Genomic DNA, 144,179 nt, shown 5'->3' with positions numbered 1-144,179 from the left:
TTTGACAGAGTTAACAAAGAAGAAGTGTTCAAATCAAGTAATATGAACTGAAGAATGTGAGACATTATTTTGTAAATTGAAGCAAGCATTTACATATGGTCCTGTGTTGCATAATCCAGATTATACCAAAGCTTTTGTCTTGCAGGTTGATGATTGTGATCGTGGTATTGGTGGGATGTTAAGTCGAAATAATGACAAAGGAGAAGAACATCCCATAGTATACATTAGTAGGAAATTGTTGCTTCGTGAAATGAATTATGCAACTATCGTGAAGGAGTGTTTGGCTATTATTTGGGCAGTGGAAGCATTATAGCCATATTTGTATGGTAGAGCATTTACTGGCCAAATTGACCATCATCCTTTAAAATCGTAGACTTATACGTTGGAGTCTGTGTGCGGCTTGGTGCTTTACTGTCACCTAAATATTATGTGCTAGATATTAAGTTAATCCAGGTATTGTAGCACAGCTCAATTTTCTTATAGTAATATTCTGATTTAGAATTGCTTGCTGGTGTTAATGATTATTAATATACTTGAACTAGTCATTATTGTGTATTTTGAAGTGTATTTCAAAGTTTTTGAAACTGAATTTTCATCCTCTATAAGGGGAAAGGAATGTGATAATTTGAGGCGTTTAGTTTAGTTATTTGCATAATTGTATGTAACATCTCTTGAGGTCTCAGTGTCAGGCCTAGCAGTGAGTATTAAACATCTTAGTTACAAGTGCTTCTCTCCAGTGCGTTATTCTTCTCCCGGATTTGGTGACCAATACTCACATGATTCACTCTACCTTGAGAAGTCTGTGCACAGTTTACAGTCTTATATTTAATTTTGTTCCATAATTGTTGTCAGCATAAATACGTTAGCAGACAGCCATGATCATTGTGCACCACAAACGGTCCGGCGTATCAATTCAAGAATTCAATTATATTCAATTATATTCAATTATATTCAATTATATTATATTATATTATATTATATTATCGCGGAACACCTGAAATTCTAAATGATTTTTTCGTTAAAATGGCCGACGAAATTTTACGAAATAAAATTTTATTTTATATCGTCTGATATAGCAATAATAATATCTTATAGACCAGGAAAGCTTTACACCCGAAGCACAGTCTATGCTTATGAAAACAAAGGAAACTTCGATTTTTGCTTAAATTTGTGTTGGATTTTGGTATTTTACAGAGCAAAATATGCATATTTAAAAGTTAAAAAAACAAAAAAAAACTATTTATTTATTTTTTCATCATGTATTTTAATTTATATATCAGCATTTTCACAAATTTAACTTTTTTGATTTGCTGAACAAAAACTGTCACTGCTCTTTGTACTAATTGCTGTGTTGTCTTTCCGTCTCCTGTTATAATTAGATAAATCCAGTAAATATCTTATACAATAGTGACTTCAGACTTTAAATAAAATAATCTGATATCAGTTTAAAACTTAACTGTATAATTGGGGTTCTAGCCGCATTGCATAATCTGTTAGTTATTTGGCAACTTTAACCTCAAAATATTTAGCCTATAACATTTTTTGCATCAACAAATTTATAGGCAATATAGGTAATAGTTATTATTAAGAACACATTTGTACGATTAACTTCTTTATCGTTCTGAAATATTTTTTTTTTAAATATATGCATGAGAGCGTGTGTGAATTCTGGAAAACATGATATCAAAAACAGGGTGACCCCCCCTCTTCGAAAAATCAAAAAACAGGTTAACCCCCCTACTGATCCACCGACCCCCCCTAGGCCGAAGTAACTGACCAATCCCTTACGCGGGAGGGTCGTCACTTGCGCACGCGCGGAAATTGAGTCCCAAGCAACAATAACAACACACGTTAAAAAGACAAAGGCTCAGGGGTAGACGCTTGTTTGTAAACAATGGCACGCTATGGCCATCTGACGCATGCGCTTTAAAGGTATGTGAACATATAACGCAAGGTCACTGTTTATTAAAGGGCGGCAGTCGTCGTGCCGCGTCCTGTTTGATATGGGACTCATAGCGACGTATACAACGCGTGTAAAATACATTGTTTATTTACATGAAATTCGAACACGCGCTGCGCGACGACCAGCGGGCTTTAATCAAAGAATTAATACGACTGAGATGCTTTACGTTATCGCAGTGACTTGTGTATTTGAAAATGACAGGGTCATTTTTCAATGATCTTGTTATTCTTTCAGGGTTTAGCAATCGCAATGTCAACTGTGAATGTATGCACACTCATTCAGAGGTCAGTGTGACATTAAATTGTTATAAGTTCATGACCTCCTTAGCTCACTCGCACCACGGTTGTTAATACAGAACGGCTGAACGTATTCTATTATTTCGTACATAGCACTGAGACAGGTAAAGGTTATATAGCGTTTTGATCGCCACTGTCTAGAGTAGTCAGTGTTCATGCAGTATGTATCATTGTCGGAAGTAGCCCTGCGTACAATGATGTGTGTACGGGGACGCGTTTGTTTGCGTGGGGGACATCTATCAACCGAACGCGTCCCCGTACACACAGCACTATACGCAGGGCTAAGTCGGAAGATATATTTGTAGATAAACATATAAGTATACGTATGATATGTGAATCATAATCCGTGAATTTTTGCTTTCGATTTTGCAAAATTCTAAAGCCCTCGTTGCAAAACTTCCCCTTTACTTTCGTATACAGCAATGAGATGAGTTTTAAAGGACAATAATTAATACACAGACATGACCTTTAAAATAAGCATTAAGTGTTCGATTCTGTTCATAACACTCTCAACTGGTACGTGTTACGCTGTGCTGAAGTAAGGGGGAGTATTGCAACGGGGTTTTCAACTTTTTCGAATTTTACAAAATCGAAATCAGAAACTCACGTTTGTAAGCCACTACTGCATTAAATAGGTACTCTTCCGACACAAAAAATGTAAGTCATCGAACCCCGTTGATATTTGTTTTCCGGTCTTCTTTTGATAAACGGTGAATATAGCAGTGAACAGGTAATAGTGTAGACTGGCAAAGTCGGGACTTTTTAATTTTAATTAATTGTCAATTTACGCCACTTTGTGTGTTTATTGTATTTACAATCATGTTAACGCCCTCTTGTGTTCGCTTTACATTTTGCTACGCATGCTCTGTTCTCTCGTTGTGTTTTCCCCGCCATGTTGGTTCTGTTTTCCCGTTGAGAAATAAACGGAGTTACTCGCTCGTTAGCGCTCCAACTGAAGTGTCTGGTTGTAGTCCAAGCATTGTATACAAAAGGTCTGTGTCCATACTGGCGTTAGTCTTTTTCTTTTTAAAAGGACTTAAAACAATTTGCCAGTCTAGTGATAGTGTTGCAGATTTCATTTGTATGATGAGACCACCCTCCCAGCCAGCCAACCTCTGACAGTTTCACGATTCAGTCTATATCGCGAAATGTAATACAGCAGTGGTTTACAAACGTGAGTTTTTGCTTTCCAATTTTGTGAAACCTGGGAATGATGAAAATTCCGTTGCAATACCCTCTTACTTTCGTGTACAGCGATACACATGCCTGCTGAATGAGGTTTGTTCAATGGCTCTCTTGTGCATTTGCAATTTAAAGCAATCATTGGATTGAATAGGTCGATGTGATTATTGTGTTTGTTTTGTTTGCTGCCTGCGTATTTGTGTGAAATCATTATCGCGTATTTGTAAATTATTGATTTTAACGATTTTAATTTGTATGGACAATTTTGAATGTCGATTTGAATTGATTGTCAACAACTTTGAAATTTGTGTTTTAAGTTTTAAATTTTCGCTGTATATCGTTTTTTGGGGGGGGGATTGAATGAACGCGAAATGGATAGATATTACAGAAAATGAAGCCGCGGGAATTGATGACACGTAGAGATGTTGTAGATAAGCGGAGACGATTCTTCAGGACCTGCATTTTATCGAACCAACCTAATTTTGTCATATATATATTTCAAACTTTTGATCGCTCATTGGTTCTAGGGAGGTAAAAAAAAACACCGATATCATGTTTGCACTTCGCGGGAAGCTACATACCACAGCACTACACTAAACTATAGTGAACAGGTAATAGTGTAGACTGGCAAAGTCGGGACTTTTTAATTTTCATTAATTGTCAATTTACGCCACTTTGTGTGTTTATTGTATTTACAATCATGTTAACGCCCTCTTGTGTTCGCTTTACATTTTGCTACGCATGCTCTGTTCTCTCGTTGTGTTTTCCCCGCCATGTTGGTTCTGTTTTCCCGTTGAGAAATAAACGGAGTTACTCGCTCGTTAGCGCTCCAACTGAAGTGTCTGGTTGTAGTCCAAGCATTGTATACAACAGGTCTGTGTCCATACTGGCGTGGTGGCAGCGTCCTTCGGATCTCACGTCATTGAAAGGTAATACGGACATCGTTAACTCACAAGCCTGCTATACACGTACGGACTTTACACACGCATATTGTGTACAGCCAGTCAGTCAATATATCGACTGGATAATACCGACGTTGATTTCGTTAAGCAATACTAATCATTATGGCCAACCAACAACGGGCGCCCAAGCAGTGGTGTCTGTCAAAATCAGAAACAATTACTTCGTTTGAAAGCTGGCGTCAGAACCTGGTCTACACACTCTCATTAGACTCAAATTTTGCACAGTTCCTCGGTGAGGGCGTACAGTGGACAAAGCGAACCAAGGCTACACCGCTGAGAGGTTTCACAGATGATGGAGAAGACATCCAGGCCGGCAGACGACAAACTGCCCAGCAGAAGGTCAGTGCCCTAGAACAAATGTTGGGGCAAATAGCCAACTTCTGTCCAATCATATCTCGCAACATGATAGTCAAACATTCGACATCCATGAGCAATATTTGGCAGGTAATCCGTCTCCATTTTGGGTTCCAGTCCACTGGTGCACACCTGCTAGATTTTTGTAATATACACCTTGAACCAGATGAACGCCCAGAAGATCTCTTCCAACGCTTAACAGCATTTGTTGATGATAACCTGTTACGCAGCGACAATGGTATTTCACACTACGGTGAAACAATACCTGACGATGAGGAAATTTCCCCTTCACTTGAGAACTACATTGTACTCGCTTGGTTACAACTAATTCATAGTGACCTCCCCAAACTGGTTAAACAGCGGTATGGGACTGAGCTGCGAACACGGACTCTAGCTTCTATAAAGCCCGAGATCTCGCAAGCATTGAGCTCACTTTTAGATGAAATCCACATGACTGAGGACGCCACTATCATGCTCTCTGCTTCTTCAAGGCCTCAGAGGGGACGCATCACACCAAAACCAGTGAGATATCAAAAGACTCGGCCCAGGGAACGCAAAAGCCGCTCATGCCCATTATGTAAGCAGGCCAGCCGTCCAGACAACCATTTCCTCAGCGAGTGTGACTTCCTGCCGGACCAAGATCGTAAATTCATGACCAAGGCCAGACAGATTGTTAATATACTCGATGACGTTCCCCAGGACACTCAACAGGGCGATGATGATCTCAGTGACTCTGACACTGCGGACGTCCCTACTGCCCTTAGAATACAGGTTCGTCAGTCACCATATATTGATACATTTTATGGCCACCAGGTTACACGTCTTACCATCGACAGTGGTGCCACTGGCAATATGATTCTACTGGCCACCGCAAAACGTCTCGGCGTAGCAATAAAGTCTAGTTCTCAATCAGCACGTCAAGCAGATAGTTCATCTCCCCTAAAAGTTGTGGGTGAGACCAAATTCGCAGTGAGTCGCGATGATACGAATTTCAAGTTTGAAGGCCTCGTTGTCGAGAATCTCGATGTTGAAATACTCGCAGGTACCCCTTTCATGGAGGCCAATGATATAAGTGTTCGTCCAGCCAAGCACCAAGTCACTGTGGGAGACAACACTACATATACATACGGTTCATCGCCAAAGGGCAGTCATCGCATTCGCCGGACACTCATACTACGTGCACCACCAAAGTCAACAACAATTTGGCCCGGTGATTTCATTGAACTTGACTTGCCTACAGAAATCAAAGACTCAAGCGAGGCATTTGCACTTGAACCACGAGTAGAATCTCGCTCGCTCTCAGTCATATCATCTGACAAGCCATGGCCTGCTCCAAACATTTATTCAACCATATCGGGTAAAATTCGGATTCCGAACCAGACCAACACACCCCAAAATTTGAAACGCAATGAACATTTTTGCCAAATATGTCCTGTCTTCGTACCACCGACAAACAAAGACAGCATAGACACTACACTTCATGTAACATCACCACACAAATCAGTTCTTCCAGAAAAGAGCTACTCAGATTCGGTTAAAATTGACCCCGACCAACTCCTCTCTCCGTCTCACCGAGCAAAGTTCGCAACATTACACCATGAATATAATGATGTCTTCAACACTGCAATCAAGGGTTATAACGGTGCTTCTGGCCCATTTCAAGCAGTCGTCAACATGGGTCCTGTTCAACCACCGCAGCGCAAGGGCCGTGTTCCCCAATACTCCCGTGACAAGTTGGCTGAGTTACAACAAAAGTTTGACGAACTTGAAGAGCTCTGTGTTTTTGCTCGCCCGGAGAACGTACATGTCAATGTAGAATATGTGAACCCCTCATTCTTAGTCAAAAAACCAAACGATGAATTCCGTCTTGTCACCGCTTTTGCAGACGTTGGCCGCTACAGTAAGCCACAACCCGCCCTCATGCCAGACATCGACAGCACACTACGCCAAATTGCACAATGGAAGTATATCATCACCACCGATCTCACTAAGGCCTTCTACCAGATTCCCCTGTCACACGAGTCACAAAAATACTGTGGCGTTGTAACCCCATTCAAAGGTGTCCGCGTATACGTGCGTTCAGCCATGGGAATGCCAGGCTCTGAGACAGCGTTGGAGGAGTTAATGTGTCGCGTACTTGGTGACATGCTTGAGGATGGTAGCATTGCCAAACTCGCAGATGATCTGTACTGCGGTGCAAATACAATCAAGGACCTTCTTGTAAACTGGAGACGTCTCCTGTGTAAGTTAGCAGCCAATGACTTAAGACTGTCACCATCGAAAACTGTCATCTGCCCGGCAACAGTCACAATTCTCGGTTGGGTATGGAATGAGGGAACCATCCGCGCAAGCCAACACCGTATTTCTACGTTGTCGTCATGTTCTCCACCGGAAAAGATACGCAACCTACGATCATTTATAGGCGCATATAAGGTCCTAGCTAGAGTGCTACCAGGCTGTGCTTCTCTTGTTGCTCCACTAGAAGATGCGACTATTGGACAACAATCCCAAGATAAAATTCAATGGTCGGATGAGCTTCGCGATTCCTTTCGTGTTGCTCAGGCAGCATTATCATCAAATCACACGATCACACTCCCCAGACGCACAGATCAGATATGGATCGTCACTGATGCAGCCATTAAAAAACACAGTGTTGGGTCCACCTGTATGTCTCGCGTGGTGACAAGCTCCACCTCGCAGGTTTCTTCAGTGCCAAGCTTCGAGGCAGTCAGGCAACATGGCTTCCATGTGAAATTGAGGCCCTTTCTATTGTCATCGCAACAAGGCACTTTGGGCCATACATCATTCAGTCCCACCATAAACCGTGTATTCTTACCGACAGTAAGCCATGTGTGCAAGCGTACGAAAAACTTTGTCGGGGTGAGTTCTCAGCAAGCCCACGCATAACAACATTCCTCTCTTCTGTTAGTCGTTACCAGGCCAACGTGCGCCACCTGGCGGGCAAGGACAATATTCCATCAGACTTTGCCAGCCGCAATGCCGCAGAGTGTACCACCCCTACCTGTCAGATATGTTCGTTTGTAGAACGTGTGGAAGACTCGGTTGTCATGAACACATCCGTTGAAGACATATCATCAGGAAATAAACGCCTACCATTCACCAATAGGGCAGCGTGGCAAACTATCCAGTTGGAATGCGCTGATTTAAGACGCACACATTCTCATCTCACCCAGGGGACTCGTCCATCTAAAAAGCTAACTAACATCAAAGACGTCAAACGCTACCTCAACATCGTCACTATTGCCAAAGATGGTCTACTTGTAGTCAAGCGTACTGATCCATTCGCTCCACCTCGCGGGTGCATTGTTGTACTTCGACAGGTGTTAGATGGCCTCCTGACAGCAATTCATATTCGTCTCAGTCACCCGTCTTGTTACCAAATGAAGCAGGTCCTCCATCGTTATTTTTTCGCACTGGACATGGACAAGGCAATCCAACACGTATCCACCTCTTGTCACCAGTGTGCCTCACTTAACAAAGTACCTCACACAATTGTTAAGCAATCAACTTCAGATCCACCAGAATCTGTGGGCAGTTTATATGCAGCAGATGTAATTAAACGTGAAAGACAATTAGTCCTAGTCGTCAGAGAATGCGTCACGTCATACACCACAGCGTGCCTCATAGAAGACGAACGCAGTGAAACATTGCGCAACGCCTTACTGCGACTTTGCATTGACCTGAGCCCCCATGATGGTCCACCCGCAGTTATACGAACAGACCCAGCTCCAGGTTTTGTAGCCCTATCAAAAGACAGCCTTCTTCGAAAATACCGTCTGAATATTGAGGTCGGCCGCATCAAGAATCGCAACAAAAACCCTGTCGCAGATAGAGCAATACAGGAAGTTGAGGATGAGATTCTCTGCCAGGATCCACTGTGCGCAACTATTACGCCACTCTCCCTCTCCATAGCAATCGCTCATGTTAACTCTCGCATACGTTCAAGTGGCTTATCGGCACGTGAAATGTGGACCCAAAGAGACCAATTTACCAATTACCAGCTTCCTATTAGCGACCGTAAACTTATTTTAGACCAACACACGAAACGTTTGGCTAACCATAAAGCTAGCGAGAAGTAATAATAATAATAATAATAATAATAATGTTTATTTGCCATAGATTACATAAAAAATAACAATACAGCAATAAATAATAACTAATAAATATTGATAAATAATAATAATATTAATCTATGGCTGGGAAACAGAAATTAGCTCATGCAGAGCTAGTCTAGTCTATTTCCCATCAAAATATATTTGTAAATAGCTATTTATTAAAAAGGGCAATCAAGTAGACAGAAAAAACTTATTTACAATGGTTTGCTTACACACCGATACATGTTTGTATGCATCTATATATACATATTGGAATATAACTATGAATGATATATAAATATATAAATATATAGTTATGAATATAACTATGAAGTCAAAAGCTCCTACAGTGAAAACCACCAGTGCACCCAAACTTGAAGTTGGAGACCTCGTCTATCTACACTGTGACCGCAATAAGTCTAGTGCCTGTGATCGCTACTTAGTGATGGGTATCGATGGCCAATGGCGCAACATTCGCAAGTTCCGCGGTAGTCAACTCAGGCAAACGTCATACCGTGTCAAAGTGTCAGAATGTTATATTGTACCTTCTCCGAAAGACATCGATCAAAACCCTATGTCATATCATCTGGACGAAGACGACACTCCACTATCTCCAACACATCCACCATACCACCAAGTATACCTTCCGATCTAACACCGGCAACAGGTTGCACTGACACTCCCTTAGAAACTGAGTTGCAAAGTATTGGCTCAATAAACCCAATATTGTTGACTCCTGGAGACCAGACACCAACATCCCTGGCTGATGATAATCCAAAAGTCATGCAGCCCGTTCAACATAGACGATCAAGCCGTAACCGCCGGCTTCCGGAACAAGACTATGTCATGGACTTTTAAGTCTGTATTCAGTTTAGATTATTTTTTGTGTCTTTCCAACAACAATTTTGAATTATCATGTTGCCTGTCATTTTTCCTCATGCGTTTACTTTAGTCTTTTCGAAAATGATGTAAGTTAAAGACAATAAGTGGTTACGCCACTTTGTGTGTTTATTGTATTTACAATCATGTTAACGCCCTCTTGTGTTCGCTTTACATTTTGCTACGCATGCTCTGTTCTCTCGTTGTGTTTTCCCCGCCATGTTGGTTCTGTTTTCCCGTTGAGAAATAAACGGAGTTACTCGCTCGTTAGCGCTCCAACTGAAGTGTCTGGTTGTAGTCCAAGCATTGTATACAACAGGTCTGTGTCCATACTGGCGTTAGTCTTTGTCTTTTTAAAAGGACTTAAAACAATTTGCCAGTCTAGTGATAGTGTTGCAGATTTCATTTGTATGATGAGACCACTCTCCCAGCCAGCCAACCTCTGACAGTTTCACGATTCAGTCTATATCGCGAAATGTAATACAGCAGTGGTTTACAAACGTGAGTTTTTGCTTTCCAATTTTGTGAAACCTGGGAATGATGAAAATTCCGTTGCAATACCCTCTTACTTTCGTGTACAGCGATACACATGCCTGCTGAATGAGGTTTGTTCAATGGCTCTCTTGTGCATTTGCAATTTAAAGCAATCATTGGATTGAATAGGTCGATGTGATTATTGTGTTTGTTTTGTTTGCTGCCTGCGTATTTGTGTGAAATCATTATCGCGTATTTGTAAATTATTGATTTTAACGATTTTAATTTGTATGGACAATTTTGAATGTCGATTTGAATTGATTGTCAACAACTTTGAAATTTGTGTTTTAAGTTTTAAATTTTCACTGTATATCGTTTTTGGGGGGGGATTGAATGAACGCGAAATGGATAGATATTACAGAAAATGAAGCCGCGGGAATTGATGACACATAGAAATGTTGTAGATAAGCGGAGACGATTCTTCAGGACCTGCATTTTATCGAACCAACCTAATTTTGTCATATATATATTTCAAACTTTTGATCGCTCATTGGTTCTAGGGAGGTAAAAAAAAACACCGATATCATGTTTGCACTTCGCGGGAAGCTACATACCACAGCACTACACTAAACTATAGTGAACAGGTAATAGTGTAGACTGGCAAAGTCGGGACTTTTTAATTTTCATTAATTGTCAATTTACGCCACTTTGTGTGTTTATTGTATTTACAATCATGTTAACGCCCTCTTGTGTTCGCTTTACATTTTGCTACGCATGCTCTGTTCTCTCGTTGTGTTTTCCCCGCCATGTTGGTTCTGTTTTCCCGTTGAGAAATAAACGGAGTTACTCGCTCGTTAGCGCTCCAACTGAAGTGTCTGGTTGTAGTCCAAGCATTGTATACAACAGGTCTGTGTCCATACTGGCGTGGTGGCAGCGTCCTTCGGATCTCACAAGCCTGCTATACACGTACGGACTTTACACACGCATATTGTGTACAGCCAGTCAGTCAATATATCGACTGGATAATACTGACGTTGATTTCGTTAAGCAATACTAATCACCGATATCATGTTTGCACTTCGCGGGAAGCTACATACCACAGCACTACACTAAACTATAATGGTTAGAAACTAAATTAAAGCAGAGTGATAATATACGCCATCATGTATACATTGGTATCGCTCATTGTACTTGAATAAGGAGGCATTAGGAGGAATCGAAATGGCGAGACAAAGGGCGTGATGGCCAATAATTGTATTGCGAGCTTTAAAATTAAAGAGTTAATGTGCGACTCAAAGAAACTGACTTTGTGTGAATGATTTTTTGTTCCGTTATCACATCTAATGGTACCCGTGTATTAGTGAATGCTAGAAGTTTTCTCTCTTATTTCACAGCTTACCAAATGCGTTCACTGGATGCTGTAATGCCTAGTTAAAATACTATTAGTTAGGAATGAGTGTGAATTGACTTATAGTGTTCCCTTCTAATTGTATTTATTTATTTATTTATTTATTTATTTATTTATTTATTTTTCTCTTTACTTTCTTTTTGCAGACTTAAATTAGTTTATATTTGCTTGATTTTATATCATCATGGTATCACTTCCAACAGATCCACTATCACTACTCGTGTTCGTACTGGTAATATTATTGCTAATGATAACTTTCCATCACTACCAAGCACCTTGCAAGAACTTCCCACCTGGACCATGGGGGTTACCAATCATCGGTAGTTTTATTTACTTTGGAAAAACTTCGTACAAAGATATGATGCGATTATCAAAGCAATATGGTGATGTTTACAGCTTAAAGATGGGTTCTCGTATTGTTGTCGTTGTAAGTGGTACAGATGCAATAAAAGAATGTCTGGTGAAGAGGGGAAACACCTTTGCTGATAGACCAAACATGTGGCTAATGGATCTATTCAATCCAAAATATGAAGGTATGATTATATCAATTACGATTGATAAATGATTTGACAAATTTATCAATACCATTTTGCAACTCGAGGACAGCATATTATATACTTTGTTATGAGACGTGTCTATTCCACAGGTATTGCTGATGGTCACTTTGATGAGAAATGGCAACGTCGTCGACAATTCGCCCACACAACACTTAGAGGCTTTGGATTTGGTAAAACAAGTATGGAGAGTAAAATATCTGAGGAAGTTTCGTTCTTGTTAGATGAATTTAGGGTAAGGGTGGAATTTTAAATAGTGATACTACTATCTGTACATGACACATATTGTTTATAACCATCGTTATCTGTATATTCCTTTAATTCTTAATTTAATACAGGATATCCAAGGTAAACCTATTGATGCAGGTCCAATGGTTAACAGGAGTGTCTCCAATGTAATTTGTTCAATAGCTTTTGGAAAACGTTTTGACTATTCTGACAATACGTTCAAGTTAATGATTGATGTTATGGGTAAATGGTTTGAGTTAGCTGGTAAGATGTTTGAGCTCGACCTTTTTCCTTTCCTGAGACCCTTTAGCAAGACACACATCGATTGTTTCGTACAACTTGGTGATGATTTGAAAAAGTTCTGCAAGCAGCAAATTGATGAACACCGTGAAGTATTCGATCCAGACAACATCGGTGATTTCATTGACGCATACTTAGCTGAGACAATGAAACAAGACGGCAATGAAGATTTTACAGACGACCAGTTAAAACACACATTAGTTGACCTTTTTTCTGCCGGAACTGAAACTACAGCGACTACACTTAAATGGGGGTTACTATTCATGGTTCTCCATCCAGAAATACAGGAACGGGTTTTTAATGAGATTGATCAGGTATGTAGGATACATCAACAACTTGTGTGTCTCATGCAATTTGTATAGGTAACAGTTGCATTTTGCAGTAGATTACTAACCGATTGTTTGCAATATTTTGACCATGTGACCATGGTGGAATAGTACTGCTGATATGCTACGGTAAACGTTTGAAGTGCGTGTTCGAACAGCTTTATTACCATTTTAGATAATTGTTCGCATGGTAAAATGACAGTAATAATGCTGACAGCTTTTTGGGGGATGTCGCTAAGAAACGGTAATATTTATTTATTTCAAAGTTGACCAAGAGGCGGGACTGAACAGAAAAACAAGCGAAAGTGTCCGACAATGATGACACCGATAAAGCTGTTTACGTTTCTTTAAGAACGGTCTGCCGGAACTCCACTATCTGGTCCCATCACCCATTGCAAAGCATACAACTCAATATGGCGACTTTGAATTTAAGGCCAGTTCAGGGTGGTTCTTGCGATGGCAAAGAAGACACGCTATCGACACACGCAGTCTCAATCCAAGGCGAAGCTCGATCTGGGAACATTGACGCTGTCGGAGCTTTTCCCGAAAAACTGAGAGAAATTATCTATGAAGGTGGTTATTTTGACGAACATGTTTATAATTGCGATGAAACTGGTTTATTTTGGAAGGGAAGCTGTTACCGTCGAAGTCGCAAGCAACAGCAAGCAGCCCACATAATATCAGACACAAACAAAATAATCAACGCAATGTTTACAGCAAACATAATCATGATTTTATTCGAATACTGCCTGACACATGTGATGATACATCAATTAACTAAACCGAGGGTTTATATGTGCTTTTTATATGTTTTTCAATGCACGACCTCCCTCTTTCACGACGTCCCTCGGTAAGTCGCGGCCCTCGATAAGTCGCGGTTTTTGCTTGGATCCCAACACCCGCGACTTAGCGAGGGGCCACTGTATTTTGATTATCGTAAACTGCAAATTCGCGACTATCGACGCTCATTGACGCCATGTATGGTTGACTCGTATCACCCTGCTCTATGAACAAGTGATATCAGTTGATAACCTAGTAGTAATGTACGCTTTTGAAAACATACTATATATAGAATACTAAATAAACATTTGTTGTGATACATACGTGTAAGTTACCTTTATGTTTTCTCAATATTGAAGGTTGTTGGAGTAAACCGTCTTCCGAGACTCGAAGATCGCAAAGACTTGCCTTATACAGAAGCCACTATTCTCGAGATACAAAGACTTGGTAGTATTGTGCCATTCGCTCTGCAACATTCCACAATGCGTCATAGTATCCTGGGAGGATATAATATTCCTAAGGGAACCGAACTCACTGTTTTATTATGGTTAGTTTTCATTTTGCTTATGTTAATGTCCTAAATACAAACAGTATGCTGATCGGTATTGCTGTCTTAGGCTAATAAAGGAACGTTTGAGTACAATGTAATGTAATGCAATAACATTTAAAAATATAATAATATTTACAAATATGTATATGTATTTACTATCGTTATTATTAGGTCAATTCATCACGATCAAAATGCCTGGTCCAATCCCGGCAAATTCGATCCAAAGAGATTCTATGATTCTATGATCAATGCAGTCAGAAAAAGTGATCATTTCATGCCATTTTCTGCAGGTACCGTTTTTATTACTATATGTGTAAAAGTAACTGTTCTAGTTTTGCCATCTTCGTGTGATGTGCACTATACATATGGGGGGAAATTATTACATTACTCACCTCATAACAATACAAAGTTTTTGGATTGCAATCCGTGTCAACTAGAGTCGTATATGCAACTCCTACGTGCTGATTCATTGTTTTGTATGTTATAGGTCGACGTGTCTGTATGGGTGAACAGTTGGCAAAACATGAATTGTTCCTATACTTCACAGCCATGATACATCAGTTCAAGTTCACCTTGCCAGTTGGAACCAAGAAACCCTGCACTGAAGGTGTTCTGGGACTGACATTGGTTCCTGCCCCATTCAAAGTTATCATCGAAGAAAGAAACTCCTAAATAATGTTCATGTATATCGATGTTGATTTCTGTGTATCCGAGAAAACTTAACAAGAAGTTAATTCAATCACAACGGAAACTTTTGCATAGTAATGATGTAATGTAAACCTCGTATAGTTTTTTGATTTTGATACAGTAGTAGAATTTGAAATGAAACAGAAATCAGCAAAATTAAGTAATGTAATTGTACAGTTGATGTAGTTTCAACACAAACCCTGTAATGGCGATGTTCAAAATATGTTTGTTATTGATACGTATGATGTTACTCTGATGGTTTTTTGTCTAATTGCATTGCATCATTTACAGTATTGGCTTAAACGAGAAATGATAAGGTTGATATGGAACCAAATTGAAAATCATGTGACATGTTCATTATACTGTCATTATTATGGGCTTATGTCATCACAACATACAGGCAAGTTCTTAAAAATGGTCCATGGAGCAATTTTTCATTGAAAGGGGTCGTTTTTACACTGGTTTCCATGGTGAGAATATTTTTGTATACCTCAAAATTTTGCTTGGTAACTTAAGATGAAAAAGTCAGATATTATTATTGCTACTAATCTTAATATTAGTATTGTACAGCATATATCATTGCTGAATATGCATATATTGAGTATTTATTTCGTATTACAGGTCAATATCCAAGTCCAGTGAATGACTTTGTCGCACACATAAACAAGTATTTGTATTTTTAGAGCAACAATGGCTGTCTAAAACTCATTTATTATGATCTAATCTGCAAATTTCGTGATTCGTATTTCTTTTTGTTTGTTGTTATGTAACCTACTGAATATACTATATGTAGTCTCGATGAACAGCAATAGAATTCATCACTGTGCTGCGATTTACAGATTTTGACCAAATGTATGGCGTTATATCCGACTTTGACAAATACTTGGGGATTATATCTGAAAACCCATACTTTCTCGTGGTGTTTCTAGTACACACTATAAAACACGCCTTTATCTGAGATCCTACTACTACCGAAAATGACATTGACATCACATTGACGTATCGAACGAAATGACAAAACAAAAAATCTATTTTGCCCGTAACTCGAAGTTAACTGTTATTTTTAGTTCTAGTTACTAAATGTGGACGTTTAACAAAAATAAAAATATATGTTGCCCGTAACTCGAATTTCTGTTATTTGGTCATCGAGTTAATGGGCAACTCGATGTCCGTAACTCGAACAATTCAGCATCACCACTTTTCAAACTCGTAGAGCATATATATTTCTTCCATATACTCTCCTCGCTGCGCTCGTAATTAATTAATATTAGTTTTTTTTTAAATCAATGAATTTACCTTTTCTTTTGTATTTCTTTTCAATTGCCTCATAAATAAATCATAATTACCAAGTAATCAATGTTAAGGCTACGTAATCGTGGTCACGCACAGTACTAAGATTACACATGATCCGGTGGTGACCGAGTTCTTGTGGCCCGGCTCGCCTGATTATCTCAATTCTTCAAATTAAAATGGGGACACATAATAATAGTGTTGACTAGTGGATTTTCAGTTTGTCTGTTTTGGGATAAAACTTTGCTGTGGATGGTTTCAAGCACTAATTTTGCATGTGAAAACACATTTTTTTAGATATTGTAGCTTTGAAATCTCCAGCAATTATTATTTGCATACATCACTTTAATAAACTGTATCTCTTTCTTTCTTATATTGGAGATTCTGGAATTCTAATTGTGAGTGTTCTGAGTGTTGGTTTCTATGAATAATTTGTTTTAATTTTTTTAATAATTTTTTTGTGATTATTTATATACTTTTATACTTATATAATTGTTTAAAGGCAGTTAACTATTGTTTCATTTCAATGCGCATTTGTGATTAGTGGTACTTTGATGTCAATAGAAGCGTAGAATTTAGTACAACTTTCACATTAGTCGAAATAATCAAATAATGACATACTGTGTGTATCAGGGAAATCGAACCATGGCATAACATTTGAACATACATTGACCTAATTTCATGTCATTGGTCTCAACTATAGTTTCAAAATTACGTCATCATTGTGGGATACCAGAGTGTTCACGTGAACTCCTACGAACTTTGCCCCCGGAAGTAAACAATACCTAAAATACCTGCCGATGGTTATGCAATGAGGAGGTACGTCACAATGTACTCTAGTTGTCATTCTTGAACCACATCTTTGCAATTGTTAATATTAACGATTTACACGAGCTGTTTTGTGATTTAGTTATAGACATATAATGCACAATGGGGATACTACTGTACCAAAATTCACATGACTACGAAATCTCGTTCCGTTATTTTATGTACGAGTTTGTATTGTAATTCAAATAATATATTTGCCTTGACCTGAAATGCAAGATCGTTAGCCAATAAGACGACCTGCAGTGTGTATGTATGTATGTGTGGTATGTTGCTGCATAACTGACATTGATGATTGCAATGTGTTCGTGTCTGCCCATCGACGGTTCAATGGCATGGTAATACGACTAAAGTAAATTGACCCTTGCAAATTATGTATCGATCACAGTCAAATCTAAATATAACATGGCCATGGAATGACAATTACTTTGCCGAAAATAAAGTAGTTACAGTGGTGCTGACAAAAGTTAAGTATTATATGTTCGCAAAATATCCAAGAGCGAAAGGTCGGTCTTTAATAATCTCCCATTTTCAGAGACCGCATAACAAGTGAATAGTGTTTGCGGGCGCTTACCACACTCCAAAGCAATCACGCCATCTACGGTACAATTGATCAAGAGATTCACAAGGTGTTTACAGGTTGTACACAATTAATGAAAAGTATTTAACAACCCATTTCTCCTTATATGTTTATGTCTGTTTAAGAATCACTTTATTATAAGTTTATGTAAAATGTGCGATAGGTGAATGATTATTTGTTTTTCTCCCAACTTGAGTTTTACTGTTGGTCACATAAGCTCCTATAGTACTGTGAATCCTTCACCCGATGTTCAAGGTGTCTTATTTATCGTCAGAAAAGTGTTTTGTATTGTTGGTAGTTTGTTTTGTTCTTTCGTATTAATTAGAAAGGTGTTAGTTGCGTGGCCTTGTTCGAGAAAAAGATTTGTATAAAACCACCCAATTTTTTTTGTCTAACGAGCATATAAACTATTTATACAAGTAGTTTTATGGAAAAATGAGCTAATTATTTTTAAAACGCCCATGACCATAAACAATCATGTTTTGATATAATTAAATCGCTCGTGTTTTGACTGTGGTCGAGCTTGACATGTCAACAATATGTTATAATATTTTCTAAATATAAAAGAAAAGCATAAACATAATTTTAGACCTTGAGATTCCATTAAACAGCATCAGCTTTCTAAATATTTGTAAGTGGATTTTTCTCAATTTTCTTGCAGATATCAAGTAGTTCATCTCAGTAACAATTCTTACCATGATGATGTCATTCTCTACTGATCCAATATCTTTACTTGTGTTGTTTTTGATAATAATATTGGTATGGATAACAGTCAAGCACTACCGGGCACCTTGCAAGAACTTCCCCCCAGGACCATGGGGTTTACCAATAATCGGTAGTTTTATTTACTTTGGAAAACATGCTCCGTACAAAGATATGATGCGATTATCAAAGCAATATGGTGATGTTTACAGCTTAAAGATGGGTTCTCGTATTGTTGTCGTTGTAAGTGGTACAGATGCAATAAAAGAATGTCTGGTGCAGAAAGGAAATGATTTTGCCGACAGACCGTATTTATGGGTTATTGATCAAATGAACCCTAAATATGACGGTATTATTACTTCTTAATTTTTTCCCTATTTTTGACTTTGATATTTGAATATAATGATATTATAACAAACATGTTGTAGGTAATAATGTGATGTATATTACAGCATGAATTGCATACTTGTATTTCTTCACTGACATGTACATGCTTTCTCGTATTTAACCACTCTCTAACAAAACTATATATATAATTATATAGATATTTATGTAAAAACCTAGTCTACTGGTCTATTTTACAGGTATTGTGCATGGCCACTTCGATGATAAATGGCAGCGTCGTCGACAATTTGCCCACACAACGCTTAGAGGCTTTGGATTTGGTAAAACAGAGATGGAGAGTAAAGTAGCTGAAGAGATCTTGTTTTTGCTGGATGAATTTAGAGTAAGGCTGGTTTAATAAAAATAATATTGATTACAATAACTTCCAGTGATGTAAATGGCCATCAATTTTGATCTAATGGTCTTTATTTTTATTGACTCAATTACTCTAGAATATTCAAGGAAAACCTGTCAATACAGACTCTGTAATCAACAGAAGTGTATCCAACGTAATTTGTTCAGTAGCCTTTGGTAAGCGGTTTGACTACTCTGACCCTATACTTGGTTTCATGATTGATATTATGGGTAAATGGTTCGAGTCATCTCGCAAGATGTTGGAACTCGATGTTTTGCCATTTTTGAGACCATTCAACAAGCAACTCATTGATAACTTCTCTACATTTGCTAATGAGGTGAAGAAATTCTGCATGCAGCAGATAGATGAGCACCGTGAGGCATTCGACGAAAACAATATTGGGGATTTCATCGATGCATACTTGGCTGAGGCAACCAAAGAACACAGCAAAGAAGATTTCACTGACAATCACCTAGCACAAACGTTAGTTGATCTGTTTTCTGCTGGCACGGAAACTACGGCAACAACGCTTAGATGGGGGTTATTATTTATGGTTTTGCACCCAAAAATACAACAATTAGTTTTCAATGAGATAGATCAGGTAAGGTTTATCAATTAATTAATTAAATGGTTCACCCAGTATTTATATATGGCCTACTATATCCGTTTTAATACACGTGTACATCATATGAATGTACCTTTGTTTTCCTTTTATTATTCTTCATCAAAGTTGAAAGATATTTTCTTACTTTTTATATAATTCAAGGTTGTTGGGCCAAACCGTCTTCCTAGGCTTGCGGATCGCACATACTTGCCTTACACAGAAGCCACACTTTGTGAGATACAGAGACTGGGTAGTATTACACCAATAATATTACCACATGCTGCATTGGTAGATTCTACACTTGGTGGTTATGATATTCCAAAAGGAACAGAGATTTCGATAATACTATGGTTAGTTTTATCGTGTCTGTCTTTCATGTTGCGATTGTTATGTGCAATCAACACGTTACAATGCAATACAAACAAATGATCTTTGTTATTTCTGTAAATATTTTGTACAATGTCTGTTGTGCCATATTTCTAATAAGTGAGATTAGCTTGCCTACACGGTTCTGATGTGTTGTTTTTGTATGTACTTCTCTATTAGTGTTCTTTTCATTTACATGTAAAAATGTAAAAATCACGACAAAATATTATATCATTAGGTCTATGCACCTGGATCCACATGCATGGCCCAATCCCGACGAGTTTGATCCCAACAGATTCTATGATCAGAAGACGAATGCACTCAAGAAAAATGAGAATTTCATGCCATTTTCTGCAGGTTAATATTTTATTAAAATTCAATTCAATAATTTATATTATTACCAAACGCTTCAGCGTGGTATTAAGAGTTTGTTTTCAGGGGTGGGTGATACCAAGGTGGGAAATGGATGCACATATGGGGTTAATTCCTTGAATTGCAATATAGAGGGTTCAGGCTGAAATACAATATATAGTGTTTTCATGTTTCGTCTGATATTTCTGTGGTATTCTGCTGCTGTAAGTAATGCACGATTTGTTCCGAAATTCAGTATATTGTGTGTATTCCAGGGTTATTCGTTTTTTGCTGAAAACACCCCTATTTTTTAGTGGCAGAGTCGAATAGTCTCACTCCCACTGGGAAATCTGCATTGTTGCTTGAATGTGAGTTAATTAAACACATTTTCCAGACCGGCGAAAGAGTATGCAACAGCCAATTTTAACAGCCTGTCACGTGATTTTAGTCTGAATGTCAACATGAAGAGGCTAGTCCATTTTACGCAGGAGTAATTGGGAGTAGAATATGTGAGGAATAGTATCAACAGAGATGTGTATAGTGAAAAGTAATATCTATCCTTCATTTACATCTCTGAGCATTTCTGTTTTAGTATATTGGTTTGAAAATGTTGAACTTGCATGATTTGCAATGTGTTTTTTTAATGGGACTCCCCTATTGATCGAATCCCGGGTTTGAACGAGAACGGCACACCACGTGATTCGTTTGAATACAATGCTGATGGCAAACTTGCCGTTGTTACTGCGGTACTCCACTGACGGGATGACTTACTGCATGCTACAACTTCGCTTGTGATGTTGCTTGTTAGCCATGGATTACATGAATCTTGATTACCAGTCAAATGTTGCTCATTTGACGTTGGTAATCTTTATTTGGAACTGAGTAACTTCCTGGTACTTCGTACTATGATAAAAATCAGTCAACATACATCAAGTTCTCTCAATCGTAGTATTCCATGTGATGTACACCTAATATGCCAAAAATGTTGCTGAACGATTTGAACTGAATAAAAATAGCAGACGAAAATTTGTTTACAAAATAAAAATACTTCGGTTGCCAATGAAAACCGGTAAAAAACAAGCAATATGTTTTCGGCTGTTATCATGGAAGGGACATGAACGTGAAGCTAACGTCTGTTTATAACTAAAACCGGGCACCTTATACGAGGTTTGCAAAATAACATGGCAGTCATTAGAAGTCACTTTATTTTATTGTTAGGACGTATTCAGCCGTTAAATGTATAATTTCCAATCGTTTTGCGATAGTATTTTCTAGATTGGAAGCAGCATTTACATTTTATTCAAAGTTCAAAGCTGCGTTGGGATTCCGTTGACAGTGGTAACAATGTCGGCGCCGGTGATCTCTTACCAGTGCGCAACGTAGCCAAAATAAAAGGCATGATCATTTGGGCACTGCTATTACAAGACTTTGGCTGTTGCCATGGTAGCGGTGGGTCAGGATTGTTTTTCCAATTAGTGATGGTACGACCTGCCTGTCAAGTATGAATCGTGACAAAATCAGCCAAGCCAAAAAAAAATCACAGAAGAGTTAAAAAGTCATTCCTGCTGAACAGTTACTCTAACTTCGGGGTCAACTTTCTCATTAATGAAAAAAGATATCAAAAATTCAAATAGTAACTTTTTGCCCACACTCCAGCCGAGTACAATGAGCTATGTCTGAGGTGTTGTATCACAAGGAGTTGGACAAACTTGTGTATTTTAATAAATTATTGAATAATAAAATGTTATATAACCTTTCTTCTACCCCCCTCCCCTTCCTGGTATCTATTTCAAGTATTTTTGTCAGGTTCAAATCGTTCACCAGCATTTTTGGCATGTTAGATGTACATCACATAGAATACTAGGATTGGGAGAACTTAATGTTTGTTGACCACCTGGAATCTGAGTTTTATAAATCTTGAAGGGCTCTCGGAAGATCCACCCGCTGCCTGGACCCGCAGTAAAATCTCCGATTAATATGGAGCCGCAACCATCAACATCGATATACCATGAGGTTTCTGCTGGCGACGTTGCGGCGTTACTCAGTTCCAAATAAAGATTACCAACGCCAAATTAGCAAAATTTAACCGGTAACCAAGACTCAGTCTATCCACGACAAGCAAGCAACATCACAAACGAGGCTGTAGTGTGCAGCTCACGAGTCAGCGACGACCGATTTCAACGAAAGTCATTCCGTCAGTGGAGTACCGCAGTTGCACGGCATGTTTGCCAATGCACAGATCTGTGGAGGAACTTTTAACTTCAACATCAACCGTGTATCGTAGTCGCCCAGTTTAAGTTCTGGTTCTGTCGTGGTCCCAACTAAAGGGCGACAGTCGTCGTGTCGCGTCCTGTTCGATATGGGACTCACAGCGACGTATACAACGCGTGTAAAATGCATTGTTTATTTACATGAAATTCGAACACGCGTTGTGCTACGACCACCGCGCTTAAACATCCACGAGTTATTTATTCGGACAATGACTTAAATTAGACGTCTGATTATTTTATTTTCACACGTACAGCGACACGCGTTCTACACTGACAAGCGTTGCTAGGTCGCAGCACTGTCTTGGAGCATATTAATGGGCAATTGGGTTCCCCGATCTAAATTTCTATCCCGGTTTGTTGCACGTTCTTTTTTTAATATGAAATAATCAAATATGGGACATGTGTATAATAACAGAACCCCACACCCTCCCCGTGGTTTCGCTCGTGAAAGTACGGCAGCAGGATACACCGCATCACTCGTGAAAATAACTTCCATACGCAATGAAAGCCACGGGGAGGGTATCTGTCATAATACTTCATTATCACTGAAAACATTTTTCCCCTGAAATAAATTCCAGTGAATATGCCATTTCCCTCATACTATATTGAGACACAGCGCAGTGAAAATTAGATTCACATGTAATGCTTGAAAACATGTCAGCAAAAATAAATTAAGTGAAATTCTACGTGACTTCATAATAGTTGGAAATGAACACATTACACCCGACCCTACCACTCCATATACAATGTAAACTACACCCCAAAACATCCTTTCACCCACAGTTACTACCGTGTTTCACCAGTGTATTCTATTTGACGTCAGGAGAAATTGAAATAAACAAATTAATTATAATTTCAGCCTCTAGTTTACCACTGATTAAATAAACTACCTCGTCTTTATGTCAACATGCAGTTATTCGTTGCCTACATCAGTGACTTCAAAATATATGTTTCAATCCCAGGAATTTCACTCGCTGTTAATTGCATGGGAGTGGCAGTCTTTAATGAATTTCTATTGTCATGTCAATTTCTTGCGATTACTCGAACATTAAGCTGTAACCACATACCGCCTAGGTGCTGTAATTAAATCCTGGTGTAAGCACCATATGAACTAGGAACAATGCATGTGAAGCCAGCTGTGAGGTATATTCAATCCTATAGATTTATCATTGTTTGGTAACTATTTGCTGCAAATGCAACAAAAATCAATATAAAAAATATTACCCACACAGTATTCTACAGGTTACTTGTCGAGTACCATATTTTGAGAGATGTATGTCAATATCACCTTTTCTGTTTTGTAGGTCGGCGTGTCTGTATGGGTGAACAGTTGGCGAAACATGAATTATTTCTATACTTCTCAGCCATGATAAACCAATTCAAGTTCAGTTTACCAGTCGGAACCAAGAAACCTAGCACTGATGGTGTTTTCGGCTTAACATTAGTTCCCCGTCCATATCAAGTTGTCATCGAAGAAAGAAATATCTGACCCGTGTCGTAATGTGTCATAAGTGCCATATTAGTATTTTCCCCTAAGATATTAAAAACACAATGTACCAAGGATGGTCGATTGGCTAACACACTTTTAGTAAAAGGAATATGAAACTCAACTGTAAGCTTTCACTATCTTCTATCACTATCGGTTTCAATGTCAAGAATTTCTAGTGCGTTTTAAATTATATGGTTATTTGGCGCCATATTGTTTTGCAATATTCATTAGGTCTGACACTTTGTAATAGAATCTATTTTGTGGTTTATTTTAATTGACTCAATTAATCTAGAATATCCGAGGAAAACCTGTGGATACAGACTCTATAATCAACCGAAGTGTATCCAACGTTATTTGTTCAGTAGCCTTTGATAAGCGGTTTGACAATTCTGACCGTATATTTGGTTTCATGATTGATATTATGGGTAAATGCTTTGAATCAACTCGCAAGATGGTGGAACTCGATGTTATGCCATTTTTGAGACCATTTAACTTCTCTACATTTGCTAATGATGTGAAGAAGTTCTGCAAACAGTAGCCTTAGTTTACCAAGCGATTGCAATTTTCTCGAATCCAAAACTAAGTCGTGGCATTCGTATTGTTAATGTTTTTATTTTGTTCTTCACTATATAAGCAAAATAGTGGTTTCTATTAATAAACAGTATTGATAGTTGGTATGGAACTGGAAAAATAATTTCCACCATTAAGTCAATTGTAAACACAGTTTGGAGCCAAAACTACGGTCGAGTTCACTGTTGTCCTGGGATTATTGACCTGTGTATGACATAAATCGGAATCGTTTAGTTATTGTTAGTTTCGGCTCGAGCCAGCGTAGCCGTCTGAACACATTAAATGTATGAAAAAAGGCGATCAAAATATAAATATTTGGCCATATTTGAAGTCATATGAGATTGTTGCTAAAATAGATTTTGCCATTTAAAATGTGGACTGGAGCACGTTAATGTTAAACCGCACTTAAATGGCTTGATGGGTAAGCACTTCGATATGTTGTAAAAATATTTCTGTAGGGCGAAATTCTGAGTTAAGTCAGTGAAGTGTTATGATAGCGACTTCACGTTCACACATTCGGTTCACACGCCGTTAGACTATTGTTTAGAATCAACAACTTGCATATTTAAGATGGAGGTATAAACATATATAACATGAATTTGATAAATAGATTGTTCACTTATTGTATTTAGTAGTGGCAACTTTGCAAGGCGTCAACCGTGAGACACATCCCTGGTAGTCACGTGATCGTGCCAACGACTGCAGCGATTGGCTGATCGCATGTTTACTCCGTCACGCCTTTTTGTTTTGACTTTTATATAGAGAGTTTCTAACCTTTGTGAGAGGGGGGACGAGAGAACGGTGCAGCGAGGGGTTACCTCAGCTGACTTCTTGTGTGAATAAAGCTGAACTAACTAATAAATGTATGTGTATTCATTTGGATCGAATCTGGTATCTCTCCGTGTAAGTGACCTCGGGCAAGCGAGACGAAGTTCCCAGATCCCCGAACACAACGCTCGGTTCTAATTGTTTTCAGTTTGTCATATTATGACGTTGTATTGTAAAATTTTGAGAGATATTCAATATATTAATTGTATTTCATTTAAAATGTCCTCAACTTAAACCTCATCTCCCCTGTGTACTTTTTGTAAAAAAAAAACAGATGAAACTTTACTACCCGGTACATTTATTTTTAGACGATATTCAAAAGAGCTTTGGGGTAAAGTATTTCATACCTGGAACAAAAGTTTAAACCTAGTCAGTCTCCCAGATAAACATCAATTACTACTTGGGGTTGGAAAGGTTAGTACTATTACAAATCAGGTTATATTGTTTGCTTAATGGGCTATATATAATGCTAGATGCCTTACCCAGTTTCATAGTAGTGTTTCATTTAGTGTTGAATATTTATAAAATTAAAAGCATACATTGCAACTCATAAACATATTATGGAGCATCATGTGAATAAATGGAGTGATTTTCCAGTCGAATAAGTAAAATGTTATGTTCTTCACTTTACTCTGATAATTTGTTGTATTTGTAATTGTGTTGTACTTGTTAGTTCTGTTTTTTCTGGCGTTGTTAATTGAATAAAAAAAACTATAGAGGCAAAACTATAAGCAAACTTTCTAGCTCCATATTAAACAACATACTAATACATTATCTAGAAGACAACATCCATCCATCTCAAGGAGGATACCGCTGGAATAATAAAAAAAAAGCTCTAGTGTTGTTTTATTGATCTGAGATAATGTGTTGACAGCATATATGGAATACATAAACTGGACCAAAAATACGTGAAGAGAAATGTGTACAATGTCATAAAAGCCATGTATCAAAACAAGAAAAGTATTCTGAAATTAGTCACACGGCATCTGCACGTGAACTACGAAATAAGGTAAAACAATGGTGATCTTTGAGTCCCATCCTCATCCTCAACATTTACATCAATGATCTACTTGATGAAATGAATAACACGAATGCGCCAACACAGAATAACAAACAATACCAAGTCTGCTCTACGCAAATGATGTCAGAAATCACTACAGGACTGCAGAAATCAATAGATTTATTTCGTGCCTAAGTCCAAAAATGGGGTCTTGAAGTTAGTAAGAGGAGACGAAATCGATATTTGTCAAACATGGCTACAACCCCCCCCCCCCCCCACCGGGGGGGGGGGCTACTTCCATAGAATTGCAATACGGGTATGTGCCGCCCGACTGGGGTGTCATTTCACGTTATTTTGTTTAGAAGTGGGTAGCCATTTATCAATGGTTTGGTTTAGAAATGTGTAGCATTTATTTACTTTTTCACAGATCCTTATATTCAAAGCCAAATACTGGAAAAGGCTGAATAAAATGCATCGCCCGGATGCGCTCACTGGTTGCAAAAGTTGTGAGCTGGGTGTTTTTTTTCCCTGAAAACACTTGTGTTTAGAAGTGGGTATATAAATAGAAAAAAAATGGTTTAGAAGTGAGTATGGTTTTCGAGAGATGGGCTTCACACCCTTACCCATTTAATGTGGAAGTAGCCCCCCCCCCCCGGGGGGGGGGGGGCTACAAAACACAGAAACACATTCAATAGTAAAGTATCGATGGATCTCACCGAGCTGGAAAATTTTGAACAATCACTTCTAAATACAAAAAAAAATCGTCGAATCAACACAACTACCAATCCTTACTGATGCTGGAGAGATATGGAGTGTTCAGTATTTACAACACATATACTGAAAAATTCAACCCATGTTTCTGTTGACACTTACTGAATATAAGTATACTGCGGCATCATGTAGACATGCAACCAACTAATTAAAAAATGAGAATATTTAAATTATTTATTCAGTGCACCATTCATTGAGAAACAGTTGAATGACAGATAAGCAACAAAAACATTGGGAAAATTTAGACTTAACTGCCTATAATTAGAATATCGAAACTGGGTGACACAAAAACTGAAATCAGCATCTGAAATCATCTTCTGCTGCCGCTTTTAAGTTGTTGTTTAACCAAATCCTTATTATCATTTATATACCAAAAATAGGAATGTCAAACTTTCTTTACGGTGATAATAAAGTATTCTAATGAAACTTGTGTTTGTTAGCTGTGAATGTTTGTGTCGCTGGCCAATTGACGGTTTTAGCGAAACCATGCGGTTCGGGCGATGCCCTTTGATCGTTATGGGAAAACTTCTGCACATGCGCTTCGTCACGTTGTTTGGGAAGGTCACATGCGGTCACTCCCATGATCCTCGGCAGATTTTAAAGATGGCGGCTTCCAGGTTGACGGGATGGCGAAATCTCGCTGTTCGGCAGGTAAAACAAATCATACTCAATAGATTTGTAAAATTATTTTGAATATCTAAGTGGCGGCGTGTGTCGTGGCGTCACGTGATTTCACTAGTTCTCATAGATGATTATGTCTAGCTGTAAATGTTACGACTGAATGACATGTGTGCACGTTTTGGCATGACGCCGACTGACCACGAATTACATCAGCGTGCAGTTCAATTTTAGTTGTTTGTTGACTCGATTATTCTTTACGTTATCGTGAATTTCACGAATACTGAAGTTTAACCACAGCAAATACCAGTAATTTCGTATCAGGATGCTACTGAAGCACAGGGGCCTGACGATCTATTCGTCTCAATGCATGGACGTCTATGGGACCGAGCTATGTCCCGGTACAGGACCTTGTCCTTGCTCAAAATAATAGAAATTATAGAATTTTAGAACAGTTTAGTAATGCAAAGCAAGCATATGTTATTAAATTTAATCATCACGCTCCGAAACCACGAAAATCACTAATACTTGTTTCCAGCCGATCAGCTTGCACTATATACTTGCACAAGGGAGGAAACAAAATGTGCACACATTTTTCTAGCAGCCGAAAATCACACCTCAAAATACAAAATACCTTGTCCAAACCAGTTACGAGTGCTTATAAGACACTGAACTATCGCAAAATGTTGTCCGATTACATATAAATCATATATTTTTCCAGATTTTACGCATTTATGACGAAATTTCACAATTTCTATTCTCTGTGATACCAGCTTTCAGGTTGTGTCAATCTGCGCATGCGTGCACGCCCTCAACAGCAATTTCACAACAGCGGACTCGGCGTCTCATTGCTTTGAACTTGACTTTAGTCTTGAGTACAGTCCTGTAGGTTAGCCTACTTTCACTGATCATTCGGCCCCCACAGTCCTGAGAAGTCGTATAGACCGGCGATTCGACACAATGTGAAGGGCTGCATCGGGCTATTTAAGAGGCATTCTGCTTTCCAGCTAAAAAAATAAGCAGGTCGACACGTCTAATTATCCTAAATATCTTAACTGGAAGCAAAATTACAGAAGATTTCCCACTAGGGTCGATAAAATCGACATTTTCCAACGTCAACAGAAAATATACGCCGCCATCTTGTTATTGACGTATTTATAAACAAAACGTTGTTTCATTGCATAAAAATAGCTTTAGTCAACATTCCGGTGCTGTAGGTTCATTTTTCTGCCACAGGAAAGGTATTTATGATTGCTAGATTGGTCAATAGACGTTTTGGCTGATTACAATCATGAAAACTGTAGAAAGGCTCTCCGCCATAAATTTGTAGGCAGGTGTCAAATCGCCGGTCTATGCGACTTCTCAGGACTGTGGGGGCCGAATGATCAGCGGAAGAAGGCCAACCTACAGTACTGTACTCAGGGCTAAACTTGACTTCTGCTTGGGTTTATTGCTTAGCCATGATTTTGTTGCTCCAGGGTCATATTTTGACGATCGCGATATTAAAGGCCGGTAGTCGTCGCCCTGCGCATGTGCGACATTGGTGTTGATAAACATTGATTTTCCCACAATCCAACGCACTCATCTAATGCAAATCACAAGTATGAGGTTTGACCTGGGCGCAACTTGCACTAATTACTGCCAGTGAGTCCTTCCAATCACCTAAAAAAATACCTAATTAGAGCTTGGTGATATCTCAATTTGTACTAGTTGATCTGCGCAACAGTCAAAGTGTCCATCTTTGTTTATATGAGACCCATATATCTTGTGCATGCTACTACCGCCCCCTTTAAGTGGACTTTTCGCCACGGATACAATCATGTCGCAGAATAGTAAAAACTTAGTGATTAGTGTATTTCATATGGACTACCCGGTAAAACTGCTCGGAAATCAAAGATACCATGGCAATTTAGTTCAAGAAAATTACTTCTGTGCTGACTGTAAATTTTTTTATGTCATTTATAGTGTGTATGTAATGATAGACGAATACTGTGTCATCGACCTGCATCAGGTCATGTACTGATAGTGAAACAACATTCTCATGATCCTTTGGACTTCAGGCTACAACAAGTAAGTACACATGTCTGTGATGTTCTAAGACATGCAGTCACTTCACAACTGAAAAATATATAATAATAAAGTTCATTGATATATATATATAGACCACCAACTCATCGCAACATTGACATAACTATCAATCAATATAAAAATATGACCAACAGTTTCATGCAATGCGCCTTTCCTTAGCCTAGAAATCATGTCAGTAAAACTTGATAGGTTACCTATTTCATTTTGGACCATGCTTGTCTAAAGATTCACCCATTTATAGTTACATTATTCTCAAGTAGCTCAGCAGGGCAAAATAATATTCCTGTGGTACTGGCACCATCGGCATTCAAAAAGAAAATGAAACTCTTCCTTAATATTACGGGACTTGTGCAATACACAAGTTCTTTCAAGGCGATTCAAATTATCAGGTATGTTTGCATCCAGTTTCAATTGTGTCACAGGACATTCATGGAAACACTGATGGATGATATCTAGACATGATCGATTGAAACATTCCATTTCTTACATGAAAGTATGAAAAAAAAATTTTCAAATAAAGTCATTGTTTCCATTACCAACCTTTTCTCTATCATGGTAGGTACAATGTACAACAGTAATGTCCAGCTTATGCATATACAACATGTGCTCATAATTTGTCACAACCTGCTTGGGGAATCGATTATTTCTTTCCAATCACTTATATACCATATTTCATTCAAAATGGTATTCAGTGTTTATACTACTATATTTGTTCTATTAGAAAGCAGCACATATAAAACAAAAAAATGCATTTGTTGTATACTATATCAATGAAATATCACTTATTTTGACCACAGAAACACCTCTAAATGTTATTAGTAATATTAGATGCAGTACTTACCAAAATGACATAGGTGGTGTGTCTATGCATTTGCTTAGTAAGTGACGATTGTACGTACCAACATTATTTTGCATATTTATTTCTACAGGTTCAGTTTTATTCAAATCAACCAGCCAGAAAAAGCTTTTTAGCTGAATTTATTGAAAATGTCAAACAAGAATTTGCAAAAAATAAAGAAATGAAAGTAAGTTTATTTTTCTAATCGTATGCCAACTACAGTAAACTTTAAAATTCTCATGATTTCATAGTGACCTGTTCCCTGTCTTGTGGAATCTGGTGAAATGTTCACTGTTGCTCCCTGTCTTACTACTGCGGCATCTAGCGTTTAATCACCACTGCAGCATGTTAGCTAGCAGACTTGCTAGTCAAGTACTTGACTGTGGCACCAACAAGATTTTTGTCAGGTTGTGTACTAAGAAAATAGACCAGTGTGACAAAAACTTGTAATATTTGTAGGCCATTTTATTTTGTCGTGTCAGTTACATAAAATTTTGGTGACAGAAATTATAGTGTTCATGGTTAATGCTCCCAATGAAATGTTCACTGCTTCAAATTTGAAAAAAATTCATGTAAAATGAAGTTGTTTGTAGTTCTTTCTTACCAATGGTATTAATCTTTCATTCTTGATACTCAGGATAGTATAAAGAAATTCAGAGAAGAAGCCGACAAACTTGAAAAATCAGATGCCCTTCAAAAAGCCAGACAAAAATATGTAAGTCATAATTCCAGAAATTTGCTCATGTACAGCTTCCTGTAATATTAGTGAATTTGATGTTGCAGAGGTATTCACTAGGTTTTAATTCACCTAATTATGGAGAAAATATTATGTTTTATTGTTAAAATTGAATGTTAACCCAGCGAATAATTAAGCGTTATACAGTAGTAATAGACATTTAGTTTAAACAAATGTCTCAAGTATTGTGATATCAATGTGTTTTATTGGTCGTAATTGAAATGGATTTCATGGATTTGTTTCAAAGCACATAATGGGAGCCTTGGCATTTACCCTGTCTCAGTGTATGTGTGTACCCTATAGCGTGTTCCACAGATATCTCAAGAACCGTTGGTCAGATTTCAATGAAACTTGGCACATAGGTGCTTTGGAAGAATGCGCAGACCTGTTTAGTTTCGAGTAAAAATCTGTGCATTTTAATTACCTAATTTGCATAAGAATTAGTACATTTGTTCAACTTTTCCACTGATATCTCAAGTACTAATCATCTTATTTCAATACAACTTGTTACATTGATGCTCCTGAACAATGCACAGACCTGATCAGTTTTGGGTTAAAATCTGTGCATACTAACAGTTTTTAGCTTTTCCATTGATATCTTATTTCAATGAATCTTAATACATGTACATAAATGATTTAAGACAATGTGACGACCTAATTAGTTTTGCATAATAATTTAATTTTCAGCTTTTCCACCAATTTTTCTTTTTTAAATAATCATCACTTTCTAATGAAACTTAGTACATAGGTACCCAGTCACTATGCACAGACTTGATTAGTTTTGAGTTAAATACCTACATGTAATTTGTATAATAATTTTCCACCTATATCTCAAAAACCAGTGTTCTCCTCAAGGGGTTTTAGGCGGGCGGTCCGCCCATCAAGTTTTACGGCCGCCCAGTAACGTACATCCAGCTGAAATTATTTTTTAAAAGCTTGCATTGTTCTTCCCAAGCCTAAACAAAAGAGTAGTTGCCCAACCCTTTATTTTGCTATTGTTTCAAGAGTCCAAGCATAAACAATGTCCATTGGAAGTCTGCAAGCAGTTATCAAGTGTATTCATGGCAATGTGTCAATCGCTTGAATTCATTGTCGCCCGACATTGTTGCCACTTAATGCTCACGATACGCAACTACAGTGGTTTCAATTTACAGCTGTATTTTTAATAATCGTCTTCCGATCACGAAAGAAAGAAGTAAATACGAACGAAATGTATATGCACAGAAAATAAACAAATATATTAGCAGATTGCATGTAAACTCGAACAAAAATTTAAATTCTAGCCGTATTTACAACGTTCGCTCAATTTTCATTGTGAAAACAGCATGGAGAAGGCAAACTGATGACCTTTTGGCCTACCCCATTCAACGACCGTCTGCTACCCACCGCTGTTGGCGCTGTAACGATTTAGTATCTAAGTTGCATAAGGGAACAGCGCATTCTGGGTGTTCGTGTACTGAATTCGGAAAGCGGTAATAAACATCAAACATGGCTGCTGGATTGGTTTACCGCGAGTATTTGTAATTGAATAATATTTTAGTTATCTTTTCCACATACTTTTTTCAATTTATCTATTTTTTACGTCTAATCTTTCAAGAACATATCAGATTCTTTTATTTTGCCGATTGTTAGCATTTTTTTCTTGAATTCCAAAACAATGTGTGAAAACGCAACGTATCGTGGCTGTACATGCGTAAATGCATCTTACCGTCCGTCGGCACGGGTGAGTACTGATGCCACAAATAAAAATGTTATGGATTTTGTTTTGACAAATTGTCCGTTTTGGCTTCGTGGGCAAATCATCTCGTATATTTTCTACATTATAACTCAATTATGTTTTGTACTTGCTCTTGGTTACTCGAATTGCATTTCATGAACGCAGAATAATTTGCGAACGCATAAATCACCGATTTCAAACTTTTTGCATTTCGTAAATATTGATAGTGACCAATTTGTTTGTATTTCAAAAAATTGTAACATGTTCCAATTAAATTAAATTAAAAAGAGAATAGTAAATAACTTAGTGTGTATTGCAGTTCATGTCATAAATGCGAAAATGCTGTATGTAAATGATATGCAAATTAATATGCAAATTTATGCTAATTAGACTGCCCACCAGATAATTTGGATTGTGGAGAACACTGAAAACTAAATATTGCATTTCAATAATGAATTGCCTGTGGACAATGCTGAAGAACTGATTTAGTTTTGGATTGAAATTCAAGCATACTAATTACAAATGTATCTAATTTTCATAATATCCATAATCCTTAAGGCCAGACTTTTTTTATTCCTTGTTTCTTGAGTTTTTCTAAGGCAATTTTTTTGAGGAGGGCGAAAAAAAAAAAAAAATAATAATTTTTCCTATTAGATTTGTGTGATTCTCAAAGAATTGCAAATGCTATCATTGATCGGAGAGAAGAAATGAAATAACAAGTTTTTTCATGTATAACCTTGTTTCTCATCTGCGCGAGACTTCAGTACTTTGATCATGATACCACGAAAATGCAACTTGGGTTTGTTATGCGGCTGGCAAAAAAAAATGAAGATAAAAATAAGTTTTTTTTAGCAATTTTTTGCACTTACAAGTCGGCGGGCGTGAGAAATTACGCTGAAATAAAATTTTATTTTTATAAAATAAAATAAAATTTTATTTTTATTTCATTTTCGGCTCCTGTTAATTCGGCGGGTTCGCGAAACAAGGGATAATAAAAGTCTGGCCTAACATTGCATTGAAATTTGGTACATATATGCTCTTGGGTAATCCAAAGACATGGAAAAACCATGCATATTGAATGCATGGTTAAATGAGACTGCAAATCATCAAATGTACAATTAAATTTTTTTCCAATACAGTGGATCACATTGTTTTTATGTTGTGCATCACTGTATTTGCTCTATTATAAACAAAAAATCACATCATCACATTACTCGATCATTCAATTATTACTTATTTTGACCATAGAAACACCTAATGTAATTTACATTATGCATACACTACTAATATAGTAAATATGGCATGCAGATTCCATTCAGTATACTAACTGTGTTAAACTGTGTGTAAATTTTAATTTTAGAGTACACTAGAATCTGATGCAGCAGTCGGTTCAACCCAGTTAAAGAAGAAGTTGGATGAAATTGGTAGAAAAGTGTCAGAGGTAAGATTCACTGAATGTGTTTTGTTCTCAACAAATTCTGGAGCTATTTGTAACAACAATACACATTTGCTAACAAACTAATAATCACAGAAATTTGGCCAATCTGATATATTTTTTGTTAGATCTGCAACAAAGATACTCATTGCTAATGAAATAATACTATACTAGTTCGACTTATCATGTGTTTTGGTGCGGTGGCGCTTACCAGAACAAATGACAATTTTAGTTCGCCATCAGACAGATTGAGATGAATAGTAAATTTGGGGGGGGGGGGGGGTTAAATTGCGAAATTAGTTGCGTTGTCATTGATTTCAACATTTTACAATGAAGAAGCAGAAATTGTCACAATACGCACATTATTACAATTATTAATTACGTACTACTAGAATGTAAGAGGTTTAAATTATTAGTTAGTATGTTAGAACACAGTCAAAGTCAAAGTTGTCATTGTCTCCATTTCTCCTTCTCTTTCTCAATGAAAAGCACTTTCCGCCATGATGTTTTCACGCACAATTTGACCTGCAACATTGTCCTTTGACCTGATAGGTCAAGTCCATTATTAACCAATCAGAATGCTGCATTGTACCAACGCAATTCTCCCAGAATTCCCAAAAGCACTCTGGTAATTAAAAAAAAAGAAAAATAAATATAAAAAAATATAGAATATAGTATTTATCGTCTTTCACAGTTGTTAACAGGTCATTGTCAAAGCATGGTTTATGCATAGTTCCTGTAGAGTGCGCATTCATAAACAAATCATGGCGGTCGTTATCCACGCTGTATTATATAAATTTGATTACAAGTATTTAGAAAAATCAAACATTGATGAAAGAACAGTTTTTAGACGGTCAAATTTGGGGCATTTTGGAGGGGATAGCCTAGGTGCTTGGTAATTTTAACTACCGGTAATCAGCTATTCTTTGTTAAATCTGTAACAAGATTGGCTAATGAACTGCTAATCCCCAAATTTTGATGAATCAAATCAAAGAATCAAGTACAAAGTATTGTTCTGAAGCGCTGTATCAGTTACTCAAGACATAACCTTGACTTGTATATGATTGTTTAAAATCTGCAGCAATTGGAGGAAGTTCGGAAATCTGACTGGGCTAAAAAAGGTATGAATATAACTGAAGATCTTGGTAAAACGGCCAAAGATGCAGCCGAGTCTGTCGGCAAACAAGGCGAACAGATTGGTAAATCCAGTGCATTCAAAGCTTTCTCACAGGTAAGATTACTGTATTCTTTTCACCTTTATAATTAAATGAAATATTCACTGCTACTAGACAGACCCTCAGTAAGAACAGAACACCTATACTCGGGCATTACCTTTTGAAGATATCATCACAATAAAGCATTTATGCCATTCTGGAACTGGCCTTGGTATGGATGGATTTCATTCACACTTGGCACATGTATTCAACATTATGGTACCTTGATGGACGTCATTTGGGTGTCCAGATCAGATTCATAATGGCCAATTGGTAGCCATTTTGTTATAAATGAATGCTGTTCTGAAGCAATATTTTTGACATGCCAAAGCTGTTAATATTCAAACTTTATATATTTATTAAATTTGATTATTAAACTCACAGGGAAATGCAATTCGTTGTTTGAATGGGTATATATAATTTGTCCATTAACAAAGACATTTTAGAAAAAATACATAAATATTGATGTGAATATGAAGCGCCAATTTTGAGTGAGATAAACTACGAGTTAAGCGCAACATATATTTAGTGTCTTTCTGTTTGCAGAGTGTCAAATCTGTGAAAGAAGAGTTAGATGAAGCAACAACAGCGAGGGCACAACCATATAAAGCTCCAGGTACATATTTATTTATATTGATTACATGTGTTCTTAAAAGCTAATTGTTATCACACTGGCTGGTCAGTTGCATACTCTTTTCTGGTTTATATATTTTGCATATGATATTGTTAATATAGCAACTGATAAACCTTAGAAAATAAATGTGATAACACAATTAATTCTTAATTAACTTTTTCACAGAGAAGCTGCGGAAAAGATCAGATAGGTCATTTCAACCTGATCTTAAAGACAAGCCAGTAGAAGCCAATGAGTAAGTTCACAGCCCATGGATGGCTTTAATGTTATTTTTATTTCACTCCTTTGATATTTTTGCATGCAACTCCATGGGAAATCAATGAAATAAAATATGCACAATTCATCAAAGTACTGAAAGTTGTAATAAAATAATCCATTATACCCAGTATATAATTAAGCTGATGACCAGTACTGGAGTGCTACAATAACACTGCTGTATTTTTACCTCCAATGCTTGATAAATATCCCATGACTTTCATCGAAATTATGCAAACTCTTCACACATGCATGATAGTGTTTCAATCTATATTTGTGTTCTTCCCTTCAGGGATGCAACAGGAATGGTTCTTCATAAAGATTCTAAATGGTTTCAACAGTGGCAAAACTTTAAAGACAATAATCAAGTTGTTAACAGTAAGCTCGTCTATTTGTTTTGACCCACACCAACACACTGCCGAAGTTATATTCAGGGTGGATGACAATCTGTAGAATGCAGTAATTTACAGACCAAATCATTGTGTGAGTTTGTTCACATTTGAGCAATCCGTTGTCATGTTTCATTGGTTTAAAAAACTTGTTTATGGAAAAAAAAAATGAAAACCTGTGTCTGAGGACGCAATTGCGATTGATTGTCTGCAGTGACTGGTTGGCAATAAATAGTAGTCGGTTGCCCCCGGTGATACAAGATTTTAGTTGCTGCGGTTATTAAATATGCAATACTGTATTTCCTCTATTACTTGTGCATCTCTTTAAAAAACGTGCTCTTAAACCAAAAATTGTGTTTATTCTGGATCATTAAAGTATGACTTGACTGTTGACATGTCTGTTTACTGTCAAATTCACAAAGTTCAATTACCCACCATAGACTCAGGTCAGTCAAAATGACTATTTTGAACTGTAGGCATTAATCAGCAATTCTGCCAATCTATGGTGGGTATGAACTATGTGAATAGGCGGGTTCGGAGAACCCTCTGCCTAAGTTGACATGACTATGGTTTACGCAAGTGTATGCGCTACTAATAGAGCAAATATGGTATGTATTCTGTTTAATGAAACAATGTTTGGACAATTTGGTAGTAGTAGATCATGCGCTCGAACTGATCGATGCTCACCATTTTTAGTCAAACATGCCCATTATGCTTGACTCAAATGTGAACAAATTACAGGACATACTTTCAACCAAGCTCACCACATTTGTATTCTAACAAATAACTTCTTTGTTTTCAACAGAAATCTTTGATTTAAAGATGAAGTATGATGAGAGCGATAACGCTGTCATAAGAGCATCTCGGGTTGTAACAGATAAAGTTAGTCAACTTTTAGGTAAGTTGATAGACTCAGGGTTTCACTACAAACTAGTGAAAGAACTTAGTGGTGAATGAAACACCATATGCTGAAAATTAGTGACATTATCATTGCTATTCACTTGATAAAATGCAGTACAAAGTGTCAGTGAGAGCAAAAGCAAATATCCATCCATTGAATTATCTCGTGACCTTGTATACCTTAAGATATTGTACAGAAAAGCATGACCTCAGCAAATAAGTGGCATTGAATTTATATTAATATCCTGAAAATAGTTCTAATGTATTTGTTAAAAATGTGGCAAGTGCACCTTGATAAATGTTCGCTTGCTTATTTCTAATTAAGGGGGTAGAAATAATAAAATTATCATCTTTATTTGAACATGTACAATATCACTTAGTTACAAATAATGCATTCATTATCCAGTCAATCACAGATGAAATATTATAATAGTTGAAACTTCAGTAAAGAGTATGCCTGGATTTGGCTTCTACAACAATTATGTGTTAAGTGTCCATCTGACCATCACATCGTTGTATTTGAATGTGATGTCAAATATTACCTACATTACCGTAGATTAAAAAAATTATTGTATTTTGTGGTGATACTTGATACCAGATGGTATATATGAAGTGTATCAGAGCTGAATAATTTTGCTTTTCATTACAGGTGGTGTGTTTACCAAAACAGAAATGTCTGAAGTCCTGACAGAGATTATTAAAATAGATCCACATTTTTCCAAAGATAAATTTTTAAGGCAATGTGAGAGTGAAATTATTCCAAATATTCTTGAGGTAAGTGTGTATAGATATGTTTATTTCAATGTACATATACTGTAAAAAACTGTATTTTAGATGGAATTAATTTTCGCTGAATAGACTTTTTGGGTGTTTTGTATGGATTTTATTTTCACTGTTTTTTGACAAGTTGAATGTAAAATACAGGTAAAAAGGTATATTCACTGGATTTTATTTTCACTGAATCATTCTAGCAACGAAAATAACGAAAATTAATTCCAAGAGAAAATAAAGTTTTTTACAGTATCCTGAGAAGGAGACCCTAACATTATTTGATAACCTGTAAGCAGTCATATTTCCCATTCTTAAAGGTGAAAACCATGATGTGTACAAGGTTGATGTAGTTGTTTTATGTTTTGCCCTTTCACATTTTTATAGTGTCAGCCCCCCATTATGTAAAAAGAAATGACATGCGTGAGTGAGGAAATGTTTGTTTTCTGAACTGAACAAAAACAGCTCTAATACAAATTTTTCATATTGACTATTCTTCAGGCTATGATTAGAGGTGATCTAGATGTTTTAAAAGATTGGTGTTATGAAGCAGTAAGTATATGGGAACATTTTAAAAATGTCATGTGTACCATGTCAACTATTCATATAAAATAAATTGTTTATTGGCATGAAATTCCAACACACACTGTATGAGGACTGTGGTGAATTTGAATTCTCAAATTTTAATGCTGTGCTGACAAATTTTATTGAGTGCATACATTTTTATATTCAGTTCACGGTAGCCTCAAGCCCATCACTTACCATGTCCATGGCCATTTCTCTGAGCATACCTGAGTTAAATGAGTAGTTGGGATTTACATGTATATAAATCACTGTTCTGCCAACTGTGGTGTGTTCTGTAGGATATTATACCTATAATTTCACTGAGATTTCTTGCCACCAGATATGCATTAATTGTTGCAGTGTATCATCTTGAGTGTTAATAATTTGGGTCTATTGTTTGCAGCCGTTCAATGCCATAGCTGTACCAGTGAGGCAAGCTATTGCATTGGGATACAAGTTTGATTCCAAAGTATTGGACATTGATTATTTGGAAGTATGTAAACAGATATTTAAATATGTAGATTAGCTCTTTCAGTTTATTAGTCCCCGTTCGGACGCAGTCCGAAAACGGGGACTTATGTTTTGCCCTGTGTGCGTCCGTCCGTCCGTCCGTCCGTCCGTCCGTGATCACCTGTATCTCGAACATGCATGGACCGATTAAGTTCAAACTTCACTCATACATCACACATTATATGGGACATATGCACATGCATTTTTTTCATGATCCGATTAACGATAGCCGAATAGCGGCCATTTTAAGGCCGAAAATGCATCAAAATCGCACATTTTCACCATTCCGGACCCGGATCTCAGTTATGCATGGACGGATTTTGTTCAAATTTGGTACATACATTAAACATAATAGGACCTTGATGCACGTCATTTTTTTTTTGGATCGGGTTCGACTGGCGGCCATTTTGTTTTAAAGAATTCAGTTCTGGATCCGTATCTGAGACATGCTTGGATTGATCGAGTTCAAACTTCACACACACAAGGTACATCATGTCACAAATATGTATGTGCATTTGTTTCATGATCTCATTAACGATAGCCAAATGGCGGCCGCTTTAAGGCCGAAAATGCATTGAAATCGCACATTTTCACCATTCCGAACCCAGATCTCAGTTATGCATGGACGGATTTCATTCAAATTTGGTACATACATTAAACATAATAGGACCTTGATGCACGTCATTTTTTTTTTCGGATCAAGTCCGAAATAGCCGAATGGCGGCCATTTTGTTTGAAAGAATTCAGTTCTGGATCCATATCCGAGACATGTCTGAATTGATCAAGTTCAAACTTCACACACACAAGGTACATCATGTCACAAATATGTATGTGCATTTGTTTCATGATCTCATTAACGATAGCCAAATGGGGGCCGCTTTAAGGCCGAAAATGCATTGAAATCGCACATTTTCACCATTCCGGACCCGTATCTCAGTTATGCATGGATGGATTTTGTTCAAATTTGGTACATACATTAAACATAATAGGACCTTGATGCACGTCTTTTTTTTTCCCGGATCAAGTTCGAAATGGCCGACTGGCGGCCATTTTGTTAAAGAATTCAGTTCTGGATCCGTATCAAAGACATGTCTGGATTGATCAAGTTCAAACTTCACACACACATGGTACATCATTTCACAAATAGATATGTGCATTTGTTTCATGATCTGCTTAACAATAGCGGAATGATGGCCATTTTAAGGCCGAAAATGCATCAAAATCACGTATTTTCACAATTCCAGAACCGGATCTCAGTCATGCATGGATGGATTTTGTTCAGATTTAGCACAATGTGTTGTACATATGCAGGTGCATTTCGGTCATGATCTGCTTTGAATGTATATGTCACTCAAATATGAACGGAGCGGGGACGTGTCATTGACAATGACTTGTTTGTCAGCTATTGTTAATTTTCAACTTATCTCTTCTATTGTCAATCCTTGCTCTTCATCTTTAACCATTGAAGCACTGTCAATTGTTTTCACCTATGACTTATCTCGATCGCATTTGACTCATCACTTTTCTTGTCAGTCCTTACCATTCTCCCTTGATCCATAAGTACCATACTTCTATTGTCAGCCACTCTTTACAAATAACTGCTTCTATTGAAAGCCATTACAATCATCTTTTTACCAATTCATTGTGTGTCATTCATTTATACTGTATTCAAAATAATAATAGATGAATATGCAAAACAAACATGAAAATAGTTATTATAATACAATGTTTTTATTTTTTCATTCAGCTTGTCATGGGGAAAATGATGGAGCAAGGTCCAGTACTTATAATAAGTTTTCAAACACAACAGATACAAGTTGTGAGAAATGCCAAGCATGAAATAGTTGAGGGAGATGAGGTGAGTTTTTATGGGGTGTACAAGTTGTAGGAAATACCCAGATTGAAGTAGGTGAGCGAGATGAAACAAGTTTGTATTAGAGGGGGGGGGGTTACAAGTTGTGGTCTAACTGAACTGTTGTCATGAGTGATTACCTGCTATCTGGGTTATGACCTTTATTGGTTTGGACTGGTGATCTGAGTGATGACCTATAGTGGCGTCTGTATGCATGTTTTTTTCGCTGATGTTGTCAATTAATTATATTTTCTGAACATATATTTTCTTGTAGGATAAAGTTGTTAGAGTACAGTATGTGTGGGTACTATGCCGAGATCAAGAAGAACTAAACCCTGATGCTGCTTGGAAATTGCTGGATTTATCTGCCCAAACCGCACAACAGTGGGTGTAGAATGGAAGTCATTGCATATACAAAAACTTTTGGCTTTCGTTATTTTTTGGGTTGCTACTACAGAGTGTTATTATAGTGATGACAGACATGCATTCTGATGCACCATGACAAGTAGCTGGTTGTATTGGAAGGTCTCATTGGCCAACACAAACATGCTTAAACAAATGTCAATTGGGCGAACTGTGACACACATCACAAAATATACGGACTATATTAATTGGTAGTTGGACACGCTCTAGTCTAATTTCCTCCAACCATCTTGTTTTGATAAGTCGTGTACATTGTATAGTTCAATAAGTTTATTTTATCGAGTATACCGGTATGTAATCTTATGTTAGATGATTATCAATTATTTTTAAAAAAATTGCTACCCATCTTGGAGATCAACTGTTACCTTTGTAACTCTTGATAAATATAAGCATGTAGCATTTCATGTAATTTATATAAAAGGTAATAAAGGATTTGATAGGATACACACTAGTATACAAGTTTTCTTTTACAATTTCTGTATTCGCAGCCATTGTTGACTACTGTATTAAGGGGTTAACTATTCACTGCGTTTTAATTTTGCTTACCGGTATTTCGCTGACTGGAAAATGTGCTAAATTAAAACCCAGTGAATATGTAAAATTGAGCATAAAACCCCACTGAATATGCCTGAAATGGTAAATCAGCGAAATTTAACGCAGTGAAAATTAGTCATTTAACAGTAATTTGCTTTTCAAACCTTTTGGTCCCCGGCAATGATTTGCCACAGATGATTTTACCTTCATCAATGTGAAAACAAGTGAAGCAAATGGTCAGCAATGATGAGCGGATATGAGCGTATTGTGGTTGCGTAACAATTCTGTGACATAAAAATGGCTACTATCGATTGTCGTCATTCTGCATATAGCAAATCTCTCAAACGGTAATTTTCATTGACAATTTCAACAAAAACATCTAGGATGCAACTTTTACGACAGTGTATGAAAGGGTTGAAACTACGCACCAAAATCCAGTAATTTTGTCATTTAGAAACAGTTTCTTCAGATGTTTATATGGGTGGGTAGATTTGATGCCCGGACCAGAGTCATGAACTTGACTTTTTTGTTTGGTTGAACTATTTATGCTGGTAAAAAACATGGGGGAAAAAAGTCTCCTAGAAACGTAGCATTTTGACCTCTGACCTCTGTCCTCCAAGTAAAATGATTTGGTTTGCAAATGAGCTGAAAGGCATGACATTGTTTTTAAATACAAGTTGAGTAGTATCCCAAACAGGTACCGTCTGCATGCTAAGAATCCCTATCAGATATTCATATGCAATGAATGATAACATTTCATTATGTATTCATTGATTGGCTCACACCTGTGAGTCACAAAAGTCTAGTTAGTAGGAGGGGTAGCACTTGCAAAAAGTGATGAATATTGTAACTCAATCTGGGTGCTACAAATGAGTGAATGAAATTTTCTGTCAGTCATATTGAGATTTTGTAGAGGGCGAAAAATGCAGATTTACAAATTGCATTAACATTTGCAAGACATCCTTCCATTGCAATTGAAATGGACTCCTTATTTGTTAACGTACATTACTGAAGTGATGTCAGACTACCAATCGTGCATCTCACTTGCATCACTTCTGTAGCATGACGTGAATTCAACAACTTTGGTATGTATTATTATTCAGTACGATCCAGTTGGACATTATCCATATTTCAATACAAATCTCTTACCACAAATAGGGATGGGATCAGCCTACAGCTGAAGCGGATTACTCCCATATATTACATACGTATATTGTCTAGCTAAACCAATCCTATTTGTGATAGGAGATTTTACAGTATATTTCTATCACAATGGTTTAGCCAATAGTTGGATATATTGATACAGAATATTTCAAAGTACAAATCGTTCACGTTACTTCCGTCCATAGACATATGTGTTCGAATTGTAGATTACAGTATTCGGTCGCTTGACTTTTAATTGTTGCCGGCGCCGACTTGCCGTACACATTCGTATTTCAATTGAAGACTCAGAATGTTTTTTTTTACGATTTTGTAAATTATTTGTACAACCACGTCTATATGTTTGTCTTTACATGTAAATCAACTTAAGTTAATCAGGTTCAAAGTAACTATTATCACCTGAATTTACATGACATATATATCATCACCTGAATCTAACAATGAACTCTTTCAATTTGAGATACTTTCAGTTGTAGGTCTGCTTTGGTCTCGGGCTCAAATACAATGCAGTCCCCGTTTAGACACAGTCCGGGAACAGGGTCTTATGGATTACTCTCTGGACTTGCCCTGCCCGTTCACATATCTTGAAATACATGTCCATTTGTTTTATGATCAGATTCAAGATGGCTGAATGGCGGACATTTTAATGTCAACAATTCAACAAAATCAAGCATTTCTGCCATTCCAGAACAAGAACATGGTTGTGTACATTAGATATTATTGGACTTTGATTCACATCTTTTTATTTTTCCGGTAGCATTTTACAAGGCGAACTCATGAAAATCGTGTGTGCTTTTTTCAAATCATATTCAAAATGGCCGAATACAAAGGCAAAGCCATGTCACTGGCATGCGTTGACTAACCGCAATCAATCTTTACAACTTCATTATACATCATTTCATTTGTTTCATGTTTTCATTAAACCATGGATGTACATCCATGATTAAACCAATGGAGACCTTGTCATGAGATGATATGTACTCTTTAATACCATCATCAGCACACCAAATCACGCAAAGCAAGATACAGAACTCATTATAACCCCCCCCCCCCCCACTGGCACCACAATGCTATGTATACTGCTAATAATATTTGATGCGTGTAAACCGGACATCCCTACAGTAAATGATGAATTACATATCATCAAGCAACTTGCTTTTATCAAGAGACTTATCTAACAACTTATTTATTTGTAGTTACCCAGCATGCTTTCTCCGTGGTCTTCGTTGCATGTACATGTATTGTATATATGTAGTGACTTGTAAGCAGCGGGAAACTTCTAAACATGACACTTAAATAAATATTTCAACAACACGACTGCACTGTCAGAAAATCATATACTCCAGTGTGTGCTATTGAAGTTAATGATTGCCACATTTTGGAGAATGCTTACAGAAGATATGATTCGCTGCACAAATTATAATAAAAACAAAAGAAATCATAAGAGTTCTCATAAATTATTATATAATACTAGTACCTAATTAGTGCCACATATTGTGCGGTAAGTACAAATCAACCATTCAGCTGCCAAAATATGTGTTGGGAGGCTGTTTTAATAAGTATACTACAACTTGTGTGGTAAAGATGGCTGGTCTGATGACGTACTAGGACAAATCAACACCATATTGTGGCACCACTAAGTTGTCTATTTATAGACTATACACTGATTTCCTACACGTGACGTACTTTACTTAACACGTACACATAGTTTAGTGACTGCATGCATACTAGACAGATCTAGTTTTCTAATTATTGCCGATCAGACTGGAAAATTCAAGAAAGACTAGTATTCAGTGGACGTGAGCACTGTAAATATCCAAACAATTAAAATATGTTTTCACTATGTTCGCATAGCTAGACCATCCGTCATAAAGTTCAATATGCAATATAGATGAGAACATGCATATATTTTAAAAACTGCTGTTTGGTATTGTGCACCACAATATGTTCTTGTAGTACACATGCGTTTGACGTCTACTGTGGAAATTGATCTTACTCAAACTGTTTCAATCGCGTGACGATATCCAGACGCGCATAAAAAAATCGGAACAATATCTGCAATATGGCGGAGCTTAATGGCAGTCGCGATATTATTCATTTCTCCGCCTGATTTCTTACCAAACAAACGTGTGCTGCAAAAGTGTTAGTTTCCGATGACTCATAATCCTATTTACTCATCACGTAGTATAGAACAATGTGTGTTTCATTCATATTGCATCATTGGCAGTGTGTTTTCTTTTATACTGTTCTTCCTTCCCCTACAATAAAAGGTTGTGTTGACATATTATAAAAAAAAAAAAAAAAAAATGTTTTCCAACACAGAAGTTGCATTTTGTTCAATAACATAACAGTATTGTTTGTTTCCTTAAAAGTAAAACAAACAACAATTGTGACTTGCATAGTGTTTATCAACAATTTTAAATTGTACAACTTTATTTTGGGCTACAGTGATGTCATATACTAGTACATAGTAACTGGGCCACGTACCTGAATGATCGTGTTCACTGCGTACCAATAGCAATAACATAGACGCCGGTAGTCATTAATACAAAATCATGCGATCGATAAGCGTTTTCTCATTTTTGATTTTATTCAACGATTTTTCTCAAATTAGACGACAACCCCTCCAGACACAAAATAATAACTGGCACATATATCATATATTTATAATTCAGTACGTCTAAATACATAACAATAATATATAGACTTATATGAGCTATACAGCTCAGGCTTCTGAAATACCGCAAATATTGCCACCGTGGAACACCCAATAGTAATATGATTGCCTGTCCCACCACGGTGTTTCCGGTAGTGAAATTACGGTTACAGAAAGAGCATAATGGTATAAAAACCACCAGTTTAATTCTCATTCTATTGGCCGAAATGTTTGTCATATAAAAAAAATACTGATTTTATTGAAGTGGGTAATCTTTGTCTAAATTCTCGCAACGCATTGGAAACTTAAATACATTCATATTTTCAATAGTGATTGAATCGTATACATTTAGGCTTTAAATAACTTTTATATGTTTTTTTTTTTTAAATGGTTTGTAAGAAACAGACTTTCTCAAGAATATCTCCAATTTATTTATTAAAGTATCGCAAAAGGAAAAAAAAAACGTTTCCGGTCAAACTAATTTAAGGTCTCGTAAAAAAATTGCTTCTGGTCAAACTTTAAAAAAATTGAAACGATGAGGCGAAAATATTTACGGTACAAACGTTGCATGTTTCATCATTTCGTCAACAGAGGGCGCTGTGAAGTGGCGAAATATCAAAAGCAGATGAAGAAAAAGGTCGGCCCCAGGATCGGCCCGTACTGTTTTTGGTAGTGCGCACGCTGACCAGAAACATACTTTTTTGTTTTGTGTTTTTAGGCCTAAAAATAAGACATTTGTTTTAAACCGCATTTTATCTTTTTCTCACGCATGTGAATATAACCCCCCCCCCCGTGTTTGGTTTCTTTCAATTGAAATTGCAATGAAAATATATATGATCGAATCTATAAAACAGGCTTTGTCTCGATTGTTAAATGTACTAAAATATTAGTGTTTAAAAAATAATAGCCTTGAAAATGACGTCAAAAAAATAATAATGACGGGGGCTACTGGTATATCCGTTTATACATAAGTGTACCAAGGTTGGGGTAAGCCACCTAAGCCCGACAAATTAAACAACCGGCAATACCGCAATTGATTGAAAAATATAGAGAAAACCACGCTCTGTTTATTGCGTTTCTACTTATTAGTGTCAATTCTCCAAACCTTTTAATTATTGGCAGCAGTCGACTTATAAATGGGGAACGAGACAGTGCAATAGAATAAGAATTATTTTCATAAACCTGGGGTGCCTTTCAGAGTCTCGGATGAGGTGATTGACTTGGTACGACGATTTCTATTTTCATTAAAAAGCTACACTTTCATTGGTACCCCTGGTGTTTGGTTTCTTTCAATTGAAATTGCAGTGAAAATATATTTGATCGAATCTATAAAACAGGCTTTGTCTCGATTGTCAAATGTACTAAAATGTTAGTGTTTAAAAAATAATAGCCTTGAAACTAATGTCAGAAAAAATAGTAATGATGGGGGCTACTAGTATATCCGCTTGTGTGCGATACGTGTACCAAAGGTTGGGGTAAGCCACCTAAGCCCGCCAAATTAAACAACCGGCATTACCACACAATGACGCAATTGATTGAAAAATATATCGGAAACCACACTCTGTTTATTACGTTTCTATTTATTAGTGACAATCCCCCAAACCTTTTAAATGTTGGCGGCACTCGACTAATTAATGGAGAACGAGACAGTGCAATTTTCATAAAGCTGGGGTGCCTTTTTCAGAATCTCGGATGAGGTGATTGACTTGGTACGACAGTCTTGTCATTGAACTGCAACTGTAGGTAGCGGTTGTACGATAGCGAGTGTCTATAGATAAACTCTTGATCTGTTTCCACCGTTATCTCAATATATATAGTTCGAATATGCCTGGAATGGAAAAACTACTGCGGGGAGTGCTTCGGTATCGGAACGGGGTCAGACAAGAATTGGTCCCGCAATTCGAACGAGTCAGAGACAATCCAGAGGTGAGTTACAAGCTGCCGTCACGTATGCAATCACAATCGAGTATGGCTACGGCACAAAACTGTTAAAACTATTGAAATGAATTAAGGGATACAAAAGTACCCAGTATAGTGTGGACCCCCACGGTATGAGAAAGTGGATCGTGCCGACGTGAAAAATTTGACGTGAATATCGAGTCGCATGGACAACGAATATTTATATATAAAAACCTGGCGGAAGTGCAATAGACGGAGCATGGGGGTAAAAAATCTTTTTACCTCCATGGACGGAGATAAAAAAAAAAAAGATAATAAAAAGCAGCAAAACAGTTTTCCTGTTGTGGTGTTTGTCGTTATGAATTGTTGCCTATTTGTAATAGTTACTAGTATACTGGAGCACTTTTGTAGATTCCTAGTTCGTCGCGAAATCTGCACCTAGTTGATGATCAGGAGGTGGTCTGAGATTGACGGAGGATAGATTTTTTATACAAAGATCAAGATTTTGATCAGTGTTGTATAGAATTACACATTGCGTGACATGAGCTATTATAACTCTGGAAATTTAAACATTACCCTGGCTCAGGTCTGTTGCACATGTGGTCAACAGGAAGAATACCAGTATGGCATAAAGTTTGCCACTGATTAATATTTATGACATTTCATTGTTTCCTTGTTATTTTGCAATTTAAAATAAATATACAAAAATTAACAGTAAAATTGTAAAAAAAGAGAATAAAATATTAAAATGAAATAAAAAGAAGAAAGGAAATAATTTAAATCCAACAAAGAAAACAAATATTTCAAAAACACTTTAAGGTAAATTTATTTTCAATTAAAAGGGGAAAAAAAAGTAAATGCAAATAAAAACAAAATTCATTCAACTTTGTCCAAGAGCTTCCATAGCCTACATAACGAGAATACAGCAAGTATGAACGATCAAATCTACACATGGCAGAGGTTGATGCAATCCCGTACTGCCAGTGTGTGTACTTTGCATTATTCTCATGATAACCTTATGCTTGTAATAATAATTTAATACAGCTCGAAATTGCAATGAAATCTGTTTTGTGCTATGCAAACATTTGTGTTCAATGATGGGATATATTTTCGTCACATGCTGTACGAGTGCTTCTGCGTCTGATGTGAACAAAAAGTGTTTGAATGTTACGTAAACATAACTCGCATTTTCCAAATAAGGAAAACAATTGAACGTGTTCAATGGCGCATTCATGCAGTCAAATAAATTCTATTGTTTTCAGTGTTGAATATATAATAAATTGTATTTTTTTGCATCACGAAAGTGTAAAGCAAATAGAAATACATATGTTAACAATGTGTTTTGAACATTACTGCATACAAGTATGAACAAGAACAATGGCTGATAAAGTGAAGCTGTCCATGTTCCAATTCGCACGGCTGAGTATGTGATTAGCTGCTGGCACAAACTGTTTCCAGTTTCATTGCTGAGACATGATGATACTTCCAGTCTTCAGTTATCAAAGGTTATAAATGGTAGTTTGATATTTGGCATATTACTCTCTCTGGGTAAAATTAAGCTCTGTTATTATCTCCTGCCAAATATTCTAATTCTCATAAAATGCACAATATATTACCATTTTTGACAATAATAATTTATAATAGTTTATTTTTGATTAGTTAATCATACACCCGCAATCGCTGTGAACAGTGCTCAGTCGAATGTAGATATTTATGGCAGTTTATTCAGTTTCAGGGCAGGATCGCAGGTCTTCTTCAGATACAAGACCTTGATTTAGCCAATCAGATGTGGTGCGACGACCATTGCCCTTCAATAAAAAGTGCGCATTTGTCATGTTTTTATTAACCTTTTCACCACCAGTTCCCTCTTTTCACCACCAGTTCCCTCTTTTCACCACCAGTTCCCTCTTTTCACCACCAGTTCCCTCTTTTCACCACCAGTTCCCTCTTTTCACCACAAATTCACAAAATAGTCCTGTATATAATCTGCACTTTCCTTCAGAAAATTGGAATAAACATAGCCAAATATTTTTAGAAAATTGACTCAAATTTTGTCTGTTGGCTCCAAAATTTAGGGTTCACTTCCAGGAATATCGAAGAATATAAGAAAAAAGTGCAGAGAAATTTGGGCGAATAAGTCTTTTGATGAAAAGGTTAGCAGTGAGTGGACAGCTCCTGCTCACTTTATAGTTCTGGCTTGTATGGTGTACATCATGCTATTGAACAGTAGTATGTGCAACTCGGCTCATTGTTCTATTATTATCAAGTTTTGAGTACGTGCATGATGACCGAATGCAGGATTAAATAGGTGATTTTCCGTTCAACTGCGAGATCTCGCATATGCATGAGAGACGCGCGTCGAACGTCTACCGCAAAAATCGAATGATTTGATTTTGAACTGGAATTTCATTATTTCATAGATCATATCGACCGGCCGATCTTCGACAGAGGAATATTGCTTTTGAATACCCTCACTTAATCGAAATTGTCTATCATCAAATGTGTACAGCACATTATTAAGCATGGAAATGCCCCCAAAATATTTTCGTGTTTGTTGAATCCCACGCGTTGTTTGACTACGACGCTATGACCTTTGTTCGTCCTGTTTTTATGTTCGATTTCACATAACGCAGGATTCTCGCAGTGTACAGAAAATGGTCTGTTGCTTTGTTCTCACACTCCGAAAGGCCAAGGATGTGAGAAATTCTTGATTCATTTTCAAGTATTGATCCAATACGTTCATTTCAATGGTGTGGGGGTCTATAGCATTAACAGTCATTATATTATATTAACATTCTAATAATGTCTTAGTGGTTTTCAAGTATGCAATGCGATGTATCCATGCTTCGATCCTTGTGAAAGTATGATGACACTGCAGGATACGGCACTTCGTATTACTCGTGTAAATAACTTCCATACTCACAAATGTTAAGATTGATGCCATGGCGTTCTGTTGTAGCTTCTTTGACTATATATATGTAACGTCGGGCATTATGTCTGCCCAGTGATAAATGAAAGTTCATTGAATTGAATGGAATAGTATTGTACATTTTTTCATTGGCATTAGGTTTAAATTGTATGGAGCTTTTATTTGATAGACATTCTAACCCTTGATCAACCTTGGTCATTGACCTGGAGGAACAGAAGGTATTTCACTCAAACTTTACTTTTGTGATTGTATTTCAATCCACACGCAGCCATTCCATCATGCTAATAACAAACTAAATCTTTCTTTTGTGCAGTTTTGAATATTCAATATGTTTGTACAGAAATGTATTTTAAGTGTATAGCATTAATGAGTTTTTAAAACATAACAATATTGCATTAACCTGATAAGAATTTCATTAGTGTTATTTGTATTTAATTAGTTCTATAGACTTTTCTGGAACTTGTGAATTCCTCAAAATTCTTTCTTTTTTTTCTCTCATTGTCATTGTTTCACTGTTTATTTGGTATTTGAGCTTAATCATCAGGTTTAATTATTTAACATGTTCATATGGAAATTTAGTGGAAATATAGCAAGAATAGCAAAATTAAAACCCAGTGAATAATTAATGCATTTAAAGTCTATGCACTAAGGACCCTCCCTGCTTTATGACATCATAGTTTGTGAAATTTGCATAAAATTAAATTGGTAATGAGATATTACTAGCATAGTTCTTAAGCATTAATGGTGAACAGATTGTACATATAACCCTTTAGGCTAAGAAAGACTTTAATGCTGAGCAGTGTGGCAGGCTTTCTCTAGTAAATCATAACGTAGAAAGGTTGCCAAGCATCTTTTGTGACATTTCCTTTTGTTTAAAGGTTGGATGTATACCTTAAGTGTATTTTACTTGTAATACCCAGTAATTGTAACATGTTTGACATCTGACGTTCAGGATTGTTATACATGTACAAGTTCAAATAACTATAGTTTATTCTTTATTCTAGCTGAAAATTTGTTTGCCATAGGAAAAACATTTATTTTCACTGAATTTTGATGAGTTGAATGTAAAACATAGGAAAAACATTTATTTTCACTGAATTTTGATGTGTTGAATGTAAAACATAGGAAAAACATTTATTTTCACTGAATTTTGATGAGTTGAATGTAAAACATATTAAAAAACATTTATTTTCACTGAATTTTGATGAGTTGAATGTAAAACATAGGAAAAACATTTATTTTCACTGAATTTTGATGAGTTGAATGTAAAACATAGGAAAAACATTTAATTTCACTGAATTTTGATGAGTTGAATGTAAAACATAGGAAAAACATTTATTTTCACTGAATTTTGATGAGTTGAATGTAAAACATAGGAAAAACATTTTTTTTTACTGGATTTTATTTTCATTGATTTATCGCTGAAGATAAAGTACTTCACAGTATACTGGTAGATTAAAGTGGAATATCTGCCTGTTAACAGATGTCAAGTTTATTCTGCCTCTAAGTAATAAATCTCTCATTACTTAGTACGGTAGGATTTTTCTAATCATGCATCCACTGAAATATGTTTATAACACCATTTTAAATGAAATATTTTACAGTAAAGTGTGTAATTTTTCTGTCACTTTTAATATTTGGCAACTTCGAAGTAATTTAAGTACTGTAAAATCTGTATTAGAAGCCGCGATTTTTATTGAAATGGTACAATGCTGCAACAGAGGAGATGTGGCTTCTTCTATGAGTATTTACACATACAAGTAATGATGAATTTTTGGTTCCAAATTGTTCAAAAAGAATGAGTGCGACTTCTATTAGGGATGTGGCTTCTAATATAGATTTTCCGGTAGTACCGTAGTCAGCTTTTATTATTAAAGCGCTACAATGGCTATAAGTCCCATAATGAACAAGTATTTATGTTCGTTCAGTTCATATAAATATGATTCTATTTTCACTCATGGTCTGTCTATGTGGTAAAACACCGGTAAAAAATGCCACTTGTAATACTGGCATAATGGGAATTGCGGAAATAGTGGTACACTACATGCTGTTCAGTAGCCTGACATGGTCTGACAAGGACTGTTCCTTTTTTAGCAATCGTGGTGTACACGTAGTAAGAAATATACATCACTGGGCTATTTTAAGATAATGACCTGATCTTTGACATTTCAAACATTGTGATCTATTTCCAGATCTAAATGTCCAGTGATGAGTTATTTATTTATTGTTTGATATCGATATAATACTAAATTATTATTATAATTGTAATAAGAACTGAAATTATTACTGCCTACTTGTATGCCATTTACACCTGGCCATTATTACCTGTGCCATTATTACTGCCTATGCCATTTACTCCTCGCCATTATTGCCTGTGCCATTATTACTGCCTATGCCATTTCCACCTGGCCATTACCTGTGCCATTATTACTGCCTATGCCATTGCAACCTGGCCATTATTACCTGTACCATTATTACTGCCTATGCCATTTACACCTGACCATTATTACCTGTGTCATTATTACTGCCTATGCCATTTACATCTGGCCATCATTGCCTGTGCCATTATTTCTGCCTATGCCATTTCCACTTGACCATTATTACCTGTGCCATTATTACTGCCTATGCCATTTCCATCTGACCATTATTACCTGTGTCATTATTACTGTCTATGCCATTTACACCTGGCCATTATTGCCTGTGCCATTATTTCTGCCTATGCCATTTCCACTTGGCCATTATTGCCTGTGCCATTATTACTGCATATGCCATTTGCACTTGTCCATTATTACTGCATGTGTCATTATTACTGCCTATGCCATTTGCACTTGTCCATTATTACTGCATGTGCCATTATTACTGCCTATGCCATTTCCACCTTGCCATTATTGCCTCTGCCATTATTACTTCCTATGCCATTTCCACTTTGCCATTACTGCCTATGCCATTTCCACCTGGCCATTATTGCCTGTGCCATTATTACTGCCTATGCTATTTCCACCTGGCCATTATTGCCTGTGCCATTATTACTGCCTATGCCATTTCCACCTGGCCATTATTACCTGTGCCATTATTACTGCCTATGCCATTTCCACTTGGCTATTATTACCTGTGCCATTATTACTGCCTACATGTATGCCATTTCCACCTGGCCATTATTACTGCCTATGCCATTTCCACCTGGCCATTATTGTCTGTGCCATTATTACTGCCTATGCCATTTACACCTGGCCATTATTGCCTGTGCAATTATTTCTGCCTATGCCATTTCCACTTGGCCATTATTGCCTGTGCCATTATTACTGCCTATGCCATTTGCACTTGTCCATTATTACTTGTGACATTATTACTGCCTATGCCATTTCCACTGTCTATGCCATTTCCACCTGGCCATTATTGCCTTTGCCATTATTACTGCCTATGCCATTTGCACCTGGCCATTATTGCCTGTGCCATTATTACTACCTATGCCATTTCCACCTGGCCATTATTACCTGTGCCATTATTACTGCCTATGCCATTTCCACTTGGCTATTATTACCTGTGCCATTATTACTGCCTACATGTATGCCATTTCCATCTGGCCATTATTACCTGTGCCATTATAACTGCCTATACCATTTCCACTTGGCCATTATTACCTGTGCCACTATTACTGCCTATGCCATTTCCACTTGTCCATTATTACTGCATGTGCCATTATTACTGCCTATGCCATTTGCACTTGTCCATTATTACTGCATGTGCCATTATTACTGCCTATGCCATTTCCACCTTGCCATTATTGCCTCTGCCATTATTACTGCCTATGCCATTTCCACTTTGCCATTACTGCCTATGCCATTTCCACCTGGCCATTATTGCCTGTGCCATTATTACTGCCTATGTTATTTCCACCTGGCCATTATTGCCTGTGCCATTATTACTGCCTCTGCCATTTCCACCTGGCCATTATTACCTGTGCCATTATTACTGCCTATGCCATTTCCACTTGGCTATTATTACCTGTGCCATTATTACTGCCTACATGTATGCCATTTCCACCTGGCCATTATTACTGCCTATGCCATTTCCACCTGGCCATTATTACTGCCTATGCCATTTACACCTGGCCATTATTGCCTGTGCCATTATTACTGCCTATGCCATTTGCACTTGTCCATTATTACTTGTGACATTATTACTGCCTATGCCATTTCCACTGTCTATGCCATTTCCACCTGGCCATTATTGCCTTTGCCATTATTACTGCCTATGCCATTTGCACCTGGCCATTATTGCCTGTGCCATTATTACTACCTATGCCATTTCCACCTGGCCATTATTACCTGTGCCATTATTACTGCCTATGCCATTTCCACTTGGCTATTATTACCTGTGCCATTATTACTACCTACATGTATGCCATTTCCACCTGGCCATTATTACCTGTGCCATTATAACTGCCTATGCCATTTCCACTTGGCCATTATTACCTGTGCCATTATTACTGCCTATGCCATTTCCACTTGTCCATTATTACCTGTGCCATTATTATTACCTGTGCCATTATTACTGCCTATGCCATTTCCACTTAGCTATTATAACTTCAACCATTATTACTGCCTATGCCATTTCCACTTAGCTATTATTACCTCAACCATTATTACTGCCTATGCCATTTCCACCTGGCCATTATTACCTGTGCCATTATTACTGCCTAGGCCATTTCCACTTGGCTATTATTACCTCAACCATTATTACTGCCTAGGCCATTTCAAAAACAAAAGATAGGTAATTTGCATAAATTAAAATTGTTTGTGAAGTTTGCCTCTTTTTAAATATGGTAAAATCTGTTGTGTTCTGGGTGCATCAATAATCTGTCAATTAAAAATGTATGTATGAATAAAAAGTATGAAAAGCTGTATTTGGTAATTCCTCATTATATACTTACCGTATTTACTCTATTAGAAGCACATCAGCAATAAAATCACATTTTGTTTTATACTGAGTCATTTATTTATTAATATTACCAATACCTAATCACATGTGCAACTGATAGAGCAATTACAGTGTATATATAATCCAACAATATTTCCACTTAGGATAACGTCTTGAATGACATGAGTGGTTTGGAGTTTTGTAACACTGAGCCATAGGCGAGAATTGATTCTATTCTGGCAGCGATCACAAGTGTCCGTTTATGTCAATTTAAAAGAAAACATTGTAGGATTATTATATATTTCAATGCATATTTTTTTACAGTTCAAAAAAGGGAAATGGCAGATTTTTTTTTTTGAGTGACTGAATAGTATTTGAAAAATAACCACATGAGCTTAGTATGTATCATGCCATTGGACAGTGTTCTATGCTTGTCCACTGATCTTACTAATGTCAAATCAGAGATCGTTTTACAGCACATTATCATGCAAGGACAATGTGATCGTTCTTGCATTCCCAGTAGCTAGGGATGTGAGAAATTCTTGATTAGTTTTCAAGCTTTGGTGTGTTCATGCATACATTGTACATCACAACTATTGTCAAGGTGAGGTCAATGGCATTCATATTAATTAGGTCATATTAATTGTCATAGCTCTTTTGACCATGGCAGGCATTATGGCCAGTGTTAAATAAAATGCTATTGTATTGTATTCTATTCTTATAATAAATGAAGCAACCCGTTTGCTTACAGAATTGTGGCCCTGTTTAGGTTAGTACTGGTAAGTGAAAAAAAAAATGGAAATTTACGAAGCTTCATTATTGACCTTAGGAATGTTGTGATTGTATCTTGCAATGCTTAATCATTCCATGCAAATAATAAAATGAATGTTACTCAGAGAAGTTGTCCAGTTTTGAATACTGATTCTGTTTATACAACATACTGTATGACACCAGTTGACCTCTACAATAAAATAGCAAATTTCCGGTAGTAAAGATTTTAATGTTTCCATTTTAATGTACTGCATACTATAATAACAGGCTACAATCTCTCTTAATCATTTGAGGGTTGATTTTTCCCACCACTATTTGGATGCATTCCACATATTTTAATGTACATTGTATAATTTTTAACCAAATGGACATAATTTAACATTGTCCTCAGGTGTTGAAGTTTATCATATTACTGGTTGTCCGTTGGCATCCGTGTCAACTTTTCACTTTATTTTTCTTGAAAACTGAAAGTCTGATTGTGGTATGTACCATGGATAGACCTCTTAGATTTGTTCATTATGTCCTCAATTCTCGAGTTTTGATAAATATTTTTGTTATTTTTTGTAAAAATTATATTTTCGACTCCTCTTACATTGGTACATCAGGTGGATCTTATTTGTTAGCCACACTGTCTTTGAAAATGACACAGAGATGCTGTTTATATATAGATAATTGACCATAGTATGTCTGTCATCTGTCCGTCCATCATCCCTCTTCCGTCAACAATTGCATTTGTGCCTTCTTCCCAAAATCTACCAGGCCAATTGCTTTGATTCTTTAGTTACATTTGGTGGATGTCTGTAAGGTTTGTTCATTCCATAATGATATATTCAGTTCTCTATTTGGTGAAAAATATTATTTTCAACGTCAGATTTGTTCAGTTCTGGCAATATCTTAAATTCTCTATTTTCAGCTCCACTGTCATGATGTAGTTTATAAGATGACAGAGCAGAACTGAGCTGTTCAGCTGAGCTGTTATAGGGGATTGTTTGTCGTCCATCCGTCAGCAATTGCAAATATGTTTGTAATTTTTGATAAAAAATGCTATTTGCAACTTCTTGAAAACTATCAGCTCAATTGCTTTGATATGTGTTATATTTGAGTACATTGAGCGGACTCTATCAGATTTGTTCATTTTATAGGAATATCTTCAATTCTCTATTTTTAGCAAATATTTTTGCTATTCTTGTAAACTACCAGCTCGGTTGTTTGGGCTTACGAAATTGAGGCCCTGTTTAGGCTAGTAAAAAAAATAATAATGGAGATTTATTTGAAGGGCTGATTTTCAAATAATTTTACAAAGTTTGTTTATTGCCTTTAGGAATGTATCAAAAGTTCCTTTTGTCATTCAGAACGTTAATTTACAAACTCGCTCTGAAATCAAACTAAAAGCAGTTATTCTTTCCTCTTGCAGCCAACAGCAATATTATTTACCTGCATGGACAGCAGAATGTTGCCGACACGGTTCTGTCAGACCAATGTAGGAGATATGTTTATGGTACGAAATGCTGGAAATCTTATACCACATTCTGAGTTATTTTGCGGTGACAGTTTGAACACAGAACCAGCCGCTCTGGAATTGGCGTGCATAAAAAACGACATCAATCATGTCATAGTGTGCGGCCATTCAGATTGTAAGGTGAGTTGGCGTATGTCATTTAGAATAATTAAAGAAGTACCATGAAGTTTGTATTTATACGATTGTTGAATCACTGAATGCCATGGGTGCTTTTAGTAACATTACTGGAAACAGACAGGTTTGATTGTTGAAACAGAAATAAGCGACGAATCACAGGATTTATTCAAAACAACAAAAATATTCATTACACGTGTACTTCACAAATAAGCAAGAAAATCAACCTGACAGCTCAATCCCGAATTTCCCACTGACTCATTTCACCATCATTTCTTCAGTGGTACAAGGAGTGTCAAAGGCCAGGCATAGATATAGTTTGTTCCTGGCTCTTTATGGGAAAAAGACTTAAAAACTACTTGGAAACAAAACAGAAACAAACAAATGTATATACATGTTTATATGAAAAAACGAAGAACAAAATGTGATAATCGCAATAATTTGTCATCTGGGAAAATTTCACTGTGCTTGTTTAAGACAGGCAATCTCAATCTTGTCAAATATAGTTACTGCAATTTCATGTAGTCGCACAGTGAATGTTCGCGTTTTGTTTAAACAATGTATTTCGTGGACCCACATTGACACTATATAGTGTAACAACTGGCACTTTAAGTGATTGAATTGTGAACATTTCTAAGTGGTGATTATACAATGGATTTTGGGTAACAGGTTTACATCAGTTTGGAATCAGAAATCAGTGTACAATATAACAAGATGAGTTTAGTGTAGATATACATATATCCAGTAAGGTAAGCACTTGTCAGAAGTAATTATATTCAGAGAGGTTACAATGTATGGAATGGTGGATATGTACCATGCGGAGATGATGCGGCACTACACACAATACTGCAAAAAATTGGAATGTATGGATGTATAAATAACATCTTGGCATTACTTTAATCCTTATCAGATCAGGTCAGGTCAGGTTAATGTAAAAGTACAAGTACATGGGATAAGGGTTAAATGTGTCCATGAATACCAAGAAATTTAATGACATATCCCGTATTGGATTACAAGGCAATTATTTTGAATGAAAGCAAGAGGTCAATATTTATTTATTGACATTAATATTTCCCATGTTGGGTTACAGTATTACCAGTAAGTGTAAGCAATTATTTTGAATGAAAGCAAGAGGTCAATATTTATTTATTGACATTAACATTTCCCATGTTGGGTTACAGTATTACCAGTAAGTGTAAGCAATTATTTTGAATGAAAGCAAGAGGTCAATATTTATTTATTGACATTAACATTTCCCATGTTGGGTTACAGTATTACCAGTAAGTGTAAGCAATTATTTTGAATGAAAGCAAGAGGTCAATATTTATTTATTGACATTAATATTTCCCATGTTGGGTTACAGTATTACCAGTAAGTGTTAGCAATTATTTTGAATGAAAGCAAGAGGTCAATATTTATTTATTGACATTAATATTTCCCATGTTGGGTTACAGTATTACCAGTAAGTGTAAGCAATTATTTTGAATGAAAGCAAGAGGTCAATATTTATTTATTGACATTAACATTTCCCATGTTGGGTTACAGTATTACCAGTAAGTGTAAGCAATTATTTTGAATGAAAGCAAGAGGTCAATATTTATTTATTGACATTAACATTTCCCATGTTGGGTTACAGTATTACCAGTAAGTGTTAGCAATTATTTTGAATGAAAGCAAGAGGTCAATATTTATTTATTGACATTAATATTTCCCATGTTGGGTTACAGTATTACCAGTAAGTGTAAGCAATTATTTTGAATGAAAGCAAGAGGTCAATATTTATTTATTGACATTAATATTTCCCATGTTGGGTTACAGTATTACCAGTAAGTGTAAGCAATTATTTTGAATGAAAGCAAGAGGTCAATATTTATTTATTGACATTAATATTTCCCATGTTGGGATACAGTATTACCAGTAAGTGTAAGCAATTATTTTGAATGAAAGCAAGAGGTCGATATTTATTTATTGACATTAATATTTCCCATGTTGGGATACAGTATTACCAGTAAGTGTAAGCAATTATTTTGAATGAAAGCAAGAGGTCAATATTTATTTATTGACATTAATATTTCCCATGTTGGGTTACAGTATTACCAGTAAGTGTAAGCAATTATTTTGAATGAAAGCAAGAGGTCGATATTTATTTATTGACATTAATATTTCCCATGTTGGGATACAGTATTACCAGTAAGTGTAAGCAATTATTTTGAATGAAAGCAAGAGGTCAATATTTATTTATTGACATTAACATTTCCCATGTTGGGTTACAGTATTACCAGTAAGTGTAAGCAATTATTTTGAATGAAAGCAAGAGGTCAATATTTATTTATTGACATTAATATTTCCCATGTTGGGATACAGTATTACCAGTAAGTGTAAGCAATTATTTTGAATGAAAGCAAGAGGTCAATATTTATTTATTGACATTAATATTTCCCATGTTGGGTTACAGTATTACCAGTAAGTGTAAGCAATTATTTTCAATGAAAGCAAGAGGTCAATATTTATTGACATTAATATTTCCCATGTTGGGATACAGTATTACCAGTAAGTGTAAGCAATTATTTTGAATGAAAGCAAGAGGTCAATATTTATTTATTGACATTAATATTTCCCATGTTGGGTTACAGTATTACCAGTAAGTGTAAGCAATTATTTTGAATGAAAGCAAGAGGTCAATATTTATTTATTGACATTAATATTTCCCATGTTGGGATACAGTATTACCAGTAAGTGTAAGCAATTATTTTGAATGAAAGCAAGAGGTCGATATTTATTTATTGACATTAATATTTCCCATGTTGGGATACAGTATTACCAGTAAGTGTAAGCAATTATTTTGAATGAAAGCAAGAGGTCAATATTTATTTATTGACATTAATATTTCCCATGTTGGGTTACAGTATTACCAGTAAGTGTAAGCAATTGAATGAACATTAATTTCCCAGATTTGTTTACGAAATTCATGTTCAGGCTACACGAAGTACAGGCTAAGATTGAAGCTAACCTTGTGTTTTCATACCAGCTAGGCATGCAGAAAGGAAACGGTGGTTAGCATGGGCTAGGGAGCGCCCAAGCTTGTTAAGATTATACAAATCTTCAGTCCTTTAGGCTATGATTACTCGGTACAGAAACTAGTAAGGTATACATGTTAGTTCAGTGTTATAAAACAATACCAAAGTAAATTCATGAAGTGTACATATAAGAGGAAGTAGTAGTGTCTCATCAGTCCATTTGTCCCTGGATTGTTTACATTGATTCTCATGATGGACTAGCATACCAAAATAAATAGTTATGAATATAACAGTAAATCTTCTAAATTAACATTGACTACACTAGTGTTTTGGCTACTTATCCAAAGCTAAGCATCTGTACACACTACTTCATCCATGGCAAAATCACCAAGTGGCAATTATATTATAACATTATTTCTCAATCTTTTTTTACAGGCAATGAACTGTCTATATGGGATAAGGAATGTCACATCTCACGACAAAGATAAAAATCCATTTGCAGCATGGCTTGCCAAATTTGGAAAGGCCAGTCTGAATGCTTTTAAAGAAGTTGAACGAGGATCCAAAAGTCCACTCAAGTTCACCGGTGAAACACCAAAGCATAATTTTGAAGCTTTTATCGATCCAGATGATAAATTTGGTATAGAAGATAAACTTTCACAGGTAACAATTGCATGCATGAACCCTTTCAATGCCAAAGTCAACTTTAAAAAAAAAAAACATATAAATATTTCTTTATACTTTAAAATTTTGTTTATCATTGAGTCATTATATTAGAAATTAATATGGAAACTATAACATAAAAATGCACTAAAATACAAGATTGTTCCTGATTGCCTACCCTACCCCAAGATCTAACAGTCAGTTTGGATACCAATTTTGTTTCTTCAGACTTTTTTATGTGGGATAATTTATCAGGAAATTACTGTGTCAAAATACTTGCCCTGTTACTAGTTAGTTAACAAAGTTGATGTTTTATATTCACTTATTCTTTGTATCTTGGATTTATTCAATATAGGTAAATTGTTTACAACAGCTCCAAAACATTAGCTCATATGGTTTTCTGAAGGACCGACTAGAATCAGGAAGAGTACGTTTACATGCGATGTGGTTTGATATTTACGCTGGCGATGTATACCTGTTCAGCCGACAAGCAAAGCGGTTTGTGGAAATAAATGAAGAAACTTGCAATGATTTATTAAAAGATTGTGAGCATCAAAAATGTCACCCAATTGAAGATTAAAGATATTTGTTATTCTTGTGAAATAGATTTGTTTTAAATGAATTACGGTTAATATATGATCTGCAGTGTTATTTTAGGTTTGTTTTTTATTTTTTATATTGTTTATACTTAATGAACACAAACTTCCTGTATTTATTATTATTTTCTACATGCAAATGTGGTTAGGAATCCAGAAAGTTTGTTTGTCAAATGTGACTGCTGTTCATCAGATGTAAACGAACAAGTCATGTTGTACATGACAAATCGTAGTTGTGGTCAAGTCAAGTCTCAAATAACAATATGAAAAATATTTTTTTAGTTCCAGGCAGTCATAACCTGAAACAGGGACTTGTTGTTATGGGGTTTGTCTATTCATAAGTGCATCTGTCAGTCCATCTGGCATATTTCTCAGAAATACCTAGACCAATTTTGTTTAAAGTTGGTACAAAGCAGAGGTGGAAATTGGTGGTTGTCCCAGGTAACAATTTTTGTCATGGGACAACCAAATTTTGAAACCAGTTGCCCGATTAGACAACCACACAAATTTATATTGTGTAATTGTTTGAATTGAAATTATAGACAACTCCATTTTCATGTGGAAAAAGTTTTCAGCGAGGTTTTCACACTGGGCAATCAGGTAATTTTCCCTGCAATAGGAGAGATGTATGCACCTTGACTCCAAAAATCAGCATTTGAAATTGTCACAAACCATTTCTCAGGCATACTGCCTGAACCAATTTCTTTCAGATTTTGCATTGACATTACTAATGCACAACTGTTTCTCAGGGATTCCTGAACTGATTTTATTCAAACTCACTATGAAACACGTGTTAGAACTGCATGTCAGACTTTGTGATTTGATTCAAAATGGCCAACTGGCGGCCATGTTGGTTGTTACATTCATGTACCCTTAACCATTTCTGTGACACTTAATTTTGTTGAAAGTAAGTACAAAAGACTATATTTAATTATATGTATGGTATTTGCTTTTTATTTCAATCAATGACCTATGGCTAACTGGTGGGCATTTTATCCAAAATAAAAAAAAACAATTTGCATACGTCAACTGTCTCTCAGGCATGCCTGGGCCGATTTTAATCAAAATTGGTTTGAACAACTCATTTGATTAGTTACAGATGCATGTCAATTCAAAATGGCTCATTGGCATTCATATTTGTTTTATTTTCATGCGTGCTTAACCACATTTCTCAGATATGATCTGATCAATTTTGTTTTTATTCAGTTGATTACTGATGCACATCACTTATTTTTTTGCTATTGGACTAAATATAGCCCATTTTATTTGTGTGCTATACACTTTCGTTGATTTGGTTTATGTTGTGAATATACCTCTCAGCTCCTTTGGGGTTTGGGTGATTTTGTTTGATCACAATATCATTAAATTGGCTCAGTCATACCTGAACCAATTTTATTCGAACACTCACGTTTTATTTTGTGATTTGAAAAATCAACTTGTCTATGCATGGATTATGCAATTTTGATATACAAGAGCAATGCCAGAACTGTGCTACTTTGATTGAAAAAAAAAATGGATAAGGTGCCATTTGAAGAACCGATAACACAATTTTTGTGGAATACTCCCCGAGCATTTATTTGTCTTATCTTCCACTTTTACGGTTTCAATTGAGTCACTAAAAACTGGATGGGGACTCAATCTGTTTTTTGTGAGTGACCCTGATTAACCAGAGTCCATCTTGTTCCTAACAGTGAAAATAAAAAACAAAACACCCAAAAAATCGTTTTAGTGAAAATTAATTCCAGCTAAATAAAGTATTTCACAGTATTATCAACAACACTTAGTTTTACAATTGTTCAATATTGACGTGAATCTGAGTACTGATTTCTGTAATATCAGTGAAATGAGAATTCTTTTCATGTGCAAAATTATCTACCATACTTCCCATAGTATAAGCTCACACCTGTTTTTAGACATTTAACGAGTCGAGGGCACCCCCCCCCCCCCCGGTGTTTTTACCAGGCATCGACTACATTTATTAAAATATGCAAGTAATTGTTAACCTTTTTCACCACCCATTCAGTCTATCACAAAAGAATTCTGTTTAGTCTACTCTATCCTTCAGAATATAGGCAAAAATAGGCAATTTATTTTAGTAAAACCTGAAACAAACAAATTTGGGCAGGAAAGTCTGATGGAGAAAGGGTTAATTTAACAGATTTGCACCCAAACCTATTCAGATCTTGGAAATGTTCCATCTGATGCTTTTGAGACACCACGTTCACAAAGCAGACTGTCTCAAAAAAAAAAAAAAACCCACATTTTAATTATGACATATAGCCAATGTGAAATTGCATCTATTTGGTTCAAAATTAACAAATTATAGAGACTATGCAAAATGTTTCTCCAAATTTGGGCTGGGAAAAATATCAGGCTCTACTCATTTTGAAAAAATTAGTTTCAGAAAAATCAATTCTTGGTGAAGCCCTAATTTGTATCAGATGTTTGAATGAATATCACAATGACAAATTCCAGAAAATTTTGAATTTATATTGAATATAATCTATCAAAGTCGGGCACTGATTTTTTTTTTCATTCTTTTTATCAGACTTTCATCACTTTGTGAAGATTTTAAATTATTACTTCAAGATGGCGCAATATTTATAAAATTCGTGATGCCGCCATGAGCATGTACAAAAAAAAATTATGCAGACTCTTAATATTTTCATGAAATTTGCACCAAATATCAAAAACTGTTTCACTAGCTATTTATTTTCCCTATTTCTAAAGCACTTTTCTCTATGAATAAGAGGCTGAATAGGACACTTATAAGCTAAATAAGCGTTTGGCACAGATGTTATGTTTTTGCAGCAAGTCTGGTGTGTAACATTGTTAAATGATGTTTACATTATAGATCATAGAGGGGTATACGTTCCATTGTTGGATTCTACTGTAATTGAAGTAGGGGCCAATATTAGCTTCTAATTTAGAGGGGTGGAGGTCTATTTTTGCAACGCCAATGCTAAATCCTACTGTCATTGCAGGTTAGAAGCCAATGTTATAATTGTTATTTATGCCAGCCAGCCTGCCTGTAAGAAGGAAATGAAACTGGGGTCGTAGATAATATTTGAATTAAAGGGGATTGATTCCACAGCAAATGTGAATGACACTTTTGAGCCAGACGACTAAAATCCATTTTTTATGATACATTGTATTTGTGTGTATTTAAATGAAGATAGTTCTGATGTTATTTAACTGACTGGTTTTGTTTGAATAGTAATTATTTACAAAGACTAAGAGTACAGTAAATGTATAATTTAATTTAATCCAGTGTACTGTGTGAACTAGCCTGAAATGGCAGAAAACAATTGATATGCTTATGTTAGCCTAATTTGTACAGCAATAATAAATGTTGCCAAAATGTATTCTGTAATCTTGTGCTTTCTTTGTGCCTCAGTTTTGCAGTAAATAAGACACCAAGATGCAGGGTGTTCAGAATGTGATTAGTTTTGCAAGTCACAATATTGGTGTCCGTATAACGACTTTGCATTCATGGTAATTTGAGATTCAATGTAATCAAAGTTGTATGGTACGTTTCAAGGATGACATGATTGCCTTTAAGGTAGCGAGACTATTATTTGTGTTGAAATTCACTATAAACTTTCATGTGATAAAGTCAACATAATATAGAAAGTCATGTAAGTTGGTTAAAATGTAGATTTTCTGACGGGAAGCAAAGCAGCCTCAGTAGTTTAACAAAATCAATAAATAACACAGGTTTAATCTGTGTGCCTACAAGTTTCAAAGATAAACTCAAGACAAAGCAATGTTAGGATGTGTTATCTGACACACAATTAGCGTTTCCAAACATTTGAGTGGTTTGTCTCCACCCGTTTGTTTCAGACACAAGGTCATACAGCCACTGAGAAAAATCATTGAATTTGGTGTTCTCAACTGCCGAATTTATCGAATTACAGCTATCCCATTCCTTTATTTTTTTGGTTTCCAATAGCCTTACACATTTGGATGCCTCTACACATGTTAAAACAGACCTTGTTGGGAAAACAAATTGTGCCGATAAACAAGCTTGAACATTTTTGTGCTGGATGTTTTCTAGGAGTTTATGTTGTTCAAAATACAAGGTTTTAACAAAAAATAACATATACTTATTGTCGTCGGATTAACACCAAATTTCCACAGCTTTAAGGTGAGAGGAACTTGAATGTGTCCAGAGAAACTATTTTATCGATTATTTACCAACGAGTTGTGGTTTAGTTGGGGGCAATGCGACTAAAACAGTAATTGAAATTCAGCACACTAAATTTTAAAACGCGTTGCTTGCATAAAACTGACCAGACACATTCAATTTACCAGACTATTGAACAACTAGGAAAAGTAAAAAAATACTTATCGCCCAGCATAAATGCGTAATTATTTTTTTACAGAAAAAGTAATTTTTCACCTTTGATTAAGTAACGGGTCATAGAATGCAGATACGGGCATGGCAAACACACCTTTGCAAAGCTTGAAGTCTGGCGATTCTAAAAATATATACTTTCCTGGGTCTATTTGTAGTCATTTGGTCACAATTAGACGATGAAAACGAGTAAGCAAATAATAGTCCCGCTACCTTAAATGGAAACTAGACTCGCACAAAGTGTAGTTTGAGATCCAATTTAGAATGAGGGGGGAAAATATGAATGTCGTGAAGATGCAGTCGAGCCATTGATTTTCATCTAGAACAGTTATTGCCACTGATTGAACTTCCATGAACTGGTTTAACTTGTCAAAAATTGTTACGGAATATCAACACACCTGAAAAGGAATAAATTCCAGAATTTTGTTTATCACCACTTTATGACTGTAAAGGCATTTTAACACTCATTGTCCACTTTGCTACAGTAATGGCTTTTATACTTATTATTCATCTCCAAAGGAAAATAAACCGAGTTTGTATTCATGAAGTATGAAGTGGGAGATGCTTGAATGAATAGACAAGTTTTTTCCTTGTCATATCAATATACATGTATGCAATAAGATTGCCAGCGACCCAGATTCAAGTATGGTTTCCTTGTAATCCAATTTGAATGTTTTAACAGTGACAAGTTACTAGTACTCAATTAGTATACTTTTCAAAAAAACATTGTACACGCAGTTTGAAATGGAACATCGTTGATCACAATAAAATCATGCGTAAAACTCATTCCTGCAAGAAAACTTGTTTTGCCATAGACACAAATTTAGGGAATGTACATTTATTTTTAATGTTTCTACGTTTCATTATTCTGTAAAAAAAAACATTCCATCTGCGCAAAGGATGTTTCAGAGATGGCCTACAAGACTTTGGAGCTAGATAGAACAGCGCCCTCTTATGACCATGACACAAAACTTGTGTTACAGGATGCTTCCTATAAAGGTGTGCTCCAACTGATTGAAAAATCTCAGAGGGAGGTTGATTGAACACTTCCTGCTCAGATAGTTGGTCAGATGCGACATAATCAGAACACAATTAAGCCACTAGTATGCACTTTTCTTTATTGCATCGTACTTTCAAAACTTGTGGTTTGTTTTCCACCTGCAGTGACTAAACAAAAATAATTGCGAAATTCAAAACAAATGAAAGAATAATTTCAATCCATGCACATGATTCAACAAACTGGACAAAAACACATTAATACCTGCATTCAAACATTTAAATCTGGTTCCACAATCTGCCCGTATAACAGTAATATATTCTAAAGTGAACACTAAACAAGGAACATCCAGCCACATGTATTCTAGGCGATTGGAACTCCCATTAAAAAAATAACAAAAGGCAACATATAAATGTACCATAATATATATCTTTAACAACTATCAGCGTATGAAACTTGTCTATTTCACAAACAAATTATTCTGTTAACAAGTTTTTTTCCCCACAAGTTATAGTCAGGCTATTTGAGTTGAATCTGCAGCTGTTTCCATAGTATCACCCTGCGATTCTTCTTCCTCTTCTTTTTTGTCTTTCTTACCATCACCTAGAAATGACATTACACAAGCATGCATTAGTAAATATGCGTTTCCAGGCAGTTTCAACAGAATTCAAATTTTGCACTACTGAGCATTTCATTGCATATATGGGCAGTGCATTATAGAGAACTTCTAATTGTATAATGGAAAATTATTATCACACTGGAAACTAATTAAATGTTATTTTTCTAAAATGTTTTAAAAAGATTAGGATTCAAATCAATAACATGCCATCAAGTAGACTTGCATGAAATTTTGTTTTTTTTTCAATAAAATAAAATCTGGGAGTGTATCAATTATGAAAAAAAACAACCAAAAAACAATCAATAGATTGTATACCAGTCAGTCTAGCCAGCAAGCAAAATATTTCTCAATTTGCCCTGTTACACCAATTTTTTGGCTATCCTGATGAATACTTAATGAAACCATGAAGATAAATAACCATTAAATAAAGATACAATAAAATTAAAACATACATAATGTATGCATGTACTGCTGACTATTTCTATAAGAGCAAATAGTAAAACCAAAGAGTGTAAAGGTAAAGAGTGTTGACTTACCTTCTTCATTATCGCCACCTTCGCTATTGTCGCGGCGACGTTTACGATTTCTTGTATTGCGTTGCTTGGCAAAACGTGGTGGTACCGGCAATGGATCCATTCCTAGTACTTTATGTACTTGGCGGAAAGCAATCAATCTGACAGCATGCTGTAAATCAAAGTAAATTAGATCAGTTTATACAATTACACTTTCACCTTTTTTTAAAGTTTCTGTTTGTGCTCTAGTACGAGTGCATCTCTCAAACAGAAGAATACATAAATTTGTATGCTGGATTATTAAAATATGACTTGTTTTACCACAGATACACCCTCAAATATGAAAACACATGTGCTACTAATACAGTAAACATGATATACATGAAATACATGACAAACCTGTGCACTGGCAGTGATATCCTCTCTTTGCTGTGGTGCCAGGTGACCTGCAGCATCAGTTGAATCTTTTTCACATGGATCATACAGACCTGGACCACCTACAAAAACGATCGAAGAAATGATTAGCAATATAGTTTCAGAAGACAATTCAGGTCCAGTATGAGATGGTGTTTAATTTGTCTTCAACTACACAAAAAAAGAAACTTGCAGCCACAAAAGTGGCCAAAAATACATGTGAAAGTGATATCTCTTTCTCCTCACTCGATTTTAATGTTGGCTTTAATGTATTCATATTAATAAGTATGACTTACCTGGTAACAGAATACCAGAAGCAATGGCTTCAAAAACACGTCTCAGAGCATCACCAGGGCTAAGGTTATTACCAGGACTGCTTACAACCCTTTCGACCAGTAACTCCATTGCCTTTAATAAATTTATGTAGAAAATTACTGCTTAAGTTCAGACAACTTATTTATGCCCAGTGTTCTCTGCAGAACTTCAAGCACAGCAGCCAATATAAAAGTGCATATACCGTAAAATTTCTGTTTCTTTTCGTGAGCGTAAAATAATAATCATACAAAAGTTTTTTTCTTTTTCTTGTGTGCAAAATACACATTACTCACCCAGCTATTTAGGGGTGCCCATGTTGGTACTCGCTGACACAAATCCCGCAGAATACGGATGACGACAACACACGACTGTAATCCATTGGCTCTAGCCTGCAGTAATTAGGTACAAAAAATAAATAACACTATCAGTATTGCACAGACAACTGGCAATTTTCATGTATAACCCACTCAAAGAAAAGACAGGAATTGAGAAACTGGTTTATACACAAAAATCTAAACAATGGGATGTTAAATAAGTTTTAGGAAGTGAATAAAGATGTTGGCATGGCATTTTCTTTTTTCGATTACTCATCACTAGTGCAAACAGAGAAAATACAGAATTGCCGCAGTGAATAATTTCAAACTTACCTGCAGCTAGAGTAACAAAATCAAAACTGCAGTTATACAAAAGTATTTAGATTATTTAGTTTAATTGACGGTCAACTTTAGTGCCAAAGTTCCAATAGCCGGAATTAAAACCTTGTAGCTACGAGATGGGTAACATGCTTTTTAATTAAATCTAGAATAGAAAGCCATTACATCACGATTGCCACTATACCATGTCACAGATTGAGGTAATGCTGTTCAATGAAATAAAATACAACTTTGCCATACAGTCGAGTAAGAGAAAAGCAAACTCGACCTGGGTGAAGGAATGCATGATCTTGTTGTAATCAAATTTTTGTTATAACATTCAGAACGATTCTGTAAAAGATTAAATCGCAAATAATCATCATTGCGAGCTTCACCCAGGTCGGTGAGAAAACTTACAAGCTTGTACTGCAAAAGGAAGAAAATTTTGGATTCGAACCTGGAACCACTTTGCATGACGTAGAGCTGCCAAGGCATCTAGGCATTTTTGCCTGTCCAAGACGTCCGGAGGGTCTTTGACAACTTCTATAATAGTACAGTGGAATGGATGTTGGAACGGGTGTTTGACCACAGTGTCACTCAGCCAAACAATGAGGGAATCGACCACATGGTTTTGAATCAGTGTAAATAGTTTAATAGAGATAAGGTGGAACACGAGAATGCAAAGGTCACTAGCTGCTATTCAAAGCGTTGCACATGCGAATAATGGATATAAAATCAAAAATATTCTACGGCAACTGAGCTGTAAATTTCTTCAAAAGAACCAGTTTAAATAAACAGATATAGCGAACAGATCTATCGTTCTCAAGATCTTAAAAAAAAATATATTAAAAGGCTTAGCTAGCAAGCAATGGGAAGATACTGTTATGGTGTTCACACACTTACTCCAGCAAGACTATATACTTCAACAAAACCATCGTAGCACAAAAGCCCCCATGAGAAGCAAGAGACAGGTCGATGGTCAAAAATCCTTCCGTGGATTCCATACACCTGCTTGGTAGGCTAGAAGGCTTTGCACTGAATAAAATATACACTGAATATGGACTGGAAAAATTGTATAATAATAATAACAGTAATAGCAACTGCTGCGTAAAATAACCCAGCAGTTTGTGTTAGAAGAGCATGACACATCAACAACACATAAATACCACATGATGAAAATAGCTGCCCAACCCTAAAAAATCCCATGAACATTAACCTTGAACAGGCCAAAATAAGGAAAACCAATTTTGAGAATGTCAACACTATTTCCACATTGTGCATATGTCTATTTGTGGCAAGCCTTCTGCAGCATGCAATTATTATTATTATACGAATCTGTAATAAACCACACGCCGTCTCCTTACACAAGCCTTAGAGGAACAAAAATATGATCTTGACTAATATATATGGATAACACATATATCTAATTTTTTTTGGTGTACAACGCTCCCATTTAGTATAATAATGCTTGCCTCACTTCATGCTGGCATCATAGCATCTGTATTATTCACAGGCCATAATTTTGGGAGGCAAGTGACTCAATACAGGCAATATAGACTTTCAATGGAAAAAAATTCCTAACCTAAGACTGAAACAGGGACTAAAATATGGGGGAAAGAAATGCATGAATTAAGGCAATAACTATTGTATAAATATACGATAGGAATCACTATAGCAAGCCTAAATCAATGAATGAATGTCAATGACCATTTTAACAAGCGTTCCTCACTAAGGCATTTTCAGCAGGGTGTACTTTTTTTCTGAAAACACTAACCTCCTTCTGATTGCGTTTCCCTCATAACTGGCGATGACAGAGTAACGACAACTTGGGCAGGAGGCTCCTTTGACGATGAGACAATAATGGCAGCTTCTTCTACGCATAGTTTACAATCAAAACTATCTTCAGATACAACCTAGAACAGAGGGAGCAATAGATAAATATGTAAATATAGCTAGAATCAGTGAACACAACATAGGAGGCAGTGTTCTCCCCAGAAATTTTTCATAGAGTCGCGGCTAATTTGCATAATAATTAGCATAAATTAACATATTGTTTGTCATGGAGAAATAAAACAAAACCAGTTTTTTTCCTTTTTTTCTATTTATTTTATGTACAATCTGTATACAATTATTGCACTGCATGTTTAGTATTGCAAATGTCCTGTCACTCCAATTTCCACACGTTTCTTGATTAGAATTCCTGATTTCTTGATAAATATATTATTTTCAATTATGCTTCACTTAATTCATCCGAATCTGAGCACGATATACGATCCAAGTGGGAAGTTCACGCTCGCTGGATCTTACGTGGGTGACGCCATCTTGGATTCACAATCACGAGGTCAAAATTGTTTACATCATAAATATATATTTTTTCACATTTTGATCTCAAAAAACAAATACAATATCAAAAATACTGACAAAAATCAAAACTTAGAATAATAGTACTACTACATTTCTAAAAATAATAACGAAAATACGTTTCGTACACACCGGAAACATGTGGCTTTTGACCCCAAGTGTGACTATATCATTTGCATATGAATATACGTTTGGCAAAGAGCGTTTGACACCGGGGCTTACGGCTTTGTCTTTATAGAACTGCTTTGTTTTTTTAAAACGATATCCAACCAATGAGAAACAACAGGGGATTATCCCGGGAAATTGGCGTTAATACAATGCATTTGTAGATTTAACTAGTTAGCCAGGAAACTTACAGTCTGCGAGAGACTGAAGAAATCAGATCACGGGATAAATAATAGCATCGCGGAGGAAACGCATAGCGTCGCGGGCAAATCCGATCGCGTCGGAGCCCACGACGCTGTTTTGGCCTGGGGAGAACACTGGTAGGGATGCACACACAAAACAATGCTTGTTCAGTCAGTGTTCATGTCAAACACTTCCAAAGAGTATTAAGTTCTCACTGCTCAGACATGATTGTCATCTTCTTTTTCTGCAAGTCTGTTTAAAAAAAGCCAAAATACAGACAGCATGTGTGAAAAGCTGGTTGTAATAAAACTGTAATTACTTTATTTGTTCTAATATAATTAATAATTTGCTCTCTTTTCTGAGGGGGTACTCTGGTAAAATATGATTTTCTGTGTTGAGGACACTGGGAGCTTACGCAGTCAAGTACGGTATGTGCATCTGTAACAGAAGCGATTTAATGTATACTACATTATTAAAATACAACTTATGACCATTCATGTGCCACTAACAAAGCAAATAAGCTCTCACAAATTCTCGGAAAACTTAATTCCTTTTATACAATTGAAACTAACTTACAGCCAACTGTTTAGGTAGATTATCAGCAACTCGTTCGAGGAGAGTTCTTGTCGGTTTCTCAGAGCAGAGTACTACAAGATGAACATTGAGGTCTCCTCTAAGCAGTAATCCCTTAGCTAATACACCCACACGCATCACGCCTTTTAGAGCTCTTGCTGGAGTTTCATCTTTCTTATTTGAGCTGTGAAAAAAAACGAACATTTTGTACATCTATATTTTTTTTATCTAGTTTACATACAAGATTGGAAAGCAAACAGTGATATTTTTAATGCAGTTAGAGATAAAAGCAAACAAGCTGCTAACAAGCAAACTAAACAAGGTTAGTAAACTGGTGAGCAAAATCTTGTTGAGCAAAATTTGCTTGGTAAAGGTGTTAACCAAATCAACGAATCACTATTCTGAATAGCAAGTATTTGTCACACTGCTGGTAAATTATACACACTAACATTACAAGACACTAACATAGCTAGCTATATATTGAACAACATTTCTTACCCATCTTTGCCATCATCATCGGTGCTCTCTGCATTCTCAGTTTCTATTTTTTCTTCTTTGATGGCTTCTTTCTCAGGTGATTCCATTGGTGTGGGGTTATCACTGTTAAATACAATATAAAACATCAGGACTTGAACTTAATTGAAAAGACATACATTTTCAAGGCAAAATGTTATGAAATTGATTAATTATATATACATATATGTATACATGGTTTTAAAACTAGTCAACATTTTAGTACATATAATTCGTCATTATCAATATTCACTATCAATTGTCAATCACAATTGTCAAGAAAATTGAATGAAATACGAAAATGTCAACAAGGTTTAATAAGATATTAAAGTAACAATACATACATTTCAGCTATGTAATCAGACACCAGCTTCAAAGCCTTCTCAGAAGATGACACAATGCTCTGTACAGCTTGTAGCTAAAACCAAAAGAATATTGTAAATATATAGATCACTTGAAAAAATGTTTCAACTCTTAAATTAGTGTAAAATTAAATGTTGTAAATCAGTCATTAATTAACCAGAGACTTCTCTCAGAGTGCGAGTTGAGCCAAGGAAAGAACCATCAAAAACATCAATTACACTAACCACAAGAGGTAGTCTATCCAGAATTGAATGTGGTCTATGACACAGATGCTGGAATATTTAGTAAAATACACATACCTCTGTATCAGTTGGATATATACTTGAATGTTTTGCCATCACATGACGATCATCAACAGTATCTGGTCGTCTGATAGGCTACAATGAAAGCAGTTTAGAAAAATACGGTAAGCAAAGTACATCTAGGTATGGATAATATTTCTAAATTATCTATCAATTCAGACAAACTTGCTATATCCCAATGGATTAAAGTCACTATAATGTCGCTGTAAAACCATCTGCATACTTTTCAAACATCAAGTATGTGATACAAAGGTGAAAAAATGATTAGACATTTACCATATCGATAGGATGTCTTGAAGACTGTCCACCATAACCTCTTGGGCCTGGCCCTGATGCAATCCCACGGCGACGCTGCCATTCATAATACTCAACCTCTTCTTCATATCTGCGTCGTTCTTCCCAGTATCTTTCATCCTCTTGCATATGTCGCCAATACATGTCTTCTTCATAACGTCTGAGAACAAGTTCACAATACAGATCAACTAACAAATCTACTAACAGTTGCGGTTATCATTCAACCAAAAAATATGCTGCAATATGCACGATGAGTCCAGTTTTTACAACAGAGCTAACACAGGGCAATCAAAGCAATGTTATCAATTACTGTGGAATACTTTATTTTCGCTGGAATTAATTTTCGCTGAAAAGGCTTTTTGGGCGTTCTGCCTGGAATTTATTTTCACTGATTTTTGATGAGTTGAATGTGAAATATAGGAAAAAAAGTATATTCGCTTGATTTTATTTTCATGGAATCATCCCTTCCGCGAAAATAGCGAAAATAAATTCCAAGCGAAAATAAAGTATTCTACAGTACCATACTGTCTGCTGAAGCTTTTTTATACAACAGACATAAGCAATCTGCAACTAACCATGGAGGCTTTAAGAGAGTTTATTTGTTAACAAGAAACAACGCACTATTACACAAAGTTGTTGAAGCTCAGAATCCTACCCCCCTCCCCAATATCAGTGGTCACTATTACTTCAGACCAAGCTTCTTCGTGAAATTAAGATATGATCAATTTCAACTAACCTGTATTCATCTTCTTCTCGCCATCTCATCTCTTCTCTCCATCTTTCTTGTTCTCTGCGGAAATAATCTTCTTTCTGTAGCTGTTTACGAGTCTTTTCTTCTTGTATTTTACGAGCTCTCACTGATGGCTTTACATCAACTTGGAGATCTGGATTTACTTTTTTCTGAGATTTTAAAGAACATTGTTTTTTGAACTTTTTTTTTTCCTAAATCAGGCGGAACTATATATAATTTCAGGAAAATAACAGGCATAAGACTTCATATGCAAATTGCACAAATTACTGCCCAAATCATTACTGTGTTTATACTGCTTCTTTATAGTAGTATCTTTAATAGAAGCAGGCACAAATATTTTGGATGTCTCCCTTATGCACTAGATAAACTGTCTTGACGGGGAATTTGTGTAAGCACACGCAATAGAGTACAATAGAGTTGACAAACTTACCTTGTACTGTAACCTGTGTCTTCTTCCCTTCATATGCATCTCTTTGGCATTGGGATCATTAAATTTACATTCACACAGTTTGCAGTTGAAGCTCACTATTTTACCTTCGTCATTACGCACTTCTTCTATGTAGTCTTCCCCAACTGGTTGCACGTCAGGCTTCTCTGGAGTCATTGGAGATTCAATTTTAGATTCTGTTTTAGCTGTGAGTAAAAGAGTCACTTGAAAACGATTCATAATAATTTTTCAACATTCATAGTGAAAGATATCAAATGTATGATCCCCTTGAGCCTAATTTTCACTGAAATTTTTGCTCAAAGAACACATATACATACTAAACCTCAAATTAATGATTTAATTAAATTGACCATAGCTGTCTTTTGCCCAGCATGACTTTTAACATATTTGCCTGCTAAAAAATTGAAGTCCACAGGCAATATTTAAAAACTCAATAGTGTACACACAAAATTGTACTCAATACATTATAGCCAGCATACAACACTACAATTGTAAATGTGTTAAGTAGAAAAGATGAATTGTATTCATAATAAATTTGAGACACTTACCATCCATTAACGCAGATGCAGCTTGCAAAGAAGGAATTGACTTCAATTCTCCAAGTTTCTTTTCAGCGTCGGGTGTTGTAGTACTCAGTTTAGTCCCACCTGCAGTAAAACGAATAAACAAACACATAAAGCGAAGAAGTTCCACATCCATTATGAACAACAAAATATCCAAAGAAGTGGCAAAACCATCATCCTTTTTTCAATCTTCTTTTGGACAACCCGGATCAAATATTTGTTAAACTTGATACTTACCAACAAACGTGATCTTTGGAGTGACCTTTCTTGTAACAGTTTTAGCTGCAGTTGCAGTTGGTGTCTTGTTTTGAGTAACAGTTGAAGTAGCAGATGCTTTAGCAGCAATAGTAGTAGATGTAGTAGATGCTGGAGTTACAGGGACTGGTTCAGTAGATGGAATAGGTTTTCCCAACTTTGTATGCAGCTTCAGAACCTGTATAAATAATCGAGAAAATAAAATATTACCCTTAACTAGCACATGATGAACTGAAATTGTCATTTTGATAATTTCTTGAGTACTCCAGAGTAGAGTAATAGATCAAATATGACAATACTCATTTTTCTTATTACCGTAAAAACTCAATCAATTCGGCCATGTAAAAATAAATATTTTTGGGGGTGGGCCAATTGATTGAATAAATGTAGAAAATATGTTTCTGAAGTGGTCGATTTGTTTGAATAATTTTTCAGCGTTTTAAAACTGGGTTCGAAGTGTGTATCACCGGTAACTGAATAAATATATAGTTTTCCCGAGATTAGAGTAAAGGTGTAGTACTAGTCTGAGACTTGACCCAATTTTAAAACAAACTACAAGCGCGTTCAAGAAATCTGACGCAACCTGCTGTTTTGTTGCCGTGAAGACGACAGTTTTATGTCACGCTCCCCGTAAATGTAAACAAAAATGGTAACGTGAAAAACTGAATAAATATATCGTTTTCTGGGATTAGAGTAAAGGTGTACCGGTAGTACTAGTCTGAGACTTGACCCAATTTTAAAACAAACTACAAGCGCGTCCAAGAAATCTGACGCAACCAGGCCACCTGCTGTTTTGTTGCCGTGGAGACGACAGTTTTATGTCACGCTCCCGTAAATGTAAACAAACATGGTAACGTGAAAAACTCACTGGAATATAATAGAATAGAATTATGCTTTATTGCTAATTGCTGTACTATTTTTTTGAAATTATCTACAATCCAGCCGGTGATTTTATTTGGGTCAACCCAAAAAAAAGAAGATATTTTGATGTGCTGCGTGACTGTGTAAACAAAACCATGTCCAATAAAAATGACGCTTTCACGCTACACATTGGCGACTTTGTATGGACTTACTGGAAATGCCGAAGACGATACAATTTGCAAGTCGGCATTAATTAATTTTTTACCCCGTTAAAATTAATAATCTACTTGACTTTTAAACAAACAACTCTGCAGGACAATGTTTCGAACATTACTGAAACGACTGTGCTGAAACAATCCAGCAGATAATTTTATTTGGGTCAACCGAAAAAAAGAAGATATTTTGACGTGCTGCGTGACTGTGTAAACAAAACTACGTCCAATAATAATGACGCTTTCACGTAACACATTTGCGACTTTGTATGACTTGCTTGAAATTTCAAAGACGAGAGTCAAGTGTCGGCCTGAATTTTGTTGTCCCTAAACCATGGAGCTTCGTTTCGTCAGTGATTGCTAGCAATGACTTAAAGTATTTGTTCGTTGTCGATATTTTTGGCGTCGTGATGAGAATTTTCTTAGCGATTATTTACAACTGATGTACTGGATAATTTGTAATGACAATCAACAGAGTATATTTCACCATGGACGTACTAGATATTTCACACGTCTTTTGTACAACCACGGTTGACACCATGACTGCACATCTGGCGGATATCCCGATTGCTTATACCATGGATGTAAATGCTTATACATGTACATTGTATTTACGTGATAGATGTGTGAAAAAATACCTTTGTTGAGAGAGTGGCGTAAAAATCGGGCGGTGTCATCACCGGGCGAACTAATTGAATACAAACAATAGACTGAGTGGACAGATGGCCGAACTAAACGGATACATTTTAAAATTAACCATGACGCAAAAAATAGGTGGCCGAACTATTTGAGTGGCCGAATTGATTGAGCTTTTACGGTAACTATAGACTTGTATATAATTCTATGAAATTGGTTCTTAGGTCCAAGCTGTAGGCAACGCAACACTGTAGTTATGCATGCGATAACGCACAGAAGATACAGTCTATGAAACATCTAAGAACATGATTATAAACTGGATCACCCCTCTCCCCTCATACCAAAAACCAAACAAACTTACCTTCTGATGTTTTGCACCTCTGATATGTGCGGCATATGCATCACTGCCAGTGCATGTCACATCGCAAAGCTCACATCTCAGTGTATTGGCCCCAGCTCTGCCACTCGCTGTATTACCAACTTTGGCAGCTGCTTCCTTTTTCTTATGTTTTTGGCCCTCTAAATGTTCTCTGTAGGTCTATAAAAAATAATCATTTTAGCATATGAAAGGCATAGAAAATACAAATGGAAGGCACCTCATGTACGCCAAGTTACTTTGACAAATACAATGTCAGACTAGTAAATAGAATCAATATATATGACAATGTACTGGAAACTAGAATGAATGACAATCAAGGCTACAGGGCACAATATAGTAGACAATGTTGGATCAATACAATGTTTGGCTGCTTCCACTTCTTGTTGGCCTAATACTATTGTCATAAAGGTCACAATTATTCCATCTTCAACACATTATATAGAGAAGGGGGGAGGGAGGGGAATACACAACAGGGATTTGCAATAGGAAATTAATTATTTTTAAAGAATCAAATCATTTTCTGCTGAAAAACTTGCAGTGCTGTGTGCACCAATGTATTGAAACTTAAGGATAATTTATTACCTGTGGTCCAGCGCAGCTAATTTTACAGATATCACAGTAATGTATTTGGGGCTGCTTTGGTGGTGGTTTTTCTTTTTTCTTCTGATTTTGACCATATTGAGGCTTCTTATTAAAACCCCATGTTATACCTTGTTTCTGAGCTTGTTGTTGCTGGTAATATGAGGTTGCTGCAGAGTAAATAGCAGCATCATATCCAGAATAGGTTGCCCCTGATTGAAAGGGACATGGAAACAGTAAGGAATCATCAATAACAATAAATGTTAACTTAATAATACAGCATTTTCTGAACATGTTAGCCTGCAGGCACATTTTGTTCTATTTATTTTCAACAGATGTGTTAAAAGAGAAATCAATGTAGTGTTAGTTAAAATAGCTAAAAATAATTTATTCTTAGCAGGAGCCCGGGAAATAACTCACCAGTTAAAGTGACAGACGGAGTGGTCTGATAAGTAGCTGTGGTGTAGGTCACTGGTGTCACAGGTTGAGTGGTAACAACTGGATAAGCATAAGACGCTGCAGCTGCAGTTGATACTTGGACTTGTTTTGGTGTTGTTATCTGCCTTGCTGCAGTATATGCAGGGGCTGCTGTAGTATATCCAGTTTTTGAAACTGTTGGTGGAATGGTCACTGAAAAGATGATGAAATAATAATCACAAAGTGTTGGTTAGCGATTAAAAGTCTCCATATAATTCTGATAAAAAGAGAAATGTGCAGATTTTTATTTTTGAAAAGCACTTGGAATAAAATAATTTACTACATCATTTTATGTTTATGGGCTATAGTCGCTATAAAAATTACTACATCTGAATAAAATTCAACATTTTCCACCATCACTTGGTGGCATTGAAAAGAAATAAATCCATAATTTGTACAAGCAACCCCACGGTCAAAATCACCCCACTGTCTTCATACAGAGTAACCCTCAAGTTGACAATGTTGTGTACAATGAGATATTAGCTATGTGCCATGCTCATCGTTTCCACACGTTCATGTTGTATTCACAACCATAGTAGTTTACTTGTATATAGTTGTTGCCTTGGCAATCACAATTGTTATCGTCTAGTTACAAATATCTGAGTAGACCCCATGGTTCATTCATACTAAGTATCAAAGCAATAAAAAACAGCTTTTATTACCAAAAATTCAAAAAACATTCACTGAGAATAGAGAATTAAAGATATTGTCATCAAATGAGCAAATCTGACACAGGTCCACCAAAGACACCTACAAATCAAGTATCAAAGTATTTGGAACTCGAAAATAGAATTGTTGATAGATGGCAACAGACAATCTCCTATAAACGGCCCCACGATGACACCAAAGCTAATTAAAGTTAAGATGACACTAAATACACACAAGATACAAGAACACCCACTGATAACATACCTGCCTGTTGTGTATAATAGGCATCAGTTGAAGGTGTTGTATGTTGAGTTTGAGGTTGCTGATAATACTGCGTCTTATCATAGGCAGCAGGAGTAGTTGTCTGAGCATAATTATACGTATCCCTGTATGTCTGGGTTGTAGCAGAAGGTGGAGGAGGGGGTGGTACCTCTTGTGCACGATGTATACTGCAAAATGAAAGCAAAAATGGTGAAATTTTACCAAAAATAATATAAGTAAACAAAACAAATATCTCATATGAAAATCATATTCAACATAATAAAGCGGTATGCAGTTACTGGAACGCTATTGGAAATCTATCTAAAACAAACCAAATGATAATAAAAAAATTGCACAATACACGTCGTCACTAATTGTAATCATAATACTGATTTGCAGTACACACACCTGTAACCAGCATACTGTCCAGTGCTATGAGTAGCTGGATAGGTCTGCTCATATGCAGTCGCCGGGGCTTGCCTTGGGGCAGCAGTAGCATAACCGCCTTGGTGTGTCACTGCAGCTGCTTGGTGAACATAGTTGCTTGGTGGTTGAGTAACCGCTGTATGGGCATAGGATCCAGGTTGTTGACTGCAATGAAAAACGAATGGAAATAAACAAAATATGCTTTCTTCAGTTTCCGCAGAACAGAAACTGAGGTATTACTCTGCCAACTAAGGCCCCCAAGAAATTTTGTGTTTCCAGTAACAAGCTAAAAAATACTGGGTAGGTAGCCAGAGTTTTCATTTTACTTTTATTTTTACCAATTCGCTTGTACTTTGTGGTTATAGGTAAAACAATTATCAACTACAGATGTGAAAAATTACTTCAAAGTAAATTTTTTTGATTATTAAGTGCTGAGCATATAAAAATAAATAATGAGCATTTGAATAAAAAAAAAATCACAATATGGATAGGTAGGTGGTTACCAGAAACACAGAATTTATTTGATTTGGCCTATACAGTATTTAGTTGAGTGACCAGCTTTCATTCTATTACTCTGAAGTTCAAAAAAAAGAAATTAGCTGAGAATGAATTCCCAAATGTATGTGAACTTGAGATAAGGTGAATCATTGTTTACTTCTATGGCCCTCTGTCAACATTAAGAATAGAAAAGTGCAAGTCTAACAAAGTCAACTCTACCTGAAAAATTACCAATTCTAGCCTAAAATTGAATTCTAGTAAAATGTTAAATTTGTGTGTGATAATAGTATGTAATTCTGCAGTAGATGCAGAGGCTAAAATGAATAAAGACATTCGCGCAAATTTAGCTCTCATAAAAGGCCAAACAAACTAACAACTTGGAGAAACCCTATGTGATCTACAATGATGCTTTTTAAAACAACTAGTCTGGCTGTCTCAGTGATCTTAAAATTGACTGCCTTCAGAACATTCAATCCTATTTTATTAGAGACTATATTGTGAAATGTGGAGCTAGTCTGATAAAATACAATTTCATGGGAATTCTTTCCTGGCTACAACTATAGTGTTAATCTACCGGCGACAACATATGCATGTGGGCTTTGTTCTCTATGCCGGTACGTTGGAGCCGTAAACAAATGCCGTGTATACACCGATAACAGAATATAGAATTTTTGATACGTTTCAAGAAGACAATACTATCGAAACTCAATACATTTTCGACAACATACGTTCCCCAATATTCAGTAAACATGTAAAACTATGTACGAGAAACTTGTGTTATATAATTTATTCATCTGTAGCGATGACGAGTGGCGAAACAGGGATTGCTAGTATTTTGCTCACGAGTGCATTCTGAAATACAAAACCAACAAAAAATAGGCTCTTCACAACAAGTGCATCCTATTTGCAGCCGTCTTGGATAGGTTCATAGAAATACGTGCAAGTGTGGAAAACGAGCCCAGGCTGGATGTATCTAAAAGACGAGAAATGACGTTACTATTTCGCCTGTACATCAAAAACCCCATCGAGCGTCAACTCACCATTGAAAGAGGGCGACGCGTTGTCTGAAAAAAAACAGCAAAACAAAATACGTAACTGCGGCCAAAATCAAGAAAAATACACGATTACAATTGACCTGCATATAGTAAAGACATTAAGTTTCACATTTAAGAATCAACACCATAGTTAAACTTACGTATATTGAGTCCCGCCATGGGTAAAACCAAAATAACTATTCGCAGCCATTTTCAGATTCTATCGCCTCGTTCGCCCAAGCTGGGTCTCACGTGGCAAATTAGCATACGGAGATTACCGAAGCAGCGTTCGGGATTATTCGGAAAGTATTTGACGGGGGAGAAATGGGCTTATTTGTGCCGTGCTCTGGGATAAATTACAGAATTGTGGCTTTAATGTAACAATAACAACACCCTGGTCCGCTGTATGTATTTTTACATTAAATAAATTCAACAACCTTGTTTACCAGCATTTTCACGAAGTTTTCCCGAGTGGTGACCTTTCGCATGGACGAGAGAGGGCCCCAGGAACCGGAAGTGTGATAAGTAAACTCGCGCAAGAAGGCAACATACATGTAAAGGTAAGTTTCATATTGATGATAAACATGACATAGAGGGAGGAATGCACTTGTTAACACAATAAGTACATTTTTAGACATATTCTCACAGAAGTAAGATGGAGAAATTACGTCCCTGCCAAGGCTCTCAAGTGTTTAACAGGTCTTCAGTCATTTACAGTGGGCCGATCCTGGTCAGTCATTCATAATACAGGGACAAGCACTGTGGTTGGGGAGGGTGTATGTTATTAATTTCCAACATGAATGAACTTTCTGACCCCGGACTTGCATACCTGTATCCAGGTATTTTAGCTCCATGCTGTACCAGAGGCTAGTTATTTTCTTTACTCGTGGGTTTGGTGTTCACATGATAATAATTTCTTTCAATTGTTGAACTTCCAAAAAATAAAAAATAACAAATGAGTGGAACTTTATTTACCTAATGGGTACAACTGAAGACAAACATGGTCAGACAGATTGGAGAATATTTATATAACATTTTATCTATTAGGAGAGATTGACTCATAACCGTTTTTCATTTTAAACTATTTTATATTTTATTGTATAATTTTATAATAATCATCTTTATTGTTATCGTATCCTCTATGGGACTTTGATTATAGAATACAATAAAGGTATAGCAATGAAAAAATAAAAAAATTAAATGAGATTAAAAGAGTATAAAATAAAGGTATTAATAAAATATAATAAATTAAAGTAAATTATGTTTTTATTCATTTTGAGACAGCTAGTACCGTAAAATCTGTGTTAGAAGCCGCATCCCTAATAGAAGTCGCACCCATTCTTTTTGAATAATTGAGAACCAAAAAATCATCATTTCTCATATGTGTAGATGCTCTAATAGAAGCCGCATTCCCTTGGTTGCATTGTACCATTTTAATAGAAGCCGCGGCTTCTAATACAGATTTTACAGTAGTACTTTTTAGTCCCCGTTCGGACGCAGTCCGAAAACGGGGACTTATGTTTTGCCCTGTGTGCGTCCGTGCGTCCGTGCGTCCGTGCGTCCGTGATCACCTGTATCTCGAACATGCATGGACCGATTGAGTTCAAACTTCACTCATACATCACACATTATATGGGACATATGCACATGCATTTTTTTCATGATCCGATTAACGATAGCCGAATAGCGGCCATTTTAAGGCCGAAAATGCATCAAAATCGCACATTTTCACCATTCCGGACCCGGATCTCAGTTATGCATGGACGGATTTTGTTCAAATTTGGTACATACATTAAACATAATAGGACCTTGATGCACGTCATTTTTTTTTTGGATCGGGTTCGAAATGGCCGACTGGCGGCCATTTTGTTTTAAAGAATTCAGTTCTGGATCCGTATCTGAGACATGCTTGGATTGATCGAGTTCAAACTTCACACACACAAGGTACATCATGTCACAAATATGTATGTGCATTTGTTTCATGATCTCATTAACGATAGCCAAATGGCGGCCGCTTTAAGGCCGAAAATGCATTGAAATCGCACATTTTCACCATTCCGGACCCGGATCTCAGTTATGCATGGACGGATTTCATTCAAATTTGGTACATACATTAAACATAATAGGACCTTGATGCACGTCATTTTTTTTTTCGGATCAAGTTCGAAATAGCCGACTGGCGGCCATTTTGTTTTAAAGAATTCAGTTCTGGATCCGTATCCGAGACATGTCTGGATTGATCAAGTTCAAACTTCACACACACAAGGTACATCATGTCACAAATATGTATGTGTATTTGTTTCATGATCTCATTAACGATAGCCAAATGGCGGCCGCTTTAAGGCCGAAACTGCATTGAAATCGCACATTTTCACCATTCCGGACCCGGATCTCAGTTATGCATGGACGGATTTCATTCAAACTTGGTACATACATTAAACATAATAGAACCTTGATGCACGTCATTTTTTTTTTCGGATCAAGTTCGAAATAGCCAACTGGCGGCCATTTTGTTTTAAAGAATTCAGTTCTGGATCCGTATCCGAGACATGCTTGGATTGATCGAGTTCAAACTTCACACACACAAGGTACATCATGTCACAAATATGTATGTGCATTTGTATCATGATCTCATTAACGATAGCCAAATGGCGGCCGCTTTAAGGCCGAAAATGCATTGAAATCGCACATTTTCACCATTCCGGACCCGTATCTCAGTTATGCATGGATGGATTTTGTTCAAATTTGGTACATACATTAAACATAATAGGACCTTGATGCACGTCTTTTTTTTTTTCGGATCAAGTTCGAAATGGCCGACTGGCGGCCATTTTGTTAAAGAATTCAGTTCTGGATCCGTATCCAAGACATGTCTGGATTGATCAAGTTCAAACTTCACACACACATGGTACATCATGTCACAAATAGATATGTGCCTTTGTTTCATGATCTGCTTAACAATAGCGAAATGATGGCCATTTTAAGGCCGAAAATGCATCAAAATCACGTATTTTCACAATTCCAGAACCGGATCTCAGTCATGCATGGATGGATTTTGTTCAGATTTAGCACAATGTGTTGTACATATGCAGGTGCATTTCGGTCATGATCTGCTTTGAATGTATATGTCACTCAAATATGAACGGAACGGGGACGTGTCATTGACAATGACTTGTTTCAAGTTGTTCTCCCTGATTTTAAAACAATCATCTATGTACTTAGCAATTTGAGGAGCTAATTTTTTACTACCATTGTTTAGTATTGCAACTATTTTTTCTTTGTCAGGAAGTTTTGAAGGTAGCATCAAATTTTTGAGAAGCTCATTTCTTTCTTTTTTATAGAGACCGCATTTAAGAAGGAAGTGCTCTTCATTTTCTATTTTGTTTAATTGACAAAACTGACATTTTCTTTTTGAAATGTCAATGTTTTTATGTTTTCCGGTTTCTATTCTCCTAACACATGAGCACTAATTCTTAGTTTGGTCATGGATGTCCTGTGGAAGGGATTTTGCACAGTTTCTAAATATTTTTCAAAAGTGAATTTTGTTTTTAGATGTCTGTATGTGCAAGGTTTATTCTGATGTTTTGTTCCCTTATTATCATCATACATTGAATCTAAACAGTATGTTTGAAAGTTGGCTGCAAGCTTTTCAGAGACTGATTTATTCAGCTTCTCATCCTTGTAATGGTTCATTGCTGTACACTGATAGAAATGTTATTTCTAAATACGCAATAAAACATTATTATTATCATGATATGTATTCACAGGCCATTATGGGGGTTTTCGTTCTATTTGGGTAGTCCAAAATAGAACGGACATTGTGCATGTTTGCATTAAGGTATAAAGTAGAGGCACAACACATGGTTGAAGGATTATTATTGTTAATAAATCTCTGTTTACAGGATATATTTATAAATACACAAATATATTGTACATTCATTAGAAAGAGTGTCAATCTACACTTATTTTAATTATAATACTTTTATACTGCGCAGAATTTTTCAAAACTCAGGTCACAAAGTTTTTGTCACATAATTTTGTACACCAATTTCCTATTTCTAGTTGAGCTGTTATTCTGTCGCAGTATTTCTTTATCAGGGCACATACATCTTTGTTGAGTCAGAAATTAAAAATTATGATGCAATGAAATGAAATGCTGTATGAAGAAGGCAATATAGGCTTTGATTTTGGTCGGATGCATTTACATTGTCAGGGCCATGTTGGAGCCCAGTCCTGTCAGCTCAATCCTATATTTATTTACACTTGGTGGCTTCAATAAAATGTTGACATGTAAATGAGTTATATTTCTACAATCACTTTTGTGTAGTCTAGGATATATATTATGATTAAGACAGGTCTTTTATTTTTTATCAATTTCAATCATATTGTTTTGTCTTTTTAAGTATCTGTTGTTGTTTCAAGGATTTCTGAGATAAAGGTTGTAGCTGTTCTGTTGTAATCTGCGATGAAGTCATGTGAATTGTAAGATAATCACAAAATCATTTCACAAACATTTCTAGAAATACTCGTGCAAATATGTGAGTCTGATAAAGAACTGACTCAGTGTTTGGCTCAGAAAAAATGTTTTATTGTTGAGTACTGTAAAATACTTTATTACGGTAGTCCCCATTCGAACGAAGTCCGAAAACGGGGACTTATAATTCGTCTCTGTCCGTCCGTGCGTCCGTCTGGAGTCATATCTCAGAATCCCTTGGACCGATTCCGTTCATTCTTTGCATGTGCCGAGTACCTTATGTGGGACATATGCACATGCAGTGGTTTAGCGATTCAATTCAGCCGACTGGCAGCCATCTTGTTTTTTGAAAATGTTGTATTTTGGACATGCTTTGTCAGTTGTCATTCAAACTTGGTACATAGATCATACATGTTAGGATACATGTCCATGACGATTTATTTCGCAATTGGATCAAAGATGGTTGACTGGCAGGCATCTTGTTTGTTTTTTTATGCGGTATCTTGGACGTGCTCTGTCAGTTTTCATTCAAATTTGGCACATACATGTACTTTATACATGTTAGGATGCATGTCCATGACAATTTGTTTCAAAATCTGGTCAAGGATGGCCGATTGACAGCCATCTGACTTTTTGGCCTTACTATTATATTTCCACAATTTATGTACCATTTTCATTCGTATTTAGCACAAACATCATACATATCAGTGTGTTTCATAATCAGATCAAAGATGGCTGAATAACGGCTGTTTCTATTTTGGCCATATTACTACATGTATGACACGGAACACGTGTTTTGATGTAAATAAACAATCTGTTGTATACGTCACTTGGAACTCAAGTTCAAGGACAGGCTCGCGACAACCCCTCGGCTTTAATAATATGACGAGCACAAAGAGAACTTAACGGGGACTGTGTCATTTTCAATGACTTGTTTTAGCTGGAATTAATTTTTGCTGAAAAGACTTTTTTGGGTGTTTTGTATTTAGTTTATTTTCACTGATTTTTGTTTAGTTGAATATAAAATATAGAAAAAAAAAAAGTTTATTGTCTGGCACTGTATTTATTACATTCCACTAGAAAATGAACTTCATCTCCAAAACAGATTTATCATTTAGGATGTAGTAGAGGCTATTGCAATTGCATAGCATATTTCTGGAGTATATTTCATGTTCTTTGAATCCCATCAAGTTGTATATTTTTAGAAAGCTTATTTTTCAAATAATATGAAATAAATATTCCAACAAAAAAATTGAACCGTGTAATCATGTGATATGTGCAAATATAGAGGTGTTATTTTTGAAGAAACTGAAATAAGACCACAGAAATGATGTTCGCAACACTTAGAGATACTGTAAAGTGTTTGAATATAATTTCACAGTTTGTCTACTGTTGCGTGACCTAGATTTCGACCTCATAACACTTTTTAAAAACATTGTCAACGTTGTTTTGTTCACAAACGGGAGAGTTGTGTTGTATTCTCTAAAGTCAAAGTGGTAGACAAACTATCTTTGCCAGATTTCATTAGCAGCTATCAGAGAATACCTATGCCAAAAATCACCATCGTGGAGCAGGTGTGAGTCGAGATCAACTCTCTAGACTAACCCCAAATACCAATGTTTTCTTATGCGTGAAAAGTCACAAAAAAACATAAAACACGCTGTATTTCAAATTTGGCCAAAATGTATCTACATGCCAGGCAATAATGATTATATTAATTAATAAATTGATTAACCTTAATTGAGGTTATATTCAAATCTATATTTATATACTCAGATAAATCTAACATATCAATGCTATGTTAACCTGACCAGTATGTGATATTTTATGTTACAGTCATACCTGTGTCAACGACCACCTGCTCATAGCGACCACCTTAGTACCTTAGTACAGTCCCTTTGCAATTTACACATTAAAGACACTGGATATAGCGACCACCTGTCCAACGCGACCAGCGACCACCCTATTGTAGACCTATTCACACTTTAATCTTTGTATAACGACCACCAACATTTCCATCAGACTGTCTCAGCAAAAAGACAATAGCTACTTGTGAATCGCCAACAGGAAAGTGGCCATATGTTACGTTCAGATTACCGAGTACGCAATCTTTAGGGCTAATAGACAGGGGTGACCATCGCAACTTGGTTTGTGAAATTGTGAAAAAGTAAAAAAAAAAAAGTTGAATATCATCTGAATGTAATGTCTGGAGACTAGAAAGATTTTAACAACAGAAACAGTTTCATTCAAAGTTCGAAATGAAAAACTAGCTTGTTTCCGATCGGTATTATACTATCGATCCCCAGCCGGCCAGTGGCACTTCTGTGGACTCGCACATGAAGAGCAAATTCCTCCTGTCTCGAAAACAAGAAAAATGAACAAGTTTTATTAAATGAGAGATGTTTTATTTACCTTGTCGACATGAAATATCCAAACAAAATAATAAAACATAGTATAGTTACTGAGGGGGTCATCTCAGGGTTATTCTCAACGAAAGATGTTTTCTATTTTGATCCTCTTTTTTTTTTTTTTTTTTTTTTTTATAAACAGTAATATCAATAATTCGCAATCGAGAAAATTTGTTTCGTTTGGGCAGTTTTGACATGCTTGCAACAAATAACTGTAAAATTGCGTGTACGATCATCGTGTTTCATTTCTGGTTCGTTTGACTTTCTGATTCAACACCGAGAGTTGGAGCAATCCCTATGAGTTTGGTAAATTTTGTTTATTACCAATGCTTCTTCATTTTTAATGTTTGTTTGTTTTTTCAAACATGGCAACTTTGCCTGTGCATTTTGTCACAGTGTACAATCGACAATACTAACGATGGGATTGATTACCGTCTGTGATGGAATATGTGTAAGAGACCGGGGAATAAAACTACATGGCGAGAGTGTGAAAGTCCGAGCTGAAACGCCAATGCGGTCGATTGTTGACAATCGTTCTTATGCATTAAATACACCAATGAATTCATGGGCAGAATCACTTGGTTTCAGTGAATTTACATGATATAATTTGTAGTAAAAAAGTAAAGCTGTGTAATTATCCAGATGAAAATGAGTGTTCATTGTACAATGTGTAGGTTTGTTTTTATGTTTTGCTTATGATTCCCCTTAAAATTCATGCCCTAATTAATATTCATGATTGAATGAATAAATTAGGCCACCTCCATATAAAGACCACCTGTCTATAAAGGACAGTTTGGCTCAGTCTACTGACTGTCCTTTATAGACGGGTTTGACTGTATTTCATTAGTGTGTGCCACAGAATATATCAGTAACTATATAAATTGGTGCTGAACAGAGGGGATCAACAAATAATGTATATTGTTTTTATATTCTTTTCTTAGGTTCAAGAGAATACAAGTCAGCAATAGTTGCTACCAGTAAAAAGTTTGCTGCAGCCATTAATTCTGCCATCATTTTGAAAGCTATCCAACAGTTACTGCCATCAGTTAGGGGTCATTTCACTTCCACCAGTTTGAAGCCTATCAGACAATAACTGCCACCAGTTTGAAATGTAGCAGACTGTCACTGCCAAGGTTGAAAGCTTTAGTCTACAATTACTGCCATTTGATTGGAAACTAGTAGACATTATTACTGCTAGTTTGAAACCTAGCTGACAATTACTGCCACCAGTTGAAAACTCTAGAACAGTTACTGCTACCTGTTTGAAAGACCATAACTGCCATCTCCGTGTGAAGACTAAGGACAGTTTAAAGGCCTGGGGATAAGTTTGAAGCATGATTAATAATTTGACAGAAACGACCCTTGTTAGCAAAGATACGCCTGAATGCAGAGTGAAGTTTGATGTAGTAAGTGTTGATACTGATAGCGATGATGATATTAACCAAGATAGTAGTGAAACTCCTTCGTTGCCAAAAACTAACAAAACTGTAAACACAGATGTAGATGCTAAGAATTCATTCTCAGATATAGACTATGGATTACCAATTAAACGACTTAAACAACCACGTGAAATCAAACTCAAACTTTTCGTTTTCTTTTTATTCGTTCTGATTGTTATAATTGTGACTTTAATATGGGTGTTCCATGTACCGAAACTCTTGACATTAACATTAGGTAATGCAAAAATAATTGTTGATTATGGAGAACTTTATGTCAGTTACCATGGGAAGACAGTTTTACAGGGTCGACTGGGAATCAATCAACCTCAGTCTCCACCGTATAGTTGCCATGGAAATGCAGAGAGTGATGACAGAGTGTGCTTGTCATGGAAAAATCATGTTGAATTAAACACTTCATTCTATCAACAAGACTTGACTGATTGTTATGAGATTTTATGGACTTCCTTATCAAAGGATTATGTTCCAAGAGATTGTTTCTCTCTTGCCGGTGCTTATTGGTATGGAGGTGGAGATATCTATGGCCAACAGTGGCCTATTAACAATTTAAATTTTAGTACGAGTCAGTTTTTATCAACAACAGATTTGAAACACAACACAAGAGGCTTTGGTTCTGTTCTTGAGCCCTACTGGTTGTCGTCCTTGGGTGTTGCTATTTATGTTGATGATGTTTCATCGCTTCATGTTAGTATTAATGATAGTATGAGCGGTGAAATCTGTTTTGAGTCAAAGTATGAGAACTCCATGTACATTGTGCCTGAGGACAAACTAGCTACTTTAAAATACAAGTTGTGTGTTAATTCAAATGTGAAAACTACTCATCAGTACATTTCCAAACATTACCTGGGTTCTCCTATCACGCTGTCGAATGAATTTTTGTTGGAGTCACCTGTTTGGTCAACGTCACCATACTACCATACTATCAATCAGTCTATAATACTGGACTATGCTGAGAAAATTGACGCTTACAATTTTAGTAAGAGCCTTCTAGTTATTGATGATGGCTATCTCTGGCGGTATGGAGATACAGAATTTGACCCGGTGGCATTTCCGAACCCCACGGACATGTGCAATCAGCTCCATAATACCGGATTCAATGTATCCGTTTGGATGCATCCCTTTGCTAACACTAATTCCCATGCCTTTAGCGAAGGGTTGCGTCCTGGGTACTGGGTGCACAGTCCTCGTGATAACTCGCCAGCCTTGATCCAATGGTGGAACGGAATTGCCGCATCTTTGCTTGATGTTACCAGCCCAAGTGCAGTGGAATGGTTCCTGAAAAGAATGAATGAAATGAGAGAGACTTATAACATAGATTCATTTCTGTTTGCTGGTGGTGAAGTGTCCTGGCTGCCCGTAGAGTTCAGTACTCATAGGAAGCTGCTTACGCCTACAGGCTATACTACATTATACTCTATGCTGGCTGCTCAATTAGGTAGGAATGTTATGATTACATCAGCTTATCATTCTCAAACGCTGGCATTGTTTTTATCGATGAAGGAAAAAGAAAGCAGCTGGGATACCACCAGTGGATTACAAAGTGTCATTCCCACAGTGTTAACGTATAACATTTTGGGATATCCCTTTATAATGCCAGAGGTGATTGGTGGAAGGGAAAACCAAACATTTGCAGATAGAGAGCTCTACATTCGTTGGCTGGAATTAACCGCTTTCCTACCAGTTATGCATTTCTCACTGCCTCCATGGGAGTATGACCAAGAGGTTGTTGACATTGCTACAAAATGGGTTCAATTTCACAGGGATGTAATCGCTCCCATCATGATAGACCTCGCTGATAATTTCCTTCGTAGTACTGATCCAATAATTCGCCCTCTTTGGTGGGCAAGTCCAACAGACGGAACAGCTCAGCAGATTGACTCAGAGTTTCTGATTGGTGATGACATCGTAGTGGCTCCCATTTTAGAGTTTGGCAGGTACACAAGAGACGTTTACTTGCCAGATGGTATGTGGGTCAATAAACTGACCGGGCAACATATCACAGGGGGTAAATGGTTGACAGTTGTAGTTACATTAGAAAATGTAGCCTATTTCACAAGAGTATCATAGGTTGTAAGATATACCCCTTATCCTGCTACCCCATGTAGATGGACATTGACAGATAAGGGATACAGTAGTTTGTAGAACATTATACTATGTATTTCTATACCATTTATGTCCAATCTGAATTGCATCATGATCTATCAGTGGATATGTCATAATCTACTGGTAATATGCTAATTATACTGATTTATAATTGCCTTAAGCCATAAATCATGTTTTAATTAAACTAAGTATCCTATATATTATATTCAAAGTTTAGTTTCTTTTATAAGCAATACCAGTGTTTAAAATTACTACTTGCCCGAAACAGATAATTTTTCAGTTGGTACGTTAACAATAAAAACTTGCGTGCTTTGTGGGAATATTTTTTTTATTGTCTTCTTCAATAACAATTTTGAAAATACAAGGTTAATAAATAATATTAATTGATAAATTTTTAATGCAATTTTCCTCTCAATTCCAATACAAAAATCATGCAGCAAAGAATACATTAATTTAAAATTGTGAAATTTAAATTATCGGTTGAGTCTGTCAGCGGAATATGAATGTTCTGGCAATTTTGAGAAATTTCAAACACTGGCAATACAACACACACAATACCAGTGTTAGCTATGTGTAGTGATCAACTATACACCAGTAGTGAAACCACACTCATGACAAACTTAAATACCAATAGTTAACCTACCTGTTCACCAATGGTAAAATCTGTGAGTAGCAATGATAAAACTGTACCAGTGATAAATCTACTTGTATATACTAATGATAAACATGCGAGTACCTGTGGTAACCTCCCCCCCCCTCCCCATTTACCAGTGTCAGTGATATATACATGTATATATATTTACCAATCCTGACAAATTGTGCATCGATGATAGTAGTGAAAGTACCAGTGATAAATCTATATGTATATACTAATGTTAAATGTATGTAAATGAGTTCCAGTGATGATCATAATCCACCAATTATAAAACTGTACCAGAATGTACAATAATGTTATTAAATGTAGCTATGTCTATCAAAACAAATGTAAAACCAAACCATTAACCTCACTACACCAGTGGTACATACAACTACATACCGGTAATGATTTTTATGTTTATATTATTTTGTTGTATTTGATTTAACTTCTTAGAACATTTGAGCAGTTAGTTCAGTGATGCAAATTGAACAACAAACAAAAACAAAGTAACATTCTGCTAATATATGTATATGTACTGTGAAATACTTTATTTTTGCTGGAATTAATTTTCCCTGAAAAGGCTTTTTGGGCATTCTTTATGGAATTTATTTTCACTGATTTTTGATGAGTTGAATGTGAAATATAGGAAAAAAAGTATATTCGCTGGATTTTATTTTCCACGAAAATAGCGAAAATAAATTCCAGCGAAAATAAAGTATTCTACAGTCAGGGATTGAAATACCGGTAGAATTTTTTCCCTGCATGCATAGTGTGCATGTTGAATTTGAAATTTACCTGCACTAACTTGTTATGAAATGCACCACTTTTAAAGTTTAAATAAAACTTACGGGTTCTCGATTGATGCGATCACGAAAGAATAGTTTTTTTTTTTTAGTTGTTTCACAATGTTGGCTGAACTTAATTTAGGCTTAGTGAATATAATGAGAAAATGTTGTGTTAATTTCTACATGCACAGTGTGCACATTATATTTTGAGTTTACTTGCACTAGCTAATAATCTATGTGCATAGTACAGCGTGTACCAGAGTATTTCAACCCCTGACAGTATTTTATATATGGTATTCACATCTCAGTGGTCAAGTGTTGGATTTTAAAAATAAACTGCCCTCTGTAGTCAGTTATAGATAATCTTTTGTTTACAAAATGGGTTATGAAACAGTTGGATACAGTGTATTTATATTATTGCTAACACTCAAAGGGACATAGAAAATCATTGAGTTAACTTGTATTTTTTTTCATATATGTACAATTCTAATGCTACTGGGACCTGAAATAATCTTTTATTTTAGACAAGTATCTAGTTACACAGGGTTTGGTAATGATTGATTTTAAGGTTTAATTTTTAAAGTTGATAAAATTAATCTATGCAAATTTAATTCAATAGATTAATAATATTTACAGAATATTTACATGTAAAATATTATTGAGCAATAATTTCCCTTGTGTAGGTAATGCTGCCATCACCTGTCATGCAGTGGTTGCTGCATTGGACTTGTGATCTGTGGTTTCCAGTTCAGATTCTACCTGGGTTTGAGCATCAGGAAGGGGTCATCGGTGAGTGTGCCACACACTTAATTCGAAGGCCAAATCTGTGGAAGAATCTTAGTTTAGTTCCATAGTATCATGAATGATAAGTCGCCTAGCTCCAAATATTTAATAAAATTAGAGTGACTCTTGTATCTCGTGCTGTATATCTGTGCACATTGGGTTTGTATCTGTGTTATGTGCAGTGTAACATTGTGTAGTTAAGTTACCTGTAACTGAAGAGGTTCTGACCAAATTCAATTTTCTTGATATTTTTCTTAATTGGGTCCATTTTTTTGAAATGTGAAACACAAATTATGGTGAGTGGATGAAAACCATCATTTAAATTAATATAAAAAATGGCAAATCTGCGATGAAGTCATGCGAATTGTAAGATAATCACAAAATCATAAAACAAACATTGCTAGAAATACTCATGCAAATATGTGAGTCTGATAAAGAACTGACTCAGTGTTTGGCTCAGAAAAAATGTTTTATTGTTGAGTACTGTAAAATACTTTATTTTAGCTGGAATTAATTTTTGCTGAAAAGACTTTTTGAGTGTTTTGTATGGAATTTATTTTTACTGATTTTTGCTGAAGTTCAAAAAAAAGGTATATTCGCTGGATTTTATTTTTACTAAATGATTCCTTCAGTGAAATTAGCAAAAATTAATTCCAAGCAAAAATATTTTACAGTAGACAATGGAATTACGCGTGTGATAACTATAATCCTATACTATTTTCTCTTGTTGACATCAAGCAGACACAGTTTTCCATTATTTCGAGCTGTAGGCGGTAATCACAAGTGTCTGTTGATGTCACCCTAAGATAATATTAAAGGATTATATATATATTTTTAGAGATATTGCTAACTCGCATGGACTTGAAACTCTGTTGTTGTTGATAAGAATTTGATATATTATCACAATATTTTCAAAAGTATGTATTTATAAATTTAGATTATGATTATTTTTCTGTATAAATCTCTGCATCTGATTTAGTCTTATCTGCAATATATGTATAATAATTACATAATTTGGATATATAAACCTATAATTTTTATAGTCTAGTTGTGTCCATTCTTATGATTTAAATAATCAAGAAGGTTAAAGTTGGGGAGTCGTCACCTTCGCATGCGTCAGATGGCCATAGTGTGTCATTTTTTACAAACAAGCGCCTACCCATGAGCCTTTGTGTTTTAGCGTGTGTTATTGTCGCTTGGGACTCAATTCCCGTGTGTGCCCAGGTGACGACCCTCTCGCTTTAAATAAAAAAAATTGACAATGTTCTTGTTACCGATTTATTCATATTATCGATATATACCGGTAATTCTTGTTTGAGTAGTTTAGCATAGCGTAATAAATGTAGTGTATTCAGTATGGTGTATTCAGCAAATCAGTGTAGTGTAGTGTATTAAGCGTAGTGCATTCAGTGAAGTGTAATCAGCATAGTGTATTCAGCATAGTGTAATCAGTGTATACACAATAGTTTAATAAGCATAGTGTAATCAGCATAGTGTAATCAGTGTATACACAATAGTTTAATAAGCATAGTGTAATCAGCATAGTGTAATCAGTGTATACACAATAGTTTAATAAGCATAGTGTAATCAGCATAGTGTAATCAGTGTATACACAATAGTTTAATAAGCATAGTGTAATCAGCATAGTGTAATCAGTGTATACACAATAGTTTAATAAGCATAGTGTAATCAGCATAATCACAGTTACTAGTAAACGTGGCATAATGTATTCCGTCTATTAAGGGCATTAACATGGATGAAAGTTTTTGAAAAGTCAAAATGGTTTATGGTGCAATTTATTGTATCTGCCGCATGAATTTTTAAAATGAATGGCGCAGTATATATAAAATTTATTATCTATAAATCGTGAACGTATAATTTGTTTAAATTAATTTTACTCAATATTCATTTTGACATACCATGATGTTTTGGACGACTTTCGTAAGTTCTTGCGTATAATTTACAGTGCTTGTTGCTACAGCTTAACAGGAGCTGTTGATGAACGTCACATGCATATAATACGTGTGATGTTAAACGTAAGAGACAGCTAGACTACGCTATCGTTCAACCTGATTAAATTAAGATTTATTGCGCTGTCAGTCTCCGCTGCATACAGCTAGGAAATCCATCGTATTTCCTCTCTGGCTAGTTCACCTCCTATACAAGTATTGAAGTCTAAGATTGAATTTTTTTTTTCATCATAAGCTAAAACAATGGAAATTGACCACAAGATCATGAAATCATTATTGTGTTCCAATTTTCGTGGATTTTCCCAGTGTTTGTGACTTTATTAGACATTAAAATCACAATTTATATTGTAAACAAATTTTTTTCGATGGTAGCAATACAGCTAACAGTTATCCAAAATGTCTGTTAGGCACAATTGATAGAAGAAATTAAACGTACAGTACTGATATATATACCCCCGGTAAAAGTCTAATCAATCAATCAACTAATAAATAAAAGTAATATTGCCTTGGAATAGATTATTTCACTACATTACTCAGAGCCTCATAGATCTTAGTTGTAAAAGATGTCTATTCTAATATTTAGGTAAATCAAATATTTTAACAGTATTATTTTTTATGTTTGCATTATTCTGTTTATTTAAACCTGTGCTTTATTACATGCAACGCTTTCAAACATCACCATATTGCCGCCAAAATTTGTATTCAACATTTTCCATATTTGTATGTATTTTTCTATAATTTTTTTCTTAATTTTAGACTAAAATGGTCTTAATTTCTCGCAATTCATGATTAAGTTTCAGAAATTAAAATGTAAAAAAATGATGCAGGATGATTTTATAAATACATTCCGTGAATATTTGCAATTTATTTACACTACAGATACTTGTATTTTAGTTTTCAGAATGTCAAGCTTTCATATTAAGGTTTTCAGGAATTTGTATTTTCAAATTGGTTTTATAATGTGATTCAGAATGAAAAATGTGCATTTAAAAAATGATTACATGTATATTATGATTATTTCACATATGTAATTTGATGGACGCTTTTATAATATTTTATGAAATTAAATTTAAAGTGACATTCATCCCACTATATCAGGTTGAATTCGGATTCAATGCAATGAATACAATATGTGTTAAAAAATTGTTGACACAAAATATGAGTTTGGGGCTTTATATCCGTGAGTTTTAAAGACCCCAATAAAATATTCACCATTATTAAATTTCAAAATCTTGTCTTGTCAAATAAATGTGGTTTACTCAGTTCTGATCTGACAATAGATGTTGTATAATTATTTGCATATCATATTTACAGGTGTACTTTTATTACCATGCATCTCGAATAGAAACATCTTCAATTCTTTGTTTTTTAAGTTCATCTCTAATAAGCACACATAATCCATAAAAAAACACATTTACTATATACTGAATCATAAAGTTTGTCTTGTATTTACCTAAGTGTAGTAATTTACATTACAGTAATAGCATGTGCACTTGTGTAAATGACAGAGTTAACTGTATGTCAATGTTCAAAATAAAGTCATTTTAATAATCCTGCAAAAAAGTAAATGCAATTTTTGGTTTATATCTGCATCTATTGGAGATGAACTTCTCATAGATCAAAGAAAGTTGATCAAATCAGTAGATGAGCAATAAACCCACAGGGACCAGTTATGCAAACTATATGTAAATATATCTAGCGCTTTTATAAAAAAAACCATGAAAATCTGCATGGAATTGATTTTTGGTCTGAGATACAAGATATTATTTCATTGAATAAATATACACAGCCAAATGGATCAGTCATGTGACAATCTTTTATTATTCATCATCAGAAGTATGTTTATCTTGTCACTTGAGAGCTAGAATATCTTAGAAAATTGTCTTTTTCAGATTATATCACATTCATTTGTTCACACATTGTTAATACTAAACCCGATGAAAGCCATACTGTTGTCACCAAAATTTGATGTCTCATTTCGCATATTTTTATGTGTATTTCTATGATTTCTTTGTCAATTTTGGACCAGATAAACATAATATTCTATTGGCTACAAGTATTGATTAAATTTGTTAAAAACATTGATTCAGAAAAAATTTTATTTTGTGAAATTTTTTTTTCAATGGTCTTCACTGGTTTATTTGCACAAATTTCTATTCTGTATATGAATATTCAGTTTGTATTTCAAGAGAATTTCAATTTCATGCAGAATAAAAAAATCAAATATTAAATAAATACCCTGGTATCTTGTTTTATTTCTGATTTGATAATACGTTTTGATTTGCTGCCAGATTCTTTTCCTGCTGAAAATTGGGGGAAAATATATGCAATTTTTTTACAATTTTCTTCAAAATCAAGGTTTAGTCTGGAGCAAACAGACAATATGATTGGCTCATACAATTTATAAAAGTTTAGAATTGACAACATTTTTTATGAAAAACAGATGTCAAATAGTGAAAAAAAAGTTGGTAGTGGTAATTTTTCAAAAATACTTTTTTTTTTTTTCTCAAAACGTTCCTCCTTTGAAGACAAAAAATGTTGAGTATAGTTGTTCATGGAGAAAATTAATTTAAAAAGTCATCACTCAGTGGGGATTTGGACTACTGGAAAAAATACTGTCTGTCATTCTGTTATTTGTGAAAATGTTATTACCGAGAACTTATAAAATGAGATTAAAAATTGAAATAACTGGGGTCTAAACCAAATTTTTTTCTGACTATTAAAAAATTGCAGCTTATCAAAACTTGTGGACAATCCACTTTTATTGCGCTTTTTATATTGCAATAATAACATTGATAAAACTTGACAAGCGTGTAAAAATATGTGTTTGGACAGCATTTAAATTAGTTTACGATCTCGGCAGATGGTGTGTATGTAACAAAGTGACAAGCAGGAGTAAAACAAATGAAAAAACTGGGAAATTCACTGAGATGCAGCCATCTTTTATAGTTTATAAATATTAACTAAATTATTCAAATCAGAAATGATTTATAAGTAAACATGTTTTTATAAAAATGCTATTTGCATTTCTTTGGAAAGGGAAAGATAAGGTGGCCAGGAAAACAATGATAGGGGACATTTGTGTAGGTGGCCTAAAAGTACCAGATATTTTTGCAATAGTGAAGGCTCAACGAATAGATTGGCTACGTCGTCTGTTTGACAATGATATAGTCCACCCTTGGAAATGGATTTTGCAGAAGAAACTGTCTCGAGTTGGGGGAATAGAAACTCTTTTAAAGAGTAATTTTAATATTAATGTTCTTCCCATTACTGTGAGGGGTTTCTTTCGTAGTATGTTAGAGTCGTGGCTAGCAGTCACGGCTCGGCCAGATGGTGAAAAGCATCCCCTAAATCAAAGTATTTGGAACAACAAACATATTTTACAAGGAGGCAGAAGTATATTTTTGGGAGATTTCAGTGAGGCTGGTTTCCACTATGTTGGAAATCTTTTTGACAATAAGGGCCAACTTCTTCAGTGGGGTGAAGTGGAAAAAAGGGGAATACCTCGCAAGAGATTTTTGGATTGGTTTGGAATTGTGGCCGCACTACCACGAGAATGGAAAAGGGAAGTAGATATAAACAAATTTGCTAACCCTGAGGATGATATGTTGGGTATCAGATTTGTGGGCGTTCAAATTCATTTGAAACAATGTAAAACTAAGTTGGTGACCCCTGAAGTGATAAAGCAATATTTTATTTCGCCAAGATCTGAAATTTATCATGTTAAAACATTAAACTCCAATATTACTGAATGGGAAAGTATTTACTTAGCACCATTTAGACTTACAATAGAGTCAAAGCTCAGGGAATTTCAATGGAAAATCAGCCACAATATCCTGGTAACCAACTCTGTTCTTTGTAAGATGACCCCACCAAAGATTGAATCAGGAGCCTGTACGTTCTGTAAGGGGCCTAATGAAAATCTGCTTCATCTTTTCTATGAATGTCCAGTAGTAAAATTATTTTGGGATACATTCTTTGAGATATGGGGGACAAAACTGAGTTTCCCTCGGGTGAACGACCCAGAATGCTTCTTGTTTGGTGATAGTCTTCTCCCCCTCCTGTTAAACTTTTTGCTTTTGGTAGCCAGGAGGTTTATTTATATTTGCAGATGTCGGGGTAAAAAACCAAAATTTGAGGAATTTAAAGACTTCGTGCAGAGGGTACAGAAAACTGAGTACTTGATTGCAAACAGAAAAGGTAAATTGGGAAAACATTTAAAAAAATGGGGAAAATTTATGAAAATTGTAGCAACGACCCAGCATATCAGCATGAATTCCTGAAAAAATTGTAATATTTTTGTGAAGACTTTGTACTTTGTTGTGCAATGTAATTTTTTTGGTACACATACATGTAACTACGTAAAGTGCTTATGTAAATTGACTCAATAAAAAATGTTTTAAATACAAAAAAAAACATGTTTTTATATTCAAGATGTTGTTAATTCAGGAAAATTTCCCCATGTTTAATATGTAACCTGTTTTTGAAAACGGTGTCTGTTCTTATACTGTTGTATAGATTTATTCATTTAAATTCAATGAAGAAACCATATTTCCTTGGATCATATCTCACAAATAAGGTGCCCTAAAACAACAGTTGTTTCCTCCTAGTAGTTTCTTTTAATAGCCAGGATGATCAAAATTTAATTTTTTGAGTGCCAATTTTTTTTTTCAAACTCAAAATTGGTGAAAATTTCTTCACATCTTTGTAATTTTCACTGATTGTAGTCTTAATTTTGAACTGAACAGACTAAATATGACATTTCTTTGAGTTATTAATCAAAATATTTGAGAACTTTCATCAAAATTTTATGTGGGGGAAAAAGTGCAGATGAAACTACCTGGTGGATTAGCGACTGAAGTTGACATTTGGCACTGCCTATATTGTTTTTATTGTTGATTTGATGTGTACATGTGGGATAACTTGACATGTCAAACGGTTCGATACATGCATGAAATTCAAATCCCATGCGACATTACATCAAAGCAAATATCAAAGTTGCATTTTCCCTGTATTCATGAGTGTCGGTGGTTAAATCACATGTCATTGTCGCTAATATGATTGAATCACTGAGGGACTACAGTCTAGCTGGTAAGTGTAGTGTGTTTGTGAATTGGCTGTCAACATACATTACTTACTGGCACTGTAAGTGTTTACTCAATAGTATTCTTTGCTAATTCATATCCATTAAAGTAGGGTGTGAGTAAATCCATTCATCATACATATTAATTTTGACACAGACTTTAAGTGTTTTTGCATTCAGTACATGATTCTGAAGACCTACAGGAAATCAAAAATTACTGAGAGTTTGAAAGAGGGATGGATATGACAACTTAGGTGAGAAAAGGTGTTTAATTGACATTCATGTTTGGTCTTTTCATTGATTTACTGTAAAATACTTTATTTTAGCTGTAATTAATTTTCGCTGAAATAACTTTTTGGGTGTTTTGTATGGAATTTATTTTTAACTGATTTTTGATGAGATGAACGTAAAATATAGGAATAAAGGTATATTAGCTGGATTTTATTTTCACTGAATCATTTGCAAGCACAAATAAAGTATTTTACAGTATTCACTCACTCACTCACTCACTCACTCACTCACTCACTCACTCACCCACCCACCCACCCACCCACCCACTCACTCACTCACCCACTCACTCACTCACTCACTCACTCACTCACTCACTCACTCACTCACTCACTCACTCACTCACTCACTCACCCACCCACCCACTCACTCACTCACTCACTCACCCACTCACCCACTCACTCACCCACCCACCCACCCACTCACTCACTCACCCACCCACTCACTCACTCACCCACTCACTCACTCACCCACTCACTCACTCACATATTCACTCACATATTCACTCACTCACCCACCCACTCACCCACCCACTCACTCGCCCACTCACTCGCCCACTCACTCACCCACCCACTCACTCACTCACTCACTCACCCACTCACCCACTCACTCACTCACCCTCTCACTCACTCACTCACCCACCCACCCACTCACTCACCCACCCACCCACTCACTCACCCACTCACTCACCCACTCACCCACTCACCCACCCACCCACCCACTCACTCACCCACCCAGTCACTCAGTCACCCACTCACTCACATATTCACTCACATATTCACTCACTCACTCGCCCACTCACCCACCCACTCACTCACTCACCCACTCACTCACCCACTCACTCACTCACATATTCACTCACATATTCACTCACTCACTCACCCACCCACTCACCCACCCACCCACTCACTCACCCACTCACTCACTCACCCACTCACTCACTCACATATTCACTCACTCACTCACTCACTCACTCACTCACTCACTCACTCACCCACCCACTCACTCACTCACCCACTCACTCACCCACTCACTCACTCACTCACCCACTCACTCACTCACCCACTCACTCACTCACATATTCACTCACATATTCACTCACTCACTCACCCACTCACCCACCCACTCACTAACCCACTCACTCACTCACCCACTCACTCACTCACTCACTCACTCACTCACTCACTCACTCACTCACTCACTCACTCACATATTCACTCACATATTCACTCACTCATTCACATATTCACTCACATATTCACTCACTCAATCACCCACTCACCCACCCACTCACTCGCCCACTCACTCGCCCACTCACTCACTCACTCACTCACTCACATATTCACTCACATATTCACTCACTCACTCACATATTCACTCACATATTCACTCACATATTCACTCACTCACTCACATATTCACTCACACATTCACCCACTCACCCACCCACTCACCCACCCACTCACTCACTCACTCACTCACTCACTCACTCACTCACTCACTCACTCACATATTCACTCAGTCACTCACCCACTCACCCACCCACTCACTAACCCACTCACTCACTCACCCACCCACTCACTCACTCACTCACTCACTCACATATTCACTCACATATTCACTCACTCATTCACATATTCACTCACTCACTCACTCACTCACCCACTCACTCGCCCACCCACTCACTCACCCACCCACTCACTCACCCACTCACTCACTCACATATTCACTCACATATTCACTCACTCACTCACATATTCACTCACATATTCACTCACTCACTCACTCACATATTCACTCACATATTCACTCACTCACCCACTCACCCACCCACTCACCCACCCACCCACTCACCCACTCACCCACTCACTCACTCACTCACTCACTCACTCACTCACTCACTCACTCACTCACTCACTCACTCACATATTCACTCACATATTCACTCACTCACTCACCCACTCACTCACCCACCCACCCACTCACCCACCCACCCACTCACTCACTCACCCACTCACTCACTCACTCACTCACTCACATATTCACTCACATATTCACTCACTCATTCACTCACTCATTCATTCATTCATTATATCTACCAGGAAATACTATTAACTGCATGCCAACAATTACCTGGGACATATCAAAAACTATCACAAAATATTATCAACTACTGGAAATGTCAACACCTACTAGGAAATAACAATAACTACTAGAAACAACAACTACATGTACCAGGAACTACAAGAAACATCAACAACTACTAGGAACATCAACAACTACTGTGAATACCAAATACCAACAACTATTAGGAAATGCCAGCAATGACCAGAAAATACAAACAACTACATGTACTAGGAATACCAACAACTACTAACATCAACAACTACTAGGAATACCAACAACTACTAACATCTACAACTACTAGGAAATACTAACAACTACAAGAAACATGAACTACAAGAACTACAACTATTAGGAAATACCAGCATTGACCAGGAAATATTAACAACTATCAACATCTACAACTACTAGGAAACACAAACTACCAGGAAATACCAACAACATCAAATTAATACCAAATCAATTCCTCTGGAGACATTGTTGGTGAGTACCGTGTTTTTAGCTTCGCTGTCGACTTTGTCGAGCGGAGCTTATCATATGAGTGATTGTCTGTCGTCGTCGTCCGTCGTCCGTATCAATGTTTTACTTTTTCGACGTCTTCTTGAAAACTACAAGCCTAAATGCTTTGATACTTGGTGTATATGTACCTTGGGTAGACCTCTCTCAGATTTGTTCATTTCATGTTGATATCTTCAATTCTCTAATTTTGATTAATATTTTTGTCATTTTCGACTTTCTGTTGATTGCTCTGATATTACATATATATAGGAACTACATGTGGGCCGCTCTGAGATTTGTATATTTCGTGATGATATCTTTGATTCTCTAATTTTGACGAATATTTTTGTCATTTTTGGTAAAAAGTGATATTTTCGACTTCTTGTTAAAAACCAATAATTCAATTGCTTTGATATTACATATATAGATACTACATGTAGACCTTTCTCAGATTTGTTCATTTTGTGATGATATTTTCAGTTCTCTAATTTTGGTGAATATTTTTGTCATTTTTGGTAAAAAGTGATATTTTCGACTTCTTGTTGAAAACTGTAAGTCCAATTGCTTTGATATTACATATATAGGTACTACATGTGGACCTCTCTCAGATTTGTTCGTTTTGTGATAATATCTTCAATTCTCTAATTAATTTATTTTGGTGAATATTTTTGTAATTTTTGGTAAAAAGTGATATTTTCGACTTCTTGTTAAAAACTGTAAGTCCGATTGCTTTGATACTATTCATATTGTTCATTTTCTAATGATGTCTTCAGTTCTTTAATTGAAATGTGCATTGCTAACAGCGGAGCTATCTCAGCCAATAGGCTGCTTGTTGATTTATGTGTTGTGTTCATTGTGAAATAAAGTTTTCCATAAAACATGGAATGGTGACCCCAGAATAAATAAAACAAAATGACTGCATACTGTATTTGCTCCATTAAAAGTACATATCCAACATAAACTAAAAATTGTATTTATAGTACCCTAAAAACCCTGGTAATTATAATAGCATTGTTGGTGGTGGCGATGCTCGGCTTTTGAAAATTGATGAGTACTCGGAGTAGCATCTTTGAATGGTGGCGGTACTTGACAGGAATTTCCATAGGAACCCCAAATGTGGTCCTTAGTAATGCGACATCCTATACATTTGTTCTAACATTTCCCTCCAACAGGCATCATGTCGAAAATTTGATTTTCCAAAGAAATTCACTAACAAAATGCTGAGACACAAATCAACAACTCAACTAGAGGAAAAGTTGAAAAACTAATAAACACAATAAAATGAAACATGCATGTTGAGAGAAAAAATAAAACATTAGTGTCATGTTTAGAATTACATTCACAGTCAACTCGCCGTAACCCTGGTGATCACAACCCGAGATCTTCATCATACAGTAACAATGTCAACAAAATCTAAATTTAAATAATACTGTCTCGTAATTTTACTACTGATATGCAACAAAAAAATAATGCTTCAAAACAATACATGTAGATCATAGCATTTCCTCAGTAAACACAGTTAAGTATTATCAGCTTGAAAGAACTGACCTTTTCAATGATCAATGACCTTTTAGTTTTGCTCTTACCTCGTAATTTCGAATTTCTGATACGTTTCTTGGACGTAACTTTAAATGTCACATCATTATTTTTTGAAAGATTTATGTACTGTCTGCAAAGCTCTATTGTATTATCACCATGACAATGTGCTGTGTGTGTGAACTTCTGGCTCAACCTGTCGGTACTGAATCAAATCATGGCATATTACGTTATTTTTTTTGAGTTTGAAAAAAAATAAAATAATTGCTGTATTTTTTTAATTCATGAACAAGAAAAAAATAATGTCCACTTCTATGCTATTTATATGTAGTCTTGAAAAAAACAACTGTTACAATTTTTACAACTGCTACGAATTAATTGAGTTTTTATGATATGCTTACACATTAAAATATATATTTTTACCACAGACTCACCTCTGTCATTTACGTAAGTGCATACACTTATAATAAAACAAATATGGTAATACAATTTTTATCTTTATACCAGTAAATATGCATTTAATTAGAAATGCCCACCTGAGTAACAAAATGACTTAATACAAATATTTGCGAGCGACACATGATTTACCATTTTTAGTGAAAGTAAAATGCTTTGTATAAATTTGTGTTCAGGGGGAATGAATTCATCCAGTGGAATGAGTGCTTTGCATCAGTGCTTTGATTAAATCTACCGAGCTATTAATGACAATTAGATGAGAAAGGTAGATTCACGATTGAATTTAAATTTCAGTGCTGTGTTTGCATCACACACTGAAAGTAATGATACATGCAATATACAAACATGAGTAAGTGTTGTCCCAATACCAGTCAAGATTATATTGAATTTATTGTGTAACATTAACAATATTTATAATACTATAAATTTATTTTCTATACTAAAATAGCACGATGACATGATATGAATGCATACAGGAAAATAATAGTTATAAACTATACTATACATATGTGTAGTAATGGCATAGCGGCTTACTTTACTTAACTGAATAATATGGGTAAATTAGATTAAGGGGTTGACCATATAATATACAGGGGGGGTCCACTGTGAACACTTTAACGTTTCAGTTAAAGCATGCTTATTTTACCCAATATCATATGTACCTTGTAATTGTTAATAATCCAGTCCAGTGATGCATTTTAGTTTGATGCTGATTGTGAAGTACAGAGACTATATTGCTAGAATTAATTAAGATACACCTTTGGGATATATTTCTATCACCAGAAGGTAATCATTCATCCAGTTTTAATTAGTTCTGACCAGTTCTGACCAGTTCCGGCATTCTTGGTTTTATGGGGAACTGTGAAACCAAGCATGAAATTACATTGCAAATTTACTCTATTAGAGGTGCAACTCCAATTGTATTGCAAATTTACTCTATTAGAGGTGCAACTCCAATTGTATTGCAAATTTACTCTATTAGAGGTGCAACTCCAATTGTATTGCAAATTTACTCTATTAGAGGTGCAACTCCAATTGTATTGCAAATTTACTCTATTAGAGGTGCAACTCCAATTGTATTGCAAATTTACTCTATTAGAGGTGCAACTCCAATTGTATTGCAAATTTACTCTATTAGAGGTGCAACTCCAATTGTATTGCAAACATTTTATTTATTTGATGTCGGATCATTTAAATATGACTCATTTCTACTCTACTCGGTTACATTTCTGGCATTTACGAATTAAAGAACGGTGGTCATCGTGACGTGCATGTTTGATTTTCATGTAAACAAACAATGTATTTTACACGCATTGTATACATCGCAATAAGTCCCATATCGAACAGGACGCCGCCATTTAAAGCAATAGGGTTGTCACCTGTGCAAGCGCGGGAATTGAGTCCCAAGCGACGATAACAACACCCGCTAAAAATGCAAAGGCTCATGGGTAGCAGCTTGTTTGTAAACAATATGACACGCTATGGCCATCTGACGCATGCGCAGGTGACGACTCCCCCGCTTTAAAATGAATGCAGTACTAGTAAGTACTAATCATTCCACATACCCGAAACATTCAATTCATCAGTTATGCTGTCCCACAACATTTTCATTACACAAGATTTGTGCATCTAATTCAGAACAGTGGTCAATGTTTGTGAAATTATGCATCTACATATAAGTGTGGTATGTTGACTGTGGTGATGATTGTCTTTCTTTAAAGTGCTTTGTACAAAATGCACACACTAACGAAAACAGTCTAGATCTCCAAATAATGAATTGCCAAAAGACATGGGAATTTAACTTCCATCATTGCTTTTAATGAATTTTGTTTAGTATTCCTGTCTCATGCCGACTGTATTCTGTCTGAGAAATTGAATATATGATACAACTTTCCTGTAAATTAAAGTTCTTCCTGTGAAGACATTATGTGAATTTCAATGTGTTCAAGGTCTTGAAATAAACCACGCTTTAACAAGAGAAGTTGAGGAAAATTATAGACGACTACCTGGCCTATTATCAGTGGTACATTTTTATGTTTGTTTGTATTCACTATATCTTTCAAACTCATGTCTATCTCATTTAAACACACAAGTATTATTTCATGTTAGTCAAAATATAAATCTTTATGAATTTTTATAAAGATCTCCACTGGCTTCAAGTTGAACATAAAATTAATTTAACAATTATATGCACTACCACCTACAAAGATATGCTTATCTGAATCAGTATATTTCAAATCCAATCCTTGTGTTTTTGGTTTTTAAAAATGTTTAAATGTTACACACTACAAACTTCAGACTTGCATGGCTCTGAGTATATGTTTTTTCGCGAGCAGTACTTTGTCTGTTGGACACCTTACCAAAAAACCTTACAAAAATAAATCATTGACAATTTTTAAAAAAATCTGAAAACTCTCATCTAACTAATCGTAAGGTGTCACTGAACAATAATTTGTATAGCATATCGGTGCTATACAAATTCACTTTATTACAGCTAGTCTCAGAAGTATTTGGGCAGCAAGTTTTAAAATTTGAACGCACACTAATCCACTGAAAATTTGTATTCATTTAAAACCTCATTAACTTTAATAATAATAATAACTTTATTACACTACTAAAAACCTCCAGAGGGTTTTTGTATGGTAAGGAAAATAAATACAAAGAAATACAAAAACATACAATACAAAAGAGATAAAATAAAATGTTAGTAAAATAAAAGAAAAAATAAATTAATTACTTTCTGTGGTTTTAAAAAATTGTGCTCTTCAAATATTTTGGTTAACATCCATTGTGTAAATATTTATTGCACACTCATCAAACACTCATTTTTTCTTTGTTCTATATAGCCTGTACAAAATAGCAGGAAATGTTTTTCATCTTCTAATGCTTTAGTCAAAACCAAAATGGTTGGTGTACTATTTATTTATTTATTTATTTATTTATTAACACACAACATCCCCCGGAGGGGATGAAAAGGGTTACAAATCAGATATTAGTAAAAGAAAAATAACCACATAAAAAGTAAGGGAACAAAAAGGCATAAAAAAAAAAAAAAAAGATAATAATTTGAATACAAGGAATGTATTACTGGCTTAGTTTATGTAGGTGCTGCTGTCTTGTATTAAAACAGTTTTTTAATAATAACATAACTGTAATAACATTAAGAGCTAAGCCCTGAAATTGCACTGTTGTTCAACCGCACAATCTAACTTGTGTCACCTAGTTCACACACACGCTAGCACAAAAAATACCTAAAATAGAAAAATAATGTGTTCAAGGAAATACATGAATACAATGAATTAGTTAATTAACCTAAAAAAAGCCTCTGTCCTCTCAGACAGGGGGAAAGTTGAAAGAACTTGTAAGTGCACTACTGTATTCGTTGTACTGTGTAGTAAGTATCTTTTTTCTCTATTAGGAGCTGATTGGTCACCATGGTAACTCTAGGTTTATCACGATCTCCATTTCCTGTTTTTTGGTTTTGTTGCAGTTGCACGGCTGATATAATAATTATTTATATTCTCTTGATTTAATGCTAGAGTGCATATATAATCATAAGCTGAAGCAAATTAATGAAATGGAGATTGGTTGTAAATATGTTGGATTCCTTTGGCAGGAAGGATACGCCCCCTCCAAAACACACAGACTCACCATTCCATTCCACTCCTAGATATTCCCTATTACCTGGACTGATTTTGTTCAAACTTGATACAAAGCATGTTGATTATTTTTTGACCTTTGACCTACTGGTGGCTATTTTTGTCGCATAAAACACCAAAAATCAAAATTTAAACTTGTCATCTAACGATTTCTTACTCAAAATTTTCTTCTGAAGGACTATTTTGTGAATTTGTGATGAGAATAGGGAACTGGTGGTGAAAAGGTTAGGGTTGGATCATTTGGAACACGCAGGGGGTACCGGTATATGCAATGATACAAAAACATGTAACTTGTTTTCTTAATATAGCTTGATATGTCAATACAGACTTTGTTTAAAAAGCTCTTTCTCTATTTCATTTTGTCATTGGAAATTTATAATAATTTCTTAATAACTTGATAAACAATCTCATTAAATTATTCGGATTAAAATGTTTTAAGTATCTTTAGAAATATTTTGGCAAAACAAATATGTTTCTGAAGGATATCTATGCATTATTTTATGTCTTAAAGTTATTTAGTAATTATATAAATTTGAGTTAATTTTTAGCTCCACTGTCGACTTAGTCAAGCGGAGCCTATCATATGAGTGATTGTCTGTCGTCGTCCGTGTCAATATTTTACTTTTTTGGCTTCTTCTTGAAAACTACAAGCCTGATTGCTTTGATACTTGATGTATATGTACCTTGGGTAGACCTCTCTCAGTTTTGTTCATTTCATGATGATATCTTCAATTCTCTAATTTTGGTGAATATTTTTGGTAAAAGGTGATATTTTTGACTTCTTGCTAAAAACTGCAAGTCGGATTGCTTTGATATTACATATATAGGTGGACCTCTCTCAGATTTGTTCATTTCGTGATGATATCTTTAATTCTCCAATTTTGATGAACATTCTTGTCATTTTTGATAAATAGCGATATTTTTGATTTCTTGTTGAAAACAGCAAGTCCGTTTTCTTTGATACCGGTACTATACATTTTGTTCATTTTCCAATGTAAATTGCTAACAGCGGAGCTATCTCAGCCGATAGGCTGCTTGTTAAATTCTTATCTCCATTACCATTACAATAGTTTTTTCTAAACTTGCTTTCTATTTAATTTAATATCCAAGGCTATACATGCCTGTAGTTCTTGCAATTAATGGTTTTGATGAGTGTTTACCCAAATAATTTTCATATATGGCCTTATTTCAGCGATGTCTTAATATGATCATTTCTAGGTTCTCAGATAATTTCTCACAACTTCATTGGGGTCTAGAGATTTATGTGAAATATTTTCACAGATTTTGCTGAATGTTGTAATTTCATTGATTTCCAGTGCGTCTGTATCATTATAGCAGTGTTCCCATTTACAGGATATGCCATGTCTCCATCATTTGTTGTTGTGTTATATTTTCAGTGTTGTTTATCTGTGTATTCAATATCATTTAAAAAATATACGTCTGTCTATTCACTGTACTTTATAGACATGCTTCTTTAATGGATTTACCTTTATCTGTTGTCTCATTAACCTAGACTTTGACTGCCAAATGTAAACTTTACTTCAGAGTAATGATAATGGCCTCACTGATGTGAGATACAGCTATATCCTCTCAATTATTGCCTTATCTGCCAGTCTGTACAAAGGTCCATCTTTTATGACTCAGTCAATATATATAGTTGCCAAATATTAATTTATTTGTAAAATTTTATGCAGAATGCCGCAGTTAAGTTAATCGTAATTCATAACCTGAGAAAGTTTAACTTGGGCAATTAATATACTGTAAAATACTTCATTTTTGCTTGAAATTAATTTTCGCTAAAGGAATGATTCAGTGAAAATAAAATCCAGTGAATATATTTGTTTTCCTATATTTTACATTCAACTCGTCAAAAATCAGTGAAAATAAATTCCATACAAAACACCCAAAAAGTCTTTTTAGCGAATATTAATTCTATAGTATTTTACAGTTATATGCAAATAAAGTGCATAATGTCAACAGATACTTCAAATTTGGAAGTTGAGAAAAATTATAATACCTCAGTTTTCTTTTTTTTTGCAAAAATTCATATTTAGACAAATTTTAGTTTATTTATCATCTTGCAAAAACGTAATATTTCAAGCAAGATTAAAACAGTATCACATGCGAATATACGTAATGCTGCCAGAGTAGACAGCGTTACACAAACCAGACTTGTTGACAATATTGTATGAAATGTGTGATTCTCCTTCATTCAAGCTTACAGAAAATAAACGCATTGCCATAATTAATATTTAGCCCTCTCCACAGTATAACCCTGCATATAATTTTTCCAAATTTTTTTGTAAATTTGTCATCTAGATCTGTTGCCAATGGGAACAGTCCATTTGGTATAAAATTAACATAAAGGATACAATGTTATAAAAAAAATATTTAAAAATATGCAAAATGATGCCTATATTTTTTTTGTGAGACAAATGATGGCGTTCAAAGGGTTATAAGTATGGAGATTTTTCTTGAAATCTGCAGCAAATGAAATAATAATATATAAATAAATAAATATATTTTATAAGAATTGTTTACATTTGGGACCCATATTGTGCATAACATAGTGTGATAACGAGCACTTTAATACAGTCTGGCAAATCTAACAAAAAATACACTTGCTCATGTTGTACTTGAGGGAATTACTCGCTGCATATGTTGAAAAAAAAACTTAATTAGTTTTGGGAATAAGGTGATTACTTATCTTGATGTTATTATGAATTTTGTGCTGTAATAAATATATACTGCTTGTTTTGATGTTGTAATATTGGATGGCTTCATCCTTGCTAATTCATTGCTGTGGGATACCTTCAATTCTGTACGACCCGAAAAAAAATATTCATGTTTCTGAATGGTGTCAGACCAAATGAATCGTGTTGGGTCAATAGACCAATGAAAAATGAATCGTGTTAGGTCAATAGACCAATGAATCGTGTTGGGTCAATAGACCAATGAAAAATTAACCGTGTTGGGTCAATAGACAAATGAATCGTATTGGGTCAATAGACCAATGAAAAATTAATCGTGTTAGGTCAATAGACCAATGAAAAATTAATCGTGTTGGGTCAATAGACAAATGAATCGTATTGGGTCAATAGACCAATGAAAAATGAATCGTGTTGGATCAATAGACCAATGAAAGATGAATCGTGTTGGGTCAATAGACCAATGAAAAATGAATCGTGTTGGGTCAATAGACCAATGAAAAATGAATCGTGTTGGGTCAATAGACCAATGAAAAATGAATCGTGTTGGGTCAAATGACAAATGAATCGTGTTGGGTCAATAGACAAATGAAAAATGAATCGTGTTGGGTCAATAGACAAATGAAAAATGAGTCGTGTTGGGTCAATAGACAAATGAAAAATGAATCGTGTTGGGTCGATAGACAAATGAAAAATGAATCGTGTTGGGTCAATAGACATTCGAAATTGAATCGTGTTGAGTCAATAGACCAATGAAAAATGAATCGTGTTGGGTCAATAGACCAATGAAAAATGAATCGTGTTGGGTCAATAGACCAATGAAAAATGAATCATGTTGGGTCAATAGACCAATGAAAAATGAATCGTGTTGAGTCAATAGACAAATGAAAAATGAATGTTTTAACAGTGTAACATGCACCAAATATATTCAGACCATGCAATGTTATCAGTTTCCGGGAGCATATGGTTTTCTACATTTCATCAAAACACAAATCACTAAGGAATAATTACAGCCACTTTACTGGATCAATGCCTATACCAATTAATGCAAATGACATACAATCAGTGTAAACCGCTTTAATTTTGTGCCTTAGTGAAAATTGGAAAAAATTGTAGCCGTGAAGATTTCCCAGCAGTGTTACAACATGGAGTCTCATTGGGAAATTTTGTCTTCACACATACTACAGCCAATTCTGAAATTGCAAAAAGTTTTAGAAATGAAAATTAAATGGAAATTTTGATGATAAAATGATAAAACGTATTTGAGTTTATATAATTGGCTTAAAATTTTAAAATGTCTTAATTGTAGTGGCATGCACATCAGTTTTGAGATTTCAAGAAAAAATCAACGCTAACAACATAATGTTCCCAAATGAAAGAGCTTGGTAAATGTAAGAAAATGCAATTTGCATTTTTTTTATATCACTTTTCATTCTCTAGATATTCAACTTTTCATCAGTTTATGTAGTCGACCATCTTGATTCTTCAGCAAAGGATTTTTTGGATATCGCACTTTACCCACAATCCTTTTGAAAATTTGAATTTCTAGAGAATGAAAAATGATATAAAAGTAATGTAAATTGCATTCTCTTACATTTGTAAAACTCTTTCATATGTGAGAATTATGTTCTTTGCCTCGACTTTTCCTTTAATATATACATACACATTGTAAACAACGTGCACATACAAACACCCTATTATTTCAAACCGTGACATAATCACAAGGGACTACAGAAATAATATGCCTGACTTGTTCGAATCTGCCCTAAAGCACCATATCTCGTGTTAAGCCTTTTTTAAATCTCGTAGCGATCTCACTTTACAGATTAAAATTGCAATGGAACACAAAAGATAAAGCATATTAATGATCTAGACAGAATATTAAGCCACAATTCCATCGTGCAATCCCAGGGATCAACAGCTGCGCCTTCAGAATTTTCCCGCTATAAATGATTGATTGAAGATTATCTATTTTTCGCTATTAGAAACTTAATATATAAAATGTATTGGTACAACAAGTTCATGTGCAAAATTGGGAAATCAAGTTCCATTTGTCCCATCGCAAAAAATAAATCTGGATTATTTTGTTCTGATTTAGTTAAAATTTTTTTATCGAGACCTACCTGTAGAAAATGGAAAATTATGTTCATACTGGATGAAACTCAAGGGGCTGAGATGGACTCCTTCAGGTTTCTTTTTTCATTGTAATAATAGCTACTCAAGTAAATCAAAAATATTACTCATGAAAACGAATTGACAGTGAACAAAACAAGACAGTCTATATTTTGTTGACGGTTTATATATAAAAATAGTTAATAATGGATCAATTTGACATTTAAATATTGCCACCGCTATATGCACACCTGTCAAAAATCCATGAGAAATAGTCCTCTCTGACCTTCACCATTTTTCCTCTCAATCCGACCTTCACCATTTTCCCTACCATTATAAGTGCAAACATGCGCCAGTGTCGCACATTTCAGTCAAAAAGGTTGTTTACATTTTTCTAATGCAAGAAAAAAAAAGGCAAATTAAGATAACACACACTAGTGTGATTCCATCCATATGTACTGGAAAAATTGCATTCCTTGTGAAGAATAAAGAACATAATACCTTTTCATTTTTGGGATCAGACTAATACATAATTATATAAATTAATGCAGAGTGCATATTAGTAGCAAATATGGCCATTGGGAAATATTAATATTTTTATTCATTCAGTAAAAATATTTTAAAATTATTATATAGTTTCTTTTTTATTAAATTAAATAAAACTATTATTAATTATTATCATTGTTATCATCCGCCTCAACGTTCAATTTATGCCAATAAAAAAAAAATGGAAAATCAAAATTTCTGTGCCTTGTTATTGAAGAAAGCCACTTACTTTCTTTCTTTCAGATTCTTTCAAATATTTAAGCAGATGTGATGTGTTGGAGGCAAGGTGCAACAGAGTGATCCAGCCAATCAGATGTAGCATACCAGGTCACATGATGGAATAATTTGAATTTATTCATGAGATACAGTTGAGAACATGAGAAGCATGAGTTAGACGTTTCAGGATTCCGTTGACTGACCTGATTTCATCTAGTCTACCTCCTGCCTTGTTATTAATTGTCTGCATTCAATTTATTAAGAGCGGCTTCTCAGGTAAGTGAATTGGATATTTTGTAATTATTTGTATAGGTGAGTGTGAAAAAGATGAATTCATGGCATCACTCAGATTTCTACTGAAACATGTGGTTGAACCTATTATGTTACTTGTATATGGGTGTGTTCTGTCTGTGATGCCCTGTATGTACAACAGACAACCCACTTACTTGCAATTGACATTATGCAGGTATATCCACAACATACGTATTTTACATGCACATGTAAATGTTGTATTTGACTAATTATTTAAACTAAATGATTCTCATTCACTGCAGCATATGTTAATTTTGCACACTCAGCAAGTAATAACGATAAAACCCATTTAGCTTAGTGCTCGTAGATATATGTCATGTGTGAGGTTTTTACCCAATACCTGATGTGTTATATGATGAAGTTGTTGTTATGCTTATTAGTAATTGAGTCTAATGAGCTAGCGATGATTTATACTTAACATAAAACACTACTAAAGTTTACATGTTATCTTGTGTGAAAATCCTACTAAATTTGGAATATTCAATTCAGAATTCATCAGCAAATAGGGATAGGGTCAATATCCAGAATTCATCACCAATGAGAGATGGGGTCATTATCCAGAATTCATCACCAATAAGTGATGGGGTCAATATCCAGAATTCATCACGAATGAGGGATGGGGTAAATATCGAGAATTCATCACCAATGAGTGATGGGGTCAATATCCAGAATTCATCACCAATGAGTGATGGGGTAAATATCGAGAATTCATCACCAATGAGGGATGGGGTAAATATCCAGAATTCATCACCAATAAGAGATGGGGTCAATATCTAGAATTCATAACCAATGAGTGATGGGGTTAATATCCAGAATTCATCACCAATGAGTGATGGGGGCAATATCCCGAATTCATCACCAATGAGTAATGGGGGCAATATCCCGAATTCATCACCAATGAGGGATGGGGTCAATATCCAGAATTTATCACCAATGAGTGATGGGGTCAATATCCAGAATTCATCACCAATGAGTGATGGGATAAATATCCAGAATTTATCACCAATGAGTGATGGGGTCAATATCCAGAATTCATCACCAATGAAGGATGGGATAAATATTCAGAATTAATCACCAATGAGGGATGGGGTCAATATCGAGAATTCATCACCAATGAGGGATGGGGTCAATATCCAGAATTAATCACCAATAAGAGATGGGGTCAATATCCAGAACTCATCACCAATGAGTGATGGGGTAAATATCGAGATTTCATCACCAATGAGGGATGGGGTAAATATCGAGAATTCATCACCAATAAGGGATGGGGTCAATATCTAGAATTCATAACCAATGAGTGATAGGGTAAATATCGAGAATTCATCACCAATGAGTGATGGGGTAAATATCGAGAATTCATCACCAATGAGTGATAGGGTAAATATCCAGAATTCATCACCAATGAGGGATGGGGTCAATATCCAGAAATTATCACCAATGAGTGATGGGATAAAGATCCAGAATTCATCACCAATGAGGGATGGGGTAAATATCGAGAACTCATCACCAATAAGGGATGGGGTCAACATCTAGAATTCATAACCAATGAGTGATAGGGTAAATATCGAGAATTCATCACCAATGAGTGATGGGGTAAATATCGAGAATTCATCACCAATGAGTGATGGGGTCAATATCCAGAAATTATCACCAATGAGTGATGGGGTCAATATCCAGAATTCATCACCAATGAGTGATGGGGTCAATATCCAGAATTAATCACCAATGAGTGATGGGGTCAATATCCAGAATTCATCACCAATGAGTGATGGGTCAATATCCAGAATTCACCACAAATGAGTGATAGGGTAAATATCGAGAATTCATCACCAATGAATGATGGGGTAAATATCGAGAATTCATCACCAATGAGTGATGGGGTCAATATCCAGAATTCTCCACAAATGAGTGATAGGGTAAATATCGAGAATTCATCACCAATGAGTGATGGGGTAAATATCGAGAATTCATCACCAATGAGTGATGGGGTCAATATCCAGAAATTATCACCAATGAGTGATGGGGTCAATATCCAGAAATTATCACCAATGAGGGATGGGGTCAATATCCAGAATTCATCACCAATGAGTGATGGGGTCAATATCCAGAATTCACCACAAATGAGTGATAGGGTAAATATCGAGAATTCATCACCAATGAGTGATGGGGTAAATATCGAGAATTCATCACCAATGAGTGATGGGGTAAATATCGAGAATTCATCACCAATGAGTGATGGGGTCAATATCCAGAATTCATCACCAATGAGTGATGGGGTCAATATCCAGAATTCATCACCAATGAGTGATGGGGTCAATATCCAGAATTCATCACCAATGAGTGATGGGGTCAATATCCAGAATTAATCACCAATGAGGGATGGGGTCAATATCCCAAATTCATCACCAATGAGTGATGGGGTCAATATCCAGAATTAATCATCAATGAGGGATGGGGTCAATATCCCAAATTCATCACCAATGAGGGATGGGATAAATATCCAGAATTAATCACCAATGAGGGATGGGGTCAATATCCAGAATTAATCACCAATGAGGGATGGGGTCAATATCCAGAATTAATCACCAATGAGGGATGGGGTCAATATCCAGAATTAATCACCAATGAGGGATGGGATAAATATCCAGAATTCATCACCAATGAGTGATGGGGTCAATATCAAAAATTATCACCAATGAGGGATGGGATAAATATCCAGATTCATCACCAATGAGGGATGGATAAATATCCAGAATTCATCACCAATAAGAGATGGGGTCAATATCCAGAATTCATCACCAATGAGGGATGGGGTCAATATCTAGAATTCATCACCAATTAGGGATGGGGTCAATATCCAGAATTCATGACCAATGAAGGATGGGGTCAATATCCAGGATTTATCACAAATGAGTGATGCGATCAATATCCAGAATTTATCACAAATGAGTGATGGGATCAATATCCAGGATTTATCACAAATGAGTGATGCGATCAATATCCAGGATTTATCACAAATGAGTGATGCGATCAATATCCAGAATTCATCACCAATAAGAGATGGGGTCAATATCCAGAATTCATCACCAATGAGGGATGGGGTCAATATCCAGAATTCATAACCAATGAGTGATGGGGTTAATATCCAGAATTCATCACCAATGAGAGGTGGGATAAATATCCAGAATTTATCACAAATGAGTGATGGGATAAATATCCAGAATTCATCACCAATAAGGGATGGGATAAATATCCAGAATTCATCACCAATGAAGGATGGGGTCAATATCCAGAATTTATCACAAATGAGTGATGGGGTCAATATCCAGAATTCATCACCAATGAGTGATGGGGTCAATATCCAGAATTCATTACCAATGAGGGATGGGATAAATATCCAGAATTCATCACCAATGAGGGATGGGGTCAATATCCAGAATTCATCACCAATGAGGGATGGGATAAATATCCAGAATTCATTACCAATGAGGGATGGGATAAATATCCAGAATTCATCACCAATGAGGGATGGGGTCAATATCCAGAATTCATTACCAATGAGTGATGGGGTCAATATCCAGAATTCATCACCAATGAGGGATGGGATAAATATCCAGAATTCATCACCAATGAGGGATGGGGTCAATATCCAGAATTCATCACCAATGAGGGATGGGATAAATATCCAGAATTCATCACCAATGAGGGATGGGATAAATATCCAGAATTCATCACCAATGAGGGATGGGGTCAATATCCAGAATTCATCACCAATGAGGGATGGATAAATATCCAGAATTCATCACCAATTAGGGATGCAATAAATATCCAGAATTTATCACCAATGAGTGATGGGATCAATATCAAAAAATCATCACCAATGAGGGATGGGATCAATATCCAGAATTCATTACCAATGGAGGGATAGGGTCAATATCCAGAATTCTCACCAATGAGGGATGGGGTAAATATCCAGAATTCATCACCAATGAATGATGGGGTCAATATCCAGAATTTATCACAAATGAGGGATGGGGTCAATATCCAGAATTCATCACCAATGAGTGATGCGATCAATATCAAGTATTCATTACCAATGAGAGACGGGATAAATATCCAGAATTCATTACCAATGAAGGATGGGGTGAATATCCAGAATTCATTACCAATGAAGGATGGGGTGAATATCCAGGATTCATCACAAATGAGGGATGGGGTCAATATCCAGGATTTATCACAAATGAGGGATGGGATAAATATCCAGAATTTATCACAAATGAGGGATGGGGTCAATATCCAGGATTCATCACAAATGAGGGATGGGGTCAATATCCAGAATTCATCACCAATGAGAGGCGGGATAAATATCCAGGATTCACTGCCAATGAATGTTGGGGTCAATATCCAGAATTCATTATCAATGAGTGATGGGGTCAATATCCAGAATTCATCACCAATGAGTGATGGGGTCAATATCCAGAATTCACTGCCAATGAATGATGGGGTCAATATCCAAAATTCATCACCAATGAGCGATGGGGTCAATACCCAGAATTCATCACCAATGAGGGATGGGGTCAATATCCAGAATTCATCACCAATGAGTGATGGGGTCAATACCCAGAATTCATCACCAATGAGGGATGGGGTCAATATCCAGAATTCATCACCAATGAAGGATGGGGTCAATATCCAGAATTCATTGCCAATGAGTGATGGGGTCAATATCCAGAATTCATCACCAATGAGTGATAGGGTCAATACCCAGAATTCATCACCAATGAGTGATAGGGTCAATATCCAGAATTCATCACCAATGAGTGATGGGGTCAATATCCAGAATTCATCACCAATGAGTGATGGGGTCAATATCCAGAATTCATCACCAATGAGTGATGGGGTCAATATCCAGAATTCACTGCCAATGAATGATGGGGTCAATATCCAAAATTCATCACCAATGAGCGATGGGGTCAATACCCAGAATTCATCACCAATGAGGGATGGGGTCAATATCCAGAATTCATCACCAATGAGTGATGGGGTCAATATCCAGAATTCATCACCAATGAGGGATGGGATCAATATCCAGAATTCATCACCAATGAGTGATAGGGTCAATACCCAGAATTCATCACCAATGAGTGATAGGGTCAATATCCAGAATTTGAAATCGTCCATGCTTATGAAATCAACTGCATAGTGTAAAGAGGTTAATTATTCACTGTGTTTTAATTTTGCTTATTTGGCTGACAGAATTCACTAAATTAAAACCCAGTAAATTTGTAAAATTAAGCATGGAATACATTATATCTAAATGATAAAACCGTGAATATAAAACCCACTGAATGTGCCTGAAATGGTAAATCAGCGAAATTTAAACCCAGTGAAAATTAGTCATTTTACAGTAATTGATTCAAGTGTGTATATCGTAATTACAATTCAGTATTCTGTATATGTAGTATATTTTATTCAGAAGCTGAGTTGATGAGTTAATTTTAAAAACATAATACCGGTACAAGTAGAAGATTCTTCAGTGATTTATTTGATTCTTATTTATCAAAATTATATAATGTTAGGAAGACATTGTGAGATTGTGTGGTTTTTATTTTCACTTTGGTAAATTCAGTCAGACATAGCTGTTAACAAAAATCACTTGTCAACCCACACACTGTGTCTACATGTGTGCTTTCCATATCAATTTAGTCTGTCAATTCGTTGATCATTTCACCTCTGACGATCTTGAATCACCCCGTTGCTGAATTATGTAAGTATTCTGCCCTGTGTGATCACACTGGTAATTACTATCATTCAGCTAAATTACCATGGTTATATTGGCGTTAATATCTATATTCAATATCTATACAACTCCCAGGATTATGCTGTTAACACAGTGTTGTGAATCTTTTATAATTCATTATAAAAGAAATTATAAAGTCATTCCATTACATCTTTATTGCATACGAGAAAATCTGACTGTGACGTTAATTTGGTTACGTTTTTCCCAACTAGCGTATGAATCTCAGTGATCAGCACTAGTTTGCGATCCACTGTAAAAAAAATTATCCTGAAGTAAATTGTTTTTATAAGAGGAACACTTAAATTTAATTTCATAAATAGCAAATAACAACTAGTTCTTGCCAACCAGTCTTGTACACGTACACGCATGCAAAATATAACTGAGTGTGACCACATGTAAATTATAATGTCAGCTAGTCCTTTGATGAGAGGAGTCTAAGAAAATAATTCATCCAATTCTTGCTTTTTTATTGATTGTCAATCTTTTAATCAAGTGCTACCAAAATATTGATGTAACTTGGTTTCATTGCCGAGGTCTCAAATTATACAAACAGGTTTAAACACGTATTAAATATTTTGAATGTTACTGTTAATTAAATTAGTACACATCTCCCTGCTCTTCAATTACGTCACTGGCTCCTTGCATACTTCGCAATATTGTCATGATAACTACATATACCCAGTAGTATTAAAGGGTGGTAGTCATCGCGCTGCGCATGTGCGATATTTGTGTTGATAAACATTGATTTTCCCACAATCCAATGCGCCCTTTTAATGGAAATGGAAGTATGAGATTTGACCTGGGCGCGACTTGCACTACCGGTAATACAGCGATATCTTCCAATCACCTAAAAAATAGCTAATTAACGCTTGGTAACTCATTAATCTGCGCAACAGTCAAAGTCGCCATCTTTGTTTATGAGACCCATATATCTCGCACATGCATCGCGCGACGACTACCGCCCTTTAAGCCTGATAACTTGTTCACGAATAGTAACTTATTAGCAGTTTATGATTTGAATTTATACATTTTGTATGACAAATGATTCTCAGCTGCCCAAACAAACTAATCCAAGTTATCACCTAAGTTAACTTATCACCTGCTAATGCATTTCTTTTTCATTCATTTCTGCTATCCATGAAGGCTTTCAGCTGGAAATTTATTATTAAACTGACACCTGCGCTATAAAATTTCAAAATTGACACATGCTATAAAATTTCCCCAATGTAGTGTTGTTTAATACTACATGTCTAAATAATCCTATAGTTACACACTGACACATGTACTATAAAAATTGCTCTATTTTCCCTAATCCATTAAAATTTGATCTTGAACAATGATTCACAATATGATTATTTGAAAAATCTTAGACGGAATCGTTTCAGAGAATAATTACCTGACTGAAGAAACTGTTTAGTCTTTAATTGCAGTTCCCATATATAATTCTGCATGTGTCTGCCAAAATGCAAAACAGTATGTATGAATTTAAATGAGTTCAAAACTGAATCTCTTCATCCTTTGACATTCATATAATAAACTGATCGAGTATTTTATCAAAGGACTATACAATGCATCAATAATTTCATCAAAACTGATCAAAGTTAACCTTGGTCTTATAAGATTAAACCATTCCCATATTAAGGACATGATATTATATGTTGTCAACTAGAAAAAAAAGGTTGTGAATTACCTAATAAATATTTATAAGTTGGAAATAAACATGCTTATGTATACATTTCTTGTTTGGTCATTTTGAAGTTGATTTTAGGAGAACATAAATGCATACATTTAGTATGTAAAACTTGTCTTTTATCCTTAAAAAGTCTTAGTTGAGGTAATGTATTCAAGATTTGTTTTACTTAGTTTCTGGACAATGAAGTCCCTGCTGACTCTCCTGACATTTTTTTTTTTCGTTCTTTGGTGCAAGAGTAGATGTGTCCCCGCTAGACTAGTCTCCTAATCCTGTAAACTAGAATGTACTCAGGTCACTCATCCAAAATACCATTATTTTCTCAATTTTCTCAGTTGTGCATATACTTATATGTGAATTACAGACATGTTTCTATGGTCAAAATAAGTAATATTATTATAATAATGATTCAGTATACGACATTTACGATTGCTGGTTTACATCTGCTTTTATTGGAAATGTGCTTCTGATAGTGAATACAGGGTATATTTTAAAAGTCCACTTTTATAACGATATTAATGACCCATTTATCATTTAGGTGATACTGCAATAATTGCTATCAAATTTGAAAAAAATTACTTAAGTACAGTTATGTAACAATTTTGAAATGTTTTACAGTATTTTGAGTTGGGACTGCCTAAAAAAATAACAATTCTGTATATGTTAGTAGTTTGTTTTCAATTTTATTCCACTTTGTACACTTAATTATACTGTATGAGCATTTAACAGATTACAAGATCGTACTCACTGAAATAGAACGGCATGATGTAATCATAGAATGTTGTGCATTAAACAGATACAGATCTACCGGGTAATGCTGCTAAAAAGTGCAGACGATAAAGATCACGTAAACCCAAATTGTGTTGTTTTTCCTCGTCAGTTCAGTGATCTGTTGCTGAACTCAAGTAAGTTACAGTAATTTTATAATTATATGATCAAAGCCCTATGGAGTAAAATACTTCTGTTTTTATTCTGGTTCGTGTACTTTAAGTTTGTCTTAACAATAATTGATCATATTACTGTAAAAACTAAAAATGTTTGACCACAATTAGTTTTGGAAAACGAAATAGAATATAAAACTGAAATTTTGACTGAGTGAAAATGATTAATTACAAAAATATTAGATAGCATATATGCTGCATCATTTGTTGTCAAAAAGTAACATTCACATATAACAATCACATGTTATGTTTAATTACACCACTGCAGGTCAAATCGTGCACAAGAAACCTGTCAGGTATCAGTTTTGTATGAATTGAATATTTAAAAATTTTATTTAAAAAAAAACAAAAAAATAACGTTTTTATATTTTTAACCTTTGACTGAATGTTAACATTGGAAAAAGTAGCTAGGTTATTTTTTTGTGTATATTCACAGTATTGATAATTGTTTGTGACATGTTTTAAATTGTCCAGTGTTGCTAACACTGTTTTCATCGATGCTTGATTTCATTAATTAATGTCTAAATTACTGTAGAATAATTATTGTTCCAAAAATTATTACAGAAGTTATGGGGAATAGACATCAACATGTATGGAATGTTGCAACAAATCATGGCATACAAAGAGTTTAAACAGTAACGCTCACTAATAAATAAATAAATAAATAAAATATCTAAATTGAATAATACCACATCACAAAAATATTCATAAATTCTTTATTTACTTTGTTCTATTTGTATCATATGAACTTACTTGAATAAGGGTATGAGTATAATGGTTGAAACATTTAGTCATATTTTTAATGTTTTAGAAATATTTTTAATGATCCTGTAAAAAAAACTGTTCATTACATGCACTTTTATTGGAGATGCAATTCCAATAAAATACAGTACTTATCATCACAGTCGGGTGCAAAAACTGTATTCATCGACATTGATGTAAAATACTTAAAAATTAAAAATTAAAATTTAACTGTGATCCATACTGACCGCAAGATAATTCGGCATCTGTAGAGTAGACTCCAGGTAGATACATTGTGTTGTCAGACTTTGTGCCTCAGCTGCATGTCCACATTACTAATCATGCCAAGTAAGTCAAATATTTAAAGTAAATGTGAGCGTAACTTGGTATATCCACCAACTTAAAAACTTAAATTGTCAGTCTATTGTGTACACCACTTAAACTTGGCCAGCAGGTACATGTCTTAAGGGAAATACCTTTACCCGGTAGTTGTATAGTTGCATGTGTGTCATGAACCAACTAGAAAATTTGAATGAGTCTTCAAGTTAGTGAAAGACGTAATAAAATATAATATCACATGCTCCATGCTAAAAGTTTATTGGATATGTGGAAACCTGTCTTTACTGAACATCAGCACCATAACACAGACCTTGTTCTATAAAGGACGGACATTGTATGGCTAAGATATGGAAAGCAAAAATGTAATCGCTATGAGTTCTTGAATTCTTGCTGAGTAATATATACTTTCAATCAAATGAAAAAACAACGAGGGGTAATTCTTACCTGAAAACAATAATAAAGTAACTACACTGTAACCTCGTTATAACAAACGATGGTCATCGCGCAGCACATGTTCGAATTTCATGTAAATAAACAATGTATTTTACACGCGTTGTATACGTCGCTATGAGTCCCATATTGAACAGGTAATGGTAGAATAAAATGAAACAACACAACTGCAATGAATTTATGAGCAATGAATAGGTTATCTGGTATAACGAACACTTCAATATAATGAACGATATGGCTGTTTCCCGACGTGTTCGTTATAATGAGGTTACAGTGTATATTTATTTATTTATTTATTTATTTATTTATTTATTTATTTATTTATTTATTTATTTATTTATTATGTTTTTATTCAAATTTTCAAATTGCTCAGTATGTAGTTTTACAATGTCTTCAATACCTGTGTCAAATTGTTATAGTTGGAAATATTCAGGTGCCCTGAGATTATAGTGCTTTAGTTGCCTTCAAAGAAAATTGGTTGAAATCACATGACAATGTTCAATGGTTTATTATGTAAAATCATGGAAATATTGTCCCATGGCACCATAAAATAGCATTATTTTGTGTGTTGTTTTGAGAAACGTTTCCCAATACTATATAATACTATATTAAAAGTAAAATGTTTTTTTTTGCATTTTTCAAAAACCCAGATTTTTGAAATATTTCAGGTCAAGAAAATGTACCCAATCATTAACAATGTATAATAGTTTCAGCCTATGTCACCAGAGTACGATTTGAGATTTGTCATAACATCTCTGCCATAGAAATCTATAATAGTAAAGCGTTATAACAAAATGACCACTATCCAACCATGATTTTCCCCAAAATTAGGCTTATGACCCCCTAACTTTTTGAAGTCAATATATCTTTATACTGTCTGAGTGTACAATTTTTTGCCAAATGAATAAATTTTATGTATCGGTATTTGCGTTTATGAGTAGGTTTCTACCGTAAAGCAGCGGAGTCGTCACCTGTATATGAGTCAGATGGCCATAGCATGTCATTGTTTACAAGCGTCTCCCCTATCATCGCTTGGGACTCAATTGCTGTGTGTGCGAATGTGACGACCCTCTCGCTTTAAGGGAATTAATTTCTAAGCTTTTTAACCATCAATTATACATATTGTCAGTCTAGAGATTCTAAATGACTTCTCTCTTCACTTCATTAACTTGTATCTACTTTTATTAGCTCTGCTGTCGTCTTTGTCGAGCGGGGCTTATCATATGCATGATTGTCTGTCGGCGACCCTGGACCGTGTCAACTTTTTACATTTTCAACTTCTTCTCGTTAACTACAATTCTTATTGCTTTGATACTTGGTGTATATGTACCTTGGGCAAACCTCGCTTAGATTTGTTCATTTCGTGATGATATCTTCAATTCTCTAATTTTGATTAATATTTTTGTCATTTTTTAATAAACAACGATATTTTTGACTTGTTGAAAACCGCAATTCTGATTGCTTTGATAATATACCTGCGGGTGGACCTTTCTCAGATTTGATATCTTCTGTTCTTTAATTGAAATATGCATTGCTAACAACAGAGCTATCTCAGCCGAGAGGCTTCTTGTTTATACTATGTGGCGATAGTTACAAATGGGTTTCATCATCAAACTTATACTCTTCCATGTTAATTAAAATTGTTAGCCCTAACAAGACATGTATGAGGCTGCCCTCTATGGGTATCGGCCAAACATTAGTTCTTTTTCTGCTCTCAAAAAGTATGGTTATCCGAAAGGGTGATGAGGTCACCTGATGGGGGAGATTTCTTCGATTTTCTCAGTAAGTGCAAAACAAAGATTTGTCAATAAATGACTCATCTTCAAAATGTTACTGTAGCAGCAACTACTAGTAAGTATCCAAAGCATTCAGTCATTGCTCTTAAATTTTTATCAAAGTTTTGAACATAAGAAATATTTCTACTGTAATAAATACTATGGCAATCAAACTGCGATGGGATATTTTTAATTCTGTTTTCAACTTCTTCATGAAAACCCTATTTACTTGGACACTTGGTATGTATGAACCTGTGGTGGACCTCTCTAAGGTTTGTTATCAACGATGTGATGTGATGCAATTGCCATGGCAACAACAATATAAACTACCATGGTTGTGATATGGAAAGATCGTTGTGGTAACAATAACCATGGTAAATAGCTCATATCTCATTATGGCAAACAATATCAAATTTTTTTTAAAGAAGACACTCTAAGGACGTTAAAGCTATTTTTGACTGTTTTGACATGATTTACATAAATTATTAGAATAATTACCATCATTTTAGAAACTTGATTTTTCTTAGAAGTTCTCCCCTCAATTCATTGCATATATGTGCAGTAACATGGTCAGTAGTGCAAAATTTGAAGTTTTTTTTCCCACAATGCATTTCATATGTTCAGTCACATGCTCAGTAAGGCAAAATTTGAATTCAGCTCAACGTGTCTTAATCGTGAATAGTCATTTCCTCTACACATTAAAGTAAATTTATTATTAAAAAAATCAATAGTAGATAATGACTATAAATCAGTCATGCAGATCGAGCTGATTGAGTAGCGATCGAAGCAGTGATGTAGTCATTACATAATTCATATGTAGAATAGTTTTTTGCATTTGACTTAAGGAAATTAAAGTCACAGAAAAGTTAATAATATGTACCAAGGGGTATATGGATAATTATTCCTACAGAATACCAAGTGTCTCACTTTTTGAACAAATTTATTGTAATTTGCATTTTTAGCAAAAGGCATGTAAGAAAAGCAAGCTCTTGATGTACATATTCTGACACAATCAAAAATAATATTTCTACTCAAAAATTCAAACATTTGAATAATTATGAGATTACCATCTGATATCACTTGTTTGTGAAGCCGGTTGATACGAGTGATGTCATTGGCTAGTATTTCATCTATGAACCAAAGGTGAGAATATTAACCAGCTCTATCATATACCGATAAGTATCTGCAGATACTCTTTTTATGACCAATTTCAAGTGTCAAAAAGACAGAGAAATCATAATTTGACAAAACCATTCTTACAAATCATGTGTTATTTTATGCTAATTAGGCATGACATCTACATGTGTCAGTATAGACATGCTTTTGCAGTTGAGGATATAGCAATGATTTTTGAAATTGGCAGAAATATTAAAATATTACTGTTCTTAGTGATATTTTATCAAAATAATTTTCAGTCAATATTGTGAGTTAATTTATTGTCATTACAACATGTGAGTAATTTCTTGTTATTCCAGTCTTGTATATATCACAACGATAAAAATGGTACTATTTGTTTTTCTCGTACTGTTCGAGCACACACAGACTGATAATGTGTGAAATCAATTAGTGATATTCAAATCACGCTAAACGTCACTACTTTGAATGACATGAATCATGGTCATGTGATAACCTCATAATAGTTAAACAATTTCTGTTCTCGTCGTCAACAAGTCTTGTCTTCTGAATAACTCTGTATTTGATTCAAACAAATTTCTCTAGTTCAGCTTTTGATGTGTCTTGCTTGTTTATGTTTTTTTTTTATATTTATAAGTTTTTATTGGTAATCATTCATAATACATACAGTAAGCAGAATACACTGTGTACATATATAGACTAATATACAAGTGCATTCAAGACATAACAATTTGATGGATTTTAATCCACTTATTACAGTGTTTCAATTTTGCCCTTGTTCACAGCAATGTTGTATTCAAGATGATAGTTATACTTGACTTGGTTCAGTAAAGTTGGAAAGAGGGGTTTTAAGGTTTCTCATTTTCATAAGATAAATGTGTCTTTTAGCCAGAAGCAGTAAGTGGTTGTGCAACCTAGACAAAGTCGCTTCCCCAAATAAAATTTCACTTAGATTTAGCACTTCCCTGGATTACTAATGCATCTATGAAACAATGGAGGAAGTGTCATGCTTGTTTATTTTTCAAGCTATGTCTGATAATGTGGCTTGAAATTTATCATTCGTGTATTACACACCTCATGGAATGGATTCAGCATTGGAACCAAGTTTCTGTATGATATATAATACTCACACAAAAGGAGTATTAGATGACACCTTATCCAATATTTGTTGTACACCAACGTAAACTGTCCTTATACATGCCTTTCATGCCAATAAAAGTTTAACAGGAAATAAGAAAGTTGACCATTCAACTATTTCATGTATTCTTTAAAAGTTGAATGATTAGTCATTTACCTTGACATTCATCCATTAAGTTTAATTACCATTCTGTCTGCAAATCTATTATATTGAATAACTGTGTAGGAATTTAATCTTTTATAGCATTTGAAAATATTAAATATTTTAAGTGATAATGTATTCAAAATAACAGGGCAAGGTTATGATAGTTGTGCTATGTTTTTTTTTTTTTGGTCTTGTTGGTGTTCAAACAGGTTTTGTGCCAACTGGATATGTTGCTCATGCTGTTATTTGCAGAATGAGACTGTTGCAATAGAATTTTCCTGCATTTTACAGTTTTTTATTTTTTTATTAAAATGTCCTCACTGTTGAATTTTGTAAAAAAAAAACCCAAAAATTCTTGATTTTCGTATCATGAACTTCACCTCTTTGAATTTGCATAATTAATCCCACCAAAACTTGTTACATATTTTTCTGTAAATTCTTTGTCATTTTTGGACAAAATGGACATTCATTACAGGTGATAATCAAAATTTTATTGATTTATTAAACTTTCTTCAAAGTGATAAAGTTGACTTAGGCATTAATAAATATCCTTGCATGAGTTCTCACTGAAAATATCCACTGACCAAAGTAATTTTACATGGCCTACCTGTTCTACTTTATTAACTTTTGTATATACTTTGCAGACAAATCCCGTAATGTGCGCACAATTTTACTCTGATATTGCTTGAGCAATCATCCTTTAAAGGGATCCACTTTGATAAGTTACAAGTAGAAATGATAAATTTTTGATTGATTCACAAATGACAAAGGTTTCCATGCTGAAGATTAATTATCTCAAAAGGGAGTTATAGAAGCATTTTAGTGTGCTAGTCTGAGTCGTGCTAGCGGCATGTAGACAGATTGTAATTTCTGAGTATACAGTAAACAAAATTACATGTGCCAGACCATTAGATTTTACCGTGAAATCACAAGATGAGATACTCTTACTGAGATGTAATGAAGCATGTCCTTGAGTTGGTGTATTAATTGACTTGAATGTTTAGAATCTTCCATGCGTATATTTGATTGCAGTCATATTAAAATTGGATGTTCATTTTAATTTTAATTTTAATGTTAGTCTGGGGGAAAAAAAATTAACAAATATTTTATTCATTGCTTTTCAATTAAATTTGTTATAGCAGGATTGGACCCTGACCCTATTATGTGATAAAATATTTTCGTATTATAGATTTTTACTTGACGTAAATGTTAACTGGTTGAACGCCAAAGGCAACTAACCTAGAAAATAAACCCGAACAGTTGTTTCCATATTTTCCTGAAAAAAAAGTGATCATGACTTTTAATCAGTCTGAAATTATGTATACTTGGTTCATATTTAACAAAGAAATTCTAGAAAAATACATAAAAATGTGCAAAAAATTTCGGCGGGAAAATTTATGACGTTATTTCCTGTGTTGTACCTTAATTAGAATCTCAAGTTATAAGCCTAAATCTTACAGCAAATGTACGGATTAAAATCAAAATGCAAAACAAACTGCGGATTAATAGTGTAAATAATTTACAATCATTATGGTTTCCCATGGTTCACTGGTGCAATATCCCGGGGACTGACTGCTTCCTCTTTATATTCCAGTCTGTCACTAAAGTATTTCTATTCAAAGGAAGTTATGTGTATAATTTTAAAAAGCCTGTCATGGTGATATCATATGTGTAATTTGAGAAGCATTGATTTACAACTTAATATTACCATGGTAACAAATATAGTTGTGAAATTAGATCAAGTAATGCTTATGCTGTCTACATGCATACATTTGTACGTGGTGGGACAATGATAGATATATATGAGATGACCCACTCTGCTTTTTATAATGCTACCAAGATGAGAGAATTAACAGAAATTAATGGGCTCAGTCATGCTCATTCATATGTATGTTGTCTTTTAGAATAATTGAATAAACAAGAGGTGCATAACACAAAGTACCAGATTGAAAAAAATGACTCTGTCTAGACCGAAATTAAATTGACTCTGTCTAGACCGAAATTAAATTGACTCTGTCTAGACTGATTTTAAATTGACTCTGTCTAGACTAATATTAAATTGACTCTGTCTAGACTAATATTAAATTGACTCTGTCTAGACTAATATTAAATTGACTCTGTCTAGACTAATATTAAATTGACTCTGTCTAGACCGAAATTAAATAGACTCTGTCTAGACTAAAATTAAATAGACTCTGTCTAGACTAAAATTAAATTGACTCTGTCTAGACTAAAATTAAATTGACCCTGTCTAGACCGAAATTAAATTGACTCTGTCTAGACTAAAATTAAATTGACTCTGTCAAGACCAAAATTAAATTGACTCTGTCTAGAGTGAAATTAAATCGTCTCTGTCTAGACTGAAATTATATTGACTCTGTCTAGATCTAAATTAAATTGACTCTGTCTAGACCGAAATTATATTGACTCTGTCTAGATCTAAATTAAATTGACTCTGTCTAGACTAATATTAAATTGACTCTGTCTAGACTAATATTAAATTGACTCTGTCTAGACCAAAAATAAAAATTGTGCATAGTGCTCCTAAGATATTTGTATTTTAGTTGTGCATAATTACAAAATTACATTTTTAGGTAATTTTCAACTCTAATAGTGAAAGTGTACTAGTGGTTTCTTGTTATTTAAACATAATATATAACTTCTGGGATGTGAAAAAAAACAACATTAAATATTATTGATTCAATTTTGATCTTCATTAAGGTTCCATCACATGGCAGCTTTGGGCGAGTTGATTTACCAAACATGCCATTTCAATGATCGTGGTGTACGTATCATTATATTATATACCCTAGCACAATTGGTGAAAAACAAAGAATTCTTTTAGACATGACATGTATGCATTCAGCAAGTCATCTGAGAGTAAAATGATGGGCATGTAGATTACCTTTGGATGAGTTGATTGTCTCTCACGAGACCCTTCAGATAAGAATATAATATATTCTCTAAAGGAATGCCAGTTCCAATTAATGAACACTTTATTCTGCTTTCAAAAATTACGTATTAATAAAGATATTATAAAAAATAATCAATTGAATAAAACAAAAAATTTGATGACTACTCCGCATAAACAATAAACTTGAAAATGTTTTGCAATTCTATTCACATATCCCAGTTTCCCAGTTTATCTCTAGTAGGTATGCAGTTGCTAAGCAACACCATCCCCCAGCAATGAGAGCAACAGTACCTATAAGGAATAATTCATGATCCAATGAATTCTACATATAAAACGTGCAATATTGATTCTTTGAACTAGGAACTCAAATTTGTTCCGTTAAGTTACATACTTGACCGAAACAGACGAGAGTCATGAATTCAATGCAAATCTCCGAGTAGTATATTTGATTAAGTATTGTGTGGTTACAAATGTCTTTTTTATCTGTAGTACATTTAATCTGTGACGCACACCGAGTTCCTGATTTATATCAAAGTGGATATTCACAAGAAATCCATGATCTGACAACCATCAAATGAGTCCTACAGATTCAGTCGTAAAATCTATCAATGCTGAAGATCAAAAGTCAAAGGTTATTTAAGGTCACTAGAAAGAGACTGAAGGAAATTATAATTCAGCGGATTGGTAGCTGAGAATGCTGTAGTGGGTGACACCACTTACTTACTCATAGCAGCTGTTACAGGTATATGATGATTTATTTATTGTTAGTCCCCGTTCGGACGAAGTCCGAAAACGGGGACTTATAATTCGGTCTCCGTCCGTGCGCGCGTCTGTGCGTCCGTGCGTCCGTCCGGAGTCATATCTCAGAATCCCTTGGACCGATTCCCTTCATTCTTTGCATGTGCCTAGTACTTTATGTGGGACATATGCACATGCAGTGGTTTAGCTATTCGATTCAAAATGGCCGACTGGCAGCCATCTTATTTTTTGAAAATGTTGTATTTTGGACATGCTTTGTCAGTTGTCATTCAAACTTGGTACATAGATTATACATGTTAGGATACATGTCCATGACGATTTATTTCGCAATTGGATCAAAGATGGTCGACTGGCAGGCATCTTGTTTTTGTTTTTTTATGCGGTATCTTGAACGTGCTCTGTCAGTTTTCATTCAAATTTGGCACATACATGTACTTTATACATGTTAGGATGCATGTCCATGACAATTTGTTTCAAAATCTGGTCAAGGATGGCCGATTGACAGCCATCTGACTTTTTGACCTTACTATTATATTTCCACAATTTATGTACTATTTTCATTCATATTTGGCACATACATCATTACATATCAGTGTGTTTCATAATCAGATCAAAGATGGCCGAATAACGGCTGTTTTTATTTTGGCCATATTACTATGACACGAAACGCGTGTTTTGATGTAAATAAACAATCTGTTGTACACACCACTTGGAACTCAAGTTTCAAGGACACGCTCGCGACAACCCCTGCTTTAATATGACGAGCACAAAGAGAACTTAACGGGGACTGTCATTCTCAATGACTTGTTTTTCTTGAAATTATTTCGCAATATCAATAACAAATTTTAGCCAGTGCATCACCTGCATTGACTGTGGTCAATCAATGTGCAGTATGTGTGTTCGAATTTTATGTAAACAAACGATGTGTTTTACATCTAATCATATGCCACTAGGGGATCCCATATAAAACTTGATGCATCAAGATAGCAACTGCCTTTCAATATGCTTTTATCATTGCTTGCTGCATGATGGTGTTTTTTTCTCATTCATTTCTACTATTCGTTAAGGTTAGACAATGTATGGGAGTCGGGTATTTGTCATAACGCGATTAATGTTTATTTCAAACTACAATAAATTACCTTTCAAGTCTGAGATGGACAGCTGGTTATGCTGAAAAATTCTGTAATTTGTGAGGTACATTAATTTTGTATGATGATCAATGGACTGAAAATTTATCATTTGCACAGGTTCAGTTTAGCGAGTGTCTGGGTTGCACAGGTTTGGCTTAGATGGGTGTCTGGGTTGCACAGGTGGGTGTCTGGGTAGCACAGGTTCAGTTTAAATGGGTATCTGGGTTGCACCGGGTTCAGTTTAGATGGGTGTCTGGGTTGCAGAGGTTTGGTTCAGATGGGTGTCTGGGTTGCACAGGTTCAGTTTAAATGGGTGTTTGGGCTGCACAGGTTCAGTTTAGATGGGTGTCTGGGTTGCACAGGTTCAGTTTAGATGGGTGTCTGGGTTGCACAGGTTCAGTTTAGATGGGAGTCTGGGTTGCACAGGTTCAGTTTAGATGGGAGTCTGGATTGCATCAGGTTCAGTTGAGATGGGAGTCTAGGTTGTACCAGTTTCAGTTTAGTTGGGAGTCTGGGTTGCACCAGGTTCAGTTTAGATGGGAGTCTGGGTTGAATCAGGTTCAGTTTAAATGGGAGTCTGGGTTGCATCAGATTCAGTTTAGATGGGAGTCTGGGTTGTACCAGTTTCAGTTTAGTTGGGTGTCTGGGTTGCACCAGATTCAGTTTAGATAAATGTCTGGGTTGCTTCAGGTTCAGTTTAGATGAGAGTCTGGGTTGCTTCAGGTTCAGTTTAGTTGGGTGTCTGGGTTGCACCAGGTTCAGTTTAGATGGGTGTCTGGATTGCATCAGGTTCAGTTTAAATGGGTGTTTGGGCTGCACAGGTTCAGTTTAGATGGGTGTCTGGGTTGCACAGGTTCAGTTTAGATGGGTGTCTGGGTTGCACAGGTTCAGTTTAGATGGGAGTCTGGGTTGCACAGGTTCAGTTTAGATAGGAGTCTGGATTGCATCAGGTTCAGTTGAGATGGGAGTCTAGGTTGTACCAGTTTCAGTTTAGTTGGGAGTCTGGGTTGCACCAGTTTCAGTTTAGTTGGGTGTCTGGGTTGCACCAGGTTCAGTTTAGTTGGGTGTCTGGGTTGCACCAGGTTCAGTTTAGATGGGAGTCTTGGTTGCATTAGGTTCAATTTAGATGAGAGTCTGGGTCGCACAGGTTCAGTTTAGATGGGTGTCTGGGTTGCACATGCAGGTTCAGTTTAGATGGATGTCTGGGTTGCACCAGGTTCAGTCTACATGGGTGTCTGGGTTGCACCATGCAGGTTTCCTGGGTAGCATGTTGGTTTAGACATGCTGCTGGGTAACTTTTTTTAGACAGATTTCTAGGTCACAGGGATTAGTTTAAACAGGCATCTGGGCAACATAAGGTTACGTCTAAATTTGTTCACTTGAGACAGGTGTCTAAGGTTGCACAGGATTCAATTTTAATAATAGACATGTTATTGTTACATGGGTAACATTTTGCAGACTGTTGTTGAATGGTAAAATATATTATGTTTACATTTTTTTGTCGTCAACAAATGTGATCTTATGGCCTACCCTACCCTATCACACAGCATGTAAATAATGCAATGTGGATGACACTATATCAAATACAGTAAAAACAAACATGACATTCAGTATAACTGTGCAAAATCAGAATTTGACAACATGTACATTTCCGATGTGTGAATTCTATGATTTCTGATCAAGAAGATTTTTAGACTTTGGAGTATTCCTAGTATTCTAGACTATAGTATTACATAAAGGTTTTTAATCGCTATGGCAACCAAAATGGCTGCATACTGGAGGGCTGTATGATTATATTCTTTTATTTGAACTATGCTTGCATAAATAATGATATAAACAACATTTGGCAATTATTTCCTTTAACATTTTAAATTCCAATGACTTTTTAGCTCCGCTGTCGACTTTGTCGAGAGGAGCTTATCATATGAGTGATTGTTCGTCGTCGTCCGTCGTCGGTGACCTTCGTCGTCCATGTCAATGTTTTACATTTTCAACTTCTTCTTGAAAACTACAAGCCTGAATGCTTTGATACTTGGTGTATTTTCGACTTCTTGTTAAAAACATATATAGGTACTACATGTGGACCTCTCTCAAATTTGGTCATTTCGTGATGATATCTTCAATTTTCAAATTTTGATGAATATTTTTGTAATTTTTGGTAAAAAGTGATATTTTGGACTTCTTGTTAAAAAATTCAAGGCCAATTGCTTTGATATTACATATATAGGTACTACATGTGGACTTCTCTCAAATTTGTTCATTTTGTAATGATATCTTTAATTCTCTAATTTTGATGAATATTTTTGTCATTTTTGGTAAAAAGTGATATTTTCGACTTCTTGTTAAAAAACGCAAGGCCAATTGCTTTGATATTACATATATAGGTACTACATGTGGACCTCTCTCAAATTTGTTCATTTTGTGATGATATCTTTAATTCTCCAATTTTGGTGAATATTTTTGTAATTTTTTGTAAATGTGATATTTTCAACTTTATGTTGAAAACCGCAAGTCCGATTGCTTTTATATAACATATATAGGTACTACATGTGGACCTCTGATTTGTTAATTTCATGGTGATATCTTCAATTATCTAATTTTGATGATTATTTTTGTAATTTTTAGTGAAAAGTGATATTTTTGAATTCTTGTTGAAAACAGAAAGTTCCATTGCTTTACTATACATATTGTTCATTTCTCAATGATATCTTCTTGTTGAGAACAGCAAGTCTGATTGCTTTGATACAATGTACTATACATATTGTTCATTTTCTAATATCTTCAGTTTTTTAATTGAAATGTGCATTGCTAACAGCAGAGCTATCTCAGCCGAGAGGCTGCTTGTTTAAAGTACGACCTGGAGATGTTAATTATAATGGATGTCGTCCCACAAATTGAGCATTATCGTTAAATGTAAATACGTATGATTTTAATATAACACTTCCATATTAAAACCTTCTCACCATACATCATATACCCTTTCTTAAAAAAGTATTTTTGTATGAAACACAATATGTTTGTGTGAAATGTGACTCTGAAGATAGAAATCTAAATGATATTCTGAATATGTTATCTGTCTATGTTTATTAATGTCAAATCCCATGACAGCTATATTAATAATGTAAAAAGCATAACAAAATGAACAGACCAAAGTTATTCAAATTACTGATTGTCTGTCATCTTCAGTGACATCTTTTGGCATCAACATTTAACTTTTCAGACTACTTCACTTCAAAACATAAGCTGTATTGCTTTGATACCAACACATTGGATGATTCTGTCTTAGATTTGTTCATTTCATCATGATAACTTAAATTTTAATGAATAGCTTTGTCAGTTTTAGTAAAAAAATACTATTTCTGACTTTTTCTTTTTTGAAAAATATCAGTTATCAGTAATTAATTCTTAATATCATTTGATTCTTGGCTAACCAAAGACCTTAGCAAGTCTGTGAAAAATGTCAAATATTTCATTTTATCTCCATTTTTGCATGGGTTTTAGTATTTCATATTATACATACATGTATATAGATATATTCCACAGAGGTGACAGACTAAAAAATGATTTCATATAATATACCAGAAAATTGGGCCACTGAAAAACAGTGTGACCAATCACAGTAACAGTAAATATGGCGTCACTAATGTGGAAGACTGTTGTGGGTGTTATCCAATCAGCAACCAGTGTTGCACATACATACAGGGAAATATAAAACCACAAGCTTTAATTTGAATTTAAATCATTCTATATTTTGAAGTATTATCAAGTATTTACCATTATCAACATTCATAATTTTGAATAAGGGGAAAGAAGGAAAACAAAGTGGTGATGAGCTGTGATGACATAAGCAAATCTAAATAATTCTTGTGAATAATAATGCTGTGTAATTTTATAAAACAATTAAATTTATCACAAAACATTTCCAATTACACAATATGGTCTATTAAATACAATGGAAATTTATTTCCCAGAATGCATTTCCATATGCTCAGTAGCACAACATGTGATACCTGTTGGGATGTGTTGCAGTTTATTGAGCATACCAGTAATACCTGATTCTGATGATATTCTCTTAATACCCACGTGTCTAGGGATAATTTAAATTAATAAGACATTCACAGTAGATAAAACACATTAGTGAGATGTTAATCAAGAAATTGTTTGACTGTCTGATCATAAAATTAGAAATTTACATATTCCACATACAGTACTGTAGAATACTTTATTTTAGCTGGGATTAATTTTCGCTGAAAAGACTTTTCGGGTGTTTTGTATGCAATTTATTTTCACTGATTTTTGACGAGTTGAATGTAAAATATCGGGAAAAAAGGTATATTTGCTGGAATTTATTTTAACTGAATCATTACTTCAGCGAAAATAGCAAAAATTAGTTGCAAGCGAAATTAAAGTAATTTCCAGTATACATATACCATATTTGCCTTATTAGTAGCACATGCACTTAAGTATTTTTTTCCCATTTCAATGATTTAGTATATCGCCAATGTGATATTTGTTTTATAGGAACTCAAATAGAGCAAATACAGTAATGAGATACAGGTATATTTGTTTAATTTTCTAATATAAGTAAAAATAATACTAGTTATAAAATTAGTATCACTGGATTTGTGCTGAATTGTTAGTTGTTAAACCTTGTTAATCTAACATGGATTTCACTCATATATTTGATTATCCTTTTTAATCTGTGAGAACCTGATCCAGTTTATTATAGCAAGCTTATGATGATGGATTGTATATAGGGAAAGTCATTTAATATTGTAATTAATTTGTCTGTGACTAAACAGAAAGTAAAATTATTATTTACAATACAGTTGGTGTTTTTAAGCATTACGGTTTCATGACATTAAGAAGTCATGGTGTCAAACACTGTGAATATGTGAATAAATTACAAAAATAAGATTAAAAAGCAAAATAATTGCATTTATTTTTAATAAACCCTAAGAGGTATATGATAAAACCTTTATTGGACAGGGCTTTTTTGCCAATGCAAAAGCTCAGACGCTTCCGCCATAGAGTCTCAGCCCGCAAAAGCTGTATCAAGATAACAAAGATCAAAGCGGAATGATCCACAGACATGTTGATTAGATTTTTGAGTCAAAGTACCTAATAACTGTAATAATAAATTGTTTCAGTTATGTCTAAATTGGTTGAACACCATGGGATGGTGTGATTGAATACTTGTTTTTAATTATAAATTTCCCTGACAAAATAGTTTCAATTTTAAGCTAATTTGCATATCAATTAATTATGGATATTTTCACTATCCCAGCCATGCTTTCAACACATCAAAATAATTTCTAAACTTTTTTGTTGATATTTGACTATAAATTTGACTTTTTATATTTTGAACAGACATCAATTGAAAACGGAGCCGACTGAGAGTACCGGTACCAGTGTGGATTACTCAATCTCATCAGATGTATCCATGTTTCGCTTTAGTAAAAGAGTTCAACAAACTATTGCTGCGTTGCTGAGCACTTTTATGGTGACGGGTCTTCTGGCATGGTATTACATCATCCAGCATGGACACACAGTTGTACTTCAGTTGGGACCGCTGGAACTTGATAGCGGTCTTCAACAATTGACTGTTGGGGATAGTAATAATGAAGGTAAAAAGTTGATAATTGATATTGGTAAGCACTTATCAATGACGTCAATTCCGATGCAGTGTGAAGATGTCGGTGGACGAATGAATCTTTGCATAGAATGGATAGAAGACGAATCCGAGCGGTCAAATTTGAAAATAGCGCAGATGAGGGTGGACCTCAATACGATTGATACCAAAGCAACATGTTATGAAGTAAAGTGGCAAGTGATGTCGCATAATTTTGTTCCCGAGGACTGTATCAGTTTTGGTAATGAACATTGGTATGGTGGAGCGGTAGCCTATCGTCAATACCTAGTATTGGAAAAGGGCCATGTCAGTATGCAGCCGTATGTGACGGGTGATATATGGGATAATGCAAAAGGGTACGGATCTGTATTGGATCGAATATGGATGTCAAGCCATGGAATGATGATTGTCGTTCCCGATACTGTCCCGTTGCATGTTAGTGTCAATCAACCCACAGGATATTTTTGTCTCAAAGCCGATTATACTGACTCTTCGTACAAAAGTTACGATGATAAATTTGTAAATCTGAAGTACACTATTTGTGATGCTAAAAACATCCGAGACATTCAGGAGTATGTACAAGTTCGATACCTCTTCCCTCCAAATGGAAAACCTGATGAAAGTGTGGTCAACTTTCCAATATGGAACATCCGATCGTATGACATGAATACGTACACTAATCAGAGTGATGTGTTGGATATAGCAGCCCAAATCAAACAGCACAGTTTCAACCACAGTCAGTTAGTTATAAGCGACAGATATAGCATGCATCATGGTGACCTCACGTTTGATCCAAACAGGTTTCCAGATCCCGGATTAATGGCTGATAGTCTGCATGAAATGGGATTTCGCATAGGACTGAAAGTTAATCTCTTTTCCAGTGTAATGTCCGAAGCATTCAAAGAAGGATCTCGCAAGGGATTCTGGGTAACCTATGGTGAGAGCGACGTCCCCGGTCTTGTTAAACGATACGGAAATGTCGGAGTGCTGCTAGATTTAACAAATGAGAAAGCAAAATCTTGGTATAAAAAACGACTTTCCAATTTACTAAGTCACGTTGATGTTCTTCATTTTGACGGGGGTCAGGCTCAGTATCTTCCATATCAATACGATGTACATCGCACTTATTTGATGCGAAATCCCAATATGTATTCAAAAATGTTTGTGCAATTGGCAACTGATTTAGGAAATCAGAATCAGTTACAGAGTGGATGGGGTACGCAGAGGTATCCCATTTTTTTGCGGATGAGCGAAAAGAACTCTGGATGGTGCTACAGCAATGGATTGAAATCTGTCATTCCGACTGTACTTCTGTACGGAATTCTGGGATATCCATATGTTATTCCAGCAGCAATAGGAGGCAATCCCATGGGGAATACGGATATGGATGCTAAAACAGAGGGGCTACCCGAGAGGGAACTTTACATTAGGTGGATGCAAGTAGTGACTTATCTGCCAGTTATGGAGTTTACCACGTTGCCATGGCAGTATGATGCTGAAGTTGTGAGAATTGCTCATAAACTGGTGAAAATTCATGAAGTCATAGTGGCACCTATGATTAATAATCTTACGCTGGAATCTGTGCAAAATGGTGAGTCAGTCGATTAATCAGTATTTTTTTTATTATATCTAACATACATTTGAGG

The 144,179-nt window shown here is 35.5% G+C and overlaps 7 protein-coding genes and 1 pseudogene across 12 annotated transcripts in view; 7 read left to right on the top strand and 1 right to left on the bottom strand.

The window, feature by feature from the left end:
* The first annotated feature begins 4,122 nt into the window (after window positions 1–4,122).
* LOC102802877 (cytochrome P450 2U1-like) lies at window positions 4,123–16,851 on the top strand. Of its 3 annotated transcripts, none has more exons than XM_085507030.1 (7): window positions 4,123–4,370; window positions 11,837–12,166; window positions 12,280–12,422; window positions 12,526–13,029; window positions 14,181–14,368; window positions 14,543–14,661; window positions 14,859–16,851. In XM_085507030.1, exons 1-7 carry the CDS (start codon window positions 4,142–4,144, stop codon window positions 15,041–15,043), a joined length of 1,698 nt encoding a protein of 565 aa, XP_085363156.1. In that variant the 5' UTR covers window positions 4,123–4,141; the 3' UTR covers window positions 15,044–16,851. The 3 variants fall into 3 exon arrangements, with proteins under 3 accessions (XP_085363156.1, XP_085363158.1, XP_085363157.1); XM_085507032.1 differs by having other exon boundaries at window positions 4,276–4,370; window positions 11,780–12,166; XM_085507031.1 differs by lacking the exon at window positions 4,123–4,370 and adding an exon at window positions 10,206–10,252 and having other exon boundaries at window positions 11,780–12,166.
* LOC146735056 (uncharacterized) lies at window positions 5,610–8,857 on the top strand (annotated as a pseudogene).
* A 1,598-nt stretch (window positions 16,852–18,449) lies between the features above and the next one.
* Window positions 18,450–24,274, top strand: LOC100370778 (cytochrome P450 2U1-like). The gene is made up of 6 exons (XM_006823704.1): window positions 18,450–18,804; window positions 19,040–19,182; window positions 19,292–19,795; window positions 19,961–20,148; window positions 20,403–20,521; window positions 24,090–24,274. The coding sequence occupies exons 1-6, from the start codon at window positions 18,450–18,452 to the stop codon at window positions 24,272–24,274; spliced, it is 1,494 nt and encodes a 497-aa protein (XP_006823767.1).
* A 3,711-nt stretch (window positions 24,275–27,985) lies between these two features.
* Window positions 27,986–42,666, top strand: LOC100370924 (mitochondrial import inner membrane translocase subunit TIM44-like). Its single transcript, XM_002740421.4, has 15 exons — window positions 27,986–28,094; window positions 30,027–30,131; window positions 31,079–31,174; window positions 31,625–31,702; window positions 34,801–34,881; window positions 35,957–36,106; window positions 36,636–36,705; window positions 36,889–36,958; window positions 37,271–37,356; window positions 38,173–38,265; window positions 38,917–39,041; window positions 39,537–39,587; window positions 40,003–40,092; window positions 41,857–41,967; window positions 42,236–42,666. Exons 1-15 carry the CDS (start codon window positions 28,047–28,049, stop codon window positions 42,353–42,355), a joined length of 1,374 nt encoding a protein of 457 aa, XP_002740467.1. The 5' UTR covers window positions 27,986–28,046; the 3' UTR covers window positions 42,356–42,666.
* Window positions 42,667–48,431: 5,765 nt separating this feature from the next.
* Window positions 48,432–66,528, top strand: LOC100371077 (carbonic anhydrase-like). The gene is given in 4 exon segments (NM_001184818.1): window positions 48,432–48,661; window positions 58,669–58,893; window positions 62,340–62,567; window positions 62,923–66,528. Coding segments are annotated over 4 exon segments (780 nt in total). The 5' UTR covers window positions 48,432–48,559; the 3' UTR covers window positions 63,148–66,528.
* A 2,093-nt stretch (window positions 66,529–68,621) lies between these two features.
* On the bottom strand, window positions 68,622–84,048 carry LOC100371229 (zinc finger RNA-binding protein-like). Of its 4 annotated transcripts, none has more exons than XM_085507027.1 (23): window positions 83,953–84,048; window positions 83,798–83,821; window positions 82,242–82,424; window positions 81,837–82,021; window positions 80,868–81,077; window positions 80,451–80,659; window positions 79,851–80,027; window positions 77,763–77,958; window positions 77,511–77,609; window positions 76,945–77,147; window positions 76,500–76,663; window positions 75,746–75,923; window positions 75,467–75,544; window positions 75,149–75,222; window positions 74,790–74,891; window positions 74,295–74,475; window positions 72,784–72,922; window positions 71,467–71,552; window positions 70,671–70,766; window positions 70,359–70,470; window positions 70,048–70,145; window positions 69,673–69,820; window positions 68,622–69,120 (listed from the first exon to the last, which is right to left on the bottom strand). In XM_085507027.1, the coding sequence occupies exons 1-23, from the start codon at window positions 84,000–84,002 to the stop codon at window positions 69,032–69,034; spliced, it is 3,081 nt and encodes a 1,026-aa protein (XP_085363153.1). In that variant the 5' UTR covers window positions 84,003–84,048; the 3' UTR covers window positions 68,622–69,031. The 4 variants fall into 4 exon arrangements, with proteins under 4 accessions (XP_085363153.1, XP_085363152.1, XP_085363155.1 ...); XM_085507026.1 differs by having other exon boundaries at window positions 77,511–77,614; window positions 77,765–77,958; XM_085507029.1 differs by lacking the exon at window positions 83,798–83,821.
* A 239-nt stretch (window positions 84,049–84,287) lies between these two features.
* On the top strand, window positions 84,288–94,296 carry LOC100371381 (alpha-galactosidase MYORG-like). The gene is made up of 2 exons (XM_002740423.3): window positions 84,288–84,351; window positions 91,615–94,296. The coding sequence occupies exon 2, from the start codon at window positions 92,008–92,010 to the stop codon at window positions 94,195–94,197; it is 2,190 nt and encodes a 729-aa protein (XP_002740469.1). The 5' UTR covers window positions 84,288–84,351; window positions 91,615–92,007; the 3' UTR covers window positions 94,198–94,296.
* Window positions 94,297–138,148: 43,852 nt separating this feature from the next.
* The window catches only part of LOC100371690 (alpha-galactosidase MYORG-like), a 7,438-nt gene continuing 1,407 nt past the window's right edge, over window positions 138,149–144,179 (top strand). The window contains exons 1-2 of the mRNA XM_085507343.1: window positions 138,149–138,192; window positions 142,272–144,124. Coding sequence (XP_085363469.1) covers window positions 138,149–138,192; window positions 142,272–144,124 — 1,897 coding nt within the window. The remainder of the gene's footprint in view (window positions 138,193–142,271; window positions 144,125–144,179) is intronic.

The sequence above is a fragment of the Saccoglossus kowalevskii genome, chromosome 13 (genome assembly GCF_978046115.1).
Source record: "Saccoglossus kowalevskii chromosome 13, keSacKowa6.1, whole genome shotgun sequence".
NCBI lineage: Eukaryota > Metazoa > Hemichordata > Enteropneusta > Harrimaniidae > Saccoglossus > Saccoglossus kowalevskii.
The sequence above is the reverse complement of the archived record's forward strand: the minus strand, read 5'-3'. Positions and strand labels throughout refer to the sequence as shown.

Excerpts from the sequence above, each read along its gene's own strand:
- LOC102802877 (XM_085507030.1), top strand. The coding sequence starts at position 4,142 with ATGTTAACGCCCTCTTGTGTTCGCTTTACATTTTGCTACGCATGCTCT. Across the intron at positions 13,030-14,180 it reads TTTTTAATGAGATTGATCAG|GTTGTTGGAGTAAACCGTCT; the intron begins GTATGTAGGATA and ends TCAATATTGAAG. Across the intron at positions 14,369-14,542 it reads GAACTCACTGTTTTATTATG|GTCAATTCATCACGATCAAA; the intron begins GTTAGTTTTCAT and ends CGTTATTATTAG.
- LOC100370778 (XM_006823704.1), top strand. The coding sequence starts at position 18,450 with ATGATGATGTCATTCTCTACTGATCCAATATCTTTACTTGTGTTGTTT. Across the intron at positions 18,805-19,039 it reads AATGAACCCTAAATATGACG|GTATTGTGCATGGCCACTTC; the intron begins GTATTATTACTT and ends TCTATTTTACAG. Across the intron at positions 19,183-19,291 it reads TTTTGCTGGATGAATTTAGA|AATATTCAAGGAAAACCTGT; the intron begins GTAAGGCTGGTT and ends CAATTACTCTAG.
- LOC100370924 (XM_002740421.4), top strand. The coding sequence starts at position 28,047 with ATGGCGGCTTCCAGGTTGACGGGATGGCGAAATCTCGCTGTTCGGCAG. Across the intron at positions 39,588-40,002 it reads AAGATTGGTGTTATGAAGCA|CCGTTCAATGCCATAGCTGT; the intron begins GTAAGTATATGG and ends TATTGTTTGCAG. Across the intron at positions 41,968-42,235 it reads AAATAGTTGAGGGAGATGAG|GATAAAGTTGTTAGAGTACA; the intron begins GTGAGTTTTTAT and ends ATTTTCTTGTAG.
- LOC100371229 (XM_085507026.1), bottom strand. The coding sequence starts at position 84,002 with ATGGCTGCGAATAGTTATTTTGGTTTTACCCATGGCGGGACTCAATAT. Across the intron at positions 74,476-74,789 it reads GATGATGATGGCAAAGATGG|CTCAAATAAGAAAGATGAAA; the intron begins GTAAGAAATGTT and ends TTTTTTTCACAG. Across the intron at positions 69,821-70,047 it reads ATATCACTGCCAGTGCACAG|CATGCTGTCAGATTGATTGC; the intron begins GTTTGTCATGTA and ends TTTGATTTACAG.
- LOC100371381 (XM_002740423.3), top strand. The coding sequence starts at position 92,008 with ATGATTAATAATTTGACAGAAACGACCCTTGTTAGCAAAGATACGCCT.